General features: G+C 37.6%; 2 protein-coding genes and 2 long non-coding RNA genes across 7 annotated transcripts in view; 2 read left to right on the top strand and 2 right to left on the bottom strand.

The window, feature by feature from the left end:
* Positions 1-36931: 36931 nt before the first annotated feature.
* Positions 36932-98228, bottom strand: LGSN (lengsin, lens protein with glutamine synthetase domain). Of its 4 annotated transcripts, XM_053973579.1 has the most exons (5): positions 61319-61345; positions 55561-55620; positions 53496-54492; positions 45115-45293; positions 42267-43498 (listed from the first exon to the last, which is right to left on the bottom strand). In XM_053973579.1, the coding sequence occupies exons 1-5, from the start codon at positions 61343-61345 to the stop codon at positions 42299-42301; spliced, it is 2463 nt and encodes an 820-aa protein (XP_053829554.1). In that variant the 3' UTR covers positions 42267-42298. The 4 variants fall into 4 exon arrangements, 3 of the variants coding, with proteins under 3 accessions (XP_053829554.1, XP_053829553.1, XP_053829555.1); XR_008436281.1 differs by lacking the exons at positions 42267-43498; positions 53496-54492; positions 55561-55620; positions 61319-61345 and adding exons at positions 36932-37174; positions 38837-38992; positions 39137-39216 and having other exon boundaries at positions 45115-45201; XM_053973578.1 differs by lacking the exons at positions 55561-55620; positions 61319-61345 and adding an exon at positions 98115-98228.
* LOC128805102 (uncharacterized) lies at positions 75930-83500 on the bottom strand. The gene is made up of 4 exons (XR_008436282.1): positions 83435-83500; positions 78502-78604; positions 77136-77232; positions 75930-76130 (listed from the first exon to the last, which is right to left on the bottom strand). It is a non-coding gene; the product is annotated as an uncharacterized LOC128805102 (long non-coding RNA).
* On the top strand, positions 83871-84807 carry LOC128805103 (uncharacterized). Its single transcript, XR_008436283.1, has 2 exons — positions 83871-84135; positions 84220-84807. It is a non-coding gene; the product is annotated as an uncharacterized LOC128805103 (long non-coding RNA).
* A 39786-nt stretch (positions 98229-138014) lies between the features above and the next one.
* PTP4A1 (protein tyrosine phosphatase 4A1) overlaps positions 138015-144179 on the top strand; it is a 6725-nt gene continuing 560 nt past the window's right edge. Inside the window, exons 1-5 of the mRNA XM_053973203.1 lie at positions 138015-138121; positions 139727-139819; positions 140198-140328; positions 141960-142034; positions 143136-144179. The exon at positions 143136-144179 is cut by the window's right edge and continues 560 nt beyond it. Of these exons, the coding sequence (XP_053829178.1) occupies positions 138017-138121; positions 139727-139819; positions 140198-140328; positions 141960-142034; positions 143136-143253 (522 nt within the window). The 5' untranslated portion in view covers positions 138015-138016 and the 3' untranslated portion in view covers positions 143254-144179. The remainder of the gene's footprint in view (positions 138122-139726; positions 139820-140197; positions 140329-141959; positions 142035-143135) is intronic.

The raw sequence follows: 144179 nt of genomic DNA, 5'->3' as shown, positions 1-144179 counted from the left end.
TTAAAACTGGAGGGTATCAATTGAGAATGTGTTTGTTTAGTTTTAGTAGGAGGATGAACAAGCAAATATAATAACCATAAAAACCATGAGTTTGTATTTCCTCCTTCAAACTGACACATGAGTAATATACTTAAGGGCAAAGGTAACATTAATGTACATGAAAACTGATTCATTCACTTTCTAAATTCATATTAAATCACTCATATTTTGATTTGGTTAATGGAAATATGAGTGGAATATGTTTCTTTAAAGATTAGATTATGTATATGAATTATTAGATGTTCAGATATTTTATGATATGTTCTTTTACTATTTTAAAGGAGTCTGGTTTTGGATAAAAGTATTTTTTAAATAAAATTAGCACTTGAATAAATTTTCTTTTTTCTGACCAACAGAAGCTAAAATGAAGTTATCTTTGGGTAAAAACTCTGAAATCGCTCTAAAAGTTGCAGATATATTGGCACCAGATTTGAAAATCACCATTCTGATAACTTGATTTTCTCTCAGAAAATCACTGTACTCGGTGATGCAAGGAGTCTCAGGAAACAGAAGCTGGACCTTCAGACCCACTCAAAACATTTTAATCCATTAATATTGCTCTTCTACTTTGGGCTCATTGTTGTTAACAAGGATGTTATGTCCCTATTGCATCTTCACAGAGCATGGCTCTGATCTTCAGGGAAGGGTCTAAGTTCACTCAAATTATTGCCAGTAATAAAAGAATCTTTCTAACTAGGATATCACAACTGTGAGTTATCTCCTGCCTTTAGGTGCCAGAGGTGAGCTGGGGGGAATCTACTCTTCATCCTTCCCCTGTTGTTTTTCTTAGACATAAGAGTCGTGTGAGGATCAAGAAACCAAGACCTCAGAGTGCCTGTCTGGTTTGCATCCTGATCTCATGCAAGAGCATACTAAGCACAACTTAGCAGACTTTTTATCTTTTTCATTTACTCAAATATTCATTTAAAACTCAGCTGCAACAGATAAAATAGTACATCCTATTTTGAAGTATCTCAGTGCTCTTCAACATCACCATTAATTACCTGGATGCAGGATTTGAAGAGATACTAAGTGAGGTCACAGACAATACAAAACTGGGAGAAGCTGTTGACTCCCTTAAGGACAGAGATCTGCAAAGAGATCTAGACAGGTTGGAGGACTGGGAAAACATCAACCATATGAAATTCACCAAGGGAAAATACCAGATTCTGCATCTGTGATGGGGCAAGCCTGGATGTACTGACAGACAGGGGAATAAGATGGTGGAAAGCAGTGCCCCAGAAAGGGACCTGGGTGTCCTGGTCAGTGGCAAGTTGAACATGAGTCCACAGTGCCCTGACAACCAGGGGGGCCAACCCTGTCCTGGGGGGCATCAGGCACAGCATGGCCAGAAAGGCAAGGGAGGGGATCGTCCCTCTCTGCTCTGCGCTGGGACAGACTCATCTTGAGCAGTTTTGAGTGAGCTTATCTCTGTAGTTTTGGTTGCCACAATGTAAGACAGATATTAAGCTATTAGAGAGTGTTCGAAGGAGACCACAAGGACAGTGAAGGGTCTGGAGGGGAAGCCGTATGAGGAGCAGCTGGGGTCACTCAGTCTGCTCAGCCTGGAGGAGAAGAGACAGAGGGGAACCCTCATTGCAGTTATAACTTCCTTGTGAGGGGAAGAGGAGCAGCAGATGCTGATCTCTTCTCTGTGGTGGCAAGTAACAGCACCTGAGGGAATACCCTGAAGCTGTGGAGGTTTAGGTTGGATATCAGGAAAAGGTTTTTCACCCAAAGTGCAGCTGGGCACTGGAACAGGCTCCCCAGGGAAGTGGTCACAGCACCAAGTGTGACAGACTTCAAGAAGTGTTTGGACAATACTCCCAGCACATGGTGTGGTTCTTGAGGATGGTGCTGTGCAGAGATGAGAGCTGGACTCGCTGACTCTTGTGGATCCCTTTCAACTCAGCATATTCTGTGATTCTGTTATTCTCCTTTCTTTCTATTCATTTATATTATTGTATTATGCAGTGCTAAAGCACCAATTAACTCACAGAAAACTTCCAGGTTCTCATGATTATTAATCTCTGCTTTTCAAAGAGCTGAGTTACTGTTGTGTAAACCCAGAACATTATTCATGAGGCTCTGGCTGAAATGGCATTTCTTTCACTTTTTAACAAGATCAACTATATCCTTAATGAACAGCAGCAAATGGGAAATAAATCCAGCAGAGGATTTTGATACTGAATCTGAAAATACTACAGTCTATCAGTCTTGGCAAGAAAATTGCATAAAGAGAGAGAAATAGCATTTGAATTATGCATGTTGAAAAGAAAGAAGGAAATGTGTCCTGGTTGCATGAGAACATTAGGAATATTGTAGTGCTCAACTTTGCTGTACAAACCTCACAAATATCACTAGGTACATCACTCCTACTTTATAGCATATCACATCAGATAAGTGTAACTGATTATTATGACTGCAAAAAACTTTAAATTTCCGTGAAGCCTTGCTTTGTATCCTCAAATAAAATCTCATTGATTTTTTCATTTTCCCTTGGATCCTTTAGTATATTTAGAACATTATGCAACAAATCTGAGAAAAAAATGAAAATAATTTCCTTCATTTTAAAGTGTATATTTTTCCATTACATTCTTTCTATTAAGCAAGTCTTTTCTGGGAGGTGGTGAAACTCATGATGTAGTAGGAAAATCTGCCTTTTTCTCAAATTCCTTTTCCCAGTAAAAGTGAACCTGCCTCCATGATGACCATTTTTCCAGCAGATGCATCATACCTTAACACTGAATTTATTCACTGCTGTTAGTACATACCAGTAAAAATACATCAGGTTTTTGCATCAAGTAGCAGCCAGGCTGGGAGGGTCATTGGTGTTCAGTGCTACCCTCAGAGTCAAATCCTTGCCACTGAGGTAAGATGTTCATAGGAAAGTTGGGTGCCCCTGCAGGGCTGCAGCAGGGGTTTCTGACCCCTTCACTCTGGCAGACAGGGGCTCCTTCTCTGGACACCTGAAGCTTCTGTAGTCTCTGCACTGGCTGAATTGTATTTTTCTGTGCCTCCATGAGAAATTTACCATTAAGCATCTGATCTTACTGCAGAATTAGAGAAAACTTGACCTGATCCTTCAGCTCCTTGAATGCTTTATTTACCGTACTAGTAGTCAGCAGCAGCTAGCTATTCTACACTCCAAAATACATTAACTCCTCAATCACTTCTTTCTGTTAATCATCTTTTCTCTGTACTACAGCAATCACAGTCCCTTTCTGTTAGCCACTGTGTATTTTTTTCAAGGCCTATTTACTTGAAACATCTCACCACCCATAAAGTCAGAAATAGATACAAAAAAGATGGGAAAGTCCTGAGGAAACAATGAAATTATATGAAATTATTATAATATAAGGAAGGAAAGACACTTATGTCAAAACCAGCCATTAACCTGACCAGCTAATTTGAAGACTGCAATCATAAAATTTGCACATGAGGCAGGATTATATCTGCAAGATTCTTCATGCTGGTTTGTCTGAGAGTGTGAGATATTCCCATCCCTCTGTTGATGTACATTTATTTTAAAACTAATTAGGTTTTCATAATTTTGAAGAGGTGAAAGAGGCTGAATAAGCTAAAACACTTAGAAAGCACTTCAGTCAGTTGTTGCTGTTTCTGCACCTTTCATAAAAAAATAAATTCAGGGCCAAAAATTTCATTCTATTGGCTGAGTTACTCTGGCCATGGACATGACTACACAAGTCATTCTTGCATGTCACATGGATTTGTCATCTAGAGCACAATAATCACTGATATCTGATCTGCCAAACCACCAATGAAGGTTTATTCTCTGAGATGTGCAGAGAATTTATTTAAAACAAATAATTAAATAGATGTGAACTTAAACCAGGAGACAACAAAGATGCAGAACTGTCACCTACTAGATTCACTCTGTGTTGTTCACAGCTTCCTAAGAGGTTTGTTTTTTAATGGTCTTTGTCTCTATGCTTAGGTAGAGTATGTTACTAAGACACTCTATTAAGAAGAGAAAGAAAAAAAAAACTTCTGTGTTGGGGGATTTTAGTTCCAGCTAATTTGTGTAATATTGCTACATCATTTGTACCCAATTCAGTGACAAGCTCATAAAGGGACTTTATTACACTCTGTGCCTGCAACCAATTAAGGGGAAAAAGAGCCTTTGTTCAGCTAATCATCTGAGTGTTATCAAAATAATCCTTCTGGGCCCCATTTAAAAGTCTAAATACCTCTGGCAGTTGAAGTGTAGTGCATGCAAATAATTGAAATTATAAATATCTCTAAACAAAAGAAATCGCTAGTGATCTGGTAGCTTGCCAATAAAGTCTTGCTCGGTGAATTCACTGAGTTGAGAACAAAAGAGATGTTGTAATCAGACAGCATATGGCAAAGTTATTTTTAAAGTTTCCAAGTAGTGTTTTGTTTACTGACTTCTTTTAAAATGGTGTGCTACGGAAACAGAGGGTATATAATTCTGCTTATAGTAGAAGACAGATGTTCCAGGCAGCAAGAAAATAAAGGAATATTCTTCAGGTGTCCGACTTTATGTTTTTCTTTGCATTTTTAGGTCCCAAAAATAATATCTCAGGTGTTGAATCTAAGACTTTCAGTAATTTATTGCAAGAAGTAATTTTATATTCTTTAAGAGATCACAGCTCCTCTTTAAAATAATCCAAGGAACCTAATGAATTAAACATTTTGCAGCTGTAGACTCTCAATTTTTGTTTACTTGTACTATAAGTAGTAATAATATCTTTATATGCAGTAATATTTGGTGTACAAATATATCTGTTTATTTATTAATCAGAAATAGCCAGAGCTGAATTAAAATCAAACAGTCAAAGAAAGTACTTTGCACAATATTTATGAGATTGTGATTTGGTCTGAGTGATAGTTTACAGGTCCAAATATTTTTTTTCTGTGCACCATTTGGAAACATCTGTGGATTTTGGTATTCAGAGATGTGAAAATTCACTTCCACTTAAAATGCTTTACATTTCAGGTGCTTGAGCAAGACCTTAAATAATTAATTTCTTTTAAAATTTAAATGGAATTTCTTCAAAATTTTTTTCTGTGAAATTTAAATAAGCATGCTATTAGTCTCAGAGAATAAAGAAAACCTGACCACATTCACCTATCACTTTCATTTTATGTGTCTCTGATCAGAAATAGCGCTTGCATATAAGCAGTAAGATTTACAACATTACATCAAATCCTGGACACCTACAAATGACTGTACTGGAGGAGAAAAATGACCTACCATTGTCCTATCCCCAGCTGTAGCACTGAACATGAGCCTAGGGAAAGGAGAAACAGAGCACACATTTTTGGTATCTCCCACTCAGTCTTTGCCTGTTTTATCCTGAAAGGTGTTCACTAGACTGATGTTGGATTGTCATTTAGTTCTCCTTATCTGATCTCACTTCCAAGAACCTTTAAAGTATCCTGTGAATCCACTTCCTCAAAATGCTCTGGAAAGAATTCCCATGGGAGCAATACTCTCTGCAATGCTCTGGCTCTTCTACTGACAGAGATAATGAACAGCTTCTAACCCTGCTCTCTGTGTCTCCCATAATTCTACTGATCTCTCTCATATCCCCTCTACATCAGCTCGGTGAGTGAGTCCTGCTTCACACAGAAACTGCTTCCTACTTGTGGTCTTTCCTATCAGCTTTCTCTGAATCTCTTAATGTGTCTTTTATCAGGATGAGGGGACCAAAATAGCACTCTATGGGCAGGATGGGGTGGGGGGAATAAATGAATTTATTCCCACCGTATGAATGATCTGTTTTTTTTCCAGAAACTACAGGACAGAACCTCAAATGTCCATCCAAAGTGCTAACAGCATGTTTCTACTAATGCATTATATTGCATAAAACTGATTTCCACCTCTTATTTGTCTACCTAATCATAATATTTCATAAAGTCGTTTGTAATTCTTCACAATCTGCCCTGATCTCATTACCCTGAATAATTACAAATTACCAGTATACTTTCTTCCCTCACTTCACACCCTGTTTTATAGATCATTACAATGCAGCATTTCTCTAGACTTCCTCTTCCCAATGTGATATGAACAGGACAGAACAAGTTCCCAGACCAGGACTTTTCCAAATCACTTCCTAGCAATATCCTTTGCCATCACCATTTGCTTCCTGTTCTCCTAGTTATTGTTGTTTGTTTTTGGATGAAACCAGCACATGACAAGGAAATATATTTAGCAGACTGATTGAGAGAAACCTTCATCCTGGGCTATAGTGATGAATGACTTTCCAATTGTAAATTCTTGCAAATTTTGATACATAACGTATTTGATACATTATAGTGACATTTACAAATCTGAGAATCTTGAAAAAAAATTAATGAAATCAAATAAAAGTCTACCTTTAAAATTTCAGTAAGACAATTGTGATTTCTGTCATTGTGGATATGGTAATTAGTTACATTACATCTTTTAATCCTTGGACCAATTTTGGTGCCATCGGTTGAGACAAAGTGATATTTCTTGAAAACCTATAAAAGAGTATTTCTGGTGCTGGAAGAGCTGTTGTTCACCACGTCCTAAATTAATCTGGCCAACATTCATATTTATTTCTTTTCTTCACAAGATCCTTCAGATAGCTGATTAGATTATTCTTCTTGTCTCTTTTAGTGTCAGTATGACCAGATATTATTCTGTTTATTTCTTGCTACTTTTATTAAGTGAATTGTTTTCTGTCTTGTCTGTTGGTTTTGACAAACATTGCCATCAGTAAAAGGAAAAATTCATTATTTTTTTTTAAATGGAGACTATCATAATTTTTAGATCTTTGTGTATGATAGAGTTAGGTAAAAAGTTTCATCAAACTACAATTAAAACAGAAACATTGGGAAAAAAATCTGAGGTAAAGAGGTCTATAAATGTAACCTGTCAAAGGGACTTTGCAGGGCTTCTGACTTTGGTTCTGCTGCTGTTCTTAGTGTTGTTGCAATGTTATGACACATTTTAGCTAATAACTTTTTTGAATCTGTAAATATATAATATTCAAATTATCAGGAATATGATAAGGAAACAGCCCCCTATTACAAAAAAAAATGGGGAAATAATTCCTCCTTGACATTTCAACACACGAGGAGGACACTAGTTTTATGTGATATGGAATAATAACTCCAGAGGTCACATCAGATGTGACAGAATATAAAAGAATTCAGTGTGACTTATTCATCTCATTCCTTCAGAAGCTGAACAAATCCAGAGGTCAAGATTTTCAAAGCAGGGTTACAGAGGTCTAGTTCTGATACAAATATATATGTGTATGCTGAATAAAGGTCTTGGACCTTGTGTCCTAACTCCAAAATCCCACAAAGAGTTACTGAACTCAGGCAGAGGTTCCAAGCAGACCACACACAGAAGTGAAGTCTCACTGACCTGCTTTTCAGAAGATTATTGGTTCAGAAGTTCCCACTGAAACTAACAGGGCCTTCTGAAAGCTTGGCACTTCTGACAGTACCACTTTCTGTGAGTCCAGCAACAAGTCAGGACTTGCATGAAAGATCTGATAACACATTCCCATTCCCTGTATGCAAAGAGAGGATGTGGGAATTGCTGCTTGCATTTAAAACATCTTTACAGATGCTTCAGAATTACTCATCCATACTGCATACAATTTTCATTTAGTGTGTTAACTCTTAAAACTAGATTCCTCTCTTCATTTCTACCAAACAGTATATTTTCATTCTCCTCATCTAAATTGAACTGTGTGATGCTGCAAAGTACATCTCCTCAATGATAACTCCAGACTTACATAATTTTCCCACACCCCAAAGTCTAATGTGAAGGATACAGCATGAAGCACATAGATGGGAAAGCAAAATTAAGATTAAAACGTCATTACTTTACTTCTAGGGAAAATGTAATTGCTAGGCTTGAAGCTAATTTGAATATTATTTAAGAAACTGGATGACTGTGTGCAGAGCTCTGCAGGACATGACAAATATACTTGCAACCCTCTTCCCTTTGAAAAGGTAAAAGGAGTTGGCCTTAAAGTGAAAGGCATCTGGAGTTCATTTACATTATACTTATATGGCTCTCCACCAGACCATGTCGACAATAACTGTTTTTTCCCTGGAAAAAATACCTACTTTAATTTAACTTTTCTAGGAAAAGGAAGTTTTAATAATGATGTTCAAGTCAAAATTAACAGGAATTTAAGTAGGCAAGGGACAGAAATTGTCAAGAAACAAGGTTGTGTACCGGATTCAGAGCCAGTACTGACCTACTTGTTTAGACAATAAATCCTTATTAAGCTGCCATAACTACAGTCTCAAAATGAATCAAAATTGATCTTGTATGTACACCTCAGTGAAAAATGGAAGTAGTTTCTCCATATTAAACAAGTAAGGAACTTACTTGTTTAAATGGCCTTCCCAAGGTCACACAGGGAAGCTGAATAAGGACTTTCTCATGGTTCTTCTGCTTTTTACTGTTTAGGCTAAAATCTATTTGGATTAGGATCTGGGGGATTTTTGTAAATCATACATGTGGCCTAACCTAATGTGACCTTAGTGTATGTCTGCACTATGTACACTTCTGTTCAGTGTGAAAAAGGTGAAATTCTAAATAATGTAATTCATCAGAAAATGAGAGCTAAAGAAGTACTGTAGAGGAAAACTAGATATCTTGATTTAATTTTAAATGTTTCTCCTTTTAATTACTCAAGACAAAAATCAATTTAGACCATTCCACACTTCATTTGCGTTGAAGTATGTAATTTTAAATGCTTGGTTTTGTACTTTGTCTCACTTTTTTTATTACTTCTGAGTAATAGAAATATAGGACATAAATTAAAAAATATTAAAATTATCTAAACTTACTTTGCATTGTTTGAATTTTTTTCATGGAAATAAAAAGAACAAATGGGAAGTCTATTTTTCTCTTTAGTTAAAGGCTTCCCAGGCTTTGTAGTAGGAAAAATGAAGAAAAGGGAAATTTGAAAATACTAGGAATAAAAGTATCCATTTATTGTTAGTAATATACATTTTCAGAATTCCTCCATCAGATATGAAATGCTTACAGCCCGTTGTAGGATCTCCACTCACAGCCTGCTGCTTCAGAGGGCAGATCAATGAACTTGTTTGAGGACATGCAACAACAACATTTTGGAGCCAAGTTAGAAAGAGTGACAACCCTCCTAGGTGTCCCCACTTCTGCTGAGTATGTTACTCACTCCTGTATCTGCTAGAACCTTCAAAGGACTCAGGCTAATCACTTTAAAGAATAATACATGTCACTGATAATAGAAAACTGACAGGGTAAGGTTCAATTGTTGCTGTTGATAGCGACTGACTGCAAAAGCAAATTTAACACAAAATACAGATAAGCACTAATCACCAATGAGTTAGCTCAGGTAATTATTTATGGTGCATAGAGTTAGGTTCTTATTCAATAGGTGTCCCTGTTAGGCTGTGAGAGATGGCTGAGGCAAGGTAGAAATCAGGTTCAAGCTGTCAACTAAACCCAGAAGGTTTGATGGGGTTTCCCTTAACTTGTCCTCATTCCTAGATTACTTTTTTATTGTTTCTTTACACATAGGTGGAAGCTGAGTGACTCTGGTCTTACATACCTTTGTTACTGATTGTTGTAAAACTCTCTCACTTCGATCATAAGATACAGTCAAGAAAATATGGAATGCATGCTCAGGGAAGGGTGGTTGTACTTTGCAAGTGGGTAACTTTGGAATGGAGCTGTGTTTTAGTATTTAAAATTAGATTAAAATGAACCAAGTTCACCTGAGAGGAGCAATTTCACCACTGTTGCTGGTTCAGCAGCAGGACGTCTCCTATCTCCCTTGGCTGATGGGTACTTTGTGGTTTATTGGTTACATGGAAACACCAAGTTGTCCCCTGCAAGGATTACAAGAGAGCCCTGGCCGTGGTGTTTCCGCTCTGTTCCACCCTCTGTCCCATCCCTCTCAGCAGCTGCTTAATGTTGCAAGCTGTGTTGGGTGGGGAATCATGGAGGAATAGACTTTGTCCACGCCAACTGCATTCCATCCAGGAAGCAGCAACTGCGTTTCACCGTATAACATCTGTACTGGTATAACTTCTGCTAGAAAGTGAGTATAACTGCCCAGTTTTCTATAATTTCACCCTCAGTCATCTTCCCACAACATAAGACCATCATAATATTGGTACAGATACATGGAAACAGAGTTCTTCCTCGTAGAGCACAATTCTAACAGTCTCCTTCATCTTAGCCTAGCAAACATGCTGAATACTTGTTTCCCAAGATATATTTGTATACAGAAAATAAAACAAATAAATTATTCTGCCAAATTGATCTATGAAAAGAAAGCCAGGGAAAAAAAAATCAAAACAAGAAGTGGTCCCAGATTTCAAACACCATTGAATTCCAAAATAGTCCAATGAACATAATGTAAAAGCACACACCAAATTTCATATTTCCTATAGACTGATTTTTGTAGAGAGTGGATAGTTGGTTCCAGACCATGTGTGAATGAGTAGCAGATTTTATTCTCTACAATATATTTAACAAAACCCACACTGACATTTTATAGCATTATCATGTCAGCACATGACATTAAGAATAAAGATTAAAAAACATTTAAGGCATTTAACTGACTTAATTCCAGCAAATGACCTTTGCTGACATTACTTAAATGCTGTTTTGCAGTGAAACAAAAAATTAGGTTCAATTGTTCACAGCTTGTCAACATTTTAAATTACTTGAGGAACAAATCTGATTTTTCAGAAAACTGGCACCTTTCCAAAAGGCCTGGATCAAGCTCTTGAACAACCTCAGGCAGGGAAGGAGATAAAGGAGATGGTGATAATTTTTTGAGAACACCTTTACCAGAAAGGTTTTTCTCCACAGGCTGATTGATCTGCTGTGGTCTAGCTAAGCTGAAACTTCAACATGATGCTACATTTTTTTGACAGAGACCTAACTATATCTCCAGTTTTTCTTTCAATTATTTTTCGTCTAATACCACCACTTGGCATTTCCAGATGTTTGTCTTTAACTATGTAAAAACAGCAGAGTAAAACTTCTGAGCTCCTTCTTCTGCAGTATCCTACCAGGAAAGAACAGTTATTTCCATGTTCTTACATGGAATGTCCCACTCAGCAAAACTACTTTTGTTTCCTTATATTTGCACGTTTTGAACAAGAAACCATCATGAATATATACCAATCCAATTTCTCCTGGCATCCTTCTGCTCCTTTCACTTCTGGCCAATCAAACTTGAAAGAACCCTTTAAACTGTTCATACATCTTCATTTTATTCTCACAAACATTTAAAATGTGTTGTTAAGCTTTAAGTCCTATATGTTTACCTTTCAGACTTACGTTAGAATTTCTGTGCTTTAAGTCTCATTGACAATTAATATTTTTCTAAACTTGTATATTTTTGTCTGCAAGAATCAACCAGCTTGACTCACACAGTATCAACTTACATTTCTAATACCTGCACAGGTCATTACACATCCTATTTAATCCCTAATGGCAACGATTTATGTGCATGATCTTTTTTTCATTATCCTTGTCCATCTCCATAAACAGTTCTGTCTTGCTAGAGAACTACCCGCTCCAGTAAAATTTTCTCATATAAAACTAAAGAGAATTTGATTTATCATACTATTAAAAAAAAAAAAAAGATTTGGGCATGCAGAAAGATGTAACTTTTCCAATGAAAATTAAACACAATCAAAGGCATTATGATGTGCCATCTCCTTGTTAGTCTTTTGCTAGGTACAAAACCAGTTTTCAGCTAAAGCAACAGTAGATTGTTTTTCAGCTAAAGCAACACTAGAAGCATGGAAGGTCTAACACATCATCGTAACTTTAGAGGGGTTTATTTAGGCTTGTTACTCCATTTCCTTTAAAATTTAAGTTAGAAATTAGAGTCTGCTAATTTAAAAAAAGATAATTTCAATAAGAGCCCTCATTTTTAGTTTAAATGAGAGCCCTGCTCTATGGATGAGTATCAGCAAAACAGAAGTCCCTTTGTACTGACAACAACTAGACGAGAATGCAGAGGGCTGGTTACTGCTGTTTGTATGTTTTAGGTCTGTTAAATGCTGCACAGCAGCTCAACATTAATAGCTGTGCTACCCGGTAGCTTTGTCTTTGTTAGCTCAAGTTAATGTTAAACAGAGTGATTTTTCAACTCCCAGGCAATTTGAAGCGAGTTAGTACCAGGACATGGTTCCTCTTTTGAAATCTGTATGGGATCTACCTGCTGTGCCTAATTTCAAAGCCCAGTGCTATCATTAGGAAAAGAAAGTTATTTTTTCTTTTGTCTGTGTGCTCTACTTCACATCAATAACATCAATTTTTCACATCAAAAACCTCTCATGACTCTTGCTATATATTGATCCTGTCTGACTGATCCCTGACTGACCTTCAGACCCCACAAAGTTGTATTTTTTCAAAGTTTAAAACCTTTCTTTGTGACAGATCAGATAGCCTGGGACACATTTGGGCCTATTATAATTCCATTGAAAATATTTCATTTCCATAAGGAATGATTTTTTAACCAAGCAGTGCACTTTTCAGCAGTTAGTACAGCCCTGCTCACTCCAGTATTGTACAGGGTGCAATCTGCTTTTATCCACTGGCTAAAAAGAAGGAAGGAAAAAGAGGAAAGTAATTCCAGGCCTCACCTGGTAGTTCCTGCATAGGCAAAAGTACTTTATTTGAGAGTTCTTCAGGTGGCTGACTTGGAAGATTGGCTGGATTTTCATGGGCATCATAGCTGTATACAGCCTGCACTAAGTTATATTCTGGAATCCATCTTGCTCTTCAGTTTATTTTCTTCTGCAATTTATACTTTCATATTTTAGTGCAAACATCTGTTTATAATACCTGCTCCTATAGGAAACATTTTTATATCCTTTTCCTAATGCATCCTTTCTTTAGACTTCTAATTGTAAAGGCTGTTACTTGGTACAGATGTTCATCAGTTTTTATTAATAGAGACAAAATTAAAGGGCTTTTTGGTCACTCTGTACCTGTGTTTGATAATCAGTATACTTAGGTACATTTCTGTATTTCAACTCAACACCAAATTGGGATATTTCCAATCCTAAAAACTGGGTTTAGGCTTTACCTGTTACTAGGAGAAAGGTATTTTTAAGATAAAATAAATATTATCAAGTAGTGGTTTTGCACAACATTTTTTAGAATATATTGTTATCAGATACTAAATATGCTGGTAGGCAAAAGCAGAGTAATAAAGGGTCTGAACAGAAAAGAGAGGGTTCTTGAATCCCAGCACAGGCACACTAGCTTCTGCAACTCCACTTCATGGGACACCAGCTGCTTTTGTAATGGTAGAAAGCAGTGATTTTTATCAGTGATACCTCCTGTGAGCACGGCATTCCTGGGAGAAAAGAGAAAATGCTGCCTGCAAGGCACTCTAAAAAAACCTTACCCTGTCTGCATAAAAAGGAGGAATATTTTTTGTCTGATTCCAGAATGCTTCTGAGTAGCTCTAATTTTTTGTTATTGCTGCTTTTATGGTTATTATCAATAATTGTTTAGGATTTATTAATTGTTTATTATTTTCATCCCACACAAAAATTATGTCTGCAAATCTGTCATATGTAGGGACTGCATCTGTTGTAAAGACACTGTTAAAATAAAACCCTCGAGTTTCTTCAGATGGCTATGGAGTGAATTTTAAGGGTTACAATCAGACAAATACCATTAACTTCGTTGGTCTGTTTCTTTCACCTCACTCTGCAGGTCTGTTTAGACAGGATTTCAGTGGGTATTTCTCTGGAACTGGAATGCTGGAGTCATGTTGACTTTCTGTGCAAAGTCAAAATGGCACCACAGATTACTAGACACGTGCATTTGCATACCAATGGATCTGTGCCAAATTTGCTCTTCTGTTTGCTTTGAGAGTGTCACAGTATCACAGACAGTGCAGTTAGGTGCTTTGCTTTGGTAAGTTGCACCTGCTTTTATGTCCTTAGAGCATAATGGCCTTTTTATTTCTTGTAATACATTTTCAGCTGGTGGAAAAGTACTTGCTGTTTGCATTGGGGTCCTTCTATGGCAGCAGATTATGTCTCCAGAGGAATATAGGGCCACTTTTTATTTACTAGTGCTAATGGGACCATATGACTTTTACTGACAGTTGGAAAATGAGGCCACTGCTAGATGTGTGAAACAAAATTGCATTTTGTACTCAAATGCTTTTTCTCAGTGAACTCAAAGGAAGCCTGCAAAGACAAATGTTCTGGCTAGTAATGACAATCTACATTTTTAAATTAAAACAGAACATGTGTTTTATAAAGGAGTTAAGGAAAATAAATGATAAAATGTGCTAAGTGCTGCAGCTAAATTAAAGCTCTTTTTTTCCAGGTAAAGCACTTTGATTTATTTCTCTAGACTACAAGGACTTTTTTCACTGCCTTCTGCTATCAGCTGAGAAAAAGGAGCTTTTTGCTTTCACAGTGGCACTCCAAGCTTTCTCAGATCTCTGGAATGAATGATCCAGATGTTAATGGACGCAGCAGGACTCAATGGGGATTTGGAAAAGACTGGTAAGTAGATAAGGTTGTAGCTTAAAGAGCAAGGATGAGTCTGTCTACATTTGAGAAGACTTGCAAGTTCCTACAACTAGAAGAAACTTTTTCAGCCCCTGGTTCACTTGTGAATGAGCCCTTTATCTAGGGGAAACACTCAGATATGGTGCAACTGCTACTAAATGTCATGGAAATTCTGCTAAAATTTCTTTTCCATAAGGTAACTAATAAATAATCAGTTTTCCTTAGTGTATTTTCTTTTTCCAACTCAGACAATTTTACTGTGTCAATCAAAAGAATTTTCTAATCACATCTCAGCCCTCCACAAAATTCTGAGAAGTATTAATTATGGTCTATTAAAATGTAAAATGTAAATTAGGGTTAAAATACCAATCAGAAAGATCATATGCATGAATTTTAACACACTTTGAACAAAACACTTTTAAATTTAGCAATTTAGCAATTAGTTAAATTTAGCTGATATTTTAGACTGAATTAATAACAAAGATCCCTCCTCCAATATGATTCATCAATATATTTAAAAATGAGGAGACTCTTAATGAAATCATATAGCCTTTTGTCTATCCATTTTTTCCATCCAATTCTTCAAATGTATATATTCTTTCAAAAGTTTTTATATTGCTTGAAAATTGTACAAGAAAGAAACATACATACTAATTTCAATTTTGCACAAGCACATGCAGCATGTGTTCCAATTTGTACTCAAGTGTTTCACCTCTCCAACACATTCAAATGTGGGGGCTATAACAATGGAAAATGTAATTTAAAATGCAGAGAAAAGAAAGTGTCTCATGTCCAGCTGGTAGCAAAGTTAGACATGCAGTACATAAAAACCTCTGTTCTTCCTTTTTCTTTTATACCTGAGTCCAAAACACACAAACAGATCATCAGTTTATCTCCTTGCTGTTTCTCAGACTAGCTGAGTGTTCCTTCAAGACAACTCTATGCTTTTTGTAGTTTACCTTACATCCTAATATTTTTTCATAGGAGTATCATGTCTATTAATTGTTTCTTGGAATCAGCATTCATAAAACACACTGCACAAGGAAGTCCAAATCCACAGAAAATTAAATATACATCAAGTTACAGGCTCAAGTGTAAAGGCACAAGGGAAGAATTTCCAGGCCTCACCTCTTAAATGAAAAATTTTGTAAACCACCTATATAAAAATACATTGTGTGTGTCTGCATGATAATAATGCATGATACCTTTATACTGTGTCATATAACTTGTCAAGTGTTTATGAATGATGAGCCAATTAGCCTGCCCAGGGAAGTGAACATCGGTATTTTTCCCCACAATGTGAACTGCAGATGTATTTGTTTTTTCAAAACAGAAAAGTGTTCTTTAAAAATAGCTAAAAGCATAGAAGTTATAAATGGTCATGCATGTCATAAATAAATGCATCTAATATATCATCAGATATACATGTGAATAAAACACTCCTCCTCCTTGACAGGACAGGGTGAGAAAGTGAGCTGAAAAAGCTCCTTGGGGAGGCAAGGTCAGGGAGGCCATTAACCAGCCTCCTACTACCAACACCTTGTCAGCTGCACCAAGTACAGGCTGGGAGTGGGGAACAGTGTGAGTGAAGGGACAGCCAAACCCCTCTGAGAGATCCTTTCCCTCAAACTGATAATGCTATGGATGAACTCCAGGACAACCACTCATCACATTGAACAGCAACTGCATAATCAGAGACAGATTATTGAAACTGTCTGATAAGCAGTGTGACAGAAATGGAAACTTCTATAAGGTGTTGGTAGAGGAAAGGTGTTGGAGCAGAAAATCCCTGATGGCGCTGCCATCCCCTCAAGACATCCCCATCCCTGGACTGGGCTCAGCAGGTCCCTGTGGGGTGCAGGAGCACTTGCACCTGGCAGTGACCCCCAGTGAGGGGGAGTAGGGACACCCCTGCTCAGCAGGCACACAAGGACACCTGGGTCACCTGTCCCTGGCACCACAGAGGGGACCTGCAGCCACCCAGAGGGGAGGGAGGCTGCCTGTATGGCGAGAGTGCATGGAAGTACGGGGGGGCATTACCTACAGAAGGAAGTTTGGGAATGCTTTTAAAGCATCTGGAACTGTGGTTTATCTGTTGTGTCACCAGTATCGATCCTGAATGTATAGTTCATTGATTGCCGGTTCACTGACTGCCAGTTAACTCTGTCATTAATAAATCAGGAAACCTTTAATCCTTATTTGATTTAAACCACATGAGGTGAGTAGTTTTTCCCCATGACACGTATGATCTATCTCTACACCGATTCAGAGGCCTGAAACCCATAGAGGAAGATACAGAACCATGCTTGTGTCCATAAATAAACAAAAGTTCTCAGATGAAATGGTCCAGTAGTGGCAAGGTTAAATATAGTGGAATATGGAGGATATTATGCTCTAGAAAACAGAACTTATAACTCCAGTGCTAGGGAAAACAATTTGAGAAAATTCTACAGTATGTTTTTCAAACAGCACGACCCCATATGTTTAGTAGTTTTTATTTTTTCAGTTTATTGAAATATCACAATTTCCACCTTCTATTCACTAAAAGGAGCTAAAAGTTTTGTGACTATTCTGGCTTCTGCGAGCACAGAATGAGTTTCTCCTATTAGTTTTGAATGTCAGTATTTTGTTGCTGAGTGTGATTTCACACTGGCAAGTTTGGTTATCCAATGATACATGGAGATGCAATGGTAAACCACCATGCAGAGCAGACAGGTTCAGTTGTAGAGAGGGTATCTACAGCAAAATTTTCAGCTTTCCCTAGGAAAAATAGATTCCTGCAACAGGACACAGAGTCAGCCCAACAGAGACTTTAGTGAGAAGAAAAATCTAAACCATATTTCTCACTTAGAAATCAAATGTTTATGAAGAATTCTCAGAATATTTATCAGACCGAGAATCAAAAAGCTGAGAAAGATAACTAAATTTTAGAAAAAAACTAAAAAGGATCAAAATTCACATGGAAAATTTCTGCCCTGAATAATCTCTAATGCAACAAACTTTCATGTGAACAAAGTTTCCCAGTGCTTCCAGAACACAGAAACAAAGAGATCCCTCTTGACATCCCAGATACTAAATAAAGGTTGTGGGGATATTCAATCGTTATTGAATAATTAGACCTTGTCTCTTAAAATATCTTTCATAAACTTAGAGTCTTTAATAAATGCAAAATAAACATTCAAACTTGAGGGGCTTTTTAAGCAGTAACATCCAACATTTCTACTAAGTAATCAATAAGAATATTTGCTTTTATTTTGGACACAGTCTGGTTTTGACAGTTATTCATAGGGAAAAACGTATCTGTAATTATTTCTTTTTTCTTACCAGTTTAGTTCTGTGGCACTTCAGCCCTAGACAAAAGATCTATTCATTGCCTGATGTGCTGAAAAATCTCAGTTATAAATACCATCCTTCCTTACAGTTGAAAATACTATAATTAATTAGTTAATGTTAGAGCAAGATAAAAAGGTTTGGTATTCTGCTTACATTCAGATGTGAAAAGAGTTGGGTGTTTCATTATACTATGATTTGTAAAACCAAACAATTGGAAAATGCAGAACTGGACAAAATTCTCTTGTAAAGGGGCTTCTGGAAGCAATTGTACTTCTGGCTAATGGCTAAGGTAAATGACAAGTTTTATTGGATTTTGACATCTGGATTCTGCGTAGTATCTCCTACAGAGTGAGAATTGTAGAATTGCTGATGTATTCATACACATGAGAGATATTCATCGTTTCACCCCTCCATCTGAGATTTGTATTCTGATTAAAATAGAAAAAAAAAAGGCAGAAGGATAAAATTAAATTTCAAGGCAAATTTTATTGTTATTCTTTATATGCATGACAACTGCTGATGAATCTGGATATAGCTGCCACTGACAGAAAGCTGGACAAAATGCCACTGGAACTATGGGCAGTATTATCTGTGGCATGTCTACAGGCTCTCTGGTAAATTCAGTACCAAAATGGTGCAAGCTAATTCAGCACCTTTGTAGCAACAAAAAGGTGAAAATAAAGTGTCAGAATAAAAATGAAGTACTATGCCTAAAAAATTGGTCCCTTTAAGATCAGTTGGCTGTTCTGCAGAAAGCTTAAACTAGTTTAAGGCAACTTAATCTCACCTTACTGTTGTCCACAAGTTCCCAGTCTTTTCCTTGTGTCTGTACAAGGCTTTATACAATCAGGCATGTGGCTACATCCTACTGTCCCTACTGAAAGAACTATTTTTCTGCATTAATTTTTAGCAGAATGAACTGTCTGAGTTGGCTGACTGGAAAACCAATGTGAGTCATGTTGGCAGAAGTGCACAGCAGAAACACACCATGGAGAGCAGGCTGAGAAAAGTCCACTCTGAAATCCCAGCCAAGCAGATCAACTGGAACCAAATCTGCTTTTCAAACTGGCACTGCTCTGAACTATGCAGACTATTTTATCTTCCATGTCACGCAGCTCCTGTAATATTGTGATAAATAATATGAACAAGTAGAATAAATGTATTATCCTCTGTCATGATCTGCATAAGAACTGAATAGTATGTACAGTATAAAAATAGGTCTGGGAAGACAGAAGGGGTTATTTATGTTGTAAAAACAGTTGCCTTTGAAAAGAGTTGTTGATGAGTATGCTGAAACAGCTGAAATTAGGATAGACCTTGTTAAGAAGTTTGTAACAGGCTGAAATGTTGTATTTTTATTTTTTTTTAGTGTCACTGACACGCGCATCTGCTTCTTAAGGAGCACGGGGTGGAAAGACCACTCCTTAACTGTCACATTCAGTTCCTTGCCACTGCAGACACCTATGTTACATAGTTGCTTTAAGTGTTTATCAAGATCAAAGTTTTCAAGAAATTTGTTACATTTCTTATCCCCAGTACTTCAATGAGGAGAGTTTGAGCCGAGGTTTCAGTGATAACTAACAGTAGACAAAACAACTGAATATCTTCATGGAATTCTCAAGTATAATTTTTAAACACCAGAAGAAGAAACCTCATTTCCTCTTCCAAATCACAGTAAAATCTCTCATGCTGACATCTTATTTTTCCCTAAAGGTTCTGTAGTTAAAAATGTCTCTTCTATATTTCTGTTTCTTGAGCAAGCTACATTTCATTCATTTATTCTTTTAGCTCTTCTAGAATCTCAACTTCAGTGATGTTTTTTTCAAAAATCAAACTGGAATTTATGAAATATGTATTGTTCATAACACATACTGATGGTCCCATCAAATTAGAACCTGGCATCAGGATATCGCCAGGATATTCAATAAAGGTTTTTCAAATGCGAGTTTTAGAAGCTGATTCAGAAGATTTTCAAAGAAATATTTTCTTAATTTTCTCAGATACAAATGTGTACTTCAATATCATAAAAATAAAGAATTGTGCAAATGCCTTTTCTTGAAGCTGGCAGGAGGTATGGCTTAATCAAAATACATTATCATTTTGATTAACCTTTCACTGATTGTATTTCCGTATCAACAGAAATAGTAGTATATAATACTAAATAATTGGATCTATTTTGCAATTTAATAAATCATAGAATCAATTATTTAAATCAAACATATCAATTTCTTCTCCAAAACATTTAAACTGCTTGAAAGGTCTGCAGAGAAATGGTTACAAAAAAATTAAAAAGGAAACTAAGGAAATTAATATATGCTATATATAACCATATGCATGCAAAATGCTTCAAGTTGTTTGTATAGCTCATGTTGAGCTGCAAAAATGTCAACAAAATCCACTCCTCCCTAGAATTACCAATGCAGCAAATAAAAGAAAAATACATAATGAAAAAAACCCTACCAAAAATATAGCTATTAACCTGATTTTAATACAACAGAAATTATTTTAAAATCAAATTTTACTTTAATAAGTTATAAGTGGCATTAATACTGCTACCTTGTTATGCAACGCTTCTTGCTATTCAGTAAAGCGTATATCTGGAAACTGGTGTTCCAGAATTACTCAGGAATAAAAAGTATAGAATATACACATGGAAAGAGAAATAGTCTTGGTCAGAAGAAAAAGTGGAAATGAATCTTGCTGAATCCTACCTCTCTCTCTTCTATTTGCACTCCAGCCAGTCACTAAAGTGAGTTCTTTTAAGGCTTTTGGTTCATAATTTATAGCAACAGCTATTGTTGGTTTATAGGGAATGTGAAAAGAAAAAAATACTTTCATGGCATTTTAAAAGAAAAAGTTGTGTGCACTTTCTTCTTATGCACAGGCCACAGGAGGATTTTCAGCAAGTTCCGCAGTCCTGAGCTACTTTGTACTCCCATTTTTGGGAGCAGAGCATTGCACCTTTGGAAGATGTCATTTCCAAAACACTTTGTCTTAATAAATATGGACAGTTAATTTACTGTCCATTTTATGGCAATGATATCCCAACACTTGAAAAACATAATTCATAGCACAGATTGCCCTCAGCCTGCCCTCTGCTTCATTTACCTTCCTCATCTTTGCTTCACTCAGGCACAACAGAATGCCAAGCTGTGAAAGTTCCCTTGTTTGAATTAAAAAATTGAAATGAATCTTGACAGAACAAATAAAACACATTATCTCTATGATATGTACCTTTCAGCCACCTTAAAAAAAACAAGACCTTCAAAAGTTGTAATGAATATTTCATATGTGTGAGAGGAACATTGCACTCAAACCTCATGGGTGAAACACTGCATATTTATAGTGATTCCTTAAGATATACTAAGGCATTCTGGAATGACAGAGTTAACTGGGCTACTTTTTCCCCAAGCACAAAAGAAGAAACAGAGCTGAAATACACTGAGAGCCAACTCTGATAATTTTAACTGGGAGTTCAAAACCTGTACTACAGTGGTGTTGTGAGCACCATGACTTTAACTAGGGAAGTGCTAACGGTGGCTCTCATATAGAGGGGCTACTTGGATCCCTCTCCTGGATTTTGCTTTAAATGAAAAAATGTTGAGTTCCAGATTACATTTTGGCAGTATGCTTCATGTTCTAGACATTTAAAATTAAATGTAGGTCTTTGAATTTGTGTTTATCAGTGTGTGAATTAAGAAAAATCAAAAGAAGATGTGGTGGAAGGCAAAAACTTCTTTTGCATTTTCTCTACACAATAAATTTTTCATTTCCCAAAAAAGCTGAGATATATTTATTTTCCATGAACTACCATAGAAAAGACACGCATAAGCAAACAAAGTGCATGTTAATGAAGATTAATCAGTTTTATGATGCTGAAAATTGTTATAAATGTTAAGAATAAGTTTCTGGACAAAGGTTAATGAAGAAAAGTGCCCTAGAGTGCCTTTTTCTAGATGAAAATTTGAGTATTTGGAAAACAGGGTGATTTTGAGGATTATTGTCTTGTTAATGTCTTGTCTGACATTTTTCCAGCAACAGTCAGTAGAAGATAATTGAATAGGACATGTATAATCTAAAAAGAAACACACTTTTTATTTGAATTGCCATTATTGATCCAAATATCAGCTCTCCAGTTTGAATACATTTGGTTTCATAAGGAAAGCTATGGTATCTTACATGTGTACTGGATAATTCAGTAATGAACAAGTGCTAAATAGAGTTTGCTGGAGCTGAAATAGTACTGACAGAGTTTTTATATATTAGTTTCAGCAACTGAGTGTAACAGCATTATTCTTGTCACATAGATAAGACATAAAATATACAGGTAGATTAGACTAGCAGGATTAATTTGTACAAATTTGTACAGTATGAATGTCTGAATTTGAGTTGGACCTTGTGAGATCTCTTTATTGTGAATGTAGAGAAAATAAGTACAATAGAGCACTATTGACTTAATGCTGAACCTAAAGTCAGCATGTTCAGAACAGGTCAGATGTATGAAAATCAAGAAGGACTAGGAAGCAGGACAACTATGTTAAAGGTAGACACATACTTTGTACATTTAATATAAGATGAGATTATTGATACAGGAAGGATCTTCACACCGGAAGGACCAAGACTGCCAGAGTCCAGCCGCATGCCTCAATTTCAGTGAAGTTAATGTCCAGCAGAATTAGTTCAATGGGGAGAAGAAATTACTCAAAACAGTTTAGTCTGAATTCTGGGAGTTACTGATTCCCATACAGTTGGGTTTTAAAGAGAATTCAAAATTAATTTAAACTTAAAGGAAAGTAGTACTGAACAGGAGAATAAACATAGAGGTGAAAAAATATTACTCAGCTTGAGAAAACACCTTGGCAAAATAAAATGTATTATATGTCAAATTAACAATCTTTCCATTGCTGCTTTCTTCCACAGGTACATTATTATGTCCTCTGAGTCATACAATTTAATAAACTGTGATTATACTGATGCCCAAATCAGAAAACTGGGAAAATATGGAAAAATGTCTGAAGGCATATTGGAATGTTTATGGAAGAAAATAGAAGAAATTCAAATTTCCAGTGTGTCTATATAATAGTAAGCCTGACAGGACATAGGACCCACTTTTCTTCTTTAGAACTATGAGCAAACTCTTTTATGTCTGCTAAACATGGAGTAATTGGCACCAGAAGAAAGAGTTTGTATGTTTATTAGTCTCACTGAGGATAGATAGCATCAGGTTCTGGGCTAAGCCTGTGAAAAAGATGGATGAAAATGATACAAATAAATACCAAATGCATTCACTCAAAAGAGCATTGCCATCTCAGCCACCGAGGAGGGGAATGACTGTCTTTGATCTTGGCAGTAGCAGTTCAGTGTGCAGTCAGTATGTTCACGAAATACTGAGAAGCAAAACACAGATAAGTGTTGGCTCCTAGAAGGGTTTATTATGTCAGTAAATTTACATGGGAAACGATTGCTCCTCTCACATGAGAAATGTATGTGTTAGCAGAAGATGTGATGTAAATTTTCTTAGGCAGAGCCCCTGCACCAGTGCTCTACCTGCCAACCTAAAGGTTAAGCACTTAGCCCTATAGTGTGCTTTTCGGTTCAAAAGATTTCTGTGATGTGTCAGAAGTTAATGTGTGTGTGTATGTTTGTACACATGGTGTTTTCAAGAGAAGGATTTTGCTAAAAAAGCTGTAAAGGGAATTTATGCTGGCAAACCCTTAGGAGTAATAGGGGGAAAATATTTACATAATACTAACATTAGTTTCATTCCTGTGCTGGAGTTTGTGGTGGGCTTTAGTGAATAAAGACACTGATAAAGTGGTACATAAATTCCCTGTATTGAAGGCAAAATGTGATATCACGAGGAACAGAAACATGTTTGAGATTCAACTTTTCTGACATCTTCATTAGTGTGATTCTTGCAAAAATTTCAGTATGAGACACACTGACCTGAGAATAAAAACTTTGGTGGCTATTTGTCATTATCTTGCTCTATCGCCAAATTAACCACATGCAAGGAGTGAGACTGTACTTGAAAACACCTGGAAAACATCTGTGTTTTTAAAGAACAACACAGCTCTCTCCTTTTATTGGCAAGAGACCACAATTCTACTGCATAGCAGTTGAATATAGTTTTTCTTTTATGATCACCAAAAATAGTGTACAATGTACAGAACCTGCCATGGGATATACGAATTGTTCATTCCTCTTTTTCACCGAAGAGATTGGAAAGAGATGGAAATCCATCCTAATTTAGAATCTGCTTTTGTCATCCTCAACCTTTTGCGCTCTACGTGCTGCAATTCCTGCTTTAAAGCCTGTCAAGTTTGTTTTCAGAAGCATCATCCCTGGAGCAAGCAAGATAACCAAAGTAACCCGGTCAAAAGACAAGGAAGAAAAAACTTCAAATACAGGATGATGGGATCCTGCAGAGGAAACTTGGATTCTGTAATCACTCAGTATTGTTTCTCAGGGGAAAGTTTCTCATCTATCCCTTTTCCTCTCCCTCCATTTTTTACCCACAGATAAAGGGTGTAGCTCCCTTGCCTTTGCATGCCTACTCTTTCCATCCTTCCCCACTCAGGCATTTGAATGCAGTTTTTCTGTAAAACACAAGCAATAAACTCAAAGAAGGTGGGGGGGGGGAACCCCGATAAATATAGCTACACAGGAACATTCAGTTTTCCCAAACATTCTACTGATTTTTTTCCCTCAAACATCCATTTTTTTGCTCTGTCCCTAGTTGCTCTCATGGTCTTGTTGAAAGCTTTCTAATTTGGAGTCAAAGAGGAGGCCAGATTACTGCAGGCAGGGCCTCACCTCAATCTGCCTCCTGCAGCCTCAGCCCTCTCTGAGAGAGATGGATTGCTTAATTGCAATTTTATTGTGCCAGCGTTTGCCTTTGCAAGTATAGCAACTTTTGGGAAAGTACTTTTCGAACATAAGAGACAAGTACAATTTCAAAATAGAGCAGTTTGAACCATTCTATTTAATTCAGTTAAATGTAATGGCAAATGGTATTTTGAAAAAACTCCAATTTCTTAAGATGGTATAAAAAAATCAATGAAAATCTATTTCCGTAGCTCTGGTTGCATCATTAGAGAAGCTACACATTTTGGATTCCATATCTATGAGGCTTTACTCATTTGATCCCAATTCAATCTTAAGCTATTCTTCCCCAAGGAAGAGAAGAAAACTGACATGGGAAAACAAAACAAAAGCAAACAAAAAACCAACAAAAAAAAAACCAAACAAACCTGAAACACCAAACTCCACAAAATCTCAGAATATAATGTGTTGTTTCACATTTTTGAAAAATATTTACTTACTGACAAGGCAATAAGGTCTTAAAATGAGAGACATTAAATTTCAAAATGTGTGGTTTTCAGTGGTTAAATTACTTCTTTTTCTAGTTATTTTTTCAGGTAATGCAAAAAAAGTGTGTTTGATGTAAGATTTGATGCTGTAATACCTCTATTAATATGAAGAAAGGTAACATACATAAACTGTATCCTCCAAACAAAGAAATTTAAAAGGATAAAAGAAGGAAACCACCATTTTTATTTCACTGCCCCCAAGATGTCATTCAACACATGATATAAAATGAGTTTTCAAACAGAGAAACCTAACCAGGTTTGTAAATGTGTTTGTTTACTTTTTCAGAGCAGTGCAGGGGAGCACCAGGCCTCCTGGCAGAAGCCCCAGGTGTGCCATGCCAAGCCTTGCACCGACACTCAAAGTCCCCTAGCTCTATCTAGTGGATGGAAAGGAGATTCTGCTTGCCATGCAAAAAAGCTCTTGGTGCTTTTGCTCTACATTTGAATGCGACACAAACACCTTCTCTTTCCACTTTTAGTGTAGCTGTGCTGTTTATAAATTGATTCATGCAACAGCAAAAGTGGTATTATTTTATTTTAAAAGTTGTATTATTTTATACTTCTGTTTTACTCCTCTTGCACAAAAACTTGGAGGTGGAGTTATAGAGAGAAATAATATTTTATTAAGCAACTGATATTATTGGACAAAAGCAAAAGTCACACAAGTTCTTCTCTGGAGTTAAACACGAAATTTTATGCTTTGGACCAAACTAGATCTTCACCAAAAAGTATTATTTTCCTCTTTTTTCCACTCTTTTTTCTTGCATTATGAGTTTATGGTTATGAATACTTTGTTTACAAAGATACTGCTTATCTCCTCTATACACAGTCTTGCATAAAAATCATAAAGACTGTAGCACCAATATAATAATATTTTTTTAACTTCTCTTAAGGCAATTAATTATGATTTTTTGTCTTAATTTTTATATATTATACCTATTAAGACAAAATGCAAGACAATACAAGATGACACATCTTTTAGCTAATAACAGTGTTCTCTCTTGAAACTTAGCTGTAAATCCAGCCCAGGCTTCCACCTTCTCCTTCCTGAAAAACTTTGTGCAAAGAGGAAGACCTGCATGGGGGTTGCCAAGATGGGAATACAGCACAGCCCTTGCTGTGGACTCAGGGGATGCTCAAAGGCCTGGCATGAGATGGGGGAGAAAAACTTCTAAGTGAATCCCCTAAAACTACCAGGTAAAATCATCTTTTTCATTAAATTTGAGGGTGGGGTTGAAACTAATTGTCAGGTCCCCTCACAAAATCAAGAAGAGTTCAATGAGATTCCATGGGAGGTCCCCTCTATATGTCACTGAGCAAGTATGCCCACTCATTTCTTAACAAGGTACTTGCCAGACTGAAGGGTGTGAAAGCTCAATTACATTTTTTTTCCTTATCATCACATATTGTACAAATTTATGCATATTTAGGGTTTCCCAAATGAACTGATGAGATGTCTGCCATATGAGCTGTTTTTTAAGGCATACAGGAAATTTATGCTTGTGCTGAATGTAGTTGCCAACTTGCTTACTGGAGTGAGAAATGCGTCTTTCTCTTCCAAGGACTCTTTAATTCTGAACAATTTTTGGCTTTTCCTTTCTATCAGTAAATCCCTCTATAGTTGAAACTTTCTTCACTGCCAGAGCATTGATCTGTTGAAACATTTTAACTAACTTCCTTTAACTTTTGCACAGAAACTCTTTCAATCTAGATATATCTTGATATGTTGCAATTTCAGCAAAGGACCAGTGTTGTACAAGTCTCATCAGCATAACTGCAATAAAAATTACACAAATCTAAATAAATCAGGACAATGTCAAGAAAGTAAAAGACAAGTGAAAGGAAATGAAAGATCGTTGGCTTAGCTAGATTAGGAAAATATATTTTATAAGAAGAGACAATCCTAAGTTAAACACACCTTAAGGCAATGTAACATGTATACCTTCACTCCAACCAACTAAAATGAACAGGCAAAAATCTTTCTTTCCCCAACATAATTGTGTCTACATTAAGATTTACAACAAGAAATATAGAAAACTGTACTGCTAAGTGTTGTGACTTTTTTAGTTGATGCAGTTATTTTTTTTAGATGAACTGACACAGCTTTATAAAAATAGACAAGTTTTATTTATTGAGAATATATGTCATTATTTTTAACACAGAAGTATTTCTAACAAAGATACTCCTTCTCCTCTCCTGACAACCTGCAGCTAGTATCATCATAACATGAAAAGATTCTATCATGGACCTGCCCATAAATCAATACTTTCTAAAATATTTTTTCCTAGCATTTTTCAAAGTATAGACACTTTGAAAGGTCTTCTAGTAGAGATAATGATTCCTGTAAAGTGAATTTCACCTTAATTAGTTTTAGCAGACCCTTGTTTAGACCAAAGATCTTGAGAGTCCCATGGAAGTGCAGATTTTAATTGAGTTAATCTATTTTTAAACAGTAGATGTACATATCACAATTTTCATAACATGTAATTTTACCTGCAATCAGTCTGAATAATTGCTGAAGATCAGAGAGCAAGCAACTGGTAGAGATGAGATGAGAAGAGGCAGTCTTGTTTAGTGCTTAGCTGTAAAACACTCAAGTTTTCTCATTAATTACTGTTTTTGCCTGAAGCTGGGGAAAATGCTAAAGGAAGTCTGGTGAGAGCACAGTGCTGTCTTGGGAGGAGGGGATGCTCAGAAAAGAATGTACTACAATTAAGATATTATTATGCTGGGGCTGGGAAAATTTCTAGGTTTTTTTTGGTGCAAGATGGTGATCCACTGAAATGATATCAATTTTAAGATAATGTGATATTTTTAATAAATACTAATATTTATTTGTCCTGTTAATATTGTACACATATTCAGATCTTGTTGATTTAGCTTGTTTCCTAAATCAAAAAGTATATACCCATTTACACAGTTGATATTACATAAGCAATTACCTAAATTAAAATCTGGAATGAAAATAGGCATATTATCATTTTGCAATTCAATGGTTTCACAGTCAAAATTCTACAACATGAGGAAGGATTGTACAACTGGACACCTTAGTGTACTTGGATGAAAATTTTCAAAATTCCTAAAACTTTTTTGTTTCTTGGTGAGGTCTTACAGAAAAACTGAAATGTCTAAATATAAGTATATAACAATAATTTCTTCTACATAGACTGCCACTTAATTGAATTGTAACTACACCATGAGAACCCTTTGAAAATGAGGAATGACCCCCTCAGATTTTTTCTTCCTGATTAGGAAGAAAAAGAAGTGCAAAAGCCTCTACAAATCCTGAGTCCTTTTGTGGACACAGCATGCACAATGCATCGATACTGATGAGGCATTTATCTGCTATACTGAAACATGTATCACATATGTAACAATGTGCAATGTATCAGCCTCCCAAACAGAGGATCAAGCTACGATGTGTCCATAGAGCCTCATTTTATTTGCACATTTTGAAAATACACGCTAGAAAGCTCCCAGGGTAAAATGCTTCTGGTCTTCGGATGAAGCATTTCAACATTTATTTCTTGGACCTTTATATGACTATTCATTATATTGCTGAAGGGCTATCATTTCACCCCCACCTTTTTAAATTGTATAAATAGCTACATAGATTGTAACCCATATATTCCTGCCTCCAAGTGCTATCTCTATTGCACCTTGCCTATTAGGCTTCAGTCATTACTAGAGACCATGGGCTTCATTCCCAAATTGTTTGTTACTGCAACTTCTCTTCTTGCTTGCCTCCAGACACACAACTGCAAATACAGTAAAAAATAATTGCATTTCTTACAACACTCCCTTATATCTCTCACTATCGCTCTGCTTCCAGTTGTAATTCCTGATTTGTAGACTACTGCTGCAGGCAGTCCCACAACACAAGTAATGAGTCATGCAGAGCAGTACAAAGTGCCCAGGCAAACAGGGGAAATCACTTACACACTCAGGAGTGCTGCAGCCAGTGAGGCAATATGTAGAATTTAGACAGTGGCAATATATCTAGGGCATAGCTGAAGATATAAGCCCTTCCTCTTTCACCTAGTCAGAGCACAGCTGGGGAAGATAGAATTCATGTTTGGAGCTGGGCCATCCCAAGAGGGCAGTAACAACAAATCAGCAAGACCAGTCTGCCAAAGGGAGACAAGGCAAGCGGTCCCTGTGTAAAATATGCTAAATGAAGGGGATGAGCACATGGTAGAGACTGAATCCCTTAAATTGAACAGAGAACAACTCAGCAGTGAGAAAGGGGAAAAAAGGAAAGAAACTCTATTTTTAAGGCTCAGTATACTTGTGGAAGTTGATATGTTGTATTGGCACACTTCTGAGTTGCAATATATATGGAAAAACTAGCAAACCTGATTCCACCCTCTCTCTAAGACAGATGGTTATGGTAGTGAAGGAACAGCTGTCAGTGTGCCTCAGGCACAGATGTGATCTTCAGGATATGTCTAAATTGCTAATTGCAAGGGATCTTTGGGCCACTGGGACCTAGGCCACACCCTGTGTTGTCCTTTACTGGGATGAATGCTGATCACAGACTGGTTTGGGTGGTAAAGGACCTTTAAAAGTCATCTAGTCCAATCCCCCTCAATGAACAGTGACATCTTCGACTAGATCGGCTTACTCAGAGCCCTGTCCAACATGACTGAATTTTTCTAGGGATGGGATACCTACAGTTCCTTGTGTCAACCTGTTCCAAAGTTGCACTACCCTTATTCTACAAAAACTTCTTCCTTATGTCTAATCCAAATTGACCCATCTTCAGTTCTAAACCTATACCATTACAATGATGCATAATTGTAATGGTAATGGTTTAGAACTGAAGATGGGTCAATTTGGATTAGATGTCATCCTGCTTCACCTCAGTTTGTGGGAAGGGGTGGAAGCCTGAGCACCCACTGCCAGTAAGGATCCAAAGCATGTTATACTCTTTTCCCATTCTGGATGACTGGGGACCAAAGGCTCTTGTCCTGTTAATTCCTGTAAACACAAACATAAAAATGAGTCATGGCTTGTATTCGTATTACCTCTTAATGGGAAAAATGTCATCTACTCTGCTTAGCAAGCACAAAAATCACACCTCTGATAACATCGCTATGTCAGTAACATTTTCTTAGACTACAGATGGTATTTGTTCAGTGCTGGTTTTGAAGACCTCGGGCTTCCCCTCAAGGGTACAAGAGCATAAAAGATGAGTGCATATGCCAGAGTCTGTTCTTCCTGAGAGCCATCATTTGCAGTAGACTGCTCTGATTGTATATCTTCAGGTTGTTGTGGAGAAGAAAACAACTAAGTAGACCACACATGAGGATCAAATTAAGGGATGAACTGTTGAGTTAAACTGTCATCGCCATGGTGTAAGTACAGAGAAGCTGTACTCATATTGGTGGATTTAAACTGATATAAAATGAGGGTAAGTAAAACAAGGGACAAGACTCCACATACTAAGGAGACTTCCCAGTCCTTGGGGTAGTATTATCCAAAATTAAGGCATTCAAGAGAGGATTTTGAAAGAAAAGGATCTGAAGAAATATTGCCCTTGCATTATCACAGTATCAGGTCTGATATGCAAAGAGCTGAGACTGTAGCCTACTATGTCAGGAATTGTTTAAAATGTCAGATGAGCTGGAATAAATCTTAAAGCTAATAATTCATTTCATTGCTATTATTTACTCATCAAAATGATGTGTTGACTTTGAAGAGGCAGAGTGAGTGGGATTTTTCCACTTCTATCTTTAAAAATGTAAAATCTTACAAGGCAACAGACAACAGTTCAATCAGGTTAAAAGATATCAAGGACCAGAATGTTGTGATTATTTGGGGTCTTTGCATTAATATAAGCAAGGTTCCATGTATCTCACTGGAAGTGAGATTTGTTTTCTGTAAGAATATTACTTTTTTTTCTTAATCACAGTGTCAATTCAAACTGGTTTTAGAATTAAATACACATAGGTGGTGTGTGACACACTATGACAGGTTAAAGAAATGTGGTTTTCTTAAAACAAAACATTTGTGTCAGTCAGAACTGAAAGATATCTCTGTCTGCATGCTGTAAGAGGAATGGCTATGCAGTAACAGGAAAAATCCTGAACAAAGATAAAAATGTCAGTTATTAGGCACTCAGTTGGCAGAACAGCTCTTAACAGCAGAAATGACACACAAGAGTGATGAAAACAGGATATTTAAAAACCTTTTATTTTACATAATCTGTAACAGAATAATTAGTTATAATTGTGCTAATTAATAGCACTGATTTTGATTGCTATTAGAGAATATATAAATACTAAAAAGTTCTATTCTTGCATGGGAGAAAAAAGCATGTTTAAGACACAGTAGACTAAGAAAATACCTTTAATTTTTCTTCTTTTCAAGACCAGAGTCCAGCAAAACAGAAGGAAATTAATGAGAATAAAAATATTCTTGAAGTTCTTTCCTATTTTAGTAGGTGGAGATTACATTTTATTATTTTTTTAGACTTAGTACTATGCTGCTTAATCACCCATTTCTTCATGTTCCTACCTCCACTTGTAACACAGTTGTAGGAAAAATATTTTTATGATTCTGTTCCAAACAGTCTCACTTGAATTATTTGGTCTTACTAAATAAAAGGTGTCAGCAGTACTTTAAGTTTTGCACTTTTAAGGTTCAACACTGCAGAGTTAAACCTAAGCCTAATTTTTTTTTTGCTATTACTCAAGAATCTTTAAAATAAAAGCCTCTTCCATGTTCATGACTCTTGGAAGGATACTTGAAGCCACCAGAAAACTAAGCTGGATGCAAGTGTGAATTCCATCAAATATGTGAGTCTGCTCCCTCAGACACTGAAATCTGATCAGTAAAACCAGCGAATTACCCAACTGTATTTCCATTAGATCTCTCACCTAAAAAACAAATTTCATTGGATCTTTTGGGAAATGTTTTGTTGCTTCAGGAAGCATGTGCTATATTCTGAAATTTGCTGGATTGACATGGTGGCAGTTTGCACAGAACTGCTGGGATAGTCACCTACTGGATGAGCCAAAATTAAGGTGGTGCCAATATTTGACTGTCTACTTGGATATGTGCTGTTTGGAGTTTCCTAGTCAAATTTAAATTTGATTATCTACATATTTCTTACCCTTTAAAAAAGATGTGATGTGACAGAAACAAGCTATATGGACTTTCCTTCCATTTATTTTGCTCTTGGTTTATGGGCATTTATCCTGTCTATGGCTTTGTGGGAAAAATCTGCCTAACCCCACTTTTAAAACAAATTATGTGTATGATGTGTGGGGAAACTGTACTGTGCTGGATGCAGTGGCCCAAGAGAGGCTGAGCAGACACACCCAGTAGACACACAGACAGAGAACACACATGTACACCTCATGCAGACTCCTGGAACAGTCCTGAGATGGGCCCAGGCAGAAAGTCCCTTCCTCTGAGCCCTTCACTTGTGTTCCCACGTGCCATGGGGCTCTCTGCTCCTCTGGGGTGGTGAAGATTGGCTCGTGATGAGCTGATGAATCCTGGATAGTCCTTGGAGGACCCAGAGCAAGGTATTATTTGGATTCCCCTCCATGTACCATTACTTCTCTGCGTTTCTGTGTATACAGAAGAGCTTTTGTGACATAACACACAGATGCTGGTGCTCACACAAACAAATTTTGTGTCTTTGACCAGTAGGAAGTGCCACACTGAGCATGTGTGGAAGGACAGAAAATGTTAGAAGAATTTGCCTTTGAGGTCATCTTTGGCAGAGCCAATATTTTAATACCTCTTTTGCTGTAATTTCCATAAGGTCATGATTTTATGAAGCAACAGGTTTCCAGCTCACACAGCGCACCCAGAGGGGCTCATCCTCTGCTATCAGAGAACAATGATTGTTTCCTGTCTTTTTCCAAGACAAATAACAGGTGAAATGCAAGGAAGACACTGTGTGATTGATCAACTGGTTTCAACAAGACAAAACAGATTTTGTTTTGAAAGCAAAAACTGCATAATGCAGTACATAAATGGAGAGTGCATCTCACACAAGCAGTATAAGCTGCATGGTTGGTTCTGACAGGATCCATGGAAATATCTGCCCCGGGCTATCAGGACAACAGGTGGCAGTAACATCCATTTCTGTTCATCAAAGCAGTAAGGTGGGTAGTGCAGACTTTTCAACCACGTCTTTTCCTCTGAGTAAGTAACCCAGACCCACAAAAGTGACCCACTGATACTCTGTGGCATCTCAAGAATTAATGAAAATTATACCAGATGACATTGGCATTTCCCTTGTCATTCATTCCACACAGCTCCTTCTGAAATCAGAACTGAGCATTTGGTTTTAATGGTACAAGCAAAATGACAGCACAGAGATGTTTCTGGCACCCAAAATTCTTGCCATGACAAAGGATACCCAGGGGCTCTGAGAAATGGCCTGTACAGTTTCTAGATTTTAGAAATATATTAATCCCTTTTATTCCTTCAAAAGAAAGCAATGAACAATGTATAGATCAGTGGACACTAAAAGTGACTTTGTCTGAGCCCTGATCCAAATGATAGGTTACATTTTGATATCTGGAGTCAAGCACAGGGGCAAGGGGATGACATCAGCACTTCAATTGTAACACTCATGGGACAGAGCAAGGATCCTCTCAGATCCAGCAGTACTGAGCTGAAGCAGCAGCTGAGCAGATGAAAAGCTGCTATCTGCTGAATGCTATTGTAGTACCAGTCCTTTTTGGCTCTTTGATGAGTTAGGAGAAATCACACATCAGTCCTGTAGCATGCAGTGACTGTTCCAGAGCTTGGAACCAGATCCTCTTTAAAATGTCAGATTAACTCATCGCTTAAATGTACAGCAACTCCAGAGAAGTCAACAACTAACTGAGTAACCACTGGTGTCTATGTGGCTTCTTTAACTAATATTTGATGTCTCAGTGCAATGACATTATTTGACACTGCTGGTCATGTGTACTCTTCGAGGTCAAAAACCTGCTCTGAGTGGGAAAGCTCCATCACATCAACAGACAAACCGTGATATGTTAGTAGTTTACAAAGCAGCTTTGTTAGCTATCTCCAAAATAACTTTCACTTGGGAACTGCCTCTAGAGGCATCCTTCACAACCACTTCTTTGTTGATGGGTCATGTGCCAAGTATATATTGGATGAAGGATGAAGCCTTTTGCCTGAAGCAGACATACGATCTCTGTTTTCTTTTGCTTTTCCACAATCAGCATCAGCTTTTTTTCTCATTCTTCTGGTTTTATTGATGCCTGTACATCTGCATGAATGTTTCATGTTCTGCATGAAAATGTGAATTTTCAGCACATCAAAATTAGACTGTAAACAATTCTGTATGCATATATCCTTAAAAGCACTGCCCTAAGCTTTCAGGGAAAATATTAGAAAATATTAGTCACAAAAAAAGTGAATGATCTGAAGGTATTCATCAAAACAAAATGAAAGTAAGTTTTAAAGTGATGTTTTGCAGAGATTCCTGTGAATGTGGTTTTCCCAGTATCTAGTGAAGTATCCCCAAAGGAGAACTGAAAGTTATTTTCAACTATTTATTTAATAAATTCATATGCTGTTAAGGCAACCTACAGAACTCTGGGATTAGTTCATCCTCACTGTCGAGCAAGGTCAGCAGGTCAGCAGTGGTGGAGCAATGTGCAGAATAGGCCTGTGCTAAAGAGGCCACCTCACTGCCCTTTGATGTTTAAAATTCTTTTCCTAGTATGTCCCTGTGTGTTGCAAAGCTACCACATTTCTAAGCAGAATTGTGAGCATCCCAAAGGAAGCACAAATTTGATGCAGTAGTAGGTGGCCACGTTCCATGTGCATCCTCAAAGTCAAACTGATTTACCATTTTCCTTAACTCAACCTGTCAATGACAGATACCCTCTTATCACTACAGCAGTAATAATAATAGCCCAAATAAAGCAAGGTGCTTGCTGGGCCTTGCTGTAACTTAGTGATTTATTGTATATTACATGGGAGCTTAAAGGTGAACCTTATAGTGAATCTCCATGATTTAGCACATATTACAGAGATGCTTAGCATGTAATTCTGTTGTAAATTTATATTGATTTGCTGTACAATATACAGAACCTTATGGTGTAGCTTCATTGGGAGGTTTTTCTTGCTCACTTCAGTATCATGCACTGTGACTGTAGCTCCAGTGTGAAATGCTCTGATTTACAGGTTGCACAGATGATTTCACTGTGCAGCTCTGCTGTGACCGTCTAATGATATCCTCACTGAGTCCTGCTGGAGATAGGCTGAACTTTAGCAACCCACAGATGATACCATGTGGCAAAGTATCTGCAGTCAATTAAATATGTAAATATCAAAAAAAGCTTTCAGAACACAGAACCTGGATTAAAAAACCTTTACTTCTAGTCCAGACACTAATAAGGCGTCACAAAACATGACTTGTTCACCTTTTCCACAAAAGTCCTTGTATCACCAACACTACACATCAATTACTCCTGTTTCCAAAAACTCCAAAATTTTTAGCTTATAGAGTGTTTTCACCTAGGTTTGTCTTAGGCCAAGGGCACAAATTTTCAAGCAACAGTTTGTGGCAGGTTGGCTGCAGTCAGCAACTAAGCATCCCCACAGCTGCTCACTCGCACACCCTCCCATCAGGATGGTGGAGAGAAATGGAAGAGCAAACACAAGAACTTGTGAGTAATGACAATTTAACGTGTGAAGGCACAAGGAGAAAAAAACCCCAAGTGACATAAAGACAATCACTCACCACCTCCTACAAACAGATCAGTGTACAGCTAGTCTCCAAGCCACAGCTGCTTTGAAATAACTTCTCCCGGATTTATTGCTTATGCACGTTACATTCTATATTAATGATATCGCCCTTGTCAGTTTGGTTCAGCTGTTGCAGCTCTGTCCCCTCCCAATTTCTTGGCAACCCCAGCCTATTTGCTGGCGATGCAGGATGAGAAACAGAGAAAACCTTGCTGCTGTGTAAACCCTGCTCAGCAGTAGCTAAAACACTGATGTGCTATCAACACTATTTTACTCACAAATCCAAACCACAGCACCTTTGTTGTGGGCTCCTTTGATGGAAATCTACCCCATCCCAACCAGACCCAGTACACTGTTGTACAATATCTAAGAAAGCAGATTTCAGTAACGTTGTCCTCAGCCCTAATTTTGAGAATTAAACAACACATTATAGAAAATAATGTCATTGTTTTCTGCCCTGTGGCAATTTCTACCTGTTTCAATAAGCAGCCAGAGGTGCATGTGAGCTAAGCTCCCAACTGAGATGTGCCAATAAAGTGCCTAAAATTGTCTGGGGTTAGTTTGAGCCCAATAGCTTTGAATTCAATTTAGTATTCTACAGAAAGTCCATATGGACTGTGTATGGAAGAGGCACAAAACAGTGTCAGTATTAGCTGCAATTCTGTAAATGGTGACAGCAAAACAAGAAACCCAAAATGAAACAACAAAAAGAGCAAAAAACCAATGACATAACATTACCAGGATGGAACATCATAGTCAGTGTGAGATGGTAGAAGGCACTATTTGTGGATGTTGTTATGATGAGAGCTTAGTGTCAGCAAAGAAATCAAAAAGCACTCTGAAATTACAGATTAAATTGAACAATTGTTATTGTATACCTTCAATAAAAAAAATTGCTCTGTATTTGCAAACTCATCCAAGTGATTTCTCATCTTCAACCAGTCATTCTTCATCCAGGAGACGGTCTTTTTTTCTGAGGTGATGAATTAGAGCTTTCACAAAGCACTCTCATCTGCTCAGTCCTCTTCACATCTTTCTCCTGTTGCTCAAGACTTACACACGTTTAGTGGAGTTGCTTGCAAATAGTTCCTCTCCTCTTTACTTCCTTTACTGCCATACCCTGGGAATGCATTGGTGTGTTTTCCACAGATGGTCTATTCAAATGTGTTAAAACAGCAGAGTTTCAGAGCAGCTAAATTAATGCTCTGCAACAACCTTGCGGGATCAATTTTATTTCGAGCATTTGAAGAATCTTGAACATAATTGTGCTCTTTAGTTAAAAAGAACTAAACACACTAAACCAAAAAATCATGAAGGTGTTATAAATGAAGTGTTGGAGGGAAAGGATTGCTAAGACTTAAATACTGCAACTTTGTGAAGAAATTCAATATTGAAAAATGTCAGTTGTGGTAGCAGACTTGCAGAGCAAAGCCATATAGATACATGTTGTCAGAATCACTGAAAAAATGGCTATCGCACAAGCTGAAAGATATCTAGAATGTGTATCTAAATTTCAATCATTCAGATTCTGGGTAAATTTATGTCTTTGCTCAGAAATAGAAAGGTGATTGGAATAGGTATATCTAGGGTGTATTAATTCACTATGCATTTATGATTTTCTTCCAGCAGATTGGAAAAAATGCCACAACACTATACGTAAAATGTCCCTATAAGCAAGCAGACCTCTCAAAGTATTTAAGTAAGATGGAAACGTGAAATAAATTCCACTAATGGCCTATATTAAATTACAGAAGTGGAATACTGCCATTAAATGATTTGTACTTTTGTTGCAATGTTATTAAAAATGATACACCTAAAGATAGCATACACACATGAATATAGATACAAGCCTTTTACTAGACTAAGATTTAAATGCTGTTATCAAGAATGAAAACAGTATTTTGGATGTATGGTCCTTTACTGAAAAGGCCATGCAAATACAACAGCTTAGCTAAACCAATGAAAAAGATATGCATTAGCTTTTAGCTGCCACACTGTCTTTTAAAAAAATATTTTAAGTATATATATAAAACACATGAGTGTATTTTAATGAGTGTTTTTCAGCACGGTGTGACAGCTTAAGATCCCAGAGGAACACTGCACAGTGCACTGCTGCCCTCTGGCTGGAGCCTGAAAGAATAAAATTTGAATATTCACTTAGGTACATGACATCATCACCTTGACATGCTGGAGACACGTTAGCTAACAAATTCAATTCTTTTTTCATATCTCATGAAACCTGAAGCCTGGTAAGAAGTGTGGCATTTCCAAATTGAAAATAAGCTACTGTATGAAGGGGTGTGTAGCTTTTGTATTATTTTTCGGATCGTACATCACAAAAGAGATCAAGTCATGATGTGTACCAGGGATATGAGGTACCTTCATTTCTCATTGCATACATTCAGGATAAAATTTACCTGAGCAATGATATTATGCTGTTTCACTACATTTTCACTGTGTCCCCAGTGTTTATTGTAAGTCTAACTGTAGCTGTACACCAGTTTTTCTGACTGCTTTGCTACTCTGTATCTTCTGGTATGCTTTCTTCTGCATAGACTCATCATGGATAGATTTCTCCCATTAAAAATAATGTGAAAAAATTAATGATAAAAAATAAAAATATTATTTAAAATATTATTAACATATATCATTATTTAAAATAAGGATTAAAAATAATTCTTTATCTCCTAAAATAGATAGTCTAGTGGTCTGTTCAATGATCACACAGCAACATGGGACTCAGCAAACAATGAAAATGAGCCATCCTCTTATACCTGCAAACATTATGAAGGTGCCATACATCAGGGTATACTAACCTTAGTGAGTCATAAATTACACTGTGGGGTCCCTTATCCAAACACTGCCACTTTCAATGGACATCTACCTGGTTCCAGTTTCATTCTCTTTAATGCTCTGACGTATTCCAGATAGTCTAATCTAAATCTCCCTTGATGAAAATCCCTATGTTTTAACTGCAACAGATAGGAAGAAAAGATAACATTCTCCTTTTAGTTACATCTTCTACATGCCTGAAAACCATTAGTAAAACCTACACTCTGTCTCCAGTTTCTGAGCTACACACAACAATTCAGTTATTCCTAGTAAATAGGTCCTACCTAGATGTGTTCACTTTGGTCCCTGGATTTTCTTCAATAAATCTGCATGTGTTTGAAGTTTGTCACCTTATTATCAAATCCTGAGAAGAATTTAATTGAGCAAAATGATCAGGTTTTTGTTCTTGCAAGCTATACCTCTGTTAATGTTTCCTGATCTGCCTCTTCTATGCAATTGTTGAGCTGGTGAAATGAGCAGAACCCAGACTCCTCTCTGAACAAGCACAAACTGAGGTTCTTCACATCCTTGTCTCAGTGTAGTATCCTGAATTTACTCTTATTCAAGTACATGTTTCTTCCTGGAGGCCCCACCCTGGAAGTGCTCAAGTCCAGGTTGAGTGGGGCGCTAAGAAAACCTGTTCTAGTGGAAAGTGTCCCTGTCCACAGCAAGGGGTTTGGAACTAGATGACTATTAAAATCCATTTTAACTCAAACCATTCTACAGTTCTATGATTTTATGACCTTGGAAAATCATCAAGAGCATATAAAAAATTACAGATGCCTTTTTTTTATTTTATTTTATAAGCCTGCACATATTTATATTATCTAACAATGCTTTAGACATTTACCTCAGACCTGTAGAAAAGTGAAGAAGATTTTCAGGCAACACTTCAAGATGAAATGTTAATGATATAACAGTTAATTAATTTCAGCTGAGCAGAATGAAGTAATTATCTTTTTCTTGTTGTCTTTCTAAGGAATATGCATGAAAACTTAGTTGGGGATACATGCAAATTTCAAATTCATAACTGCTTATGTTGAAATAAATATTTTTATGCTTTCCCTCAGAGTTGGAGCTACTTTATTTTTATTTTATAGAATATATTTAGAAAAAGGTGTTGAACAATATTGACCAAAATTTGAGATCCACTAGCTTCAGGCTCCATCTGTGAACTTTCTAGTTTAAAAAAAAAAAAAAAACATTCATTTGCCAGAAACATGAAATGTTTCCATTTAATCATATAGTCAATGTATGAGTCATTGAGGACTACTTAGAAAATACCTGTAGGTTTATTTTACTGGTTTACCTTATCTCGTTATAACTGCTTATAACTTGTAGAACACAAGTTCTAGGCACCTGAGGTTTTTTGGTTTATAAATAATGGCTTTCTGTCAATCTAGTCAGGTAGTTGGTCACACACAGCAACAGGTTTGGTTATGATGGTATTTTGTCAATGTTGTGATAAGAAAATATATGGATAATATATGTACTATATATAATTAACTTCATGTTCATTAAATTCAGTTATAGAAGTCCATTATATATATATTTTTAAGTGAATGTAGATGATGGCAGATAATTATAAATCCAAGACAAATGAAAAAACGTCTTGTAAACCCACACCAACAAATAGATATTAACCTGTGTGATTGCTAGGACTAAATATTAAGTATGGTAAGTAAGCTCTCTAACAAGGGAATAATTTTTATATGTGTCTTTTGCCAAGAGCTTGTGAAAATGGTAAGTAACCAGAAAGAGAAGAGAGAAGACAGATTTCCTGAGCTCCTGAAGAAGAGCTTGGGCAGCAAAAGAGAAGATTTTTTTCAGAATGGGAAGTTCTGCTTAAATGCAAGGCTATGTAAATATATGCCCAATGCAAATTAGCCTCTAGCAAAGAAAAATAGTCCCCTATATGCCCGAAAATTGGGCATTCAAATATGCATCATGAGAGTAAGAGAGAGAATCAAATCCACCCACCAATCACAGATTGAGACAGGGGAATTCATCATGTTTCTTTAGATTATTTATTTCTTCTTGCTACCTGAGTATAAAATGAGTTCTTTGGAATCACACAAAAAGCTTTAGCATACCAGGTGCTACATTTCAAGTACAATACTTTGTAGGGGAAGAATGGAAGATCCATCAGTAGGCAAGTAGCACATTCCTGTTCACACCCTCCTAATCCTGCAAGTTGACAGAGGCATTGATTGAATCTTGTTTTTACTCCACTAATGACCAAACTTTCATTCACAAATTCCTACACATAGATCAAACTATTGTGACAAGATAAAGAACACCAGAAATCATTGTTAATGCAGAAGTGGTGTAAGAAACAAACGTTATCTTTAATAATAAAGGATGATAGCAGCAACAAGACAAAGAGCAAATCTAAACCCCACCTTCTGCTATTCCTAAAAATTATTTTTCTTTACACCAGCTGCCATTTTTAATTTTAATATTGGGTCTTTTGTCCTTCTATTTTAACCATGAATTTTCAGTCTCTGAATTTGCATCTTAACTCTTTCTTCCTGGTTTCAGCTTACGCTTTCTGCTCCTCTCCTCAGTCATTTTCTGCACACTTGATAAAATCAAGTTTCCCAATAAAGTACAATTTAAGCTCTAAATTCTCTGTGTTTTTTACCTTTTTTTTTCTTCATTTGCCATTTAAATCTGAATTAACCCATTAACTATCAAAACAGATATAAAACCAGCTAATTTTTTATTGCACAATGGCCTGACACTGCTGTTTTTCTGTGAATTATTACCTCTTCAAGTCACCATTTGATTTCTTTTAGTATCTTTATTAACTATAATTCTAGAAAACTCCATTCAGCAGCAGAATTCATGATGTATAGATTATTATATAATCCATTCTGTCTTTTTTATTTATGCCCATTAAGATTCCTGCCTCTCAGGTTCTACAGCCTCAGTTTTTTGCCCCTCCCTCTACAGAGTTTATTGTTCTAGCTTATGTTTTAAATCAAAGTCATATTCTTTTGCTTTAGCAACCCATCAGTTACTGAATAGGCTGGAACAAATCCCATAACCATGCTGAACACAAAATTCCCTGCCTTCCCTAGTTCTAAACCCCACCCCTCATCACTGTCCCCATCACTCATTTTCCTGCATGTTATACAGTCCTGTTACAGTTGTGCAGTTGCTCTTCTCCATTTTACCTTCTCTTTTCTTCTTTTCACCAGCAGGCCTGCCCAGAAAAACTCCACCTCTTTTTTAAGTGCTTGTTAATGTTATTTCATTAATATATCAGCTTTGTGCTGCCCTGAATATATATGGACAATTAAGTGTAATTACTATGTATTATACAAAGGAGGGGGGAAAATCCCAAAGCATTAAAACATTTTCAAATATATTCAAAACTAATTTCAAGAATCTGAGCCATTCACTATGCATTTACACAGCATCACTACAGAAGAGTGCTCCTTCTAAATAAAATATCCCAGGCATTTATTCCTTTCACTATCCAGTTCTTCGGTTTCTAACTCATAATGTTTCATGGCAACAAAGTATCGGATAAAAGTTTCGCCTAATGCTTCCTTAATGCACGAATCCTTCTCAAGTGCAACCAGAGCATCTTCTAGTTTCAGCGGGATAGACGAATGCTTCAGATCACCAGTGTGATTTTCCTCTTCAAGCATATCATCATACCTGAGTCCTCTCTTTACTCCATCTAGACCTGCAGCAATAGTAGCAGCAAGGACCAGGTATGGGTTTGCTGCAGCAGAACTTAATTTATTCTCTATGTAAGTGCCTTTTCCACCGTGACATTTGACATTGAAGGCACAGCTGTTGTCATTATATGCCCATTTTGCATTTACAGTCTCTTTTGATTCTTTACTGTATTTGGAATAAGACTTGCGGCAGCTGGTGGTAGGAGCCATCAAGCAGCTGATAGCTGCCGTGTGTGCCAAGAGACCTGACAACCAGTTTTTTCCAAGCTCTGAGAGCTCCTCAACCCCATAACCGGCAGAAAACAAATTCTTCTGGCCATTCAGATCCCAGAGGCTGTGTGATAGAGCTCCTGAATTGTAGAATCCTGATTCTGAGAAAAAGCTAGCCACGTAGTTATACTTCTTAGCCACCTCTTTAAGGCCTGTTCTAAATGTGAAGGCACTGTCAGCTGCATCTAGGCCAAACGCTGGATGAAAAGTGATCTCCATTTGCCCAGGCCCACTGGAAGAAGAAAAGCTTTCAATGTTGGCACCAGCATAATACATTCCTTCAATGAGCTCCTGAATGAAAGTCTGGTCATGGTTATTTAGTATCGTGGCTGCAGGAAAGGATATTGTCTTTGAATTTACAACCTCAGTAATGCCATAAATACAAAATTCATAAGTGAATGCAGAGTGCAAAGAAAAGCCATTGTCCTGAAGCTGGCTCAGCTGTTTCTTGGCAATGTGCCTTGGGGAGGTCATTAGTGGGGTGCCCAGCACGGTGAAGGAATCACATATCACTCTTGCAGTCTGCTCAGTCCAGGGTAGTATTCGAAACGTTGATAAATCAGGGTTCAGAATTATGTCACAATTGAAATTGGTTGCATTTATGTAATCTAATTCATTATCTTTAGGATTCAGCGTCAGTTCAAGGTAACTTCTGGGCATGGCAATACCATGAATTGCTTTCTCCTAAACACAGAGCAGAATGACATATTACAAAACCAGAAAATAGTTCAATGGTATTTTTATGTGTATAATGATGCAAAATTCAGATTCTCAGGTAGAGCAATGGTATTTTTGTAAAAGAACACTAAAATTCAGTGATCACTTATGTGAAAGGTAAGAGCAAGTTGCTGTGTCTTTATAAAGCAGACCAACTTTCTGCAAGATTGGTATGAAAACTGTGACATCAATGATGATTTTTAAAATTTCCATAAAGGACAAAAACTTGTTTAACACTTTTCTTGCATGGTGTTTATATAATTATGGGTATCACCAGTTAGGTGTACACTTTGCAAGTCAGACATTTATCTATAGTTAGTCTATTTGCTAAATATCATACCCTCTGGCCATTTTTTTATGTAGACCCAAGTGACCATACAAGACTCATATCAATTCAATTCAGGCTGTAACTTCTCTTTAAATAATGTTTTTCAGATGCAACTTTAAAAAGAAAAATCTCACTTTCTAGACTTAAAAAGTTTGGGTGCAAAATGCAGGGAACAACTTACAGGTGAGAAAAACTCATAATTGTACTTTCTTCTCCATTTGAACAGAAATTTTCAACTGATGAAAATGAAATGCAGGTAAGACCCCAAGGAAGGATCATCTACCTTCCATCAAGCATTTTTACAACTTCCCTTACGATCAAACATTTTTCTGATGAAAGCTGCAATTAGGCCAAGTTCTATCAAGTGAAATTTGGCTCATATTTACATCTTACCTTTATTTTTCCAAGGGAAAAAAATTGCCATTTGTGTGAGCAGAGGAGACAGAACAAATCCAGAAAGGGGCAAGCTCAGAGCTGAAAATAGCCGGTTTTGCATTTGCAGATGGAAACTGCATATGGTGGCTTCTCTTAATATGAATGAATGAATGAATGAATGAATGAATGAATGAATGAATGAAATCTGTCTTCTTTTAAGCAGGTGGCAGTCAACAGTATCAGTGTGTGACACCCATAACCAAAACTGAACACTCTGGTGAACCCTGCTCCACGATGTCTAAGCTGTCCATTTGGCACTGAAAAAGGTGTCAGGGTGGCTACCCCATAGTAGTACCTCTCCCTCCTTGAACACTGCTACCTAATTTGTCCTGCTCTCTAATTAGATTTTTATTTCCTGAACCATTACTATGGCAAATATTGCTGTTAAATCATTGTGCAACTCAGTGATATTTTCCTATCTTTTTGATAATTATGACATTTCTCATAACCAAAATGATTTTATTTTCATTTTATTTCTTTCAGTGTTTACTCCTTTCTTTTTTGCAATTTAGAGATGTTCAGCAAACTAAAATTTTTATAATGTGTTGAATTGTAAAAGATATTTCTGAGGGAAAAGATTATTAGAACTTCAAAGAACTGAAATTATTAGCCTTATCTAGTTAGATTACTATTTGAAGGAAAAGAGGAATAAATGATTGCAGTGATGAAAGAAGTCTAGATCCTTTGGGAACATGAGCAAGGGGAGGGAACAGATAATTTGTTCTAAGTTGGAGTTGCTGCTTGCTGTATGAAAAAAATATTATTTAAGGATAAGGGCATGAAAACACATAAAAGTAAAACTAGAAACCAAAAAACTTACTTGAAAAAATCGAGATGGAACATTCTTTGATCTTGACACACCATGGAGGTCTATTGATTCAAATCTGACAAACTGCACGCTGTCCCTGGCCATCTGCTGCTTAATAAATTCAATATGAGAGAACAGGTAAAGGAGAGTTGGGTTTCCAAGGCCGTTTACATCAGGGTCTCTGTTGAATGCTAGAAGTGAAGAGGAGTGTTCATGTCAAACAAAATAATGAATGCTGGAATAAGTCTCTCCTAAATAGTGATATAGTAGGAAATTGCAGCATGGGTTATAAAAACAGAAATGACAAAAAGGTATGGATCATGAAAGAGTTTTGCAAATAAACTCACGTATTTTTCCCAGACATCCTGCATAAAATTCCTTATTTTTTGGAACGGTCCGTAATTTAAACTCTTTTTCAAGTTAAGAAGAGAAAACATGGCAAAACCAGGAATTTATGAGGTTTGTTGAGGGCTTTTAGGAGCAGAAGCAGTAACTGGATACCTATTTCCCATTGAAGACTGACAGAATACAGGTGCTGTTTCTTCAATGAATTTGTAAAGTGTGTTTACACAGAAACATAATAAAAAAGGCACTTGTCTTCTACTAAACCTTTCTTGATGCCTCTTGAGGAGAATTGCTGTCTTCTCCAGCACAGGCAGTGACTTTTAAGGGAAGTTTATCTATTTATACCTTTGCTGTTATGGAGCAATCTTATCAACTGTATTGCAGAAGCTGTAGGGCTCTATAAACTTCTTGACATAAAGGCAATAACACCTGAGTGTAACTTCTATAATGGAGCAGAGAGATGGGCACAGTGACTTCCTTTCACCAACCTCAATCTCTCAGCCTGCTTTTCTTTGGAGTATGCATTGTTTTTATTCAAGTTAAACTACATACATAAGGCATTAACTTCCACTTGGTACAATAAACTAAAACAACCAAGAGTAAAATTTTATATTAACAGGCAAAAAAATGGGAAAATATACATTTCTTTTCACATTTCTGGGAGAAATGTCCTTCGTTCTTCCTGAGGATGTGCACAGATGAATTTTTGCAGACGTTTCAAATCCATACTGGAGGATCACCAAAAGCAACCATTCACCACCAGCCTTCAAGTGGAAGTTTAAAGCTTCATGCTGAGGCACTCTGAAGGTTGGTGGGAGCAATCCTAATCTCTCCAGTAGCAAAGTACCCAAACTAGAGCGGATCTCCTCTAGCAGTAGCCAGCAGGCACAAACACAGCTTTTTGATCTCTTCTTTGGGGCAGGTAGGACTGCCAGTAGCAAGGCTGTAAGAAAGCTCACCAGCTGGCCGAGCACAAGGCTGTCAGATTATTCCCTGAGAATGTCACAATTTCATTTGTAGTCATAGACTTCTCAGAATCTCTGAGTATTACTGGAGCATCCTCCAGCTTAGATGGCATGGAGGATACTTTAGGTCAGTGAAGTAAGAAAAAGTTAAGTAATAACAGTGCTTTGTGAGGAATGGCAGCTAAAAACACAGAACAAAATTTAAGTAAATAGAAGAACAGAGTAAAAATTGAATAGAATGAAAATAATTTTGTCACATTCACTTCTCCTCATGACATCTTTCTCTTTGGTCTGTTTCAGCTCTAAAGTCCTTATGGAAATAGCTTTTTTCCCCCCAATATCTTCTATAAACACTGGGGCAATATGCCCTTTAAAAGATGAGTATTAAATAAGGAAGTCCTCTTTAAATGTTTTGTGTAACACTCACTTTGTTGCAGGTGCTGCCAAAACACAAGCACAAACAGGTAGGATTGGCCTTGCCTTGCCTACACCACCAAGTTATTTGAATAACACTTCAGTCATCCTGTCACGTTGTTTTACAACATATGGGTTTACTGGCATTTACCAGATTTGACTTTTTTTCTGAACATGACCAATATTTAGAAGTTTATTAAGACATATAAAGTGTAGCTGTTTAATAGTTTAACAGTACTTTAAAATATTCTGAAAATCTTCCTAAAGTTTATATCAAGAGAAGTTTTTTTTAAGTCCAGGGATGGAAAATTGAGGCTTTTACCTTTAAAGCAGTGCTCAATGCCTTATTTTCTACATGTTTAATTCCTTGGCAAAGATGGTAAACATTTCCTGTCAACCACCTGTCACACTGAGATTTTTATGTCTTTGCATTGTTCAAAGTAAGGATTGGCTGACAATCCTTGACATGAGTCAACTTTTAATGTAAATTTTGCAAGTATTTCTTAAAATGTCCTGAAATAATGTCTGTTAAATTTTCATCTACTAACCAAATATTTTTCAGGTAAAAATATAGAAATCATGAAAAAACCCAATTTTGATTCTGATCCAATTCATTCTTTAAAACAGTATTCCTGAGATATATAGATTATATAAATAAGTATCTAAGAAAACCACAAGTGTTATGTCATATTATTGAGGAATAAAATTCATTTTAAAAGTACAGCTACAAATATACTTAATTTAAACATCTGCCAATGGCAGATGATTTTCCAAATTTTATATATGTGTGTTGTCTTCGAGCTAAAGTTATTTGAATAAATACATAATTCCATATATGAACAAACATTTACAGAAAATTCATAAACATAGAATTTTTCTAAAGAACACTAAGAAAGAAAAAAATTAATAACTAAAGGAAAAAGAATGTCTTCTCCGGTTAGACTTTTACAATCAAATATATATTTTTTTAAATTATGAGAATAAATTGTATATATTGGTCTAGCATTAGTCTATAATTAATCTATATACCCATGTAGACACCCTGCTAGCCAAAAGACACTTATTCGTCTACAAGAGCCTTTTTCCAAAATCTTTTAGAATCAACAGAAGCAATCATGCAGCCTTCACACACTTTTTAGAGTTCACCTTTTATATAATTTTCAGATTAGCTTTCTTATTGAAATAATGTTTCTGTAAATTGTAAGATAGATAAAAATGTCACCTCTGATTGATTTTGGAAATATGTGAGGGGATTTGTTTCTTAAGTAATAATTAATGAATAACTATGAGCTGCTCATTTTTCTACTGCATGGAACCCAAAATATATTATCTTGGTAGCTATTGTAAAATGTAGGCGAACCCAGTAGGAAGAAATGATGATGTTCAACACCAGTTCAGAAGGCTGAATTATTTCTTTATTATAACTATGTTATAATTTATTAATATACTATATAAAGGAAGATACTAAAACTACATACCTACTTTTCTAACTACCATATCTAACTCACTCACAACTTGTGACCTTCTTGCGAGAGTCCAGACACAGGTGGATCTGATTGGCCATCAGGCTCAAACAATCCTCACCAGAATCTAATTAAGCAAATACTCTAGGTAAATAATTCTCTAAACAGATTCCACATAGGAAAAACAAGGAGCAGAAATAGAAATTGTTTTTCTTTCTCTCTGCGCACCTTTATGAAAAATCCTGAGAAAGAAAGAAAGAAATGTGCTTGCCACAGGTAGCCACTAAATAAATCACTGTCAAACTACATCCATGATGCCAACAATTATTAAAGTTTTGAAAGGTATAGTAGGAAAACGAGTACTCTGTCTTTACTCAGTTCATATAATCATTACCCAGAGCATTAGTTACTAGAGGTAAAGTTTCTTTGACAGGCCTAGCTGATTTAGGATAACAGTCTAAAAGTTTTACATTCTTCTAAGGGAGGATTATGTTCACAAGTATAACTTCTTCTCTAGGTTTCTGAGTGTCTAGAAATAAGGGCATCTTCCTTTTTGTTTCAGAAAATCTCCTTAAAGAAACATGTAAGTTCAATGAGATGCTCAGATTTTTGTTCACATTTTCATTTTAAAAATCAAATTAAAAAATCCAGACTGGCCATCTTTCTTTAAGCAAATCATTAAATATCTACATCACCTTGGCAGGACACAGAAAAGAACCTAATATTTGTTAGTCTATGGTACTGTCTGCATTTCCCATTGAAGTTACCACTGAGAAACAATTGGTAATATTCCTGTTTCTACTGTAATTAGTACAAAATATCTACAAATGTGAACTATCTTAATATATTTAAAACATATTAATTGCACAACATTTTTAAAATTTAATAATAATAATAATAATAATAATAATAATAATAATAATAATAGCAGAAGAGTGATGCCATTCTTAGATTATTAATAATGAAATCATCCAGATTGCTAAGAGCAGCTAGGGCAAATAGTTGACATCAGCTTTCCCTTCTCAGCAACAGAAAAGTGCCAAAACAGAAGGAAGTGCATGTCACAAATCAATCTCTCATTTTCAACTTGTTCAAGGGCACCCTTTCCCATGGTCCCTTATTAAACCACACCACAACTCAAGTAAACAGCTTCTCAGTTCTAGAAGAGGCTACTATGTTTGAAGTCTAACACAGAGTGCTCTGGAGATCTATATTTGACCCCCTTTACAAAAACAGATACCTTGTGTTGATGGTACTCACTAGAAATGAGTCCCACAGGGTAATCACACAACTACACTCTTCTAAATTCTATGGAAATTACTGTCAGAACCAGTTTAAACATGTCTGTTCTTCCTTACAATACTCTGGTTCGTCGAGTTAAGAACAGCCAGTTGTTTTTCACAGCATGTTATTTACTGTTCTCACTTTTGCCGTCAAACATTATTGGCCTTTAGCTTTCTTTAAAAAGCCAAGTTAACAAAGGAACTTAATGTTTGGGGTCAGCATCTGATTCTTGAAGCATTCAGACTTTCTTGTGCACTTGAAATTTCAACAATCTCTAGGTAGCCACTGGTGCTTGCAGCCATAACTGAAACATATTTTCTTTCTTCAGAGCTTCCTCTCAAGCAGTTCTTGGTCTCACGTTGGTCATATTTACATGGCCATATACTTGATATATACTCAAGAATGAGTCCTGTTGAGAGGACCTGCTTCGGGAGCTGTCCTGGATGCCCAGCTGTGCAGTCTGCACTGAACAGATTTTAAAACATTTTTTATCCTGGCTACCGACCAAGACACACAAAGCAAATTTGACGCCTCAGGTGAGAGACTTATTGCAATGCTTTGCTCACCTACAGCTACCTGGGGGTGATGTAGTTTCCTAAGGTCCAGAAAAGCAATTTCTCCTCAGCCTGTGTGATGTCACCAGGTTCAGCTGGTCCTTCTGCCCACACACAGTGCGTGTGGCTGCTGAGGCCACCTGCAGTCCCTGGCTCTGGGACCCCATATCCCCCTGTGTCAGAGGGGATGATACACCAAGGGTCTGGGGTATCATGATCCTTGGGTGCTTCATATTGCTTGAATAAAGTTATTTTCTCTGGTCTCCTCTCTGGCCACTATAGTATTAATATTCTAATTTAGTAGCATACAGAGCAGCACGTGGTAAGATTTCAGTTCAGAGAGGTCAATACACACCTGTCTTATGTGCTATACACACTATACATATAACACGTGCAGGAATTCATCCTGTGTGCATGTGCATACTATGAATGGCTATTTAATACTACATACATCTTTTACTGTTATTCTTATTCTTCACTGTTTGGAATCATCCCTCTTTGTCTCCCAAGAATACAGGCACTGAACAGACTAAGAAGCACCTGGTAATTGATGACTACGTACCAACTTGCAGAAATTCACATTATCAGATATCACACTTCAGCAAATAAAATTCCTGAATTCAGGTTAGTGCTGACAGTATTTTCACCTAATTAGCTGCATGTATTAGTTTCTATCTTTCCATGGAAAAGCACTTTAGATTGAGTTTTAGCTTTATCTTCAGCTCCAGTTTCTCTGACATGGTTCAAGTAACATTTTTCTTACTAACCCAAATATCTGACGTCTGCTTCTTTCCTATTATTTTTTCCTGTGCTCAAGTACTTCTTTTACAAAAGACCTGACAAGAAATGGACAAAATGCACATGCAGTAATATTTCCACATTGTCCAATAAAAAATTTGGAAAAAATATATGAATTTATAATTTTAGAGAGAAGTTAGCCATGTAACTAACATGACTGTATATAAATCCTCTGATGTATTCTGAATCACTGATGCTCAGCTACATGTTTTAACCTTTCTACTGCTGATCTCTAGAGATTGTCCCTTAAATCTGTACTTTTATAACAACAAAGTATATTCTTGTTTTGACCATATCTCAATACTAAGTGGATCTGAAATATAACCTCTTGGAATTTTTCAAAACATTTGAGATTAAGTTATCTGATTTGAGCAACTTCAAATATTTGAAAACTTGCAAATGATTGGAGATTGTATCTCAGATCTACTATGTGTCAAGATATCTTTAGATCCTAAACTTCAGGCACTTTCGTAACTGAAATACTCAACCTAATGTTTTAGTCCAAAAAATGAAAACATTTGGGACTTGATCTTATCAATCAATAAATTGCCAGAGGCAGCAATGAAATACTGTTTATGAAAAACAGTGCAGAAATGTATCTAAAACTTTATTTTCTTAAGTTATTGAATGTATTAAATTAAAATTAAGTTTTGAACACATACAGTTCTTATTAAGTAGAAACTATTTCTGTGCATTCCATTTACTTGTTGAAATGCACAGTGAGGCCTACAACTTGTTTGGTCAAAGCCAAATGGAATCCAAACCTCATGAGATTCCAAAATGTTTGATATTGAATACTTTTCTGATGAGACAAAACAGTTTTTTCCCAGCTCCCCTCATAGTTAGTTCTCACCTGTAGGTCTCTTGCAGCCATCACTACCACCAGTCATACAGGGCAGGATTAATCCTGGGTAGCTTTAGGCATCTCAGAGTTAGACAAATGACCTAAACTAATCATCATGGGGCTTCCTCCCCACTGAGTGGAAATATACACCCACTTCAGAGATCAGTTTTTCATCTGCCTTTAATACCTCTCTGAAGACAAAAGGCCTCTCTTTATTGACCAGGTAATAAGCTTGGATTAGCTACTTCATGTTGAGTGGTTACAACTGGGTTGAAATCTCCCTGTGGAATCTACAATTAATCTCATAAGTTCCCTCTACCTTGTAAGTGGTGACAAAGAATAATTAGTCCTATGTTTTAAAACATACTTATTGGTTTTGCAGACAATGAGAGCACAGTAGTGTTAAAATTTTAATAATGAATTTTGCTAGCCTTTAACAGTGTGAAAAACAACTGGGAAAGGGAACAGCATCAAGCATAGGTTGAGAAATAATCCTCTAAACTTTTTATTCTAATATACATGAATGGAGAGTGGTTCAAGTGTGAAGTATTTTTCAAAGCTTTGTATTTTTCATGCAGTGCCTTGAGTAAGCACTGATACTGTTCATGGATTTCTTTTTCAGATTTGTTCAAACTGGGCAGTACAAAACGTCTACCAAGAAATCCTGCTGTAGCTAATAACAATTGATATCTTCAAATTGTCTGTTTTCAGAATATCTATAGAAGAGTTTCTACCCATCTGTCAGGTGACTTGAAAAAAGCAGGATAAATTAATATTATTGTAAATATTTTTACAATATTTTATTTTTTACAATATTTTATTTTATTTTTAATTGCTATTATTATATTTTTTTACATAGTTAATGATGGATAAAGTATTTTATCAATTAAGATATTCATATTTCTTGTATCAGTAAGATAAGTCAAAAGGCAAGATATCTGTCCTGGAAAGCTGTTAATGTGATCTTGGACTGATGCTCATGGAAATATATTAATCTCATATTCATACAACTGACAAACTGGTGGTTTTTTGCTTCCTGGAAACAGAGCAACAAACTGTTCAAGCCCATTACATTATCACAGCTAATAATAGTTTTCAGTTTGTTGATCCAGCTAGCCAAGAAGCTTTTACAAAGAAATCACATCCTATTAGTAGCAATTAATTGTTTACACTTCCAAACACATCCAAAATGGACTTACTGAACAGCATGAAAATAAGTGGAAGTTCTCTCTGCCTCATTTGCTTTTCTTCCCCTATAATTTATAAGAGATGTTTTTGCATTCCAGTCCTCTCACAAGACAAATAATTGAAAACACCATTCCGACATGGGAACAATTTCTACTGCTGGAAATGTTAAAAAAAAAAAAAAAGAAACTTTAAGAAGTGCAGGTGCCATCAGAGCTTTGCAGCGTGTAGCAGAATTTTGGGAAATGCTGCCTTCACTCAGTTTAAATGAGGAAATATTTCAGTTTTAATGAAAAAGACATGACTACTTGTGCATTAAAGTTTTTGGCAAGCAGTTGGGCGTTATAAATGCCTTGCTTAAAAAAAAAAAAAAAATAGCATAGATGTAGAGCACAATATCCAATCCTGATCCCACAGAAACCACAGGTGTCAGTTCTCTCATGCACTAGCTCTGACTTAAATTTGCAGCTTAGCAAAACATCACAAAACAACAGGAGTGTTTTCTTTAAGAGGAGAGCAGGTGATGTTTAAGTATCCTTACCGTCGGGGCCTGTGGAGGAGTCAAACTGCACCTCAGGAGCTGTGCTTTCTGCAGGTGTAGGAGCTGCTGGAAGTCCTAGAATAAGGTGATCCACATCACTTCCCACTGGCTGGTGCTGATCAGAGCCGGCAGAGCTGAGGACCAGGACGGTTTTGCTCTGCTGCCCCATTCCCTCCTTATGGAAGCTGAGATACTTTTGCTTTTCCTCTCCAAAATGGGGACTAAAAGTCTCAAAGGGCCAGCCTTGCTTGTCAGCTGCTTTCTCGTGAGGTTTCAGATTTTTCTGAGCAAAAGTGCTGCCTGCCTTGCCACAGAAATTGGGCCCATGAGAAGGCAGATGACCTTCACTCAGCAGGTTTTTCAACTCTTGCAGACTTCGCTTAGAAATACCAGGTGCTGCCTTGAAGGACTCGCCAGTTCGATTCCCTGGCATGGATGTGGCACTTCCCAAGGAGCCCATCTTTGTCACGTGAAACTTGACAACTTTTTCTTCCATCCCACCCCGTTCTTCTGGCTTACCCCCTGCCTGCTCACTGTCCTTCTCCCTCTGCACTGCCTCCGTGCAGCCACCTTTCTTTGCACCGCTCACAGGCTGCACACTTGTGGGCAGCTTCATCTGAGCTGCTGTATCTGTTTCCTCATGCATTTTTCCTAATATTCTTTTCCCAGTATCAGCATATTCCTGGGTTTCTCGTGTTTCTCCACACCTGTCTTCTTTACCATCGCTGCCAGAATTGGAATTGTAGTGACCTCCTCTGTCCTTTTGTACTGCAGGAAGGGTAGTGGGGTTTTGGAGAGACTGCTCTGATGGCAGTTCTGAGCAACCAGTGGTTCTTTTAGGAGGACAAGGATCTGGGATTTTTGAAGTGTGGGACAGCTCCATCTTCTCATTTTCTAAAGGAGGAACATACTTTGTAGGACCTTTGATTCCCTTTTTCTTTCTGAAACCACATATATTGTTGCCATCAACTTCATCATTGTCACTTTCAGATGTGTTCTGTAACCAGCAATAAAATATACAACCAAACATGCATGAATGACACAAACATGGCAATGGAGCACTACCACCTGCTGCATTCACCTTGTAGTACTTCCACTACTTCTTGATGATGGAAGTCTCTGTGGACACTTTTTTTGATCTTTAAAATATATCACAGAATTCTTTTTTCTTATGTTTTAGAACAAAATTGGAGAGAACACCTTCATAATATTGCTCTCAGGCAGATTTAGTAGATTATAATACAAGACATAGTACATTGTGAGACATCATTTACCAAACGTGTCCTTCAAAGTTGAAAAAATATATTTTAGTACTTACAATTAAGTATATTCCTGGTCATATTAAAAGTATTTGTATTTATAAAGGAAATCTATTGCCCTGAAACATAGAACACTGGCAATTCTTATGAGTATGAAGATTGAAACCTGAAAATAAGCAGCTTTTAAATTGATTTCAGGACATAATTTGGACAAACAACTGAACTTTCAAAACAGTGTTCAAAAGGAAAACCTCATATTTGTATGTTTAAACAGGAAAGAACCCAATGTTTACCTTTGTATATGACACTGATATATCTTATATTGTAGTGATGGGAGCAGATTTTAAAATGGATGTAAGCCTGTGGAAAAAGGATCTACAAAAATTAATGTGCTTGTATTATCCCCAAATATATCAAGTGTCTGGACCACCATCTCTCCTAAGTATCCTGATCCTACCTCAAGTGTGATTAATTTGAAGGTGACAGGGAAAGGGACAGGAAATCAAAACCAGACATTTTCAAATTAAAAAAAAAAATAGCACAGATTTCAATATTGTGAATGATTAATTGTCAGGATAGTGATTGAATTCTTCATCTTACAATGTCTTAAAAAAGACTCCCTAACTTAGCTTAGCCAAAATCACTGCATAGCCAATCTCAAACTGTTATATTACTAATGAATATATACTCAAGTATATATTTAAGAGATATGAACACTCCTTGGCTTGCTTGGATTGGGCTGGAATTAGCACCTGTAAAAACACTGGGAAATCAAGGGATATCCTCTGAATGAGACCATTCTTTACCTTTTCCATAAAGGAATAATCTGTAATCTCTCCAATTTCTGGATTTCCAGAAGAAAGGATCTGCACAAAAGCAAAGTGAAAAGTGCAAAGGCAAAAGTGATTTCTGTTGCAGACAAAAGCATGTAGAAGGAAAGGCAGAAGCATCCAATGTGCATATGTAATGAAGCAGCTACATGGCCTACATTAAGTTCATTAACAACTCTCCTTTTTTACTATTTTCTCACTGTACTATTTTCCATAATTTTTAGTCAAAAGAGGTTCACGGCTTCTCTCCTAAAGAAAAACTCACAGGAATGTTTCCTCTCTCTCCTGTCTGCCCTAGATTTCCACAAAAGGCTGTATGTACAGCTACTTTGGAGTGTGTTGGGACACTGCTGTTGGCGTGGCAGGCAGCTGGCCAGCAGCTCTGTGGGGGGCACAAACCCCTGACTCCCACACACATATCCTGCAATCAAACACAGTCACTGGTGCACTCACAACAGAAGTCCTTTCCTACCCCAGTTTTAGCACTCTGTGTTCAATGAACCCATTTCTTCATCCAAGGGCTTTGGTTTATTCCCATAACACATCCTATAACACCCCATAAAATAATTCTGGGTGTTTGCTGATACCCCTTCACATTCACCCATGCAGAATAGACCTAATTCTTACAGGTCTGTATCACTATGGAGTAGAAACGCAATAAAAAAAACTTTTTTGGAAAGCAAAGTGGTCAAAACCAGATTGTAATTCAGAATTATAATTTTAATACTTTCCTTAGTAATATAAAAAGGGAATTAAGTTGGGGGAGAAACAGTAGGGGTGGAGGAACCGGGGTCTGCCAAATGGAAAAACACAGGTCTTAAAATAAAAGATTTACCATATTAAATTTCTAAACATGTAACATTATTTTTTGAGAGAAAGTAGAGAAGAGTTCCAACTATGAAAGCTATAGTCATAAAAAAATTATATTATCATTAATTTATGACAAATATTTGCTTTAATATCTTTTGTGGCAGAGGCTGCCATCATCAAAATATCTTGATTTACAATTTATGGGGTTTTCAGAATTCTTTTGTTTCCTTTGAGTAACTCAAAACCAGTAACATAATCATAACACCATATGAATTTGTGCTTTATAATGTACGCTGATAGCTATTGAAAATTTTAAAATTAGACTAAATTTTTCCTGTTATCCATATTGTAGATCTCTGAAAAATATTCAGCAAAATGACTGAAGGAAAGTTGAGCTCATCCTTTTTTATAACACCAATACTGAAGTCAGAAGGGTTGTTCATATGTCAAAAGCAAAATGACAGAAAACTACTTATTCATATAACTAGCCATTCTAATGGATTTCACAAACACAAGATTCACAGACTATTCCCACACTATAATCCTTACCAAAACAAATTCCTTCTGAATAGACATGAGCAGGATAAGGACTGATCACTTGCAAGTCCATAAATGGAAATATTCTTTTGCAACAGACGTCTAACAATTGATGTGTCTATAGTAGTTTGCAAAGGGTTTATTTTCCATGAAGAACTAGCATATGGTACTGCAGTTTGATTTTAGACCCAAAAGAAATACTATGCCCATTACTTTTAAACAAAAACTGTGATCATTTTTACTTTCAAATAAAAAAAAACTATTACAATTATACAGAGAACAACTTATGCATTACTTTAGGTCCTCAGAAAAAGGCACATTGTGAATTTTTGCAGGGAAATGACTCTTAATTTCTAAATATACTTGGACATTAGGGACTTCCATTTAGAAAATTTTATTTTTAATTTTTATTTCATTTATTTCATTTCATTTCATTCACAGTATTTTCAGTGAAATAAACATTTCTATATTTGTTGCAAGGTACCACTACAGCATCTCTTCATCTTAAAGACAGTCATATGCATGAGATATAACACAGACTTAGACTTATTTGTCTAGCAGTTTATGCGGTGTCTACCATCAGAAAAGGCTTAATACATGGGTACAGAGGGGAGACCACTCAGGAATAGGACTTATGAATTATCTGTTTTGCTTTTTATTTCTTGGAAGGATTTTTTTTCTACAGAAGGCAGGGTTAATTAAGTGAAATAGTGCCTTGAAAGAGATACAGTTCAAGTGAGCTAGCTACAAATCATTACTTAATTTAATTAAACCATGTGTCATGCTGTGCTGAGAGGAAAGCAAAACAGTCATGGCATTCATATAGCAAAAATTCGGACTACTTTTAATTTCCTTCCAAAGTCTACCTACATTTTTTGTTGCTCTGCATCAACAGTACTAGGAAATAAGCTACTTTAAAGTTCTTTTACCCAACATTTGTTTCAGCATGAATTAATTTTTTTTTGCTGATTTTCAAAAATTTGTTTGCACCTTAAGTCAGAGGTCTTGGCAGTTCTGAAATCTGCTTCTCTGTCTCAGCAAGTGAATGTTTGGGCAGTGATTCAAATATTCCTGCCAGAAGAATCAGCTCCAAAATACAACTAGCATGGGCCACATTATGTGACAGATCTGAGATTTAGGTTCTTCTTTCGGAAGTTTTATCTGATGTTATTTTTCATTGATATTTATTGGTGCTTTCCCAAGCCCTGATTTCTGTTAGGTCTACTTGTGCCAGTGCTGCAATTTGTGCTGATACATTGATCCCCTCTGCACTAGAGTTTGCACCGGGTAAGGCCCTAGATAGAGGTGCAAGTCTTACAAGAGGCAGGAAGAGTAGGCTGGATCACACTTCATTTCCCTTTATGGATAATCTCAACTCATAAATAACAGCTTTACTCATCTTCACTTTGTGCCAGCTGTGTCGCTCTGAGTACACAAGAGTTTGGATGTCTCTGACTATCAACAGATAAGGGCTACACTTAAGTTTACAGCAGTATGTTAAGGCATCATGCAGGTAGGAAGAGAAGACAACAGAGGACAGTAACAGCAGGCAACTATTTCAGCATTGTGCAGATGAAATTGCTTGTTCTACTTAACCAGATTAAGTGCTATTTCTGGCATGCGACCAGGATTCTACATCTGAGGGACATTTTATATCTTGTGGTAACACAGAAAATATAAATCTAAAGCAATTTTTCTTAACCAGTTTTGTGTTCATTTTTGGGCTTTGTACAGCTCTGAAGTATTAACTATATCATGAAATACAGCACTGCCAAAAGGCAGTTCAACTGTAAACCTGCTGAGCTGAGAGCATTGGAAATGTAAAGTGTTGCCTTTGGGAGGAATAACAAATACTGAGTTTTGTGGTGCAGGAAACAGGTGAAAATCCAGGGCAATTCTTGAACTTTTGCCTTAAAATGTTATTATAGGTTACTGTTCTTTGTGGCAAATTCAGATGCTGCAGAGGGAACCTTCCATTTTTTGCCTACTTTTTGTTTGTGTAGGCATCAGTGTCATGACTTCAGGCAAGACTGCAAACACTATTGTATTTTATAAACCTCTCTCAAAAACAAAAAGAGACATGGAAATGAGAAAAATAAACTCTCGGTAAAGCATTTGAAAGGGGAAAAAAAAGAGAGAAACAGAGTTAGTGTAAAAGGATCTCTGAGTAACTATGGATGAATAGCTGCAGAAGGATTTCTATCAAAGGAAAAGATGAAAGAGGCAAGGTGCAACTCTAGCAGGAGCTTTAGTATACCTAATCAACAAAATAACTCAATGTTTCTGCTACTGACTACCTAAAAAAGTGATGCAAGCATTCAACAATATACAATGGGGGCTAAGTCACATTCTCATTTTTTATTTTATATCATTAACTGATTGTTAAGAGATCAAATTGTGATGATCTTTTTGAGTTGGTGCTATAGGTTTTTCAAGAATGAAAGATTATTCTTGCAAAGAACATCTGAATGTCAAAATCTGGTAAACCTAAGAAGTAGAAAAACATGGGAAACTAAAACAAAAGTCAAAAATATATAGGATTTGGTTGGATTAATTTTTTATATATGAAAAGTTAATTGCTTCACTTAGGTTTGATTTTTCTTTTATCATATAATGCACTGTTGAAAAAGTGAAATTAAATGCTTCCAGTCTAAAAAAGAGTATATATTTTGTTCAGGTCATGCTGACATGGGACATTATTCACATTTTTTGAAGTTTTTTCCAGTTCTAATTCAGAAGCCAGTTTTTCAGAGTTTTCAAATACTGTCATATGTAAATGCTGAGGAACTTTTTCTGCCCCAATCTGGCTGTTATGAGGTTACCCTTTACAGTTCTCTCAGGTTGGTACATCAAGTTTATTTAATCTTTTTGTGTAGTAATGAATTTCAAATACTTGAAGCCAAGACAGCAGGAGGTGCTGCTTAAGACTTCACACAGCAGTACCCATAAAGCAAGTAGTTCTGTGTCCAAGTGATTTCCCTGCCCCTTTCCTTGGCAGGAGGAAAGCGCTGCCCTGCTGCTTCCCCAGCAACCAGGCGGTGAAGGAGCAGAGGATACAAGAACAAATTATCTACTGCTGGGAATTAATGAAGCTTCACTGGAGTCACTGGAGCTACAAAGATTTGAACCAGGACAGAATTTGGGCATGGAGTTGTACTGAGGACAACACAGATATTTCCAGGGAGTATCTCCAAGCACAGAGAGGGGTTTGGGCGCTTGGGTGCAGTGCTAAAACAAGGCGTGCGTGCAACAGTAAACAGGCGCTGATTGTTTGTAAGCAAGAAACATGAGGATCACATACTTTGTCAAGATATTGCTGTGACTAATTTCTACCTCAGTGACCTTGTTTGATAAAGTGGCTCTTTGAGAGTGATTTACTGCTACAAAATCCTCGTTGTGAAGGATGTGAAGGTGGCATAAATGTTAGGTACATCTCATTATTTTTCAGTTGGAGAAGTTGAAGCACAAACTTGCCATAGGTCAAGGGAGATGTGTGGCAACGTGAGGAGCAGAAGAAATCTCCTTCCTTCTTTGAAAATTTTAAATATTCTCAAGATAATTAATATCCTTCATGTGAAAATGAATGGAGTGAGGTTAGCTCACAATACTGTGCTACTTATTTTCACATCTAACATCTGCCATTGCCTGTTACACCCATTCAAAGCCTTCATACTACATACACAATTACCAGACAAGCTTCTCAAGGTCGTTGATTATCTTGCTGCTTCAAACAGAGTTGTCCTTGTAACAAGATTATTTGCAATTACTTTCCCTTGAATGTAAGTTACCTGCACTGTGTTAAAAATAATCCCTAAATAATGTAGAGTCTCAAAATTAATAAGCTCAAAATGCATAATGATCTTTCCTTCACAGTGGTTTGGGACCACAGAAGTATGAATGTCAATGAATCAGGTCCAGAATCTGTTTTAAAATACACTTATATAGAAACTAAGCATTTCCTTTTGGGTCAGTAGCCTGACTCAAGAGTGTCACTTTCTAATCCAGGTCAGATCCCAATACACAGATTGTAGTGCTTTCATTTAGGTTAATGAAGTCAAAGCCAATATGTTTCTCCAATAATATTAATCGGATCAGATTTAAGGCATCTATTTCTGTTACTTTTGATAAAACTATAAATGAAATGAATAGAAAGTCAAAATCTCTTAGACTTGTTTCCTAAAGCAAACGGAGTGTTTTCAGCTTAAACAAGAAGCCTGTCCTTGACCTCCATTTCCTTCAGAATCAGACCATGCTCAACATATATGCACGAACAGCCTTTCACATAATTCACAAGGAGCAACACACTCACTTGTAACCTTAAGGTAGATGCAAGGAGTATTTTATATCAGTATATCTGCTTGAAAATCATTTATGATCAATCTCTTACCTGCTGATTAAGATCTTTTTTGTTCATGTCCACTTCATTCTAGTTCAGGTCACCATTAGAAATGGCGTAGTGAAAGTCTAGTAGAAAGACATCCCACATTTATAGGCACAGACACAATGAAGGTTAGTTCAAACAGAATTGCTGTAAAGCTCTTTTCCCAGAAGGCCATGCAGATGATGAACCATGGAGAGCAACCCCAACGAGTCATGCCCAAGAGCACTGCTCTCTGGAACAGCACAGAAGTAGACTGACAAACACACATTATTAAGCTGCCTGCCTGGAAACAAAGACAACTGAGCATAAAACTGGTTTGCTCAACTTTTCTCCTCACAAAAGGCTTTTGTCCTGTAACAAGCCATTTCTGTTCTGGAATAGAAGCTATTGTTAGGCTCCTTAGAGGTAAAACCTATACTGGGCATTACAACAGCAGTATGTTTTTGAGGCACATGAACAGGGATTTGAAAGGCACAGAACACTGCAAGAAAACATGCAGCACCAGCCACTTGTTCTTGCTTGCATGTTGTAAATTAATAGTGATGTATCTGGTTGTATTAGAATTGGAGAGGGGTCTTTTTTTGCATTAGATATCTAAAAATACTTCAAAGATTAGATAGTTACATTTGTCTTTCTTATTTTTTTATTTTTCAGGTTTAATATATATTCAAAGGACTGTTTTTAATTGACATTTCATTCATTCAGGTTCCTTTGGATGGCATAAAATTAAAGGATGTTGTTGTGCTTACAGCAACCCTACCTGACAACCCATCATTCAATAAATTAAACTAAACATGATGTTCATATTGGCATTTAATTATGTGAAAACTCAGGTTTGCCATTCTTTTAATATGTAAAACAACAACAACAACAACAACACTTTGTTATAACTACCCCAAAAAACAATTCTTCTGGCTTCCCATTTTTACCATTTTGAATGCAAGCAGGAACAACCTCAGTTCTTAATTTTAAAAAGACACACTTCAGGTTAAAAATCTAATTTTTCAGAGCAAGAAAAATATTCTTCACAACAACAGTCATCAAACACTGGCACAGGTTGCCCAGACAGGCTGTGGGATATCCATCCTTGGAGGTATTCAGAATTTGAGTGTAAAATGCCCTGAGTAAACTGAGACAAGTTCAGAATTGGCTCTGATTTAAGTGGTAGATCAAGCCAGATAACTACTACAGATGCCATCAAGAATAAATTATTATATGATTGCACATCTGATTAATTTATACATTTTTTAAATTAACTTCATTACATTCTTGCAAGTACAAAACATCTCTGGCACACTTCAATTCTGTTCTACTCTGTTCTGCTAAACAGATCATAAAGACAAGAAAAAGAAACCTCCTGTGGCATCACTGGAAAGGGAGTCTGAGAAAAACAGATAAAAAAAAAAGTTTTCTGGAGGAGAAACAAAGATTTACACAGAATAATCCCTTTAGTTTAGAATTTAGAACTGATACAATGAGTTTGCATAACTTTAATTTAAATATACAAGGCTTTAACCATAGTTTATCGAATACCTATATAAAAATCCAGACACTTCAGAAATATAATACAGAACAAACGTCACAAAAATGGTTACTTAATACTTTAACTACAGATACTTTGTATGCACTGTCTATGATGAATAAGTGCTAATGAGAAAGTGCAAACTGCTCATTATCCCATTAGTAGCTCTTCAGCTAAAAAAAGAGAACCAGCTTCTCTGGTGACAGCTACTGTGGCAAACAAGTGCCAACTCAGGGGAAGGATCTGCTGGTGAGTTGATGGGAACCTTCAGACAGATTTCACTGTCATGGTAGCTTCAAACTGCTTCTTCTACTTACAAAAGGGTGGGTTTTTTCTTGTATTTTCAAAAAAAAAAAAAAAAAAAAAAGTTAAAATTATCACTGATTGTACTTTCCTCACATTTAATTTGGTTCTCCAAGAGAGAAAATTTCTATATATGAATTAACATAATTTTAAACAGCAAAGAATCAGGCTTTGGAGCATCCACCAGGAAAATATTTTTTCTCCTAACTAGTGCAGGTTACATTCAGTTGCTAAAAATGTTTTCTCCTGTTTCAGAAACCTTTGGAATAAAAAGCCTTTTAAAGTTGTTTAGCATTCTTATAGTGTGGAGATTTCCAGATTGGTGCCAACTACCATCCACACTACACAGTACTGAATGGATATACAGGTTGCAATATGTTTTGGCAGATCTATTGCAGGAGTTTTTTATAAAAAAGACTCTTGAACTTTCCAGTTCCAAGGCTGGCAAAAGGAGGTGTTCACTAAGTCTCTCCCACATCATCATAAACATATAAAATTCTGTACTAATACCTATAGTCTAGTATTACAAAGCCAAATGTAGAATTCAAACACTGAAATCCCTTCAAGTAAATCTAACCTAATGTGTTGCTTCACCAACAGGATACATTTCTTCTTTAACATCTAACCCTGTGTCTTGCCATCATTACTAAACAACACTGTAGCTTCTATGCACAGTGCCTTCTTCTTTGCATTTTTTTACAGCTGATACATTATTCAGCCTCATGATTTACAAAATATTTCAGTTAATTAAATTCTATATTGCCATCTAGTAAAACAGATTATTAGGGCTTAGATTTGCATTGATCCATCTCAATTACTGTAGCTTTGTTTCTCCTAGGCCCTCTTTTAAATTTTCCTCATGGTTTTCTCTTCCATTCTCGAAAGGTAGGCACAAATGGTGCTCGCATTGAATTGGAACCAAAACAAGACCATGACTAGAAGAACAATTCCTGTGCCCTGAGTTCCACCTCTACACCTTCCTTCTCCTCCTACACCTCTCTGGTGGCAGTATACACTCACTTCCCTGGCAGTCATGCTTTGCCACAGTGCAGCTGCTGGACTGGGTGAGCAGCCATAGAGCCATGCAGCAGTTAGAGAATTGTGTCCTATTTCCTCTGTATCCCTCTTCCAGCACAGTACCACATGGGAAGGCTGCCTTCAGAGCTCATCACCCCACGGAGAAGCATGACCTGTGACAAGGTCTGGAGAGGTACTCCAGCAAGCAGGGCACAAGACACTCCTTTCAGTGAGCCTCGTGGCTGCACCTGGCCCTGCAGACTGTAATTAGCAATTAATATGGATTACAGTAAATCCAGGTAGTGCTTGACATTCTAATCCTGCAAAACACATCATGTGAGCATTAGTACCAATATTGTAGTTTTACAGCTACCCCTGTAATTCTGTCTCACTATGACATGCTCCCTGAGATGAACAGCAAGAAGCTGCACAGCAGAAACTGCATAACAGAAGCCCTGACACCATCTGTGGCAGCTGAGATTTTCCACCTTAATATGCCATGTAAATTCCTGGCAGATGTAACAGACCTTACTTGACACAGCAACACAGCAGTGTCACTGGCTGAGGTTCTGTAACTACAGATCTTTGCACTCTGTGTAAAGTCTTAACCATTTAACCTGGAACCACACTAGGGAGGCCATGGGCCCATGCTGGAAGAAAGTGAGATGGTTACTGTTAATTGTCAGCATGGACTGTGACCAGTGCATCATCATTTGATTCTTGTTGTCTCTTGTTACTTGCCACCATCCTCCACAGATTTTTTTTTTCTATATACAGTCAGTCTTCAAGAGCCTTTTAACATTATGCCTACCAACCCCATTTTAGCAGAAGGTTGGAGAAAATTCATGGCATTTTATGGCCTTTGTTCACGTCTTGCATGCCCTCCAGGTAAACACAGCACAATCACGCCTCAATCACTTCAATTTTTCCAGGATTACCCGTACTTGCTGGAAAAAGAGGAAAAAATTGTCACTTAATAGACTTGGCCTTTTACTTAGATTTAAGGTGAGAGTTCAGATGTGCCTCTACACAGCCTCCAAATCGTCCCACTTTAAAGCAGATGGCCAGCTGCCATTAAAGTGCATTAACACTACAGTGAGAGGTGTTCCATGGCAAGGCATGGACTTAGGCATGGATATCCAGTGTCTTTAGGTGGTGTCCCAAAACAAATGGAAATAAGTAAGAATGTTTTCTGTCTCTTAAGGGAAATAAAAATGAAAACCAAACCCTTTATATATTCTTAAACAGATTTCTGGTAAATGTTTTCTCTTTGATGTATTTCAACCCTTTGCAACAGTGGTCCAGCTGGCTGTAAGTCCTATTTCCATGCTGTTAACTTGCCATCACAGTTGAGAATCTCATTAGAGATAAAAAGTAAAGGGAGAAACATCCCTCAAGTACAACAGGATCTGACCCAATCTCTCTGCAGTGTGCAAACACAGCCTGCATGGTAGATGATTTGTCAAGTATTTTTTTCTGAGGAACAATCAGTGGTTTCTTAGTACACAATTAGGCAAATAACTGAAAGTACTATGGGAAAATGATAATATTTAGCATGTACTCTGAGTATACTAACAATATTCAATGCCATTCATTCTACAATTCCAAATCTTCTAATTATACATCCAAAAAGTACATATTTATATGCATGAGATAAATAATGATAAATTAATAGTGTCTGCTACTTTAATTTGCAAAATTGGCAAAATCAAAGAAATCAAACAAAAAAAAGCCTATTTGCCCATATAATATACCTGCTTGTAAAAAAACTCTTTATATCCAGTAACTTTAGAGTCTTTCTCAGGTAACATCTGGAACTTTAAGTCTAGAGGAAATTGTCTTTAAGGTTTTCTTTGCAATAATTTTTAGCATTGTATAGCTGAAGAGATTGAGCATTATGTTTACTTTAAACTTTAGCACTTCTGATTATTAAAACTTGACACAAGATTTGTTAGCCTAATTACCTAGACATTTTAATGTATTTGTGCTATGCCAATGTAGTTCCAGTATTTTTTTATTTTGATTTCCTCAGTAAATCTGTCCACTCTGAAAGTAAATTCTCCTTATTATGCCATCTGCATCCACAGAACATTCTGGCTTACTTGTATTCATATTCCTTTTTTCCTTAGTAGATTATTTGTGTGCACACATAGAGCATATACTCTTTTTTCCTTCAATAAAGTGGAGTTATCTAGGGTACAATAGATATGGTTTGAAATCAACTTTTAGATTTAGGTATGTAATTCTGCCCCCTTTGCTGACATCATTAATAACCATGTTCAAATGCTTAGTTATTAAAATCTGTATTTGATCTATATTTAAATATGCGAGGTTCAAGCTCAAAAGTAGGAAGCATTTCTTTGCCAAGAGAGAATCAAGCACTGAACAGGCTTCCTAGAGAGGTAGCCCATGTCCCTAGACTGTCAATGTTTAAGGGGCATTTGGGCAATGGCCTTGATAATATGCTGCAACTTTTGGTCAGTCCTGAAGTAGTCAGAGAGTTGGACTAGTTGGATTGTACATCACTTCCAGCTAGAACCATTCTATTCTATTCTATTCTATTCTATTCTATTCTATTCTATTCTATTCTATTCTATTCTATTCTATTCTATTCTAATACTAAATGCTGTTGCTAGACAAATAGATGACAAAGGTGCTTAGTCCTCCTTGTTAAAATTGTTTTGCTTGATGTAAGCTGATTAAAAAATCATTGAGTCAGATAAAGAGAAGAAGTATAAGCTTAAATCTCTATAACTAGTGAAAGATTGTTCTGGACAGAGGGAGAAACAGCTTTAATCTCTGTCCTAGTAAAAAGCATATACTTTATCTTGAGGCTGTTTTCTATCCACCTTTTCTGTCAGTCAGGTTTAAAATTCTGTTAGCATACAATAGATGCAGTGGGGTAAAATTAAGAATCTCTGCTTTCATTTAAAATATACATTTCTATCATGTTATCAAGGAAGCCTTGAAAGCAAGCTAGTGTGAGAGGAAACAGAAAGGAAAAGGAGTACTAAATTCCTAATCTTTCAATCCCTGCTGGTAATTTAACACCATCGAACAAAAAGTAGCTGCTGTGTTCTCTACTTACATTAGGTGGCACCATCCTCACAGACTTATTGTTTATGTAAAAAAGCTAAAAAACATTAATTCTGAAATTATGTTAATTCGAGTATGAAATACCTTGATAAAGTTGATGTTTGAATTGCAACTGATAGGAACATCTGACATTATTTAGACAAGAAAGAATACCCAGTTTTTGTGTAAAAGAAATCTCTTTTGCTGAAGAAAAGATGCAAGGAATAGCTAGCAGGAAAGCAGGAATGCTGTTGGATTTACCCATAAACCTTGCTCTGTAATAGTCTTACTAAGAAGCCCACAATTCACTCTTCATCTCTAAACAGGTTTTTTCCCCAGAAAAATAATAGTGAAAACCTCTTTATGATTCAAATTATTTAGCTGGGTTATGAGAGTTTGCCAGGACCTTTTCATTCTTCACTTACCAACTGAGGAACTTCTAAAAAAAGTTGAGAATTGCCAATTCCACTTTGCAACATTCATCACTATTTCATAGTGTGGTTCTCCTTGCATTAAAATGAAGTTAGAACTTTTAGAAACTGAATGAAGGACAGGGTAAGTGGTGAGTTCAACCAAGATCAAACTCGATTAAGATCAGCCTTGACTCAAATCATCACTATGTCAGGCAAGGCATGGACTTAGGCATGGATATCCAGTGTCTTTAGGTGGTGTCCCAAAACAAATGGAAATAAGTAAGAATATTTGTTGTCTCTTAAGGGAAATAGATAAAAAACAAACACTTTATATATTCTTAAACAGATTTCTGCTAAATGTTTTCTCTTTGATGTATTTCAACCCTTTGTATCAGTGGACCAGCTGGCTTAGTCCTATTTCCATGCTGTTAACTTGCCATCACAGTTGAAAATCTCATTAGAAAGAAATTCTTGCAAGACTCATGACACTAGGGCTCCTGGTCTTGAGGAGAATTATTGTAAGAGCTTAACTTTAAAACTCAATGTTTAGTTTTACCAAATTTGGAAAATTACATACAGTTCATCAGATAGAAACAGGTGAGTGTGAACTGCCTAAATATTTTAGGATCTCAAAAGAGAAGTGATTTTCTGTTTCCTTGTTCCATCTCTAGGTTAACATACTAAGAACTCATTGAATCAGTTTAAGTAACTTCTTTGTCATGGCCTGAGTACCTAGAATCAAATTTATAAAGGCAAATAGATGCTATTTGAAATTTTCATCCACATACCTCACTGCTCATATTGCTGATGATCCTCTGATACCAAATTTCACCCCAGTGTGAACTCATGCCATTCACTGAGGTTCACAGAGACAGGTGACCCAAACAGCCTGTGATGAATATCCCTCCACTTTGTTTATATCAACTGAAAAAAGCAATGACAATTCAAAGTTATGACTTTGGGTAGATGATTTAGGTAAAAAGAATGCTAAAGTATGGAAGGCTCTAGATACCTAGCCATGAAATTATTATTAAATCTATCATATATATTACCGTATACGTATAATTACCGTATTTAGTTATTATTAAATCTATGTATAGTACAGTATGTATGTAAGACTGGACTGATTAGAGGATGCATGCACTCTGTTTTATTGCACATATTGCTGCTTCAGAAGTGAATTAAGGATGACTGATCTATTTATTTAAAACAAAACCAAGAACTTGTCTCAAATGACAGTGATAAAAGTTAGAAAATATTGCAAAGTAATTGAGTATGCATTTTCTATTGCCCTAAAAAAAATACATTGGTGTCGCTGTTAAAGTGTTTTCAAAGATGTGCAGCAAAATCTTGCTGAAAACTACTTTTAGACAGCAAGGGTTACCAGGTCACTCTAAAGTGACTTTGTAAAGTTGCTGTCTAAAAGCTCCTTTCTAAGTTCCTACTGTTTGTAAGATTGTTTACAGAGCAGATATAATGGGTCAGTTGGAGAATGGTAATGCATAGATGACTAATGCACTGCATTTATACAAGTTATAAGTAATCTGTATATGTTTTCAATAGAGCATGGTAGTCCTAGAAAATAGATTTGCTCCCACAAACTAGTGTATTTTTATGCACTTATTGGGGTAATAATATAGTCCATACCTAGAAGGCAGAGGAAGGAATCAGAGGCTTGTTCCATAGGTTATGTTACTGGGACTATATTATTACCCTAATAAGTATAAAAACCAATCATGTCAGTTAAAAGCAGTCAATACATTCAGCAGCACATACTGCAGTACGGAATATTGTGAGTGTTCCTTCTTGCTGCAATTTTGCACATTTACTTGAGCCAGGTAATAGAAGTGGATTTCACAAATGTAATATATCATTTGTCCTAGTGCTTCAAGCAAACATCCTTAGGGCTGAGCCACTGAATGAAATACTCATTACCTACTGGAGGTAGGAATTGGACAAAGTAAAGCTGAGTGTGCTGCCTCTGACACCTTCTAATACACACATTTAGTGGTTTTACCCTAACCACTGAAAGACCACTAGGTCAAGGCTATACAAATAGATTTATATATTGTCACTGTTCTTTAAATCTTTTAAATAAGGATGATTTAAACTGTAACAGGTGTTCCAACAATGGTATGGAAACTTCCATGTGCACAACAGATTAATGGATTGAAGGCACACCCAAATCAGTTTGGGAGGCCCTGTGGTAGTGCACTAATGGCCCATCATCCTTCCTTGCCCATAATGGACTGTGTTTTGTACATGCTCATGTGCCAGGTGGCACTCAGGGCTCAGAACAGGCCAGGGTTCATTTCTAGTAAGTGGTCTAAATATGTCAAACCCATTTTGGAAGCAGAAGCTATTAGACATAAGAGCATGAGTGAAGCAGTTCCAACCAGCCTGAGGATTCAAGAGCTGTTCTTGGTCATATTTATGTACTGATTTACATTTAGTTCAACAGTCCAGTGTGGGTGGAGGAGGAGATGTTGTAGCATATAGGAGGCTATCAAATGTGTGGCTCCTATGAGCTCTGCCATGGCCCTTTGACACAATTTGGTTGCCAGATCATTTCCTGATACTCTGATAAGAGCACTGAAGGACTTGTCCCTCTGTGTCATAGTCCAGAGGTCATCACTTAGTACACTTTGAATCTCAGTAAGTTTTTTGTAATAAGCTAAACAAAATTGGTATAGATTTTTAAATAAGACATAGTGTAGATGTAATTTCTGACTGATTTTCCTTGCTGCCTTATCAGGCCACACCTAACATGTCTTCTCCAAGCAGATTACTTGCAGTACCATAGGCAAGTTTTCTTTCCTATATCCAGTCCAACAGTTCAAATTTTTACTTATAAATAACTCCCTTTACCATGTAGATATTTCTAATGATTAATGAAAACTTTTCATAGATACTTTCATCTTCAACAAGTTCCTGACTTTACAAATATAATCCAGGGAAATAATGAGGAAAGACTCCCTATCTGCTTAGGTGAGGAGGTGCCAAATCCCCACTTCTTTGCTACTGATTCAGTGTAATTTAGAAGACAATTTTTTTTCTAGTGATCCATATAGCAGGTTGAGCATAAGAACTCTAGATGTAGGAGCCTGAGGCAAAAGTCATTACATAAACAAAGAGGAGCCTGACCTGCATTGCAGTGAAGATTCCAAGGCAAACTGCATGGACAGAAGTGCTCTGCAATTCTTTCTTTTTTAGATAAGCACCACTCTATGTTGGTTCCCCTTCTAGGCACAGAAAGCCAGGATAGGGTTAAAAGTGTTCCAAGACATGGAAAGATTCTCTGAGTTCCCTCAAAGTCAGTGACAGAAGCATATTTATTCTGTGAGAAAAGTACATGTGATACACCTGATCAGCCAAGGGTAAAGTAACGGCTTAAAGTAACAATGAAGTTTGCAAAGTTTTTGCAGAAGATATCTAAAAAGCTTAAAGCTACAGCTTGCTCACAACTTTCCTGAACCTGTATGAATTGCAACTGACATAATCATTACAACTTTAAAAAAAATTGGGAGTATTTTCACAGGCAGGAAAGAAGGAAGGAAGGTGTTGCGGTAACGAGCGACGTAGAGACCCCACGCAGGTACAAAGGAGTGCTCTTTACTGCCAAAAAACTGGCCTTTTTAAGCAACTAGCTGGTTGTCAGTTTGCATAGTTTTAAATCACAACAAGCCCAAGTCAACCAACTGTCATACATCATGGTGTAGACATGTGGCAGTCACACAGCACATCTCTCATGTCTGTCTACCCCTATTCCAGCTTAATCACTCTTCCACTCTTCCATAGTTCCCTTCTACTTAGCTTTACTAACAGGCCAGAGTCATGTTACAAGTCATGTTCCTTTTATAAAGCCTTACCTATTGGTAACAATTCCCCCTTTGTTTTTGTGTTGCCCAGCTAAAACTGCCTGTGCCGGTAAAGCCATTATCTTATTAAGGCTACTATTGATCATTCATAGCACGCGAGATATAATACATGGGATACATATCACAATCATTAAGAACATACCAAGGATAACTATGCAATACATTACTAAGTGTTTAAGCCATGCGTCCAAGCTGAGATTGTTGAGACAGCCTCACTGTGTTGTGAAGACACCCCCCACCAATCACCTTCATTGTGTTGCAGTAGCAGTTTAGTGACCTGCTTAAGATTACTGATACTCTTGTGAATGGACTTTGAATGGTCACTTAAGTTCATGCAGCACATGCCATCAAAATCTTTGTGCCCACAGCCTTGAGCCAGCAGTAAGAAATCAATGGCTGCCTTGTTTTGTAGAGTTGCATGTTGCACCGATTTAACGCCAATTAGCATTGCTGAAAGAGCGGCACTAGTGGCGTTAGCTTCCTTTGCAAGCCAGCAGCCGAGCTTGTTTAAAGAAGACAAAGCATGAGCAGTACGAGTTGCTGGTATCAAGCTGCCAGAGATGTACTCTGTAGTGTTGCAGAAAGTTACCGTCGGATTACACCTCTCTCTGAGAACCCATGTGTGCTGTGCCTGGCCTGATGCTGTGCTGCAACTATTAGAGCTGTCCGATTTGGATGAAACAAGGTTAGTTGGCCAATAGTGCAACAGCTTTACCTGGTATACCTTTCCAGACGCGCTCCCTACATAGTAAGAACAAGTCTGAAGGGAGAGCAATAGCATTGATGCTGGATGTCAGTTGACTTTCTGAGGTTTGATTACACCACAAGGAAGTATTGCTGAAAATACCTTTAGGAGACACATCAGAGTTAACACTGTTCATATGAATGTCAAATATATCATCAATGTAAAAGCACAGCAAGGGCTGCGAAGTCCCTAGCGTATCTAGTTCTTGTGGCTGTGAGAGCAAACCTGCAAAGTCATGCATTCTTCTCAGATCATTGTACTATGTCTCATCCCATCCTGTGGTCTTTCGCCAAGTATCCTGGCACCACCACCTGGGCTGCAATGTACTTGGGGCCATGCAGTTTTGCTGCACACTTTCATTGTACGGCTTACCAAAACGCTTCTTGCCAATGGGTACCCCTGCCAAGCTCGTGCGAAAGGGAACCCCAGGGGTTGCCGTAGAGATGCACATAGTATCAGTGTGCGCAGCATTTGCAAGGGTGATCCATACATTTGTGATGTCCAGCGTAGGGGGTAAGACACTCACAGTGCCTTCCCCACTCAGGATGATGCAAGAAATGGTCACACTGCAAAGGAACCCATTTCAAGTGGTGACCTGTGGAGACACAAGCATAACCTCTTCCCCATATTATCAAGTCTAAAGGTCCTGCCCACTGCCCTGTTACTAGGTCCTTTACCATCACCGGAGGCCTGGGACAAGCCTTTGTATCAAAAGAATATTACATTTCGCATGCTGTTTGACCAGCTTGATCCTGATTCAGAAAATTGAGAACATACAGGGCTTTTGCTAACCTGTCATGTAGGCACTCCATGAAAGCTTATTTTTGACATGAGAGCTATCTCTCTGCCAAACTTAAAATACCTGCAGTGTGGTGCTGGAGAATTTTACAGAACAGACCTCAAAGTATTAACATGAGCAAAGTGGCACTTTTTTCCTAGGCTCATTTATTGAAGGAGCTGAATTATTTGAATGAAATATTCTGGAATTCAGCCAGAGGCACAGGAAAGATATGAAACATTTTGGCTTAAACTTGGTGCTTCAGAAAGGTATAAACAATTTAAATCGGTATTATATAATGGGAATGGAGGCTGTTTTCAGTGGTGTCTTCAGCGGTGCATAGTGAGTGGTGCTGCTCACACCATATGCAATAGACAGACAGAGCTCTCACCCTGCTGCATCTCTTTCTGCTATTGCAGCAGGGAAAATGATCTTTCAGTAGAAATACCAGACTAGTGTAAAAGGTCATTAATGACCCATTCTATATAATATTCATTTATGCTCCACTTAGCATTCCATTTTAATTAGTAGCTCAAGCAGCATCCAGGAAATAAGCATCATCTGAGGGCACTCCTAACATTATTCTCTAGGACATGTCCTAAGTAGACCACAATCCTCCCAACAGCCTGAGAGGCAAGAAAAGATTTGAGAAGTAAGTGGTGTATATCAGTCTTTCCTGTATGCCAGCTGAAGCTAGCAAGATGTACATGCCACTATGACTCAGCAGCAACAAACCTGTGATTTCCTCAGGCTTCGGGCATTTGATATTAGAATGACTCACTGTCCATATGGAGAGTTGAGGAGTCATTTGTATGACTGCACCAGAGCATCTTTAAAAGAACTTAGGGAAATAACTGTAGTTCCAAGGTGTTCTTTTTCTGATAAATTTTATTCGTTATTTCAGTTATGTCTCTATGATTGTTTCAACACTGAGATACGACTGTTGGTTGTGGCTCCACAACTTTTACAAAACAGTATTACGCCTCTTCTTAGAAGTTCGTATGGCAGCATCTTTCCACCAAATCTTTGATATTTGGCAATACTAAAACAACTAACACACAAATATGTTAATGTAGGTCATCACTGAATTGTGGAGAAAGGGAGCTGAGCCATAAACTACAGGCCTGGGCATTTTACATGCCTAGGAATGAGAAGCAGATCCCACTGCACCCAAAGAACAGCCTGCTTTCAGCACCAGAGCAGTGTCACGCTTCCTGGCACAACCACACAACGGGCTCGAGGACCTCCCAGATCCAGTGAGGAGTTGAAATTAAAAACATGTGCTAAAATCAGCAAATCTCTCCCCCCATGCTTTGAAAAGCGGCCACAGCTATCCATCCTCAATCAAGAAGTGCCATACAGAGCAAAAATTTATTCCATAGAGGAACTACTCTTTGTTACTCTTTCTCCTTAATCAGAGCATTTAAGCATTAGCACCTGGACTAATATTCCCACAAAAAATAACAGACCCTTATTGTCCAAAGGTCACCTACATCAGGCTTTGATATCAGTGATCTGATAAACAAGAGGGTTCTAATCTGACCGAGGTTCTTAAACTGTCACGTAACAAAATATTTCAGTCACATTTTCAAATCAATACAGTAACTAACTACAAAACTAAAATGTGAATATAATATCACTTAGGTTGGAAGCTCTTTTGCTGTCATTTACTATTTCAGCCATACAACTATGGCACTGCAGCTGGTGCATGACCATCCATTTGGGTATGCAGACTGAAGAACTGATGTCTGACGCTTGAAGATAGGAAACATCAGATAAATTATTTCCTGGCAAGCTTTATTCTGTTCCTTGTGCAATTGTATTTCAATACAGTCTTTAATTAAGTAATCATATCCTATTCTTCCCCTTTTTTTTTGCCTCTAAGACTTAATGCAAAAAATTAATTCCCAAGGTAGTTAGATGAAGCTTTCAGGGGAAACTCTTGGTTGTGGTGATCCCTAGCTTCTGTGCAGCTCGATCTTTCATCTTCAACTATATTTTTCGCAGGTTTGGTTTTTACTACATGTGAGTTTTTATGAACAGGTAACATCAAAATTAGGTGAATTTTTGAGTGCCTTTTACCATAGCTTTGCAGGTGGCTAGCAGAGGCACTTTTTGCTTTTTGTGCATCCCAGACTTGAATAACAATACACAATGACATGAGAAAAGTTTCAATATGTTGGTTGGTCTGTTTCCAGACAAAAGCTGTTTCTACTAAACAAGTAAATATGATAATTTTTCATGTGGGATGTTGCATTTGCACTGAAAATTGCAAAAAAAAAAAAAAAAAGTGATATAAACAGCTGAACTGCAGTTCTCACAAGGCATAATAGTAACATTCAAAATAAAATCCCCACAGTTTTAAACATAAAAGTTTAAGGTTGAAAATTGATGAGGTTGATCTCATACCTGAAGCATTCAGTATTTCACTGTAAAGCAAATATATTCTTCAAGGGAGAAAAATCAATCCTCCTACTAATTCTGCTTCCAAGTGTCAGCCTGCATTATGTGAAAATGTTACCAGGCAATGGCAAGACAGCAGAGAACAAATGAAACAAAATTCTCTTCTCAGTGTACTTTAACTTCCATATGAATTTTAAGAGAAGAAAATGTAGTTTTGCTTACTTCGCCTGTTTTAGCTCCTTTCTTTACAGCTAAAATGAAATTTAGAGGTGGGATGACCTCCCTGAAGAATACTATATTTCTGTCCCTGCCAGTCCATGTCTCCAAGTATTGGAAATACAATCTTTTTTCTTTTTTTTCTTGGCAAAGTAAGAAAATCTGATATTTGCTGTTTATGTTTAATGCCTGCTTAAAAGCATCTTTTCCAACACATCACTGATCAAAAAAACTGTAATCTTTTTTGCATTGTCCTGAGGAAGTTAATTCATTCTGCTCTAGTCTAAGGATAATACAATCCAGACTCCAGGTTTGCACTTCATAGAACTGTGTGATTCAGCTGTCATGGCTGCTTCTATTTTTGTGTGTCCATACCTTCAGCCTTCTGGGTTTGCTGCAGTATGTGTTTGGTTGCATTCAGAGAGACGTTCTTCATTTTAGCCTCTCTTTTCAGTCTCATGACTAAGTCTAAAGTGAGAACATAAAAGAAACCAAATACTCCAGGATTGTGATGAAAAACAAAGCTTTCTTAGATGTCATTAACCTCTGAAGCTATTTAATCAATCAAGGAGATTCAATGCTACCATACGGAACATGGGAAATATTTGAGACTTACAAAGATTTATTATGATACAAACTTTTGGCTGATGGGTTTTTGTATGAAATTCTTTTGCAAATATTTAGGAAATCCGATTTTTCAATGTACAGCCCTGAGACTTTGTTATGGCTCGCACCAGATATCCTGTGCCTGAAGCTAATAAATAGCTGCAATAGCAAAATCTGAAAGGCAATACTGTAGATTCTTATGGCAGTCTTCCTTTCCAAAAGCTACTGAAATACCTTTTTCTCCACTAAAATCAAACATTTTATCTTAAGTGGTTTGATATAGATAATATTTCATTGCTGTACTAGTTTATGGGACAGGGAACCTACTGCACACAAGAGGCACCTTTAACTAATCTGTTCAAGAAATGGCAATTAATAATTGCTTTTGCTCATCTTTATCAAATCCACTACTATGCACTGACTATGACTCTTTCAGACAATCTTTGTTGCTTCATGGAAACATTTCTTGAGAAAAACATTCTCTCTTTATGGTGCAGAGCTATTTTGTTTTTATTATGGCTCTCATTTTTATTATTATGAAAATAAACATATGCATGAAAGCAGGTTTTTTATTATTTGAGAATTAATCAAAATGCCACCAGTTTTTTTGCATTAATGTAATTATTTTTATGTTTGAAGAGCAATAAAACATCTGTTAACTATCTATCACAATACTATCCCACAAATTAATTATTTTTCCATGAACATCATAAAGGTATATGTGATATTGCAGTACACTGTCATGAAAAATACTGTTGTAACACACATGCTTATGGTAATTTTATATGAGAAATAACTGTGTGCCAGGAGGTGAACTTCAACTCTTTCTAATAAACTAAGGAAAACCAGCAGAGTACAAAAACTTACTGATCTTTACTGCTTTCAGAAAATTGCTGTTTCCTGCAGTCCTGCTTTGGACTTTCAATGTCATGTGTAAGTGAGTCTAGGGTTCAGGAATAGGATCCTGCTTGCAGAAGATACCAAAGGACAAAAAAAAATTAATAACATACTTGTCCTCATTTTGTTGCACAAGTTGTTGCAGCCATTGCAAAATTGCCATAAAGAAAGAAGGGTTTTTTGAGATTAATTATCTATCAGAATAAATCATATTGTTGTGAACAAAACAACTAAACAAAAATGCTTCCATCATTTTTGTGCCTAATGAAGTTTCAGACAGTTATTAATTTACAGAGGCCTAGCACTATGATCAAAGCTCCTATCCCTTTAATCTTCATTTTCTCATAATCAAGTTTTTTAATTTTCTAGTACAGTCTAGAATTTTTAATTTTCTAGTACAGTCTACTTTTTATAAATACAGACTGACTGCTGTCAATGGTGTAAGGGGAAGTACAGACCACATCATGTATCCTCATTATGATGTTTCCTATTCCTCAGTATGGGCATAACTTAATCACCTCAAAAAACCCCCAATTATTTCTGCTTGAAATCTCCATGAAAAATGGACCATACGCCACAAAATAATGTTTTCTTTACCTTGATCAGTACATCCTCTTACCTATAAAGCAAACATTTCATCATTCATGCTCTTTCCCTTTTCTGTACTAAAGCAGGATTTCCATGTAAAGAAATTCCATTTGATTTAAAGTATATTTTAGAGTTTTCAAACAATTCCTCAAAACCTTGCCTAACTCCATGCCCCCAAGCCAAGTTTCATGGGTATCAAAGAGGATTTTCTAGTTAGTTCTTTCTTCCCCACAGGAGTTCAAACTGAAATAACTAAAATAATTTTTGAAAAAAATCTACAACTTCTTCTTATTTGGCCCTCTGAAATTCACCTACCTAACAATTTTGCCTGTCAATTTTGAAGATAGCAGATAAAATTAGTGCAGGAAAATAGTTCCTATTTATGGAAACACCCCTCCCCTCCCCCAATCCCAACTATATTTAGTTCTATGAGAAGGTAAAAATTTTGGAGCACTGAAATGTCTGTTTTTAAATGTTTTTATTGTCATGTAAATTAGTCTTCTTGGCCTATTTCTGGTCAATGTACCTTCTTTCGAAAATTTGCTGCTGCTGGTGGTTTGCAAAGGTAATTTGCCTACCAAGTTTGCAGGTCATGGCCAAGTCACCAAGTGGTGCTTTCCAGCTGATTAAGCTGTGGACATGTTCCAGTGAGCAGGTCTGAAAGCACATGCTGACCCTATCTAAATCTTTAGCCAGATGAAACCTGGGAACACCTCAGCTCCCCCCCACCTGAAGGCAACCTGGGTACCTGGTCCAGAAATTGGTCCCTCTCCACAATAGCAGCACCCCAGCCTGTGCTGTGGGTCCCCACAGGAAATGCTTCTTCCCCCTTTATCAGACATAGTTGAAGCCTACACACATAGATGAAGGAAGAATTTTGTTTAAACAGCTTTTCATTACAAATACAAGTTCTGCAAAATCTGGAAGGTCAATTGAAAAATTATTTTTGATGAAAAACATTGAAACATGACAATTCCCTTTATCATGAACATAAAGGTTTGCTACATAATGAATTCTAACTATATCTTCAGGAGCCTTGTGATCTAGAAGCTGTTATTCTTCTGTGTTTCCTAGGAAGCTTCCTGGACAAATAATATTTTCCATTACTTACTGGAAACATCCTTTCCTATAGTGAAGAATGGTGTTTTTTTATAAGAACACAGATTTCATCTGATGAGGTTTTAATTCTATTCCTCTCTTCCCCCTTATTAGACCATATTTCTGAGGTGGAGGACTGGGACATCCAGGTCTGAAATTCATTCACACTTCACAAAGTCTTTAGGCACAGCTGGGACTTTAAGAGACATGAGTTGCAAATCAATGTACCTTACCTATGGTAAATTCACAGCATCAGTTGATGCACTCTGTCATCTTTAGAGCATCCAAAGTTGTGCCTTACCTTAAAGACTGGCTATAAAGTAGAAAGCATACAACACATTTTGTATGACTTTGGATTTCAGCACACCACCCATCGGAAAGTCCCGGATCCATCAGCCCAGGCACCCACTAGGAAGTCCTGGATTACTTACAGATAATGACCACACAATTCCTGCTCCCCACCTTCAAAGAATCCAGGAGCCAAAGAAAGCCAGCAGAATATTTTGATGTGAAGTTGAGGTCCAGAGATTAAGAACAGTGATGATGGGCACAGACCAACAAGTTAAAACTTGCTGGTTTTACTGCTTTGGAGGATTAACACAGAGAACATTAAAATCTAAGATGTATTAAAATCTGGGCAAGCTGGATAGATGAGTTGAGGCCAATGGTATGAGGTTCAATAAGACCAAGTGCCAGGTCCTACACTTTGGCTAGAACCCCAGGCAGCACTACAGACTGGGGTCAGAGTGGCTGGAATGGGGCCCAGTGGGAAAGGACCTGGTGGTGCTGGTCAACAGCAGCTGAACATGAGCCAGTGTGTGCCCAGGTGGCCAAGAAGGCCAGTGGCATCTTGGCCTGTACCAGCAAGAGTATGGCCAGCAGGACCAGGGCAGTTTGTCCCTCTGAACTCAGCACTGGTGAGGCCACACCTCAAAATCCTGTGTGCAGTTCTGGGCTACTCACTGTAAGAAAGAAATTGAGGGGCTGGAGCAAGTCCAGAGGAGGGCAACAGGACTGGTGAAGCATCTAAAGAGTGAGTCCCATGAGGGGCAGCTGAAGGAGCTGGGACTGTTTAACCTGGAGAAGAGGAGGCTCAGGGGTGACCATATAGCTCTCTACCACTCCCTGAAAGGAGGTTGTAGCCAGGTGGGGGATTGGCCTCTTCTCTCAGGCAGCAACTGACAGGATAAAAGGAAATGGCTTCAAGTTCCACCAGGGGAGATTCAGACTGGACATCAGGAGGAATTGTTTCACAGAAGGGGTTGTTAAACAATGGAATGGGTTGCCCAGGGAGGTGGCAGAGTCACCATCCCTGGAGTTGTTCACAAAATGACTGGATGTGCTACTTAGTGCCACAGCCTAGCTGACAACGTGGTGTTCGGTCAAAGATTGGACACCATGATCTTGGAGGTCTTTTCCTGCTTAATTCTGTGAAATCATAGAATCACAGAATCACTAGGTTGGAAGAGACCTTCAAGATCCTTGAGTCCAATCCATGCCCTAACACCTCAACTAAACCATGGCACGAATCTTTTTTTAAACACATCCAGGGATGGTGGCTCCACCACCTCCCTGGACAGACAATTCCAGCACTTTGTCTCTCTTTTGGTAAAAAACTTTTTCCTAATATCCAGCCTATATTTCCCTTGGCACAGGTTAAGACTGTGTCCTCTCATTCTGTCAGTTGCTGCCTGGAGAAAGAGACCCACCCTCACCTGACTACAGCCACCTTTCAGGAGGTTGTAGAGAGCTCCTGTCTCTCTTTAGTCAAACTACTGTTAGTGCAGTAATATCCACTAATCTTCTTAATGAATGACTTGCATCCACGCCTGAATTTCCACATATTTCAGTCTGACTCATCACTGTTTAAGTTGGAATTGTTCTGTCTCACAATTTTTGCAAATACACTGTCAGTCTTTGCTTACTCATATTAATAGCTTTGCCATGGCCTCATGTCTCCCCCCTCAGTACCTTTCCAGCATCTGTGGGCAAAACCCAATGTTTTCTGTCTCAGACAGACTGGAAGACTTATTGCCTCCTCCATGAAAGAGGAATTTTTTCTCCTCAGAAAAGCCAGTCACAGCTTTATCACTACTTGCTGCTCAGTGTACACTACAGCTGATCTAAAAAAGCCTTGGAAGTTACTTGAGAATTAGAGCTGCTGGCAAGGCAAAGAAGTGGCAGTCACTCCCTGCCACCTCCAAGAATTCACATTCTGCAAAGGGGATTTTCCTCTCATTTAAGCCTGAAAACATTCCTGAGAGGAACAGTTTGTCCTCAAGTTGGCATAATGTTGCATTAAACATTTGCCACTTACTGTTCTGCAAGCTGTTAAGCTTCCTGTGAAAGCAGTAAGATACCACAGAAGCAGTCTTTTGTAAACAGAGTCCTACCTAATTTTATTAAAGAATTGTGGCAATACTTATCTGGGAGCAAAACAAGGGGAAGTTTCATCACTATGTGGGCTGCAAATGAGGCAAGGGGAATTATTAGCCTAAATTAACACAGAAGAACAAATTATATTCCAGCTGGAAAGTGTTTTACAAGGAAGAAAATGTAGTAAGGAAAGATACAACTTTAATGATAAGCATAAGAGATAGGATATTACAGATAAAAAGAAAGGAAGGGCGTAATTTGAGCTTAGTCCTGAGTTGTAATTACAATGGGAAATAAAAAGAATACTAATGAAAATTTCAATGCACTCTAAAAAAGGCATAGAAATAAAGGAGAAATGCACTTATTGCAAAGATTCTGGAGAGCATTCCAAGTGAGCAAAAAGTCCCTTCTTTTCTAACTGTACAAGGACACCAGCATCATACTTGGCAACATCAGTCCCTTGCTTTGCTAAGGCCATTGTTATCCTTACTCAATAAACCATAGATTTTATTAGGAGTCTTGAATTATAACCCTAATTGCTCTGTGCTTCACAAGCCCCCTACTGCTAACAATCCAATTACAACACAATTATTGACAGATAAACATAGATGAACATCATTCCATGTGGTACTTTCTAGCCTAGCATCTCCATAAAAATGGGAAAACATGATGAAACTTTCTTATTCCCCATGACAGACACTGGTTAAGAAACACCTGTATCCTAACCACTACCATCTGCATTCTAAATGCATTTCTTGCAGGTTTCTGTTTTTATGAGTGGATCTTAGTAGATGCAGTACAATGAGAATCCTGTACTTGTCTGTATCTCTGCAAATGTGATCAGGCTGAATCTGGTATAGAGGTAGCAAGTAAACAGTGTAATAAACCAGTTAAAGCACTGTGCTACTTTACAGAAGATTAAACATGCCCAGAACATTTTTATACTGAAACTGGCTAGACCAAAATATCCAGAATACCAGCACTAGTGACCACTCTTAGTCTCCAAAGCACCCTAGATTGTTTTCAAACTGCCTGGAGGGAATAGTGTCTGTTCTGTACTAACTCTCAAGTAGTGCCCAAGAACTGCTGGGAGGAGTCTGAGCTGATCCAGACCAAACCAGGGACAAGGTTAATGATCTAGCACTACAGATGACTGAGTTTATTACTCTGGAAGATTTAGAATAAGAGACACCTCCCATGGCACTAACCTCAAGGAAGTCATGAGCAAGAATTAATCAGAAAACAATGGTGCTTTCAAGGATTTAGTGCAAAAGCACATTCATTAGACTGCACTCCTGAATGTACCAGAAGCAAAAACAGATCAATAGTCCAGAAAGCAACCTCCTAAAGGAGCTCTTGTTCAGCAGAACACTGCTTGGAAGGGCAAACTCAGGACTGTAAGCTCAGAAAAGATCTCCTTTTGTCAGTTTCTACAGCAAGGCAGTTGAGTGCTGCAGCAGGGGAGGCTGAGGAGGAAGACAAGGACATCCCTATTTACAGACAAGACTGCACCAGAAGTGCCTGACTTACATAAACAATTTGTTCTCTTGTTTGTGTAAGCAATCCAGCTAGACCACAAATACCATCCGGAGTGCTCAGGTGAAAAGTACTTGCAAGTCATTGTTCTGAGAAAATGTTCTGAAAAGCAGAGTCCAAGGCTGTGACATCAACTGCAGACCTCTTATACCATGACTGGATGCTGGTGAGTCATGGCATACATAAACCAGCAGCATTTGAGAAGACCTTCATAACCAGGTCCAGTAAAATTTATTATTCTAAATTTGCAATTAACTCAATTTAAATTGACATAATTGGGAGAATCTGACTCATAGACTTTTTATAAGTGTATTTTAAAATCTCATTTATAAGATGAATGCATCTTCTGTTTCTAAAATTACAAAAATATTACTCTTTTTTAAAATGAAGCTAGGCTTCATTTAACCCAGTAAAGGAGCCAAACCCTAGTTTATTAGTCCTTGGTCTCTGTCTGGCTGAGACATGAATCAATACCCTTAAATCCTGCCCTAAATGAACCTTTGTGCAAAGTTGTGTCTTACAGCACAACTGAGGATTTACATCAACACACTGACTCAGATCCTGCCTGGAGCCACAACTGGATTTTTATTGCTGTTAGAGAGACCAGAGTCTTTTTTTGGTCCCCTCCCTCTTTCTTTTTTTCATATAAAACCACCAAGTCTAATTCTAACCTGGACTGCAGAGCAACTTCTCCTATGTCAAGGGAGCTGGCCTGGGGTGGCAGCTGGATGGGGCTGCACGGAGCAGTAGCGCAAGAGCAGGCGCTCCCTCAGCAGCGTAAGGAGGTGTCGCTAGGCAACGAAGGTAACCATGGATACCTGCATCCCCAGCGGCCCATGGGCTTCTGAGATTAGTCATTCATCTGGAAAAACACTTTAAAAAATAAATAATAATTAATGTGTTACAATGCAACACTGTCTCTGCATAAATGTTGTTGTAATGACGAGGTTCAATTTAATAGAACTTTACTGGGACCTGGTATTTGCTCCACCTAAAGACTCTGAGAACTCTAGGTCATAGAATCATGGAATCACAGAATAGTTTGGGTAAGAAGAGACCCTAAGGGTCATGTAGTTCCATGTCCCCTGCCATGGGCCTGAACAACTTCCTCTGGACCAGGTTACTCAAAGCTCCATCCACCCTGGCTCTGAACAGTTCCAGTGATGGGGCATGGTCACTCACTTTTGTGAGCTGCAGCATTAGTGATGGAACCAGATCTCTGCCCAAGGGTTACATGCTTTAAAATCCTTCATTAGAGAAATACCCTGAAGCTTAAAATGCTACAAGAAAAGTAACAGAGTTCCTTTACATAGAAATTGCCCAATGAGAATGTCCCTTCCCCAGCAGTCTGGCATTGGTGTTTGGTTGGAAGGTATGATTGCTGGCTGATTAATTTCAAAGTTGCCAGTAATCATGTGCCCACAACTAATGCTCTCCCACCTTTCACATGTTGGAGGTTTCCAATTAGCAAAGGCAGCTCAGAAAGACCAGCATCCTGGAGGCCACAGCAGCAGGACAAAGAGCAGCCAAGGTCACCAAGCACCTTCCTTTCAGCTCTTGCAGGAATGTGATTGTGTAAATACATGCGCACGATTTTAGTAAAGCCAGAAAACCTCCAAAATCCTTTGCAGTCTGTGGCCACTGCACCCTGAGCAAAATTCCCTCCCAGCTCCCAGCCTGGGAACCCATTCAACTCTGTGCTTATGTGCCTCATTGCACACATCACCTGCGATACTGGTATTACCAGTCTCTTTCCTACCACTTCTTTTCCCTAATAATGAATACTTGAGTCAGTAAAATCCATCTGTAGTTAGCATAGGCATTTACAGGAGCATGGATTTATCCTTGCAAAAGTGGTGTACTTAAAGTGAGCAGCTCAGTCATTCCTGATAGGGTCTTGTAAATAAATTATTGATTCCTGGGTGTTTAGGGGATGTTGATTAGAATTAGAGTTTACAGCAACAGCTCATCTTACTTCATCAGAAGAAATTGTAAAAAAAAATATCAAGGAAATCAGCTGCTTAATAAAAAGTAATCTTTCTTATCTGTGATATGCTGGCTATTTTTAATATGGATGTAAAGGAATAAGCAAACCAAACAAGGTTAACACACATGCTATATATATTACCTATCTTGCCTTATTAAAGTAGTTTACTTTGTTTACTATTGGAATGAGACAGGCCCTGTGACTTACTTTAATCTGCTTATTCAACTTCTTTATTAAAATCATGCTTTTCAGCTGTGATCATTAAGCCAAATAATACACACTGTGAGCAAAAAGCTTATGAAAATCTGTATAAACTATTTTGATCAGTCTTAACCAAAAGTTGAATTTGGCTTTAAACAATGAATCTTTTTTTCTATGAAGCCTTTTAGGAAATCCCACTGCAAAAATTCTCAAGCTTAAATGGTAGCTACTGAAGATACCATTTGCCTGCTGGAAACATTTAGAAAATTTGATTTACTGTGCATCGTAGAAAAACAGAGAAAGGAGAATTTTTTTTTATTCATTTGTACATTTGCAATACTGACACAGTCATAAACTACACTTTGATCAATCTTGTGGTTCAGCTTCAGTGACGTTGATGACCTTGGACAAAAGCATTTGTAAGTAGCTCCATAGTTTAATAGATTTTGCTTCATGAAGCCTAATTTTATATACACATCTATGCAGTGTCCTTGCACTCTCACACATACTTGCACAGTTAGCAGAGATTCTGATTTAGCAATCAGGAAAAGGCTTTTCCTCAATCAGAGTTGTTAAGAGGTTGAAGCCTTAGCAATGCGGCCTTTCATTGTAAATGATGCATCATGGAGTGCTAAAAGTTTTAGACTATAGACAATTAGGATTAATATATTTTATATTAAGGTAACAGCCATCTAAAAAAACCCAAAGAAAAACTGGAACAAGACACATTATAACAGATGTATATTATCAAAACCTATTTGATATAGTTGCTGGACTACAAATCGCATCACAAATTTATTTTCACATGACTGCCCAGACTTTCTGCTTTAGACTGGCTCAGAAATGCCTCAGCCTTTCTCATAGTGTTATGGAATTTCTTCTCCCCAACCCAGTCAAAAGCAGAGTCACATCAGGAATAAACTATTTACTAAGTAAAAAAATTATATTCCTGAACATTGAAGCTGATAAAGCCTGTTTTCCTTATAAATCTGCGCCTTGAACTTGTTTGACTTTGGCCAGAGAAGGCACAGGAAACACTGCTTTTCACAAATTGTGCTGCCCAAATGAAGTTTTTCATTCCAGGCTTCAGGCTCCCTTTTAATGCACATTCTAATAGAGTATACATTCCTATTGCAGACTTTAATTAACAGACTTCCTCTTCTCTAACTGTTAATTTATTTGCATAAATCTTAGGGCTTAATTATTTTTGAAATGTTTACCACTTTGTCAGAGTAGTAGAAATCAGGCAGAACTTTCCAGTTATTAGGGAGGATTAAAAAAGTCACCATATATGCAGAATTACCTCAGCACATGCAGTTGTACAAAGCTCATTTATTTTTGACAAACAAAAAACCCAAACCTAAAAAAATATATACATATATATAATTCTGGATTCCAAGATTGTTTTATTTTTGTTATAATCTGGCTTTGACTTCTTTGTGCTATTATCACCTGGGAAGGTTTTGAAGACTGATTCTTGGTTCACATTCCCCAGTGAGAGCTATTAATCTCTTTATATCTAAACTACCTCTTAAAGGATGGAAAGCTTCTTCCTCACATCTTCTCTTCATTATTACCTATTCACAGAAGAGTTGGAGTTGGTTCTGAATGCTAAGGAGGATCATCTCTCAGCTTGCTAATGAGGACAAACACAACATCAGTACAATTGTGACTAAATTTAGAAGAGTTTTCTGAGGTGATAGAACTGTTTTTTTATACAAAAAGGTGCTGAATATTCCCACAAGGGAAAAGCTTGTTTGTGTGTTTCTTCTACATCTCTGCAATATATATTTTTGAACACAGTGTTGGAACATACAGTTCATACAATGTGATTGAGTGCTTTTACATTTTAAACTGTGTTAAATGGATCCTATTTCACCCCTACTGAGTTTGTGGCTGAGAACAAATTAGACTTCTCCCCAAGAAAATGCCTGGAATAGGCTGCTTTTCTTATCAATTTATTTCACTACTTAATGTCCTTCAATGTAGTAGGCCAGTATCTGTAATAAAGTGCATTATTAACATCTGTTTTCATAACATTTTCCCTATGAGGTTCAGTGAAGCCCAGCACTATGGGACATTGTTTGTGAAATACAACAGTTCATGGACAAATTCAAGCACACTAGAGTCAGGGTGGCCAAAATCGATCCCACCCACCTATAATCTGGATTTTGGGGCTGAATATGCCTGGACCAGAAGTGACTTCTCATGATATTTAAACTCCCACACCTGCAAACAATATTACAGCTGCTGGACAGAAACAGGACCCTCAGGCCTTGTGTATATCATGTTTGTCCACATTTGGTGCCTTACAGTGTGCAGTAGCCTGGGAGGGCAAACACAACGGCCCACATGTCTGCAGCAGTGCTTTCCCAATTCCTGATCTGAGTTCTGCAATACCCATTTAAGGGACATGGGGTAAAAGCACAAACAGTTTTGGGAATACACATTTCCTCATTTTACATGAGGTTTTGTCTTCCTGGGTCCATGATTTTTTTGCAGTCTTTTTGGCATAGTGATCCAACTTCATCTGCACTGTTGATTATCTGCCAGCCTGGTGCTTCCCCAAACTCTGAGACAAGGAAGATGTGGGTTCACCATCTCCCAGAAAAAAGGTGATGGCCAAGGTCTTGAATTTCTTGGGCAAGTGCTCTAATTCCCTAGCTGCTGAACAACGGCAAGTATTTCCTCAAATGCAGCTCAGGGCTGGGAAACGCCAAGGCGATGTAACCGCCTGCAATGAGTCCCTCCATGGCAAAGTTTCAGCCTCTAAACAAATGTAGTGTAAATGACCAAGCTGTGCCTAGTATCCATCCTACTGAAAATAGTTCTTAGATCTTGGGAAAAACTCTAACTTTTCTTCAGAGGTAAAAAGCAACTCTGGCTCACATAACAAGCATAATGTAAAATTGCCAGATCTTGACCCCTCAGTGATGGATCCACTGTAGTGGTGATGTAACAACCTCCCATGCAAGAGATTTAGCAACAGTATGATATGGCAAAAAAATCAAAAGTGGTCTTTTCTGTCCACTGTAAAATAGTATAAAACATCAGTTAATTCTCAATTAGACTACAAGGAAAAAAACCTAGAAAAAATTAGTCTCCTCTGTTGATTGATTAGAATTTTGTAGCTTGTTTTTTGAGGCTTTATTTGTGTAGGTTGCTGACCTTGGCAGGAAAGTGACTTGTATCTTGTAGGAGCATCTTGTAGGAGTTCCATCTGACTTAAAGGAAGAATTTTTAAGAAATCATAGAATCTTAAACTATAGAATCATTAAAGTTGGAAGAGACCACCAAGGTTATCAAGTCCAACCTCTGAGCAAACACCACCTTTTCAACTCAACCACAGCACTAAGTGCCTTGCCCAGGTATTTCTTGAACACCCCATGGGATGGTGTCCACCTCCCTGGGCAGCCTGTTCCAACATTTGTGGTCACCCTTGTACTAATTTGAAAGCAAACGAGTGGGAGATCCCAAGTCAGAAATACAATTTAATAGGAAAATTAAAATAAATGCAATAATACAGAAACACTGACAGAGTCAGAATACGACCTGACACCCTGTTGGTCAGAGTGTTAGCAGCAGTCTGATTAAATGGTGGCTGCAGTATTCCTAGAGTGACAGATGTGGTTCTGTTGAAGCAGTGATCCTGTAGAAGGGTTTGATATTCCTCTAAAGGTCCAGTGGTGGTTATGAAGCTCTTGTACTCTGGGAATTCAGTGGATAAGGCTGCTGTGGTGTTCTAAATCTCTGATCATATCCAGGTAGGAATGTTTGGCTCCTCCCCCTGGGCAGAACATTTCACGATGGGATGATGTAATTTTATCAGAAATGCAGTGAGACTCAATGGCCCATTAACAGATTTTCCCACTGCGGGGAGAATGGGACATGGAAGAGTCACCTGGTTTTAGCTGGCCCATTAATCCCATTAATAGAAGATATCCCCCAGAGTTATAAGGGATGAGTCAAGAAGGAGATAAGGAACAATGCCCCACCTAGTTTTAACAGCTTACGAAGATGGTGATAGAATACTTACCTTTGGGTACATCTTACATTGTAAGCTAAGAGAACTCTCAATGAAGAAATTCTTCCGGATGGCCAAGCTGAATTTCCCTGGCAGAGCTTGGGTTCATTTTCTCTTGTCCTATTGCTGGCTGCCTGGGAGAAGAGGCTGACCCCTACCTGGCTACAACCTCCTTTCAGGCAGTTGTAGAGAAAGGTCTCCCATGAGCCTCCTCTCCTCCAGGCTAAACAACCCCAGCTGCCTCGGCTACTTCTCACAGGACTTGTGCTCTTTTGCTTTTCTCTGGACTTGCTCCAACCCCTCAATGTCTTTCTTCCAGGGACAGGCCCAAAACTGGACACAGCACTTGATGTATGACCTCATCAGTGCTGGTGCCAAGAACAGAGGGACAGTCCTGTTGGCCACTCTATTACTGATACAGGCCAAGATGCCATTGGCCTTTTTGGACACCTGGGCACACACTGGATCATGTTCAGCTGCTGTTGACCAGCACTCCAGGGCTTTTCTGCTGCACAGCTTTCCAGCTGCTTTGTCCCCAGCCTATAGTGATGCCTGGGGTTGTTTTGACAAAACTGCAGGACCCAGTACTTGGTCTTATTGTACCTCATACTGTTCATCTTGGTACATTGACCCAGTCTAACCAAATCCTTCTGCAGGTGATAAATCAGATTAAATTTTCATTGCTGTAACGTATGGAAGATTTGATATCTGTCCTGATGTTTCATTCTTTATAAATACAAATGGAACACAATAAAGACAAGCAAATATTCTAATTTTGTATGTAAAAGCATCTGATATGTGTTTATACATATCAAGTATTTATATACACCTAAGGAAAAAGGAGGTAAAAATAATCATTCCCCATCTAGCCATCTTAAATTAGGAGTCAGGTTCATACATTTCACCAGAAATGTGATACTGAGAAATCTGGAGGATGAGCAATTGGCAGTTAAAATATACTTAAATCAAATTGCAAGATAACTGTTGTTTAATATTCTACTTTGATGTAACTTATTTTCTGCTTGACACATCTGTTAAGCTGCAAATTCAGAACTGCTCTTAGTGAGACTCTGAATACTCATCGCCACCTAATTTGCTAGGGATCACAGGAAAGTACATTTGTATTCCACTATATTACACCACATCTCAAAAGTACATATTGTAGTTTAGGTCACAAAGTACATGACAGTGAAAAGGTTGCATTACAAATTTAGTAGTGATCTTTTGTTTGATGGTTGAAAACATTGTCAGTCCCAGGCTGGTCATCTGTCTGTCTGTCAGTCAGTCTGTAGGAGGCTGTTGGTGAAACCTGTGAGCAATCCCTAGCTGACTTCAGGCAAAGGTCTTTGGGCTGGTATTACCTCTCTCATGGACTGGATTGTCTCAAAGTAAATTAGAAATTGAATGCACAATTGTTTTGGCAAGCCTAATCATAGAGAACTAAATAGCACCTTTGGGGCCATTAATGGCTTCAACTGAGACAGGTTCAGAAGAGACATTTTCCCACAGCCTGATTTATGCTTTTCATGTAATTTAAGTTGCTCATCCAAAGAGTCTGAGCTTTCAGACTCTTTTTTTTTCTTTTTTTTTTTTTTTTTTTTTTTTTTTTTTTTTGCTAAACAATCATCTCCCATACCTGAAAGTTTTCTAAATTTTTTTCTTGGTTTATTAAAGTGAATTGGACCACCTGTGGTCATATTCATGGGCTGTGACAGTATATGGTACAAGGAACTTTCCTTCCAGGAATTAAATGGTGATGCAAAGTTGGGGTATCACTTTCTAGATCACCTGCACACATGACCCCATTAGGCACAGTGCACTCCAGGGTTTATGGCAGAACAAAGCAGCCAGTTACTGACACAGATTAGAGAAAAGCAAAACAGTGCTGAAGAAACACCACTGTTTCTGGTGGGCAAAGAAATTACTTTAGAGCAGCTTTCCTCATCATCCAGACCTGAATAATGAACTGCTTATAAATGCTTCTGTCATACCCACATGCCTGGACAGCATACACTGAGCTCTGCAGAACACTGCTTGACTCATTTTCTCATTTTATTACACTTTTTTATTACTTTTTTTCCTTTCAGGTGGAAATATCTTTTTTTTTTTTTAAATCTAATGTTTCAACATGACAGTATTAGATTATGCAAAGCAAAGGATTAGTCTATAAAAAGTGGCATTTAAGCATTCTGTGAATAAAACATGCCCACTCTTGTTTTTTTTCTTTTTAACTATGAAAAGACTATAATCTCTGGGTTTTTTTTTTTTTGTTGTTTGTTTGTTTGTTTGTTTTTTTTTTCCAAAATTCTGGCAAAAATTTTCCCTTGAAATTAACAATTCCAGCTACAAACAGACCTGAAACTTGTGGTCAGATGCATTGAGACACAGTCAACACAGTAGGGCACAGCCTCTTGGGAGCAGGGACCCTCAACAGCCACAGCCACAGCATGAGATGTACCAGGCCCAGGGGCCACCCAGGGTGCTCAGCCAGGAGCATCAGGGTCCATCCAGGACACCAGCCACCTACAGCAGAGGTCTAAGGTCCATCCAGGAGACAGGAACACCTGCTCCACAGCTCAGGCTCAGGAGAAATAAAGGGCAGGTATCCCTGGAGGAAAGGTGAGAGTCGCAGAGAAAGCTCATCAGAGCTATTAGAGTCAATTCGTGCTCTCAGGACCCTGATGTATCTCACCATGAAGCAGCAGCAACACTTATTACAAGTCTTTTTCATTGCAGTTTTCCTACAAGTAAAAAAAAAATCAGTCCCAGGGCTATACCAGTACCAGTGTTATCAAAAACATCTTACAAGTTTGACAGTGGAAAGTTTTATCTGATATTACATTTGATCTACCTTGAAAACCTTCTAAATGACTATTCTATATCTTAGTACTAGATATATCAACACTGGACATAATTTCTTATCTTGCCATATCCCTTATAGATATTTCAGTTAAGGTCTATGCTGCTGGCGCAGTGCAAGTATAAAATAGAAAGCCATTTTTAACCTCAACAGAAGTTCTTTAAACATAGCACAAGGCACCATAATAAATACAGTATATTAAATACAGTAAGTTGTGGGGAAAAATGGAAAAGAAAAGACAAAGGAAGTCAAATTGTATGTTAACTAAAGGCAGCAAAATGAACTTGCATCATTTTGGTTTAATTCTTCAGTTGAGAATCATACCTCAACTGAAGGTAGTTGTCAGAAACCTCCTTTGGATGTTTATTTTCAGTGATATTTCTGGAACACTGTTTCAGCCCAGCATAAAATTATTGTTTTATTTCTTTTCCATCAGAATTTTTCTAGTAATAAGAATTCCTGGCACTGCATTTAAAATAAAAATATTTTCTTGATTGCCCTAGGATCTGACCTGGCATGACTCAATGTCCCCACTGCTGACTGGCTAAGGTAGTGCCTTGCAATAATGGAAAATGTATACAGGTCTGCTCCTTCTGAAGAGAAGCAGCTGAGGAATGTGTTTTACAGGAGATACTCTGCTCTTCTGAGATGAACTGGGAACACAGATATCTCTGAGAGACTCTCAAATTCTACAGATCTGCAAATTTGGGGGAGGAAATATATTAGCCACAAACCTTTAACATTTACAGAAGATAAACATAAGTGTCCTGCTTAAGTATCTGATCACCACAGGAAATATCTGGCCTGCTAGATACCCTTTATTTGTAAATAGCCTATAGAAAAAGGTAGAAGTAGAGAAAATGTAATCACCCCCAAACCCAATATATGCTAAAAGGAAATTTTCTAAAGTCAGCCAAAAGGGACCTTTTTTTTTTTTTTTTTTTTTTTTTTAAGGCAGTCTGGTCTCTTTTTTGGAGATTTGATTCATTTCTTAAACCAGTAGTTAAGTTCATCTATCCCCAGAGATCAAAAGCTAAGATTTACCCATGGATGGCTTGTTTTTTAAGCCACATTTTTAAAAACTAGGTAGTGAGGCTTATATTCAAAACAAATGAAAACTGAGGACACAAATCTATCCTTTACATTTTATGCATGAACATCAATTTGATGCCATATTTCTTTTAGCAAGGTGGAGGTGCAACTTTAGCACCCTCCACTCCTTGAGGAAATTTAAGCCCAAGTAATTTTGGATTGTACCTTGAGCACCAAACAACAGGCCAACTGGATAAAAAGGGTACTTGCCATCATTCTTGCTCTAGTTGTCATTGTACACAGAAGAACATAGTGATTTGGCCACAAAACACAAATGTATAAGGGAATATGACAAAGTAGGCGTAAACACTCTTTTGGGCAAACAAGAGAGCAACCAGAGTTCTAAGCACTGATACTTTTCCAGATGTGTTTTACATATATTATCTATGATGCTCTAATATCAACATTCATCACAGAAGCACTTAAAAATTCAGGTCAGTCTTCTCCCAGTGCACAACCTAGTTTTTACTCTATGGGGTCAAGATGTCTATTGTCTTCAGTCTTCACTGCTCAGTGAAATGGTCTGCATTCATTCTCCAAATGCTTTATTTCCAGAAAAGGAACGCGCAGAATAATTTGTTGCTCATACCACTGTCCACAGTGGGCTGAAAGCAGACTGCAGCAGAGCAGATAGAAATTATCTTTTCCTGGGATTTGCACATCTTTTAGACATAGTGTAGCATCAGCCCTACAATAACTGCAAAGATAAAAATTATTATAAAGAAATAATTAATAATGATAATTTCCTGAAATCTGAAATCGAAAAATTATGACTATTTTTGTTGGGACCTTTACTTGCTTTCTGTTCTTGTGCTCCTATATGTGTTGGCCCTATTCCCACAAGTCTACGTGGGTCTGATCTATCCATAGCATCTGTACCTGACTGAAGGGCAGGGAGCTTACAGCACTGTTTCTCACAGAAAGAGGAAAATTCCAGGCAAATTTTGCATTCTTTAATACCTTAGGCTCCATTATAGTTACTTTTGGCAGGAGGAGGATAAAGTGTAGTTTAAATCTTGGGATTTACTGGTCCCAGAAATAAATATAAGGAAGTCAAATGCATGGCTCTACAGAGTCCAGGCCAGCACAGACATGGATGTCAGATGATATTTAAGAAACCAGGTATCCTTACAGTCAGCTTGTATACTCCAAAAATATCAGTAACAAGTACAAGGGCAAAAGTTACTCAGTTTTAGATTCAAACTATTGCAGACTGACTGCTGAGATGCTTGTGCATGTAATTGGGTTAGAAAATATTCCACTGTAAAAACTTCTGGAATTCTGGATGCTTTTCTGAGAGAACAATATATGTGAATACTTACAGGTCTTCAAAATTTTTTCCTGGTGTGAATCAAGCATGCTGTTTTTGCACAGTGAAGCCAAGACACACTTGGTACCTATTTCCTGCAGTTAATGTGCAGGAAATATACATTCACATTTTGTGTCATCCCTGCTTGTCTGTTATCCCATGATCCCAGATGGACTACTTTTCTCAATGTGCACTGGTATGTCTACCCCAGAAGGTAAAGAGCAATAAAAGAGATCAAGAGAGGCCTACAGGAGAAAAAAGTCTCTGTCTTGGGTAAACACAGTATCTTGTGCAGCCAAGACTACAAAATACAGACACTAGTTCTGGTGCCCAAGAAAATGGGAAGAGATTAATCAGAATATCAATTAATCAGAATATCAATCAGCCTAGCTTCCCACAAGTTTGAAGAGCCCTTTTTTATGGGTAGCTTTCTATGAAGCTGATCAATCCTGGGAACGTTCTGTTAATAATCAAGACATATTAGTTGCAGTGATGCACATACTGACATTTATCTCTGACTACAGTGGTATCCAAGTCCTCTAAATTGGTAGTTAGTGTAAATCTCTAGACACTTCCTATCTAAATCATGATTTTAAAAAATACATTTCCCATCTTTCATCCTCCCACCTACAAGGTTGCTTAGCCTACTGAACCACATACAGGCAATCAGCAGAATACATTGCTTAGAGATACTCAAAAGCCACCTTTCTGCTACTTCCTTGAGCTTTTCTCCATGATAGATTAAAGTCTGGCTGGTGTCAAGTAAGGACTTTTCAGAAGTGTAAGCATAGCTGAATTCTACCCCCAATCTAGAACTGTACATTATTTCTATCATCATGAACAATAATTATCTCAACGAATCAGTATTTAATCTCCTCAATGAATTTAGATTTTTCAAGAAGCTTTTCAAAAGATCCTGTCACAAAGGCTCTTTTAAAAAAGTTCAGTGTCAAGAGAGGAAGAAGGAAATTCTTCTCATGGTAACTGGTCAAAAAACAATCAACTAATACTACAAAGAAATGGCAGATTTTTCATAGAGAAGGAAGGTGCCAGAAGAGTCCCTCAGGTACCTGTGTTTAGACCTATGATATTAAACATATTTTAAATGATCTGGTTAAGAAATAAAAAGTGAGGAAAAAAATCTCCAAATGGAACAAAATTAATTACAAGAATCAGCACTGGAAAAGACAAGGACAAGTTTCAGAGTGGTTTTATATGCTCCTGTATATGCATGATAGAGGGCCAAGTAAAATTCATCATTCATGAAAGCAAATCCATACCTATCATTGTGAAGGGGAACAAACCATAAGGTTACAAACTTAAACTTATAAATACTAGACTTCAAATGACCATGAGGAAGGTGATCCTGGAAGTAGATATTATGTAAAGTTCTCTGAAAACATATTTTCAGTGTTAAGAAATGATCAAAGCTGAAAAGAGAATATCCAGAACTGATATGAAACCTGTAAAGAATCAAATAGAAACAAGGTTCTGTGATCATATCCCAAAGAGACACAGTAAAATCAGAAAATAAGTATAATTGAAGATTTGTAATTAAATAAACTAAGATTTATGGTAAAAAATTGAGAAATTGGAGATAATTATGAAAAAAAAAAATTATGAAATTAGAGAGAAGCATACCGAAACTGTTAAAGGCATAGAGAGGATGAATAATGAACAACTATTTATTGTTTCCCATAATATAAAGACAAGGTGGAACACAATGAAGTTACCAGGCAACTGGTTCAGAACAAAAGAAAGTATCTTTCCATGTGACACATAATAAAACTGCAATATTCATTGCTACAGGATATTGTGGATGCCAGAAATACATAGGCTTAAAAAGAAATTAAATAAAATTAATGGATGAATTAATGCAAGATCTCCATTCTGAAAGTCCCAAAGCTTTAGACAAGTGAAACTTATAACCATGTAAAAAATTAATTATGCCCTTGTCTTTCTCAAAATATCTACTAGTAGCCACTGTCAGAGACAGATCAGTAAGCTAGATAGATCTAACAAAGTTGTTCTTATACTTCAACACAAGAATTCAACTCTTTTTTTGTTGGAAGTATGAACTTCATTCATGTTCTAAAATGAGAATATTTTTTTTGAAGTCATGGTTAATCTTTCTATTCATGGCTAGATAGAGATTAGATAGTGGTTACAAGCTAGTGGTGAAATTACTCAGTTTGATGTTGTCTCAGCTCTGGAACTGAGTAGAAGCTTTTGTCATTTGATGGCTGATTTGTATGATAGGGTCAGCCTGATTCCCAGAAATGAGATGATTCCATCCAAAACCCATACTCATAAATAAAAATCTGAGTGAAAAGCCCATAAGTTTTGTATACTTCAGCCCTCTTCATTAGCAGGAGACATGGATTGGGGTACATCACAAGGCCTGCACTGTCAACCTTGTGCATAAGGTTGGCAATCTTGTATGCAAGATCTTAGGATGAGCTTATGTAAACCCTCAGTAATGTAACAGAAGAGTAATTTTCCAAAAAAAAATTGATTCTATTCAGGATTATTCCCTGGACCTAAGCAGTTTTCAGGACTGTGGCCCTTGTCTAATTTTAAGTAGTGTAGGGAATGAAAATTTCAGACCATTTCTTCTTTCCATGGAAGAGCTCCAATCTAGAGCATAGCAAGTGACATGATAGGAAATGGGAGGTAGTATGAACATAGCCCATGTTAGTAGATTTCATTACTTTCAGTGATGAGGATGACTGGAGTTTTGCCTATTCTTTTAGTATGTGTTTTCCTAACAAATAAGAAGGCAATGTGCTGTTGAATAGCCAAGGGAAGGTGATAGGGTAGGCAGGAAAAGGAAAAAGCAGAGATTCTTTCACATCTTTATTACTAATGCTTAGTTTATAGGATGCCTCCTAAACATAGTGAAGGATTTAGAAACTATTGAAAACCAATCATAGAACCACAGAATCACAGAATATAAGATAGAAGAGACCCACAAGGACCATTGAGTCCAACTCCTGGCCCTGCAGAACACCATCCCCAAGACTCACACCATGTGCCCAAGAGCATGGTCCAAATATTTTTCAAACTCTATCAGGCTGGTGCTCCCTGGGGAGCCTGTTCCAGTGTCCAACCACCTTCTGCGTGAAAAACCTTTTTCTAGTATCTGACTTAAATCTTTCCTGACACAACTTCAGGCCATTCCCTTCGGTCCTGTCAGTGCTCACCACCTTTGGCTGCTCTCTAATAGTTTAACTTTCTTATATTGCAGCAACCAAAACTGCACACAGTACTCAAGGTGAGGCCACATAACTAGTTCAGAAAAGACAGTACTACTGAGACTTCTTGCTAATAATAAACAATTTGTTTTTTCCAAGCTGTGTAACTCATTTTGATTGTTCTGCATCGTTTTCATTTGAGTGTGCTTCCTCCATGACTATTGCGAGAAATTTAAGAATGGTAATAATTATTTTGTGGAATATAATTGTTTTTCATCAATGTTGTTAAATACTCTTGTTTGGAAGACAAGCAGATTGCAGGACATGTGGATTCTGAAGTATATTTTGGTCTGCAAAAACCATCACTAGCTGTTCAGATATCACAGATGATAAACCAGGTACAGAGACAGAAGATAGAACAAGTTCAGATGGTTTCAACACTGACAAATCCATACCTAAAAAGTTCCATGAGAATAGAACAAACAAGCCTATTTAATAATAATTTAGCAAGTTTTTGTTACTAAATATATTGGGAAGAGACAATCCCTTGATACCTGTTAAATTCCAGATAGTCTGAGATGTGACTGAGATTTTTTCTGCCAGTTTGTGCTTACTGCAGAGCATCGTTGTCATTCAGGCACCAGATCACTGTATGTTTGGCATCAATGTCAAATTTTTACTTACTGCTAAAATGGGGCTATGAAATCTGAGGTCTAGAAGCATAGGCAGCAGTGGGAGGATGGCAGGAACTGCTTGCACAGACATGGCATGGGGGTTAGATTTCATGGTGATCAGCATTTGAAAGAGAGCAGCAAGCAGCTAATTGTCTATAAATGACTATTCACCAGTTCAGCAGGGCAAATTCTAAGCTAATGGTACTTAAATTCAATAGCCTGCTATACAATCAGACAGATTACAAATTAAATCTTTTGAAATTACAGCTTTCTTACAAAAAAAGCAAACAAATAAATGAGAGAAAAGAATGTTTTCATTTGTAGTGTTTGCACATTGAGAGATTTTTGAGGTTTAGATTGACTTAAATGCCACTTAACCCTTCTGCACTCAAAGAAATGGATTGATTTAGCTGAAATATTGCAAGAGGTTTTCACTCCAGCTATCCATTTCTGTCCTCTCAGGAGATAACTGCTTACTTTGCACAAAGTTGCAAGACCACCATACCAGTAAATGTTTTGAACATATTTTCTTAATTCATTTGTGTTTCTGGTTTTGCTTTTACTTGTTACTTAAAACTGAAGTGCATCTGCAAAAGAAGCTAATTTTGTAATGCAAATTTTTGGTAGGCTGATGCATCTATAAAATAGGAAATAACATATTTCAATCCTATTTCTTATTCTCTCTAGGTATATGAACACATCACTCTCCATGATACTTCTGTCTTGAACCTTCTTAATTGGTCTGAAATAAGCTTGTTAATCAGTTTTGTATTTCTATCCCACTGTGTCTTCTATGCCTTGAGAGGCACACAAATAAACCATTTAATCTTGGAAGTACCATGAAGATGTTTCTGCTTGTACTTTGTCTACACTTTATTGTTTTTGCCATGTAATAATTGCTTATTCAAAGTCTTTGAAACCATTTTTCCCAGTCCCTAAGCAAAGGAATAAAGCAACCATCCTGCCTCCCATTTTTTTCCTGCTAGGTTTTTAACACTGAGTTTTTTTGCAGTCACAACCTGTTGGAAATGTTATTAGACATTAAACACTTCACTGGCAAAAGTGTATGCAAGATCTTAGGATGAGCGTCTGTAAGCCCTCAGTAATGTAACAGAAGAGTAATTTTCCAAAAATTATTGATACTATTCAGGATTATTCCCTGGATCTAACCAATTTTCAGGTTAGATGTAGGAGTTTTAAACACCAAACATTTTGATAAACTGCTAATAAATACATTCTGATAAATGTAACCTTACATCCCGAGTAGATAGTAAATATAGCAAGATACAACTGCACATTGGTGTCTTTCAGATGCTGATACCACTTCATCTAAACAAGCTCTTTGCCTAGGGACTCCTGGATCAGGCAAACCACAGCTCTCTTTGCCTGAGAGCTGAACAGCATAAGCTCTGAGATACAGGGCCAGTCTAATAGAATTACACACTTCTTCTGATGCCTTTTATCTGCATCCCCTGTGAGATATTAAAGCTGTATTCAGGCTAGTAACTCAGTGCTCTTAAGTCTGACACCCTGAGTGCAGAGGAAGATTAAATGAATGTTTGAAGCTGTTACTGAATTTAGCTGTTTGCCTCACACTTTCTTTGAAGGACCACCATGGACACCTCATGAAGTCAGGAAAGAAAGGGCATTTTAAAGCTTTGCAGCAAATCCAATCAAATCTTCCAGATTATGTGAAAATGCCTTGATCCTTTCTGTGGATGGTGATCTTGTTTCTGGATTTTTAATGGCTTTTCTGAAGAGCACACAACCATCCTCTTATGTGTAAGGGTATTTGCTACAGCTGAAACCAAGGAAAATTAACTTCAGTGTCCATAAGGAGTTCTACAGCTAGCCCAGGTTGGTAGTAGTTTGTTGTAGTTGTTTCTCCTCCGTGAGTATGCAAGGGTATCAGAGTGTATCTGCTTTAGCTTCTAACTTTTTTCCATTTTATGGGCACACAACTGGGCTTTGGGTATTCTGCAAACCGGGATATCTTATGTGTTGGATTTAAAATCCATTCTGCCTCAAGAGATATAATTATGAAGTTATCACTATGAAGTCCTGCCCAGAATCCTACCCCAAGTCCCATTTTGTCTCTGGAACTGTGGCCTGTCTGTACAAAGACCACCATGGATATATTGCATATATCCATGTCCCTGTCACATTACAGACACTCAATTACACATTACAGACTGATGTCACAGATTGAACACAGTCTTTCCTTCATGTGCAGGCACCAAGCTTGTTCAAACAAATCAACACTCTCTTCCACTTGACCTAGCCTATCATCTCTGCAAATTTTTCTCCCCAAGAAGAATCAGTTACTCTCCAGGGAATAATAACCCTCTCCTTGCAGAAGGACATCTAGCTGAAACAAACCTATTACCAATCATTGTAATACACTTTGCAAAACTTTGCTTTTCCAGTGACATCATATTCCAGATGATACTATTTCTTGCCTGGGTGCTTGCCTGTCCTTGCAGTATCATGTTTTGAAACACTATTAGACAAATGAATCCAGTCTTCTCTTGGATTAAGCAAATGGGTGTTTTCATATTCTTACCAGGCCACTTGCCTCCCTTGCTGGGCTAGGGTTCACCATGGCCTTAGGTACTCCAGGATACCAAGGAGAAAGACACTCCTGAGCTCACAGAACAGCATGGCAGGAAATTAAACTAATTTTCCAATACCTAACAGAGACTCAGGTAAAAAATTTCTACCAGTCAGTCTTTCTTCCTTAGCATGTGATACATGGGAATGTCCCTGTCCTCATTTAAAACTTCTGCATCAACTCACAGTCATTACAGCATAACTAATACCCATTTTTCTCTTTAAAAACTCAGAAATCGAGTGGAATGAGGATGGGATCAACACAGGTGGTGATGAAGTTAGCATGCCCCAGCCAGCCAGTAGGTCTGGACTGCAAAATTTCTGTGCTCTAAGTGTCCCACTGAGCTCAGAAGTGATTCAGAGGCTGGGCACACATCAGTACTTACTTGCAAAAGTCCTTCCAGTGCAGTGTTTATGCTCTCACTCCAGCCCAGGTGGGAAGTCAGACAGAAGCAGTCACTACATCTGGCAGACTCAGCTTCCAGGGCAGCTGCCTCTTGGGGCAGCAGCTGAGCTCTGAAGCAAAAAGCTTATAAGAGAAGTGCTGGGTATCACAGATCTGTGGAAAGTGAATAGAAGATTAGTGTGTTGGTTTTGACTGGGACAGAGTTAGACACAAGACAAGAATGATCACATGAAATACACAAGATAAACTAGCACAAAATCATAATACATGTTTTTTCCAATGCAAGCAGTGAGCATTCATGACCTGACCTTGCAAGCACATATTGAATGGGTCCTAATCTGCTCTACCAGATAATCTCGCACTGCACAATAAAGTATAACTGCTCCTATCATTAAACTTCATATCTATGTCTAAAAACAAGTAAACCCTATGTTCTCAAACCTGTTTTATAAATTCATATTCAAATTCCACTTGATAGAGAACACAGATTGCCTTGTGTTAATAGAACACAAGATTAATTTTTATTACCACTTCCTGAAAAGTATAATCTGAGAAGGTGCTTTTGCTTTTATATCTATTTTAATACACCAACTTGAGAGTTTTTCCCTGACTAACAAACTGTGTTGACTAACAACTGTGCTGCCCAGAGAGGTGGGAAAGAGTGTTCAGAGCCCCATCCAGTCTGCTCTTGAATACTTCCCCATCCCTGGGAGTGTTCAAGGGCAGATTGGACAAGGCTCTGAGCAACCTGACCTAGTTGAAAATGTCTCTTCGGGGGGGTTGGACTAGATGGCCTTGAAAGAGCCCTCAAACTCAAACTATTCTATGGTTCCATAAGAAACAATAAAGAAGAGCTAAAAGAATGTCTTGTGTTGATGGCAAAGGACAAAACTGACAGCAACCAACTGAGAACAACTGAGGAATGTGGTTTTGCCAAGATCAGAAGGTCTGTGGTCTGATAACAAAAGAATGGCAATAAAGATAACATCTTGTTGTGTATATATCATTCCTGTTATTCTAAAAGCAAGGCAAACTGTAAGCCTAAAGATACCTCAAAGGAGGAAACATAACAACAAGTAACCCATTGTCTAAGAATTATGAAAAGAGAAATGAAATTCTGAAACAGAAATATCACCCTGAAATAATGTTTGATTTCAAAATGGTATTGAGCAGCAGTCCAAAAATCCATTTGATATCACAAGTAAGAAAGCCAGAGAGGTAGTGAGGCATCAACTACCATAGCCTTTCCCATTGCTGTAAACCACAGATGATCCTTGCCAGACCGCTTAGAAAAACATATTTGTGCTTTTATGTGGGTATGAGTGAGTGAAAATCTAAGGTTGACTGAAATTGGGGGGGGGGGTTTAAATAATTTTCTCTAAGTTCTCACAAGTAGTTTTCTCCATAAATTTCCCACATAGCTGAGGAGAAAAAGGATGTAACCATACCATGACATCAAGCACCTGAATTTAACTATTACAGGTATCTAAGCTGTGGAACTGTTTTATTTTCTAGTAAGGTCATAGCCTTAATGTCTGCTCTGAGGTGAACTAAATTGCTCTTTTGACTTCAACTGTGTTGATTAGATTTCCATTTATGATAATGGGACCATGGGCATGTCTATATGCATCTAAATATGAAAAAATTAAGTTGAAGAATCTTAATATCTAGCCCAATATCACTGTCTTGCATATGTCATATTCTTGATGTCATCTTTCTTTGCATATGTCTCTAAATCACAATTTAGCAATGTTTTTTTAATTAATGTCCCTCTATTTTACAGTGTAGACAACATTTTTAATGTGAACAATTGGTATTTTTTATTACTTTGTTCAAGTAACAGCATTAAACATTCTTAATTTATGCTTAAATTATGTATTTCTTGAATTCATGTTTTATTTTGTGCAGTAGAATTTTTTCACACATTTAAAAATGGACATATTCATAACTGCTCTAGTTCTTTGGTGTTATTTATGCTTAGCACAAGAGGGTTAATGTAGCCTGGGTTAATACTTCCTGAAAGATTAACAATGTACAGATTATGTAAGGTGAAATTCAGTGTATCTGGAGCAATTATTTGCTGTTTAGCTTACATAAATTTTCCATTTTTCAGAGAGAACATACCATGGAAAAAAGTTACGGTATTTCCATTGAAACAGATCAGTTGCATTTTACTTTTTATAGTGAGAGTAAACTTCTGTTCTTGAAAGTCCTGACAACAATGATATCTGAAGTCTTTTGTTTAGTCACATAGCAACATTCATATTTAATGACAGAGTAAATTCATCTGCATTTGGCTGGCGACAGTTTCAGTGCTGAATGAAATACTCCCATTTTCAAAAGAATGTGATTAAACCTTTTTCTTTCATGCTATTCTTGCTTGTAAGCTCACTATGACTATACAGTTGTGAGAGTACACATAGAAATCAACTGGGGTTTTATTAGCCAGTGTTTGCTGTACCTGTGCTGTACCTTAACTTACATTCCTGTGTTTCTTTGTGCGTGGTGTTTATTGTACAGTCCAAAATCTCATATAATTCAGTATGTAGACAAATTTTAATAAGTCTTGTAGTTTGCAAAATGTTGCTTTTTAAATCTTATTTACCCATCTTAAACAATAGTTGATTTTAGAATGATGCCAAAATCACAGAATGGGTCAGGTCAGAAGGGACCACATCTGGTCCAGCCTCCCTGCTCTAGAAGGGTCGTCCTAGAGCACATGGCACAGAATTGCACCCAACTAGACCCTGTGCCATAGATTACAACCCTCAGTGACCTGCCATTCAGCCAGTTCTCAAGTTCTGATTATTCTTCTTGCTGTTACACACAAGGACCCATCAAAACTTCAGTTTGATTGTATTTATGTTTGCCTTGATCTGGGTCACTGCAGAGTTTCAGGAAGAACTATCTGCTTTGCTCCCTCACAGTGGATGTTGAAAGCCAAGGAAAGAATGCTGCACTGGCAGTGCAGGAGGAATGGGAATGCTTCCTCCTGAAGAGGCACCCCCTTTCATCCCTTTAACTGGAGCTGGAGCCTGTGGGGTTTTCCAAAAAGCTTGGCATCCTTCCATCCACACATCTTTGACAAAGCTGAACATGGATACAGCTCTGAGCAACCTAATCTGGTTAAGGATGTCCCTGCTCACTGAAGAAGGGTTGGAACTAGATGGCTTTTCAAGGTCCCCTCTAACCCCAACCATTCTATGATTCTATACCTTCTTTGCTGATTATAGTGCTATAGTACTGAGTGTTTCTGCAAAATTTTAGTGAAGATTTATTTCTTTTCATTTACAGCCATGAAGCAGATGTCTAAGTACAAGGGAAATGTGCTCTAGAGGTGATATAGAAAGAGTTCCCCTAGTCCATATATATCCTGACCATGGTGTAATGCACACACAAATTTTGATAATAATTGTTTTTTCATGTTTGTCAGGAGACGTATGATGTAAAATACATCTATGGAAAATGAAATATGAGTGGCAGAACATGAAACTCTTTTCTTTCTTGATTGCAGTAACAGATTTGGCTTACTCCATTGCCATTTAATTTTGCCAAAAATGCCAAAAGTCACTGTAAATTATGTAAATTATGTAAATTATCCTCAAGAAGAATTGTCTTAAGCCTAAAGTTTAAAGTGGTTCTTTCTCTGTTTTGATACATCAGTTATCTGTTTATGTTTAGTATCTGCCTACTGTGGTTTTTGAAATAGATGATTTTTTAATTGTAACTTTTATCCTCCATAAACTGGTTTTACTGGTTTCTTCCATTTTACCAAGCTCAAAGTCTTACTTTTCAAATTGAAAAATATAAAATATACTAAAACTGAAATCTAAGCCTAACTCCCTTATAACCCAGTTTAAAACTGCTCTATCTTTTCTTTTTCAACAAATAAATAATTATTTGATAACCTGAAACTGTTCCAATGTGTCTTTTTCTCTCCTAACCCTAACCCATATTCTGTTGATTAAGGTGGTCTTACAGAAAAGGGGAAAATTGATCCAGATCCTGATGTATTAGAATGAATTTTTTTTTGCCTCCCACATAAGTGGGAAAAATCCCCAACATTGATTTTGTGAGGGAATTAAAATATCCACTATCACATACTGTAAAAGTCTTTGTATCATTCATTGGAAATGGTATAAAAGCATCCTCTACATTGGTCCCCTAAGAAAAGATAGCTGAAAAGATGCCTGGCTTGGCAGTCCTGCAGGAGATAGTTTTCAGTGTAGGTGAAAGCTATGCAGTGTTACCCAGTTATACAGTCCCTGCAAGGTGGCAGAAGCAGGTCAGTAGCAGAAGTTCATGAATTGCAGGATTATGTCTCTGCAAAGTTGAAGAAGTTGATTCTACCTGAGTGAAAGATTTTGGTATTAGATGTTACTGCCTCAGATGATGGAGAGAACCATTATCTGCCCACCTTGCAGGGACTGTGGGGAAAATCCATGCCTTAAAAATTGCAAGGCTCTGAGTCCAACACATAAATAGTTGTTCGCCTCAGTTTCTAGGATAACACACTGTGTTCAGGATCTATGAGAAGATGTTTAGTCTAAACAGATGGACAATGCAAAATAAGGGGTGGAAAATTTACAGATGGCACAGCCATATTCTGAGGAATGAAGCCAACATTTTCAAGTGTAAATTCTCAGAAACCATGAACGCAGTAAAAGAAGCACCTTCTTTGAAAGAAGCTGCTCAGAAGTGTTAACTCCATCAATGCAGACTGCCCCTGGTTATTTATTTCAGATTTAATTTTAGTTTTAGGACTTAAGTGAGCATTCAAGCTTGAAAATGTTTGTCTGTTGCTCACTTCAATGCTCCCAACTCGGAGTAAGGTAGGTCAAGCAAGCCATGCCATGACTATGAGTCAGTCAGCCTGACTCCCAGGTATTAAGATCATTTTCATTATCTAAAGAAGAATTAGAGCATCCAGCACTTGTTACTCATGGGCATCAACTCATCATTTTGGACAAAAATTTGTTCCAGGAAAACAGCAACCATGACAGTCTGTATTGATATAGAAAACACTTTACTGCAAGATTCTCTTTCCCTTCTTTTAGTTCTCTTATTTTGCTCTATGTAGTTTATCTTTTCCATTTTTCTCATTCTATTTTTTATCTCATTTAACCTCCTCCTGAAATGGTATTCCCAAATAAGTCTCCTATTTCTCTAATCTTCACTCAGTAACTCCTACAATGGTGTAAATAAAGCTTTGGAATCAGTGTACTGAAATTCTTCTGTGATTGACAAGTGAATGGATAAAATGCATTCAGATTTCTGAAGGTGGTATTTCCTACCTCTGACTGACAGAATGAGTTCAGGACAGATGATTTTAACTTCCTCTCATTTTTTTTTTTCTTCTTTTAACATAGCCTAGATCTTTATTTTTACTCAATGTCTTACAGGACTAAAATTTCTTATTTCTCTTCTTTTCCTCCTCCTGTTCTCTTTCCCAGTGATGTCTTCACAACATTACCTTTTAGCTTTCATTTTTTTTCCTCTTTAAGAAAATTATCAATTTAACTTACACCATTTCTTTATGGTTTTTATTAATATTTAAGAAACAAAGTACTCCAATGGTGCAAGGAAGGACTTTTGAAAGTTGAACAATTTTAAAAATTGATGACAAAGTATTATACAGTATAAATACAGTATTTCACTTAGTTTATGTAGTTCACAAAACCATGTTATGCATTTCAGAATATGTATCAAAACATCTGCATATATGTACACAATGAATCAACATATACCTACCCATATGGAAGGATGGGCAGGTATGCATATCTGTGGATATATATTATAATTTCAAAAACAAGACTATGAATATAAAATGGAAATCTGTCAGAAAAACACATAAAGGCCACAAATGACTGAACTTTTACTTTCCAAAAAGCAGCTGGTTTATGATTAATTTTTGCATTTATTCCAATAAAATAGAGTGGTTATTAATTTCTACCTCTAAATTAATGCCTTTGAGTCTTCTTTTTCTGCAGAGGTCATATGGCAGTGCATTATTTTTTTTGAAAAGACGATAAAGGTATGAATATCAAGAAGGTGTCAATATTTCACCAAATTTGGAACAGTTTTGCTATTGCTGAGAGTAAATTCCATGTACTTTCAGCAGAACTTGTCCTGAAGAGTTATGGATTCAGTCCCAGTATTTCTAGTGTCTCACCATGACCGACAGAGGATAGTGCAGTTGTAAATAAGGCCATCTAATTACCCCAAGACATTTCTTAAATCATAGCATATTTGAAGGGCACTTAATTTTCTATGCCAAAGCATTATGAACATATGATCCTTGAAGTGAATTCCAAAAGTAAATTTGGAGACAGACAATCGTCTTTTTGTGGAAAGAACAAATTTTTTCTAAATGCTGTATCTTCTATTTTAACACCTTTAACAGCACTTTTAGAATAACTACATGTCAGACAGTTATTTAAAGGAGAAAGAGAAATCAGCAGTGTGTAATTCAGAAAGGAACCAGAATACCACTGAGTTTGGAAACCCAGAGAAGAAAGCCCCTCTTCCCAACCAAGCTTTGCCTCATTCATGATTGGTACACAGCAGCAGTACTCCTTCTCCTGGGCAGTAAAACAGATTCTTATGGAACAGTTGGTTGAACTGGCACTTTCACCTTACCCTAACTTATGATGGAGAAAGAACAGTTTATTTGGAACTACTCATGTCTTTCTCAATCCTCTATGGGTCTTGGGCAAGCAAATTGGAGGATGGCTTTAGAAAATGCCAGTATAGCACAGACAGAATATGCATTCTCTTGATGGAAGAATCCCAAGAGGAACAGCAGAGCTGACATTTGAAACACATTGGTTATTAAACAACACTTCAGGGAGTGTAACAGAAGTGGATTTGCCAGCTGTGCCTCAGTTAATAAAGATGAACTGCAGTAGCTACTGTACTTAGTAACTCTCCTGGAAAGTTAATTATTGAGATGATATGGAAAACAATCCCATTCACTGATAGCTTTTGAGATCACTTTCATTTTCATGCAGAGTGTAAAGGAAAAAAAGTAGATTTTTTTCTGTATGAAATTCTGTTGAAATAACCCTTGTGTGATCACTAGTAATAATTAGAGAGCTCTGCCAAAGATTCATCATACTATTAAATTCTGCTGAAGATTTCTGAAAATCTACACATCTGAGAAGTATTTCAGCCATAGTAAACTGGATATTTCAACATCTTTCCATTTTTTGAAAGCAGTTCTTGTTATAATGTCAAAAATAGTGTGAATGCTACCGCTCCTCTCTTGCAACAGTGCAACCACTTACGAATCCTATTTTGCAACTTCTCTAAGAAATAATTTAAAAGGAATAGGAAACAAATGCAATGGAGAACAGAGATATTTTGTGATCCTCATTCTTCATGGGTTAATTCAGATCTCTTATTTTCAGAAATTATAAAAATTTTTTATTTGACATTTTTATTATTTGCTATCATTTTTGCACTGATTTTCTTTTGCAGAAATGAAAATATTTTGGACTTGTACTGATGTAATTTGAGGCAGAATGAAGCCCTAGAATTACAGGTAGGGCAGGTGGCTAAGATATCCATAGCCAATACTTTTCAGTAGAAGTTGGATCAGATAATTTTAACTTGCCAGTTAAAATGGGTTTAAACAACACCAGTTGTTTAGGATGAGATTTTCCATATTAAAAATCTGGCTGAGTCTGAAAGCTTTTAGAAAAAATTAGCAATAATACTTTCGTTATTTGCAAGAAGGAAATAAAGAAATCCAGATTGTTTCCTACATAATAAAAAAAAATAATCTGAGGTCTTTTCTTGCCAATATTTTAGCCCCATCTCACTCTTCCTGTCTTCCTTTCTTCCTTACTTTATGACACAGTTTTGAACTTGATCAAGATACAGACATTTAAAGGTTGAACCTGTCACTGTCCCTGTGAAATACCATCTTAAATGGCCACATTACAAACTTTAAAGTGCCACTGACACATACCCAGAAAGACCTGCAAAAGAGAAGTCAAAATCCTTAGAAATTCCGTACTCACAGAACACATTTAAGCTATACAAGACTTGTAGTGATGAGTAACCTGTTCCTATATCATATTCACAAAGTGAATGATTTAACACACACACATTTAGATTTTTTTTCATTTTACTGGCTGTTTCAGCTGTTCTGCCTGGGACAAGAAGTGAAAACTGCAACCATATAACCTGTTTTTTTAAGTATTAAGCACTCACACTGTAACAGTTGTTAGAGGAACCTCTCCTCTAGACATATGGCTTACTAAAAATACTACCTTATTTGAAAAATGAGGCCTCAGTCTTCTTGGTTAGATACACGAAATTAATGGATCCCTTTGACCTTAACATCTCCATACTTCAGCTTCCTTCAAATCAGATAAGGATGAAATATTCCATTGTTTCACAAGGCATAAAGTAATAAATCAATGCATTTTGTGGTGCTTTCAGATGCACGTGATACATCTCATAGAAAAATCTGTGAGAAAGGCAATGATTCAGAGAAGAATTTCAATAGTATGCACTATCAGCTGCAATGAATTAGGTAATATTTTAAATATGTGCTTCTGTGTCGTAATACATAAGCATTGGGATGACAAATAAAGACTGTAGATACATTTTTCATTTTGGCACTTACAAAATTTTAGTGCTTGGTTTCTCAACCTTACTCACATTTTTATGTTTGTGCATATGCCTGTAGTCTTTAAAACAGTGGATTTTGCTTCTCCAGCACTATAAGTCTGTATTTAGCATCAAGTTCTACAGACTCTGGAGAGAAAAGGACTTATTTCTGAGTGCCAAAATTGTTTTTCCTTGCAATTGTTATTAATCACTAGCGCGAGTATTTTTCATTTACAGTTTTTCTCACTGTATGACCTGCCTTGCATGTTTGCAACTCCTGTGTGAGCTAAAGAGACACTGAAGAGATAATGTCCCTTACTGTTCTGCAACCTAATCTTCCAGTTGCTGACCATCAGGAAAAATAAATTATCAATACACTAATGGAGAAAGGATTCACTCTCACTACAGGCTATGAAATCACATAAATGAACAGCAGAACACCTAACCATTTATCATTTCTTGCCATTTCACCTCTAAAGGACATTTTTACTGCCCAATTTGTTTTAGCACCTTGAAGGTTATAAATTTTTGTCTGTGCTACATGGCCTCAGACTTCATAGCATTTTTAACTGTTGCCAGCTAAAATCAGCCATATAAGTATGTCCTTGATGTTAAATCCAGAGATATGAATGGAGTCAGCAGGAATGTGAATGGAAGTAGCAGGAATGTATTTTCAACTTTGTTTTGTCAATGGCTTACTTGTACAAGGGCTCTCAATTAATAAAGGAATAGATTAACCTCATAAGAAGGTGCCACATTTACGAAAACAGTGCCCAAGGAAAGTCACAGCTTGATGCTTCAACTGGAATTGGAATACACTAGAAACTGCAATATTCAATATCTTAGAGTTGATAGAAAACTATATATTCACTTCAATACCAGAGCTAAAGCCAACACAGAAAAACACCAAAAGTAACAGATGCTCTGGCACATTTTGCACATTATCAGAAGAACTGCTGTTTTATTTGTATGCTGTTCAAGCAGGCAGATTTCTAGAAACAGCCTTTTAAAAAGTGCATAGCCAAAAAGACTGAGTCTCAACATAATGACAGCAAGTAGGTCACCAAGAAAACAGCAACACAACAAAATAAAACAGAAATAATCCTGAAGAGGAAACCTACACACAAAAAAAACCCCCAACAAACAAGCAAACAAAATAAAAAACCCCACTCACAGATCTAGCTGAAACAATAATTTAAATATGAATGAAAAAGATAAAAACAGGTTAGACAAAATAATTTCTCTAAGAGAGGTCAGTATAAATCCAGATCAACAAAGATTAAAATAGAAACAGGAGAAGTTCACCATAGCAAATAACTTTTACAAAGCAAAAGTCCTTTATCTCAGTGTTAAATTAGAGCCAAACTAAAAGCATGCAGAGAAAATCATATAAATGAATAACTGCAACCTTTGGTGTAATATATGAAAATTAAGCCTGGAATATTATCCATATTTTAGCAAATATAAAGATCAAAAACATGAAGAGAACATAAAAAATTTGATGGATTCTGTATGATAGAAATATCCCAAAATCACAGACAGAAACAGAATCCTGTGTACAAAGAAACTATTCTAAGCAATGCAGTGTGAGCAAGATACAGACCGAACTTGTTTTATTCACTGAAACTTTTCCACAACAAAAATGATGGGGTTTTTCAATAGATTTACTTTCCTGCTACAAATTTATCCATAATGAAGGTCACACAAATTATGGGTGTTATGATAGCATACAAATACATGTGTTGTAGGCATTAATTAGACACAGTAAGCTTCTAAGGAACAAATAAAACACCACAACAAAAGAACAGCTTTTAATCATTACATCCTAAACTTGCAAGAAGTTAAAATTCATTCGACTGTGCATTGCATTGTGGTTCCCATGTTATATCAATAATGGCAATGTTTTAAACTTTCCTACAAAATACATACAGTTAGAATGGAGTTTGCATCACACATTCCAATATGAAAACAAAAATGTTCTATTTTGTCTCCTTCTACATGATTCATCAGAATTCCCAAAAGACAAAAGGAGCTTTAAAAATACATTGAAAGATAACAGGACCATGCCATCAGCATTGTTCTCCATAAATTCCTTGTAAATACCAACCAGCCAAATGTGCTGCTGCAGACCTGACTTGATCACATTTCTAATCTGCCTGTATTTTTGCCAAACCTTCCTCCAGAAATACAAACGGTTTCATTTTGTCAGAATATTACCCAAAAACTGTTCCTCCTTTAAATTTTTCTATTTGATATCTCAATAAGATAATGATCATGATTCCATCAATTAAGCATAAATATTTTTGCAGCAAATAGCTGCCATCTTATGACTTCAGTTAATGAGAAGGTGTTGCATCCTGGAGTTTGGGTTTAGATTAGGGTTTTTAATTTATGTTAAAATAAGTCAAGTTCTGTAATCCCGCGTTTCTCCCGTGTTGTTCCCCCCCGCGGTTTCTGGCCCCATGCTGCCTGCTGCCGGCTCTTACCCCTCTGCCGCTCCTGTAACCACCCTGCCGTCCGGCCCCGGGAAACCCCGTGCTGGCCACCCCAAGCCACACGATCCCGCTCAGCCCAAGGCTCGGTGCCCGCCCCTGCGGGGTTCTCTGGTTGGTCGCTGTTGCTGGCGTCACTGCCACGGCAGCTGCTGCTATTGGTCGGCAGGCCGTGGATCCTCTCGCCCCGCCCCTCCATAAAGCCCTATCCCGCCGGCAGCCAGGCGCCATTTTCTACCATGCGAGTGCCGGGAGCGGTCGCGTCTTTCCATCGAACCGTGCCATGTGTGACCAATAAACCGTTCCTGCCAAGCACGGAGTAAATGGACAAATTCCTTACCTCTTTGCCGGATCCCTAGCGCACTGTAACAGAGGCTTGCCAGCCCACGCCCCCGAGACACGGAGCCGTGTCCGGGAACCCGCGGCAGCAAACCCCGGCAGCACGTGGAAGCTACGCCACAGCCGGGCTCCCAAGAGCCGCGTGCAGCCGGGGAGAGCAAAAACCCACACCGCAAGAAGGTCCCTTAATATGTTACAAAATTAACAGAAGGCATGTAAGTGATAAGAAATGTAAACAGCTCTGACCAACTCAGTTCATGGCGTAACAAATACTTGTAGCATGTACCTCTAACATAAACTTCAGAAACAGACTCCCTAAGAGGTTTCTGCCTCATTCTTCTCCTTTTTTTAAATAATAATTTTCTATTTACATCCTACTGACTGAAATTCCAAAGCCCTGTCTCGGTAAGCTCGGACCTCAGGAGAAAACCTTCACTGCACAAAGTTTCCCTTCAGTCTTCAAAATTAACTCAGGGATATAGCATGGATAGTCTACTCTTTCAGTTAGTCAATGATTTATTAAAATTATGCTGGTCTTAAAATATGTCAGTATTTTCTTCTCCCTTAGCATACAAATGATTCAGCCTTATCTAGGGCCATGGAGACCTTTCTTAGGAGTAAGGAAGAGGAGTACAACACATATACAAGCACCGGTGTGTGAAAGATAATTTTAAGCAAACTTGGGCAAGTTCACAAGCTGTCAGTACTTCAGTGTCCCAAAGACCAGTACTAAGGCTTTCATTTGATTATGGGCATTGGGTTGAAAGAGCAGATATAGTTGGATTCAAGGCTTTTCCAGCCACTAACAAAGGCTCAGAAGGTCTTTGCTACAGATTGCTCACTTACATTAGCATTTAAGCAGGTAAAGAATATAAATACACGCAAAAAATTGCTGAGCTTTTAGAATACTGTCTACATTTGTATCTTTAGAATGTTAAATAAGTGACTTGATTTCCTTTTACCAAAGAAGAAAGGTTAGCTTCAGCATGGCCTTTTTACACACATAAACAGTTTCTTCTCATAAAATCTCACGGATTAAAAAAATTCTCAATAAGAAAGTTTGTTAACTTTCTAGTTAATTTAGACTATTCCTCAATTAATGAAATGTTAGCAATATTAAAAAATATAATATTTCTTTAAATATGTATTGGAACAAAACCAGCTCTCTGTGAATATCAGTATTTGTTAATTTGTATAATTTACTTGCAATTAGCAGATAGCAAAATCATTGGGTTGTTTTGTGATTATATGAGAGTACAAGTTTACTTAATCCTCATGGATATCAAAAAGGATGTTTACCCACTTTTTTTTAACTTCATGTTTTTATGCTACTTTTCCATTATTTCTCTTGACAATCTGCACAACTGAATTGAGTATCTCTCTTTGCCTTTTTCCTCTCAGATCTCCAAATCACTAGACAGTGACAAAAGGTGATTGTCAATTATTAACAGGGAGTTCTCTGTACATGTTTTACATTTTACAAGTGCTGCATAAGTTGCATTAATCTTAAGTGGCATTTTGCAGAAATTGAGAAGCTGTAATTTTCTTAACTACATTTTCCTAGTCATAATCATGGAAGAGTTAAAAACAGTAATTAGTCTGGTGCTGACTCACTCCTCATTGCCTCTGAAGACACTTGTATTAAATCATCAACATAGGTTTAAAAGGTATTTTAATCATGAACTAAGCAGTAATGCATTTCTTTTAATTCCAGTTCAAAAAGTTTGCAAATCAAAACTGCAAACACCTTTTTCCATAATTTTAAGAAGGGAACAAAACAGGTTGTAATATTATTTTGTTGCTATATTCAAATGAGAGAAAGTATCTTGCCAAATGTGAAGAGTTTTCACTGAATCAAAAAGCTTTTTCTGTGGAAAACATAAAATGATATCTTTTAAATACTGTACTGCAACATCTCTTTTGCAGTTGTCTGTTCTAGTAATACAATCTAATAGTTTGGTAGGAGCTCAAACTGGTGCTAAGTCAATCTGCTTCAACTTCAATCTGTCAACTATTTCTACAGCATTTTATCCCAGTTCATCCAAAATACATGAAAAAAGCTTTTTTTTTTTTTTCTTCTTCCTCTTCTTTCAAGTCAGTATTTGCCAGGAAAAAATTCCAGGCCAAATTGCTCCAAGCCAAATACCATAGCTCTTAGTGGCAAATGGGCTAGAGAAGGTTTTTCTAAGAATTTTCTTCTATTAAGTTTTGGAATGATATCTCCCTTGGCAAAGAGCAAATAAGACTGGAAAATTTAGGTTCTCCACTCCTTTGTGTAGTGTCTTTTTTAACCTACAACAGAAAGGAGAAACAGAAAGATAATATCTGAGATGGTCATTTGCAAGCACATGCAGACCTGCTAGAGCTGCACTGAATTTTCTACCAGTGCAAGTTTTTGGAAGACCTGTTTTTTTCCCTTAATAAATCTAACCATCTCACCCATGTTTCTACCCTCTTCCTAAAATAATTCAGTATTCTAACAACTACCTTCTGGCTCTCTCTGGTAAATGGCCTATCAACTAATTTCACAGACTTAAAATTAGAGGCCAAAAAGCTTTACTCATCTTGGCAAAAAAAAAAAAAAAAACAAAACAAAAAAAAAAAAAAACAAAAAAAAAAAAACCAAACCAACCACGACTTCACAGCTCACAGCTTTTCAACATAACTTTGTTTATTTTTATATACAAGAAGACATAAATTACATGAAGCCGAGCCTGTGTCTGTGAGGCTTCAGTCCCCAAAATACCAGTAGCATTACAATCATAGAAACAGGAGTCTGTAGAGGCCATCCCAATTTAGCTGAAGTATTGCTCTCCTGACACTGTCATCCCATAAACACAAAGCTCTTCCTATTCTCAGCTCCCACTTGCAGTTTATAAATAGCTGTGGTGCGTTGTGCAAAAACAGGTTGCAAACAACATGAAAGGAGCCAGCAGTTGGAAACAACCTACTTTTTTCCTGGGGTCTAATTGCTGTTTGTACTGCTGCAATGACCAGAGTCAAAGCACTTCAGTGTCCTGTGTGCTTTATGAATGAATTATGTCCTTTTCCTCTTCTTCAGGATTTTGCGTCATTAAATTGGTGGCCATTAATATAAGTTGACCATAGAGCAGTTGAAATTAAAAATCATTTTCCTTATTTTTTCTCCATACTACCACTCCTTCATGATTCTTCAGGCAACATTTCTGACTGGCACAGAGACAGGAAGTGAATGTTTGGTGGGATGAAGGCAAAGGAGCACATATTGTCACTACAGCAATTAGGAGGTACCCAATGGCCCCAGAGGCAGCAGGAGCACAAAGAGGACCTACCAGTCACAGGCACTGGCACACAGCCCATGTCGTCTGGGCTGCCTGAGAAGGGTGTTATCAAACTGGACTTTGTCTGGCCAAGACTTGTGGGACAAAGAGCAATTTGTAAAGGAAGCAATGATGTTAAAAATCCCAATAGAGAAATGCTAGACTTCTGCCAGTCAGTGTATTGGGAACATTTAAACAAAAAATTAAAAACATTCAGAGCATTGGGAACTTTTAAAGTGGTAAGTTTCCCCTTGCAAGGGAACTGCCCTACACATGTACTCCTTTGTTTTTATTTTTCCACAGGATGCTATTAACCTTGCAAAAATCCAGTAAGCCTCTAGTCAGACAGTTCTTCCCCCAGAAGTTCAACCAGGTCTGCTCTTAAGACTGAACTGCACCTGTTTTTCCAATAGTTTGCTCCAGTGCCCTCCCTGTCCCTGGTATTTTCAAGTGGACACCCTTAGCCTAAAACCTCATTGCATCCTCTATTTAAAGAAGATCTGAAAAGAGACCAAATAAAAATATTCAAACAGCTGGTCCCAGAAGCATCTTTCAAAACTGAGGGTTTGGCAACCACATGACATATATAGCACATAGCAGTATGTAAGTGACTAAGAATGACAACACAATGTGATACTCTGCTGCCCAGACCATAAAAAATCCTAGGATAGTGACATGCCTGAAATCCATCCTGTCCAGAAATGCTGTGTGTCATGCCAGACAACATGCCAGACAGGCACTCCTGCCCCTTCACGATCCACAGCCATCAATCCTTGCTTGAGAGTAGGCTGGAGCTGTATTTATTCCTTTCCTTCTACACTGCAGTGACATGGCTCCTGCATAACTGCTTTAATGTTAACATTCTGCTAAAGGAGGGAATGTCTTAGGTTTAATATCTGCCTTCAGACTCATATATATATTTCCTATTTTCTAGATAATTCCCTCATTGACGTGCTAACTATAGGTGGTAAAAAAGGTTCCAGAAAGAATTCTAAGAATTCTAAAAAGGTTCCAGAAAGAATATCTAAATATCAAAAAGAAGGAATAGAGGTAATTAGGAATTTACAAACCAGTCAGCCAACTGCAATTCTCAGAAAAATATTGCAATAAACTAGCAAACAATATGAATGCATTTAAGAGACAGCCTAGAAGTTTTTTTAGAGAGTCTCTGACTTTAATCCAATTTAATCTCCTTCTAAACCAGGCAAAGATCATATATATTAACTTACAAAAAGTTTTTTGATAATTCCATATGACTTTATTAAAAGCAATCACATAAAAATATCTTGATAAAACTAAAGGAAAATGGGCACAAAAACATTTGGGAAACCATTTTAACTCTTTCTTTTTTAATTAAAATTAATAGTTCATTGTCCAAAGGGAGAGATGATTGAGTAAAGAATCACAGAAATTTTCTTTATACCAGATTCTACTCAGTAATGTGAATAAGTAAATTATCAAATAAAAGAGTAATTTATTAAAGTTATACTTTATATTAGGCTTTGGAGAGTATACAAGCAGATTGAAAGGCAGAATCAGAATTTGGATGCTTGAATAAATTGGAGGATAGGTCAAGAGAAAAAAAAAAAAAAGAAGCAGACAAGTGCAAAGTATTATTCTGTTTAGAGTTTAATAAAAGTGCAACTGCAAGATGACTTGGCAAAATTTCCTCAAAAAAAGAACCTGCAATTCACTGGGGTTCATCAACCAAAGTGAATCAACACTGTCTTACCATTGTGAAAAAATAAGGCATACTGACATGCATAAACAACAGTATTGCAGATACTATATTAGTAATATTTTACTAAATTAGTAAATACATATTAAAAGATCCGTTTTAGCTTTTATAAGTTAGGGAAGTATTTATGAAAACCAAGGCATTTATGCTGCATGCCTCTATTTTTTAACCAGGTGACTAACTGCTACCAACAGGAAGCTGGACATTAGCAAAGTCTTCCTTTACACTCTTTAGTTCAGAAGGAAAACTTTGACAAAAAGTAAATAAAAACAATTATTTAACTATTAGTAGTCAATTTACACTTTTTAAAAATTATACTTCTAATTTACAAAGGCCTTAATACAAAGATCTGAAATTATCACATACTTTGTCCAGTGAGCAGAAAAACTGTTTACTTACATAAAGTAAATTTAATTTTGGATTATAGGACTTCCCTCCCAAATTACAGGGAAATGTCAGACTTTGATAATCAACAAACATAATTTATTACAGGCATCAAAATGTGTGGAAAATAGTTCTTCCTAAGATCTGTATTTCACGTTAAAAGGCCTGACAAACATAAACTCTTTGTCCAAAATCATACCTGAATTCTTTCATTTCAACACTGTGTATGGTTGAAATCATATTTTTAAGAGCATGTTTAAGGACTGAGTTATTGAACCTTTTAGATAAGCAGAGGAAAAAAAAATATTCAATCTGGCTGAACGCCCCCAACAGAAGGCAGAAAACAGAATCCAAATTCCTTTTTATTTCACACTAACCAACATTTTGTCTATAGTTCAAGTCAAGTAAATTCACAGCACAGAACTTCATTAACCCTATAGTTGAGGGTTTTGTTCCTTCTAAATTGATATTAATTTGATTGTTAGCCTTTTAGTGTTCAGTCTTATATTATGCCAGATTGTTTAAAATATGTTTGAAATATATTAGACCTCCTTGCCTTCTTAAATCTGTATATTAGAAATAAATTACTAGTTATTAATGCACTTTTCCTGGAATGTTTGAGACTTCTGTTTAAATCATTATCCATAAACAAACTGATGTAACTTCCTACTCAGGATAAGATTGGCTACTAGAATTCAGAACAGAATTTGTGATGGGGCAGTTGGTGTACTGGACCACTGATGATACTGCTCCATTACAATTATAAAACACAAATAATCAGTGAGCCAAAGACCAAAAGCGTAGAAAGGTAGACAATTCACTAACAGGGTGGCATTTGTATTTCAGCAAAGGTTTTTACATCTTGTTGGAAAAGCTCTAGTCACTCATTATGTCCTGAAGACATGGTACAGTCTGAGAATTAAGGGAGCCTTCTGAGAGATGCAGACTCAAACCCCAGAAGAAGGATGAGAGGATTAAATTTAAGGTCTTGCACTCCTGACCCTGCAGTTTTAGGCCAATACAGGGACATAGTTGTATTTGGAAACCATGTGAGGCCCTCTGTTTTGTTTTGTTTTGTTTTTCTTTCCTTAGAAGTGCATAAATAATTTTAGGTCAAAAAAACCTTTTAATGTTGCAAAAAATGAAATGAACTTATGGTGGATTCTGTTCTTTGTGGTTTCTAAACCTTCTCAAGGAAAGGATAACAAAAAAATTAACCTATTACATAGGGCAACTGAAAACATCTATCAGAGTGTGGGAACACTGGTTTTAGACACTGATGGGGTACTTTCTCTTGTTAGATGATATATTAGAGCCATTGGTAAGGAGAATTCATGCCACTTTAGACTGGTAAGATTCAGGTTACCTCATGTGACCAGTTTGAAATATAGATGCTTACTCTAATTGCTCATTCTTTTTCTACAGTCATGATAAATACTGCTGAAAAGCAATTTAACCCATCTTTAAGACTTATGCCAGAATAGGATTCATCAGCCTCTAGAAAGACTTATCTTGCTCTCTGAATTACAGAAAAAGCCTAGACCACTCTCTCACATTTGACACCTAAGTCAGGGTAGCAAAAGGAAGCTGGATGTCTCCTACTATGGTAGGTTTCTAAATGAGGTGCAGCCCAACATTAGTTAGTCTGGTTTTCCACTTGAAGGGAAATTATTTTTATGTAGTTAATGTCTGAATCTGTGTAAATACCAATTAATAAATTTACTTCTGATTAGGATATTTCATCATTTGGTTTCCTGTTTTGCGTTGTAACTTATATTATGGAGATTAATGAGTTTCCCTGTAAGTCAGTCTCTTAAGGCAATGACAGTTACTTTGAAGACAACACTTTATATCATTTTTTCCTAATAATAATATGACAGAAAAGAGACCATAAGGATACAAATACCTAAACTGGAAAGACAGGTCAGGTTAGGGGAATTCTGTAAAAACAGTATAGGAGAAATATAGAGCATAAGGGAGAAGATCAACTGATCTCTAAGACTCAATGTAAAGCTGTAGTCCTGATAATTCAGCAGGGGGAAATAGAGTAATACATTTTCTGAGGCTGAAGTCTGTAATCCTCGAAGAATGTTACAAAAAAGACTGAGGTATCTGGGTGCACAAGACACAGGCTTGAGATGACAGGAATAAATATAAAATAAATATGCAGTCTTGGGGCAAAGAAGATAAATAATATTGCTGGTACCTATAATGCCAGTAGACAAAAAGCAGAAGGAAGGGTTACCAAACACAAAGAAAGTGAAAATCCTTAAAAATACAGAATTTGTACTGCAAGTAGAGAAAGCAGTACACAAAAGAAGATAATTCATAATTGTATCAGTGAAGAATGCATGCTGCCTTAGTTTCTAGAGAATGAATGGATTTGAGTGAAGCAGCATGTGAACAAGAAAATTGCAAACAGGAACCTTTAGGACCCTTTTTTCCATGACTATGATGGATAAGTAGATAATTTTTAAAATTAATTTTGTTAAAGCACTCTTATCCTCATAATGTTAGGCTGAAAAGTGTTTATCAACTGACAGGAGCAGTCATTTACTTTGCTGATAATTTTTTTTACCTGCAGGCTGTATTGATACCTCTTCCCTTTTTGTGTAATTATTCAGTATTTTAAAAAATATTTTTGTAGAAATCATAGTAGCTTTTAAAAATGTCCTTTTCTTTAAAAGATATTAATTTTGTGGTTATATTCAAGAATTTGATCCCCACGTTTGCCATTTTTTCCCTTCTTTTGACTGGAGCCTGGCTAAAGAAAGTCAGCTTCAACCTCTAAGAGTTGGCCAAGCTAATTCAAGTTTTATTTCTCTCCACTATGGCTTTTGTCTGCTGTATTTTTCAGTGAGCCATGCTGACTCCTACTGATTCCACTTTTAATCTCCTAGTCCTTCTCATGTTTTGAAAAGGAATCTGTAACATGTAATTAAGGGTGTGAATTCCCTTATGTTAGAGCTGCCTAAAGTTGAGCATCCCCGAGCAACTATTCCCTCAGAAAACGTGACTTATGCTCTAAAATAATATAGATAATTTCGAAAAGTTATCTTTTTAAATGGGCAACTTCCAAAGGCAAAATATACATTTTGTTTGATCAGAGATGAAGTCAGTTATTTATTTCCAAAATTAGTATCATATGTTAGGTTGTGCCTGAATAAAGCAGAGTAAAATCTGACTAAATACTTCAGGCTATTTACTGAAAGAAGACTAAAAAGGATATTGTTCTTTCTTAAATAAGGATAGTGAAATTACATAGAAATTGGGAAATAGTATAGCAAAAAAGCCCCAAAATATGAGCAGTGGAAAAGTATGATTAGTTTTATTCATAATGGTACCTTAAGAAAAAAAAAAAGTCAAGGTTTCTGCATTACATTGCAATGTATTTTATTCAATTTGGAGAGAAATTAGTAGCTCTTATCTTGTACAAGCAGTGCTTGGTTCTGAAAGCTTCTGTTCAAGTCAAGGCTTACTGGATCCCTAACAGGATGAGAGGCTTCAGAGAACATATGAATGAGAGCTGCCTTCTGAGCCTTACAACAAAGGCAGCAGAGCATCCACAGAGCAGCATAATGAGCTTCTTTCCAGAGGTTGTCTCCAAGGTTTGTAGTGTTAATCCTTAGGAATAGTGTCTGTAAAGCTCATTGCTTAGACATTTGAAAATGTCTCCAGATTGCTTTTTGCTTGCTTGAAAATGATTAAGTACAATTAGATCTTGAATTGTACATTGAAATTTTACTATGTTTTCAGCAATGGAGTTTATTTAAATACTGGCAATTCTAATAAAATTACAAACTACAATAAAGATGTCAGTAAATATTGGGATCTTTTAAAATATATTTTATATAATGAAAATGTGAGAGTTTGCTTCCAAGCATCCTTAGTTATCCTAAAGTACTGCAGAAAAAAATTATCAGTTTTACATTAATATTGTTTGCATCCTAAGAATTTTCTTCTAATAACTAGGAGGCCTCTGCATCAAGTTTCTTTTGATATTTGAAATGGCTCCATATGTGACAAAGAATGTGCAGAAAATAGCTGTTCTACTGGCAGCTTGAAGCTTCTTCTCTTTTTTCTATCATTGCAAATACTGTTAATCTGAAATACTTGTTAAGGCCTGTCTAGTGAGACTAAGCACTTAGCTCCATATCTGTCTACTCCTTTTTCCTCCCTTCCAAAGGCCAGCTTCAAGGACACAAGTTTCACTACTTACAACTATCCACAGTGGGGTGTGTCACACAACACAGTATTTTCACAACTACTCAGGCAACCCTAAACCAAACTATCACCGATTATCTACACTTCCAGAAACCAAGAATATCCTGAATACACAAAGGTGCACTTGCTTACTCCAATGGTTATGATGATATTTTTCCAATTTACATAGCGCCCTCCTGAGTGGTGTGTCTCTAGGAACAAAGCAATCAGATTATTTTTCCTTTATGGCTCTAAGGACAGTGATTTTAGCTTGCCACCACATACACCTGAGGTACTTCTGGCCCCTATAGCTCTGACTATTCCCTACTTGCATCACAGACACATTAAACATGCTGCCCCAATTCTAACTGTTTATGCTATGATGCAGATGTTTTTTGGATGATGTCCATGTTTTTTGGACAGAACTGAAATGTGAAATTACCACCACAATATTTTCATGACAAAATGGGCAGTCATGGAAACTGCTGGAATTGTTACTCTATCCCCAAGTATACACTGGTGTTTCAAGAAGGAATTGTGCAATTCTACAATGGGAACATTTAAACACAGATAGGGAATAGTTGCAGAGGCTCCAGAATTTTGTATCTAAGCAGATGTAGAAACAAATGTGATCCACTTTTCTTGGTGTGGAGATGCTAACTCTCATTATTAAAAAAAAAAATTATCCATGTGGCATCAGAAACATGTTGAAGTAATAGCTTCAGAGAACAGGACTACTGCTGAAATGCATATGCCTACAGCTGGTAGTTCTGAGAGCACATAAGAGTACGTGAACTGCAGGAATATTAGACAGGAATGTACAGTTTTGGGCTTGATGGCAGGTTCAAGAATACTAGTTTGAAAAAATTAAAAAGGTGAGTGGCACTAGGGGTACAAAAGAGGCAGTTATGCATAAAACAATATAATCACACACATAGGAAAGGCTGGTGCAGAGGTCATCTGGCAGATTAGAAGCAAAATAGCCTAAGACCAGGAGTACCATTGGAATGTCATCTATGTCACAAAAAGTACATGTTTACTGATAGCCTGACACAGTGTACCTGCTCTAAGACAAAACAAAAGTCTTTTTTATGACAAAAACTTAGCATATTTTTGATCTGCTGAACCAGTTTACTCAAGCAAATGGCAAAAGAAATTAGGGATCCAAAAGAAATTCCAACACTAGATCATGGAGGCTGACAGTTCTCAGATGCTTTCTTGTTTAAATCCAAATACAAAAGCCACTATATTTTTAGGACATTTGGAGAATTATTTATCTTTTCCTTACAGATTACAGTTTCCATCTTGATTTTTAAACACATGTAATTTTCTTCTTTTAGATTAATACTAGTTAATCTCCCTTGTTTGTGATCTTTAGATCGTAAGATTACTCATATTTTGGTTTCCAAGTGATTTGCTTTTCCTGTTAAATTGAACACAGGTATATCTCTCTTCTAATACACTGACAATTATAATACTGCACAAAAGAGAAATGTTCACTAATCAAAGAAACAACAAAACCACATGTATAGATACCAAGAAAACATAATTTACATATTCCTATGACATGTTCTAAATTTCCTTCTTGTATAATAATGTTGTCATTTAACAGTATAAGGTCATATTTGAGCATGGAATAGAATTGCAATAGGGCTTCCATTACCAACTTTAGCTCCTATTTTTCAATTTTTAATTCAATTCTCATAAATAAAATTAAACACAATGATTTTTAACCATAATGGGACTCCAACAGTAAATGATAAGATAAATTTTAGTCTAGTGACAGTACAGCATATCAGCAGACAAAAGAATATTGTGAGTTATACAAGTGGATCTGCAAAATTTTCCTGTCTCAATAAATTGCTATTTTGCTGCACAAAACAACAACAACAAAACCCACAGGAAAATCAATGAGCATTCCTCCCTAGCAACAGAGGGGAAAAAATCAGGAGCAGTGTGAAGAGGATGCTGAACAGGCAGTAAGTGACTGATAGCTGTAGTAATCTGAACAGACTGAGCAAAAAGATTGCAGTTTATTTCTAGTTGCAGCACTAATAATGCAAGGCAATAAAATATGTGGCTTACATTTTAGAAACAAAAACATAAATGAATTTTCACACTTATCCAAAGAAACTTTTCAAAAAGGAAAAATTACCAGTCCTTATAATTGCTGTATGCTCTTGTAATGCTATTAACATATTTGATATTTCTATTAAGAGTACCAGTTTAACAGTTTTTATGGGTAGCACTGTTGAAAAACTGCAACACACAAAAATGAAATATTTTAACAGCAGCTGTATAGGATCCTTACACCAAAATCTCCTAAAAATTAATAGTAAACATGGAAAGCACTATTAGCACCAAAGGCCCTGTTTGTCATCCCTGTGGCAGGGCTACGATTTGCCACTAACATACTTGAGAAAATATTCCCAGGCTGTCAGCTCAAACAGCTTCCTGAGATAAATGCTGTGTTATATCCAGAATGTCAAACCATTGGACTCTTCCGAAAAGGAGAAAACCTAATTAAACCAAAATGCCCAGTTTTCCTAGTGTAGAGGCTTTTACTTCAATAGGAATAAAGTAGCAGATATGTTGTAAAAGAGCCTAACAACAGAAAACTTACCTGTAAGCAATATTGTGCAAATATTTTCTGAAATTATTCATCTTTATAATTACTCCTGTAATACTTAAGTGCCATCTACACAGATTACATGTTGCCTAAGGGCCAATAATGAATGTTAAACTTGCCAAGTGACTATTACAACACATGACTATAAAAGATCATAATTTCTTCAGTCATGAAGAATCCTTTTTTACCACATCTTCACTGTTTTAATACAAACTGGGTATTATGGAGACAATTCTTTTATTGAACAGACAGAAGCAATATGAAAAATTCAACAAATATTTCCAAAAAACAACTGAAAAAGGGCTTCACATTGGTTGCATTTGTGAAGTCTCAGTAGTAGTGCTCTAATCCCTCTGACCACTCCAGGGCCAATGCATATAACGAGGGTTCCAGAAAGAAACTAAAATGACCTTCTCTTCAAAATACAGAAACGGTATTTCCAGAAACCAGAAACTGGTTTTGGACCTGAAAATGGAAAATAATTGTCATTATCACAAAAGCATATAGACAAGATCTAGCCCAAGATCACGAAACTAGAAACCTTTAGCATACCCCACTTTGTATATGAAGTGCTCATTTCCATGAACGGTGAAAAGGTCTGTGTTAAATCCTCATAATGAATTCAGAGTATTTTTATAAAGATAAAAAGCCAAGGATGCTGAACAAATATGAAGAATCCACTGCAAAGTCTTTCAGTTTTGACACTGTGCTAGCGTCACAAATAGATTTCCTAGTAAAAATCCTGTAACCCTCTTTTAGCACTTCAGCACAGAAATGTCCACAGCAGAAAGGTTCCCCCAGCACAGGTCAGTGCCCCCAGTCTCGCAGCAGAACAGAACAGAAGAGTTCCTCAGGTACTATTTGCCAGCAGCAGAGGGCTCCATGTGTGCTGAGACCATGGAAACAGAACCGCGTCCTGACGGTGCTATTGACTGAAACTTGGGACATAGGAGAGAAATTAACTAATGTTTAAGTCATGAGACTTTTTAAAGAACTGAAGAAAAGAAAGAAGCTTGAAAAAAGATTTTGACTGAAGATATCCATCAAAAAATAAAGAGGGACATGCTACAGGGGACAATAAATGAGACCAAGCTGCAGAAATGAAGCTGACATAGTAAGAACTGACAATAGCAAGAAACTCAGTATTTTAGGGGGGTTTTATACACACAACAAAATTATAATCAGTGGAAAATTAAAAAGAAGCACTGAGTTAAATTATTAATGTTATTAAACTTTACAAATACTAAAAGCAGGATTTCCAGTTAAGACACAATATAAGAAATTCTAAAGCTCCACTGAGATAAAAATACCATAAAGAGTTTGAACTTACTAAAAAAACCTGAAGTAAAGCATTTTTACTAAAAGCCTTCTTTTCCGGCTAAATTCACACTTCAAGATGTAAAAACCTGTATTTTACAGTTTATGATCTCCTGTACATCACAGCATATGAAATTTCACCCAGTAATTCCTGTACTGAAGCCAGTAACTTGCATCTTCAGTAACTTCAGACCAAGTGAATTTGTCATATATTTACAAACCAATCTACCTTACTCTTCAATTTAAGAAACCTTTAGAGGCCTGTATTTTCACCTCGTGAGACATCACTGCATCTACTTTTTGAGTTAAACAGGAAGAGTCCTCTATATGCCTCACTGTTTCCAGCCTTTGAACATTTTCTGCAGAATTTCATTCTCAAAAACATATCACTTTTAGTTCTATGAACCTACCACTCAAACACACATCGACACTGCCGCAGTCCCTTACACTCCATTATCCTGTTCACCAGAAGATCACAGAATCCAAGAGACCCCACAGCACTGAACCTAATCAGAAGAGGGAGGCAAAAAAGGGCTAAGAGGTGGAGCAGTAAGTATAAACAAAGGAGTAGGTAACAGGGCACATGAAAAATGCCACACACAGGCTCGAGATGAATTGGTTGGGATTTTATGCATATCAGAAAATCAAATAAGGTCTGTGGTCAACAGATTCGCACATGGTAATTCATTAGTATTGATGCTATTAAAAAAAAAAATCCCTCTGTTCCTCACTATTTCACATTAGATATCTAAGGATCACAGAATGATCATTCTTATTGTTACCAAAGCACTGTCCTGGGAGTTCATATTGACTTGTCCATTATAATCCCTATACTCCTTTAAGAGTAACAAAAGTATTCTTGAAAACTTATAAATCTTGCTTGTGTTCCTTGTTCTAGGTATATGACTTTGCAAATGTCAGTACTAAATTACATTTTTGAGTGAATAAAAGTTACTAAACAGCCTAGATTACTCTGAAGAACTATGCTGGCATCATTGCTACTTGCTATTCATCAGTCTTTGCATCAGTCACACTTGTTTTTTAGACTGATCTTTTGATTACACTCCTTTGATAAAACTGTTTGAAAACATGAACATTTAGTGTTACAGCCATGCAGTTACTTTTATGCCAATCTTGTCATCTTATCAAAGCATTAAGTCAGCTTTCTTGGCACTAGCTGTTTTCCCTAGAACTACATTGATTTGCATTACTTAGGTTCTTTTCCTTTAATCATTTTTTGTTTAAATCTGCTTAGTCATGTATGAGTTTTCTATTAGATGACAGTCTAACCCAGTGATAGTCAACCCACTTCACATTTTTACACATTGGCATTAGCACAGTCTTCAGAAACCTCTACACAAAAGGCTTCAGTAAATATCAGCAGATCAAAGATCTAACCAGTAGAACCTTAAGTGTATACATCAATTCTATACATATTGACAAGTAACAGACATGACATCAAGACCTATATAAAATCCCCAATTCCACTAAAATTTAGAATAGGATTAGTCCATATAGGCACAACGAAACTACATCCAACTGAACAAATTCAGATTCTCACATTTCTTTTCAGTATAAAATTGTTTGTGGGTTTTTGCCCTAATGTTATGTTACAGAAGACCCAGACAAACATTAGGAACAACTGACTGATTTTTAAAGGGAATAAAGAAGCTACGTGTCTGCAAAAGACAAGTATATTAACAACCAGTACTTTTATTTTGTCTTTGAGTAATATTTTTGAGTTGTTATATATATATTCAAAATATTAGAGTAACATTTTAAAGTTTAACTTCCATGAATCCCATAGAAGTAGCATTCTCAAAAAAGAACATCTATAGTAGCAATTAATTAAAACCACTTCAAAGTGATACATTGTCTTGGTGTGACTGTATGTTGAAAACTACTTCCTGTTCTGGTCCCTCTGACTAAAAAATAATATAATAGAACTTTTATAAGTACAGAAAGGTTGACAAAGATGACCAGAAGTAAAAAAACTTTTCCCTAATTATATTAAGATTCCCCTTCTTTACAAAAATGGCTAGCAAAGCACATAAAATATTTACACTTTTACATAGAGTGTGAATAAAGATTTTTTTTAACTATTTATTGTCACTATTCTTATGAGAAAATAAAGCAATCATATGGTATATTTGGATTTCTGAAACTTTGATATTCTTTAAATTGACTGTTTTACTGCACAACTGCCTATTAAAACTTTTAAAAACTCTCGAGAATAGCCAACTAGGTAAGGACATTCAGTCCATACCCACATTTTGTTTTTCATTCCCACTGCTTCAAAAATGTATTCAAGCTTTTTCCTATTATAGCCTCTTATTATAAAACTTGTATTAATCTTCCTAATACCACAAGATGGTCATGATCACATCTTTGCTTCTCTTACTGGTAGTATCAGTCTCTTCTGATTATACCCCATAGATTTCTCTTTTCAAGCATTTAGTTCTTTCTTATATTTAAAGTTCTTTCTTATATTTCCTTACGAGTGTCATCTCTGTTTCCTCAACCTGCTTTGCTTCATCAGTTCATTAATTGACACCTTGTGACTATCCACTCGTCTCTCTCTCTCTCCTACACATACCTCTGATATTTCATATTATATGAAATAGGAGACTATTGCAGTCTCCAAGTATCTCTTGCCATTCCAGATCACAAAATACAGGAACTGCATAGTAAGTGACAACTAGTATGACATAATTAATCACAACTAGGGGGACTAGATAGGGTCAACCTAAGAAAAATTATTAATATATCGTTAAAATGATCCAGGCATTCTTTACTCAAGAAGAAAAAAATCCTTTTAGACCAGAAGTTTTCAGAGCTAAATCCTTTCTTCTTTGGGTATATAATTTCAGAGAAACTGCCAGACTTATTTTCAGTGTAAACTACTGTGCTAGAACACTCAAAGGATGCTGCAGCAGAAAATAATTTGATTTTAAAATCCTGATCAGTTTATTGTGCAATGAAGCAGTAAACAAAACTTTACATTGTTGGAGGAAAAAATCCCAAATACAAAAACCAAACAGCATGGATTAAAGCAGGTAAAGAGCTGTTTAATCACATTGCTCTATGATTCAGAGCAAATTTCCTGAAACTTTACTAAAGGTAGAAGTCATGTTGACTTTATTTCTTTATTCCCAAAACCTTCCTATCATTGCAATCACCAAAAAGAAAACAATATTCCAAGCACCCATAAACTTGGGGATCTTATTTTATAGCATTATGAGCACGTTTTCAAGAAGTTTTATATGGAGAAGTGGAAACAGCTGCGAGTTCACCAGACACGTGCTCTAAGTCAGTAAATACTAACACAATGTAAATAAATGCAGCCCAGATCTATTTATAGCCCAGAGAAGATAAGTACATTATCCTAGCAGAGACATGGATCCTGGTTAGAAATTAGCTTATGGCCTCCTGAAGGCAGGTGGAGTGAAAGATAGTATAGACATGTTCTGAATAGCACATCTCAGCAGATACCATGAAAACCTCCTCTGGATAAGCCACGGCTTATGCAGGTTCTACCAACCCAGGACATTTGGGCAGAATCACAAACCAGCCGTGCCTCTCTACAGGGCAATAGTAATTTGAGGAAACTCAGATTGAGGCTGTTTATTTTTAATATAAAATCCAACTTCTGCAAGCTCTTGTAATCTGTAAAGCAGCAATAAAATATCATGCAGAAGAAACGCTTAACTAGTTAAATACAACTAGAACAGTTTCAGAAGAACACCAGCTAAAAATAGGCTGTTATTTCATCAAGCTGGCAGTGACCCACATTGAGGTGTTTCCCCGGTTGCCGGTGTCCAGCCAGGGAGCGCCGGCCATGCCGCTATCCCTGAGGCGCGGCAGCGATACCAGCGGCGCTTCCCACCGCCGGCCGCACCTCTCCTCATGCCGGCCTTTCGGGACCCCGTGCCCCGGGAGACGCCTTCCCAGGAGCGAGAGGGAGCGGCTGAGCGAGCCCTGTTGTTTCTCACACCGCTTCTGGCCTACTGGGCTGAGCTCCCATCTGCAACACCAGAATCACGGTTTTCATCTCGACTTAAAAGACACGGGGTAATCCGCGAGCAGAACGCTCTAAGAGCTTCCTGTCGGTATTAAACTCGCCAGAGCGGTTTTGCAGCCCGCGGGCGAAGGGGCCGACGGATTAACTCCACGCGGGGCCGGCGCTGCGCCACCCCGCGTCCTACGACCCGCGCGGGAGCGGCTCTCCCGCCTCGCCCCGCCACGGCGAGCACAGGACTGCGGAGCGCCAGCCGGCCGCCCCGCACCGGCGGCGCGGAGAAGAGTCTGGAACTGTCCCGTCCCGGGGGAGCCGGGCTCGCGCCGTGCGCTCCCCGGCGACGCCACCGGCGCGAGCGGGCGGGGCGCGCGCGGGCTGTCCCGGCGCGGCCCCGAGGAGCGCTCCCCGCGCCGGCCCCATTCACCAACCGGTTCCCGCCGGCCGCCTCCGCCTCTCGCGCCCGCCCGCCCCGCCTCCGCCCCGCCCCGCCCCCCGCGGCCTCGCGCCCGCCCCAGACGCGCCGATGGCGCCGTTGATTGGGTGGGCGCGACGCTCGTCAGTGACGCGCCGAGGGGCGGGGCCCGGCGCGCTCGTGCGGGAGGCGGCGCCGAGTGTCGCTCCTGGTGCAGCCGCGTCCGCCCGGCGCCGCCCGCAGAGCCGCCCGCCCGCCGCAGCCGCTGTATGGTCCTTCCCCGCGCCGCCGCCGAACCCCCGCCGGCAGCTCCGCGGCCTCCAGCGCCTCCTCCTCTTCCTCCTCCTGGTTCTGCTCCTCCTGCCCCCGGCGGTGGCGCCCGCACCCCGGCTGTATGATCAGGCTACAGTCTTCAATGAGTAACCATATTCCTGTGAGTGCCGCTCGCCCGCGCCCCCCGCCCCGGCCCCTCGCCCCGCTGGCCTCTCGGCTACCGCTCCTCTCCCCCGTCTCCTCCATGTTGCTTCTTTGTTCTGTCGCCCGGGCCGCGCCGGCTGCGGGCGGCTTCTCGAAGCGCCGGGCTGCGGCTCCCGTCGGGCGGGCCGCTGGGGAGCCGAGCCCGCCCGGCTGCGGCACGGCTCGGCCTCCCTCCCCGCCGGCGCCTGTCTCCTGCTCCCCGCCTGCTGGCGCCCCTCTTCCCTCCTCCACCGAAAAATGAGGAGGTGGCGACCTCTCCGCGGCTCCTGGGCGGCCCGGCCCGGGCACAAAGCCGCTTTGTGAGCTCGGCTGCCGCTTGCCCCGCCCGCCAGCCCGGCCTTCTCCCCGCCGGGCTCTGTGCGGCGGAGTCCGCCGGGCCAGGCCGGGCCGCGCGCCGGGAAGGGCAGCGCCTCCGCGCCCTGGGCCGCGCCGGGAGCCCCCTGCCGGGGGGAAGCCGAGCCGGGCGGCGGCTCCGGGGGACAAGATGGCTCCGCGTCGGGAGCCTGATCGAGGCGTGATGCGAACCCGTGACCGCCGCAGTCGGGGCGACGGCCCGGCCTGGCCCGTGGGGCGCTGTCACGGCCGGGACAGTGTCTCCGCACCGAGGACAGATTGGGACAGACAGGCCGGGAGCCCGGCACCCCGAGGCTGCGGGGCGGCCGTAGCCCGGAGCTGTCCGGGCAAGCCGGGGCTTGCCCGTGGACGGCTGGCTGCCAGGCTGGTTGCCAGGCTTGGCTGCCAGGCTTGGCTGCCGCGGCTGGCGCTCATCCCCTGCCGCGGCCCCACGTGCGCGGCTGCGGCCGGGGCGAAGGTGGCTGGGCGGCTGCTTTGTCTCAGCCGTACTCGGGCGGGGAGTCGGTGCCGGCTGCGAGCGAGGACGTGAGTCCTTTCCAAAATGAGCTCTATGCAGTAGAGGTAGGGTATGCCCGAACTCGGGTGTGCTGCCGGCATTGTTCGGCAGGAAAGGTCCGCAGACGAGTCGTTAAGTACACGTTGAAGCGGATGTTTCTGTAACAATCTGCCTGAAGCCTCAAAAGCTCGCGAATGTGGTCAAATACCTTAATTTCGACCGAAACGTTTTTCAAGACTTTGCCATCTATCTGTCCAAGGAAGGCATTTCCTTCTGGAGGTGGATCACAGTTCAGCTTTGGAAGATTTCGCTTGCCGCTTTTTGGTTTGTTTTCCTTTTTTTAACTCACCTAGTAGTCTCGATGCCTGTGCTGTGTAACATCTGTGACTACAGGGCAGAAAAAAATCAAACAAGGCACGGCTTGCTGGTGGTAGTATGCCCTCCAAAAGCAGGGAAGCAAGAAAGACAAAGAATTAACAAAATCAAGTTGTCTATGACAATAGAAGCAGGATTGTTTGCTCACTGTTAGCCAGCTAAGCACATTGCAAGTATTATGAGCTGGCAGTTGTACAGTTTGGGTGGCATGAAGGTACTATAATCTGGTGTTTCTTATTTTTGCTGGAGACAACTTTCCAATATGTCTACCTGCATCTGCTGAGTCTTTCGAAAGCAGTGACTCAGAAGTATGAACCCTGTCTCTTTGTAATCTCATAAAACTGCCAAATCAGGAAACCTGAAGATTACACCTAAATGTCAGCTCATGTTATTCCATTGATGGAATAGCAAATGGTTTTGAAATTGTCTTAACAGAACAGAGTCGTTTCGGGTGGAAAATGTGGAGGAGGTAATACAGAAATTGCACAGCTGTGAGAGGAAATATGAGAATGAGAAATAAAAATGTGTGATAGATATAACAAGAGCCAAGGCAACAGGATGTCATTGGACATGTCTTACTGGAACTAAAAGTGTCAGTAAGACAGTAAATAAATAGAAGTTAGTCTTATCTAATAACTTCTATTAAGTGAAACTTTCCTGTTCTGACAAAATACATGCCACATAAGAATGCCGGGTCTGTCCCAGCGTGTCGGCTGACTGTAAGCAATCACTTGTTTTAAACATTAACCAGAAGACCCAGATAAGAGTATTACTGAACCGAAAACAACAGATTGTCACCTTCTTCAAAAAATTAAAACTCACTATATTGGGTCAATACAAGAAATAATTCTGTGTTAAATGGAAGTCCTTACTACTTTCTTCTCAGTTGCAACTTTTTGCTAGGCATTCATTACTTAATTAACCTTGATGAAATACATGCAGACATTTATTGCTGGATGTGCTATATTTCTCATGTTATTGCTTAAAACATAATGGAATCGTTTTTTGACAGGATTTATGTAGTTTGCTATTGAAGTGACAGTGTTAAGTCATTTGGAGAGTCCTTGTTTTTAGAGACTCAGGAGGAAGTGCTAGACAAGGGGATGGATTAGTTTCTGTGATGTCTAATTTTTTCCAATATCTGTTAAGGCTTCTTTGCATATTGTTTTTCTGGTCCAAGCAGAAGAACTTTGAACCAGATCACATGGCCTTGGTTTCATCACCTCTAAAAGTTGCATTGACTTGTTATACAGGAAGTTTTGAGATAATTTTTTCTTCCCCCTTCTTGAACCACAAGAATATCCTTCTGGCATAGAGCATGTCACAACAAATTTATGATAAACCTTTGGATTCTCTCTTCCCATTGGTGATATATGAATGTATTTCTATAGGCATTGGGTTACTTTCCATGGTCTAAAATGGACAGGCATTTATGTGCCCAGTAGATAGGAGGTGCATCTTGTCAAGAGTACCTTATGAAGGTGTGCTTCTACCTTGTGTTATGGCTTTGCAGTTTGTACCCCTTACCCTCTCACTCTTCCTTGTATGCTTTGGCAGTTGCTACTGAGGCCGTGAATAGTAAGAAGTTGGAGGTATTTGTCATTCAGTATCTTTTTGTTGGGTAGTAAGTTAGAACAATGAACTTCCTTGCAGGTGTTCTTAAACTGTTGTGAAACTTAGTTTATTTTAGTTTTCTAGTGTTAGTCCTGTGGTTTCAGTAGGTGAGTGTGTGTAAGGTCTTGACTTAAGAGATTATGAGACCACATAGTTGGTTCTGGGTATAAATGTTTTCAGTCTGTGAGCAGGTGGATTGAGCAACCATGAACAATCTTGCATATCTTCTGAAGGTAAAGTGTCATATAACTGTGTTAAGAAATGCTTTTGTTTGCATGCTTTTCAAGATGTGAACCAGAGTGTCAACAGCGCGGGATAACCTTGTATCTCTCTGCTTTCCCCATAGCAATAATGAACTAATAGATTACTTTTATAAACCATTTTTGTCAGATATGAGTGATTGTTTCAAACTCCAAATAAACAGCCATGTGAATCTGCTTGTTAGTGATGACAGATCTGTCCCAGAGGATGGCATGAATTAAAGCCTTCCTTTTCAAGATGCCTTCCTCCTGCTTGAACAGACTTTTCTCTAACTTCTGTCTTGAGTTGTAATGGATCAAACAATCATAATGCAGCTATAATGGACAGGTTACCTTCTCTCAACAGGGTGTCCTGGCATATTAACCCTAGTTTTGTTTTCCAAGTTTATTTTGGTGGCTCTAAGTGTCTAAATGTTGGGCTTTCTGTTGGGATGGAAACTGCTACTTTTTCCAAAATCCTTCAGTGTTAAATTTATATGTAAAATGAGGAAAATTTATATGTAAATTGAAAAGAATATGCTGGTTCAACATACCCAACTTGATGGTACAAACTATGAGTTGGTGTTACTCTGTTAAAGAGCCTTCTGCCTTCAACACTACATGTTTGAATTTCACTTACACAATTTTTTGCTTTCATGCATTGTCTTGACTGTTTTGATAGGTTACTACCAAAACTGTATGAGACAATATAATAATTTTAAAGCTGTATTTCCAGGCCTTTTGAAAGCACATGACATCATTTGAGTTCCCTCAAAGCCCGAGATCATCATAATTACTGCAACACTATTTTCGTACCTGATTTCTCATCTTCCAGGTCTTTTTGCTGAAGTTGGGTGAAACCTTGTACTCTGGCTTAACTGCATAACAGATTCAGCATGCCCATGTACTACTCATCTTTAATTTTCATTTGGCTCCCAGAACAGAATGAAACTAGGTTGGCAGAGCTGTCTTGGGATAGTACAATGTGTTTCTGCCTAAAGGTTGGTCTGCCTGTGAAACTTTCCTGCTAGTATTGGTAGGAAGTGATGGCATTCACATCAAAGGAAACTCTGAGCTTTGGTCCTCTGTAGTGTGGCAGCAGTAGTTGCCAAGGCAAACAGTGAGGCTTAAGTACATGCTTGATTAGGTCCTTAGATGTGTGATTTACTAAGGTTCTGATGTGTCTAATACTGACTGTTAAGTCAGTAATTAACAGTATGAATTCCTTTGTAAGGGTTAATAACACATGAAACTCAAATGTAACATTGCATAATCTACTTGCTTCTGCTTTGTATAAGAATTTGAACTGTGCACCTAGTTTCTAAAATGTCATTAGCAATCTGCATTAAAAAGAAGGATTTTTTACTTAACTAATTGTTTACTGCTTGTCCTTTTCTGTGTTTACTGGTTTGTCTGGTATCTTGAGTTGCAGACTAAGGGCAGCCTGCCTAGAAGACTGGATGAAACCTGATTACTTCTTTCTTCCTACCTACCCTGGTATGGCAACATGTGAAATGTTCTTTTCTCTCCAAAAGCTCCGTTTTGCCAATTGAATGGTTTTCACCCTAATGACTCCATTCTTTGTCCTCAAGCTCACTTGCATGCATCTGTGTTTTTGACAGCCTTCACTCCCTCATCCTTTAGCAGAGCAAGGGTCTGTCTATGCTTCTTCTTAGCAGTCTTACGAAGAGATCTACAGGAGATCTGCCAGTGCAGTGCAAAAAGCAGCACAAGACCTTGTGCAGCTATATCTGCTTAAAGCTGTCCTGTCCCTTTCTGCTGTTCTGCTTCTTAAACTAATTGAAAATGACTTTAAATAAGTTACCTTCAGTTCTTTTTTTCAGTTGCTATTTTAGCTGTTCCCTAGATCTGGTCCTAGGAGGCTTTTAAATGCACTCCTGCCACCTTGCTAGGGCATGGCTGGTGAGTCAGATGATGATTCTTGGCGTCCTTCAGAGTCTTGAATTCTTCTGGTTCCTGTTACTCTGTTGACCTTTGACTCAAGAGGATCCTTCTTACTCCTTTTCCAGGCCTATTATATTTAGAGTTATTGCTCTCTCTTAAGTTGTTAAAGGTAAATACTGAAGTACAAGTAAATACTGAAATACAAGTAGCTGGCAAACTTAATCCTGGAGTCTGCATCACTACCAGGTGATGGTAGTATCTCTGGAGTGACAGCAAAGTGGATGTGAAATTGTCATCTTAGATTCTTTCTGTTAACGTCATTCTTGTGTTTGTTAGCGGGTTGGAGTTTTATTGTGCGTTTCTTTGGTTGGAGTTTTATTGTGCGTTTCTTTGTTTTGTTTGTTTGTTTTTTACAAGTCCCGCCTGTGACTTAACACACACATTAAAACTTACCAGGAAGCTGTCTGAAAATATGAAAATAGGTTGACTGATCAATGTAAATAACTTTTTCTGCTCAATATTTGTCGGATTGATTGTGTTTCTCTCAAATACCTAAGTGTATTTAGTGGACATGTGGTTCAACTTGTACCTCTCTTTTGGAAAACAGAAGTCCCCTCTTCTTCCCTCCTGTGCCCTAGACAGGTATAAGCAGTAATACCGGTAGAGTAGCTGGGCACAAAACTTAATGCATCTATCTGCTGTAAGGTTTTACAGGTGTAAAAAGCACCTATGGGTGGTTCATTTGCAACATCTGCAAATAAATACACAACTTGGAGCAGTTCATTGGCTATTTTAATTCCTGGTTGCTTCTTCCAGTAATTATATATATAAATTCAACCATAGCTAAGCAGCATACCAGTGGACAGGAATGACCTGTTCAAGAAACTTGCCTATGTTTTTAGCTAGAGCATTACTGCTTTCTCTGTATATTAATGAAGTCATGGTGTAAAAAGACTGTTAAAGCATATGAAGGTTGCCAGTGGTCTTCAGTCCTTAGTATGTGAAATGTTTCTTAGTAATGTGTATGCCTCAAAAGCTTCTGTTCAAAAGCCCACATTACAGTGTTAGGCCACAAAGACTGCATTTGCTTTCAAGGCCTACTGTTTGTGTCAGGTGTATTTATATGCATTTTTTTCTGTAACTTTAGTAGTTGTTGTGATGTCTCTCAATTCAAAGTGGGGAAGGCAGTTGTATGGGTATCCTGGAAGAACTATTCTTTTTATAAATACTGGGTTTCTTAAAACTTGTTGCTGTGTTTTGCACATCTGAAATTGGTATTTTAATACATTACAGGATTTGGTGTTGCAAAAACCCTACATGGAAACTTTGTAATAAGTAAATGTATTTATTTTCTAGTAATCCGTGTTAAAAAAAAGTAATAGGATTCTTGCACAAACCTAATTCTTGGAATAAAAACTAAACCTTGTAAAACTGCTTAGTTGCTGTGTTCTTATTTTTTCATTTCATAAAGCTTGATGTCTTAAAACCTTGTTTCACCTGTACTCATTATGCTTCTCCCCCTGCCCCCCTCTCTTTACAGCAGTTCTGTGGTGTTCTTGGTCACACATTTATGGAGTTTCTGAAGGGCAGTGGAGACTACTGCCAGGCACAGCACGACCTCTATGCAGACAAGTGAACTGTAGAAATCCATTACTACTCCACCAAGAAGCCCCCCTAAGAGTGGTTGACCAGGATAAGAAGTGTTGAATTGAAATCGGCAGAGCATTTACCAACGGAATTCAGACCTGGATGGGGTAAACCTCAGTGCACTGCCTTTCTTTTGCCTCAGTATTACTGGATTGAAGAATTGCTGCTTCTTGTTAGGAGGTTCATTTCATTTCCCATTGCTCCCAACGTCATACTTCCAAGCACTGAGAATTTCACGTGGAGTACAGTGAAGTAGACTTCAGTTTCTCTACATCAGTTCTGTATTAGAATTTTTTTTTAATCCTTTCATAATCTTGTTGCATGTTTAACTAAATCAATATGGCCCGAATGAACCGCCCAGCTCCTGTGGAAATCACCTACAAGAACATGAGATTTCTGATCACACATAATCCAACCAATGCAACCTTAAACAAATTTATAGAGGTAAGGCTGGTACAGAATTCCTACTGATGTATTTTTTTAATCCCTGAACAGCATGTTATATTTATATATAAATAAATATAGATTTACTAGCTGATAACTGCTCTAAAAGCCATATGAGGAGATACTGAGACTGTATATTGATTTTTATTTTCAAATACTGGTACTGTGTTTTGAAGATCTGTAGACAAATCTGCAGATATCTGCAAATCTGTAGACAAATCATACATACTTTGGCCATCACAAATGTCATTCTGAGAGTGAAGTAATAATTATACTGTCTAGTACATGGTAGATTAAGTACATTGTTTAGGTCTGAAAACAGGAATTATCTACCAGTGTTGCGTGTAGAGCAATACAAACATCTCTTAGTGGTAGATTCAGATTGGGCTGAAGTGGTGTAACATTTCACTGCACTACCTGCATAGTGATACATAGCGTGGGTTAGAACCTTAGGAGCTAGTAACAGGACTGCAATGTGCTTTCACTACCTAGCTTCCTTCACTATTGGCAGATCGTGGCTTTAGTGTAGCTTAAGAGGATCCTCTGTGTCATAGCATCTATGTGAGTGAAATTTGTGGCACTCAGAGCTACTGAAGCTACTTCAAGTGATTTGGTAAATGCTACTGACTAAAGCCAGTGGCTTGCAATATATTGCTAGTACTGAATTTATCATCTAAACCATGTATTTAGCATGTTGGAACTGTAAAGTCCATGGTTGTATGAAGTGTGTGTGTATGCTAATAAGTTCCTTGCAGAGCTACTTCATGGGAAGCTCCAAGTTTGCTAAGTCCTTCCTTAGCAAGATTTTAGGTATACTACACCTCATTTCTGTATTTAGTGCAGGATTATTTACAGGAAACAGAGTGAGAGAACATTTGCTTGCCTTTATACTCTCACAAGTAGATCAGGTCTGCTTAGGCTATGCTTCAGTCATTACCCTGAATGCAGTTGCAGTGTGAATAATATCTATATTTGTTGCAGGGAGAATGAAGAGGGATTGGTGTGGTTTTTTTTTGTTGTTGTTTTTTTTTTTGTTGTTGTTTTTTTTTTTTTTTTTTGTTTTGTTTTGTTTTTTTAATGTAGGGTAATAGCAAAATAGAAAGCTAAATTTTGTCTTGACAGCTCAGGAACTGGAATAATTTATTGTCCTGTGCTTATAACTCTTAAGAGTAAGTGGTCTAACAGACCTGTTGTTTTAAGCAGAGAGAGATAGGGGAAAGATTTTGCTCAGAATGCTTTTAGTGAAGTATGTAGCTTTGCAAAGCTTCATATTCCTTTAAGATAAATGATCATTTGGAGATGGACTACTTGATTAATCAATATTTATCAGGATCTGATTTTAAAAGAAAAAAGTCTGATCCAACATAACAAAACTTAGTCTGCATGTAAGACTGTGTTTGCAGAAAAGCCTAAAGTATCTGGCATTAGCACCCAAGTTTTTAGTCATTTCAGCTTTCTGTGTCTTTGCAGGATGGCAAGCATTGGCATGGCATGAGTTTTGCTACTGAGAATTTTGGAATGAGTTCCTAAGTTAACTTAGCAAGAAAATTAAATGGTTAAGTTAAGCTAGTTTACTCTTACAGCATTTTTTTTTCCACTACTTAGGAACTTAAGAAATACGGTGTTACCACAGTGGTGAGAGTGTGTGAAGCTACTTATGACACTGCTCCGGTGGAAAAAGAAGGCATTCAGGTTTTGGTAAGTAGTGTAGAAGCAGACTTTGAAACCAATGCATTTTGCTGTTCACTCTACCCCCTTTCCCCAAAAAAAGATTATTTGACACCGCTTTATTAACTTTATGAGTGTATTCCAGCAACTGATGGAGAAGAAAGATGTGAAGACATCTTTTCTTGTCAGGAAAAAAAAATCAGTTTTGAGCTAAATCATGTGATCAATGAAAACTGATTGAGAGAAATCTATTTGTAATATTGCTATAGTTAGACTATTAGAAAATGGTAGGTTTGAGTGGTTTTCTTAGCTGTCAGCTCTTTGTCCATTGTGTCCCCTCCTTTGTTTTGCCTGTGCATACAGCTTACAAGAATTTTGTCTTTATGTGTTTGTCACCCTGTGTTCTAGGACTGGCCCTTTGATGACGGTGCTCCACCATCCAACCAGATTGTTGATGATTGGCTAAACCTCCTTAAAGTTAAATTTCGTGAAGAACCTGGTTGTTGTATTGCTGTACACTGTGTTGCTGGTCTTGGAAGGTGGGTGAAGGTTTAAAGATTTGTTGAATTGTCATCCCTGGCCAGACTTGTTAAGATCTAGTGCAAAAGTTTACTTGAAGCAAATGTAAAATAGTCACGTATCCAGTGTTGGAATGACCTCACACTTAAAAGTAGTTAAGATGGCAGGAAACTGTTGTATGTATTTATTAAAGATCTTTAGGTCAAGAGATGGTGCTTCAGTCAAAGCTCTCACAAGTCTACAGAATTAAGTTAACAAGTATATTCTTGTACTGAGTATATTGATGAGTGCCCCATCAAGATTTTTTGTCTGGTTTTTCCTAATGCATTTGGGTTTTTGTGGCTTGTCTGCTTTCTCTCCATTTCAGCACTACTGCCAGTCTCCTTGAACCAAGGGCATTGTAACCGTTAACCACAAACAAGTGGGTGGTTCTGGCACATCAAGACTAGCTTTCATCCACAACCTATCTGGGGGATGAAAAGTGTTCTCTAAAGTCCCAAAGCTGTTTGTCTCATTTCTAAGTGACATAAAAAATTTTAGGGATATTGCTAAATAGTCTCCTCTTAGTCCTGTTCCTTCTGTCTGCTGCCATTATCTTGAATAGAGTTCCAACAATTATGAGAAAATAATGTTTTTTCTGCTGTTCTAAACTACTTGGGAGCTAGATCTGTTCAAAAAGGAGTTGCTTTATTCTAGCCATGGATTTCAGCATGTCCAGTATAAAATGGAGGTTTCTGGTCTTGTTATCCATAAGCCTGGCTTATCCACTGCATTATGGCTTCACAAATAACAAAGTTCACTACAGTGAATGTTGATGAATGTTAGTAGTAGATGAATGTTGCCAAAACAAGTCCTCTTCTGCTGCTTAGAATGATGCCGATTGGTTTTTCCTCAAAACGAGGCAGTTAATCAGTTGAAGACAGTCCTAGCTTTCTATCATGTAAGTTTCCTTTTAAATCCCTGAACATATGAAACCACTTAAAGTTACTACTATGTGCACAAGTCTGTTGCTAGTGTGTGGTGTGAGGTTTGTCTTGTGGTGTTTTGTTTGTTTGGTTTTTTTTTTTTTTTTTTTTTTTGAGTCATAAATTTCTAATGTATTTGAGTTTGATTTAAGTCAAGCTTTTGTAACTGAAAATAGATTCTGTCAGAGGAGGAACACCATGGCAAACAAGGAAATCCTCAGGGGAGTGTAGCAGCCTGTGGATTGCATCTGTTCCCAAAACTTGTGACACTAGCTGTAGGGTTTGTCAGTTCTTATTGAACTCTGCCTCTCTTCTGACACTTGTTTTGGCATCCTGACTGCTTCTAATGATGATTAATTTTGGAGAATAAAAACCCATATGCAACTCTTTCTCAGAATCAATTGATTTGAAACAAATTATTAAAGATTACTTGCATTTTTTGTGTTGTTCTCTTGTGTACCTAAAGTCAGATGAATGAAGCTAAGGTTGACTAGACTTAATTTAAACCCCTTTTTAATGAGAATGGCTAATTCAGAATGAGGCGATACTATGTCTCGGTGAATGTAGGAATGCCTTCTGCCTTTCTGCTTTCCCAGTGAACAAACATCAAATATGCAAAAAACAAAGTAAATTGTTTTTCTGAGTATGCTTTGACAAAAACTAAACTGAATTTTTTTTTTAACCAGAGCTCCAGTCTTAGTTGCTCTTGCACTGATAGAATGTGGAATGAAGTATGAAGATGCAGTGCAGTTCATAAGACAGTAAGTGTGATGCTAGCATGTAGCTGTTCCCAAGATTCAGTGTGTTGATACATCCTTGGACACTGAAGGAAATTCTAAATTGTCTTTGATGCCTTTCTTTTTTTTTTTTTTTTTTTTTTTTTTTGTAAGGTATTTAATTTAGTACATCTGAAATTGTAGTGAATACGGTCAGTGTTGTAGGATTTGGATCTGTGGAATGGTATTTTTTTGTTGAAACCAGAATCCATACTTGAGAAGGTTTAAAAAAACCCAGAACAACCATTAACAAACCCCTTGACTTTCAGTTAGATTTGCAGAGTTCTTTTTATTTATTTTACATATGGAAGGCAGAATACCTTTGCTTTTCTGGTGGTCTACTGAAGGCAAATATTTCCTTGGATTTTTAAATGTATGTAAGTTGGAGGAGAGCAGTTTTAGTCTCAGTGTTTTAATTTGTCAGGTTTCAGCTATATTTAAAAGAAGCTGCATCCATAATAAACAATAACAAAACACTTCTTGCATAATTGCCAGGCCTTTGAAGAATTAAATTCAGCTTGTACTGGCTGTATATGAAATGAGGAATAGGTAGCCAGGTACATACTCCAGTCAGCCAATATGCACCTTTTTTTTCACATACATACAGTTTGAGAAAACAAAGGAAGCTCAGTTTCTGCTCAGCACCTTTATTATGGGGACTTCAAATGTTTATGTACTTTCTTACTATTGTCATATTCTTCATAATTGTTTTAAGAGAATGAATAACTTCAGCTCTCAAGAAGACCATCTTGCATCTGCTCTATAGTTTTCTTTTGAAGTTTCTTCTAAATTAAAAATGCTTTCCTCTTCTTAATGTAAAATCTCTGGCTTTTGCTTTTCATAGGCTAGAACACAGTCTAAAATGCTATGTATTCCTTTGAGCATGTGGTCCAGTGAGGTATTTGTGAAAGGAAACTACCACCCTCTTTCCTGGCACTTAACTTCCAATTATCCCTACTTTGGTTACAGCCTTGACTTGAAGGTGGCTTTTTTAAGTGACCTAAAAATATTTTTCTCTGGTTGGTGATATTATTTCACTGGGCAGTAGATTAATGTTCCGTTTCAAATCTGTTTTTTTCCATCTAGGAAGCGGCGTGGAGCTTTCAACAGCAAGCAACTTCTGTACTTGGAGAAATACCGCCCCAAGATGCGTCTGCGCTTTAAAGACTCCAATGGTCACCGAAATAATTGTTGTATTCAGTAAAGCTCAACAGCCTATAGTACTTCTTTGGAAATAAAGGATGGAAGCTAGAATTGAGCAGACTGCATGCCAAAGACATCAGTCTGGTATTTTTTAGTAGTAAAGGAAGCTTCCTTAGGAGTATTTATTAGGCTAAAGGCTGAGTAGAAATGCAACTTCTATGTTTAGATAAATATCTGTCTATTTGGAGACCCAGTAAATGTTTTTGCTGTACCCTGTTTCTGAGCTGTCTCCTTGTTCATTAATTATTAGATCAAATATCCTTTAATCATGCCATTGAGTCTTACTGACCTAGTTTCAACTACTAAAAATTGGGGTACTAAAATAAATGAATCTGTAGAGAGATTAGGTGCCAAAATACCCAGCATATCAGCTACATGTTTTTCCTTAAAATGGGCATAGTTCTGATGATGTGAGAACTACCAGCTTATCTGGACCTTACTATCTTTTTTCTACAGTCATTTCAATATTGAACAATAGGGCCTCTAAAGTACTCTTGCCTGCTCACGGTATGTTTTGTCTCCCACAATCGCACTAGAATTATCAAGATTTGCACAGTCTGTCTTTTTAATACTATGAATTACAGCAACTTTTTACCCCTGCATCTGTACTTTCTGTTACCTGAACCTCTCCATATTACGAGTCATTACTCTGGTTATTCATGTAGAAGATCTTTTAAATTGTACAGAAGCACACAAGTCTTTAATGTCTCCAGACAAAAAGCCTTACAGTAAAATTAATGTTGGCACTTCATGTGCAACTTAACAGAGGGCCTGAAAAGGTTGGGAGGGGCTATTTAATATTTCTAGTAAAATGTTGCCTTTGTCTTGTGCAGGAAGTATAGAATATGCCCTTTACTTTAGTAAATATTTTTTTAAAACGTAGAAATGCTTTGTTATTGTAGCTAAAAATTCTTAATCAGAAAATTT

This window comes from Vidua macroura, chromosome 3 (assembly GCF_024509145.1).
Source record: "Vidua macroura isolate BioBank_ID:100142 chromosome 3, ASM2450914v1, whole genome shotgun sequence".
NCBI classification, from domain to species: domain Eukaryota; kingdom Metazoa; phylum Chordata; class Aves; order Passeriformes; family Viduidae; genus Vidua; species Vidua macroura.
The sequence above is the reverse complement of the archived record's forward strand: the minus strand, read 5'-3'. Positions and strand labels throughout refer to the sequence as shown.

What these genes read in the sequence shown, in the direction of transcription:
- LGSN (XM_053973578.1), bottom strand. Translation starts at nt 98,228, where the DNA reads ATGCTGATCACCATGAAATCTAACCCCCATGCCATGTCTGTGCAAGCA. An exon ending in TTCATAGCCCCATTTTAGCA is followed by an intron (nt 54,493 to 98,114) that starts GTAAGTAAAAAT and finishes TGCTGGTTACAG; the next exon opens with AACACATCTGAAAGTGACAA. An exon ending in CTCCTCCACAGGCCCCGACG is followed by an intron (nt 45,294 to 53,495) that starts GTAAGGATACTT and finishes CTTCACTTCTAG; the next exon opens with CATTCAACAGAGACCCTGAT.